The sequence below is a fragment of the Blennius ocellaris genome, assembly GCF_963422515.1.
Source record: "Blennius ocellaris genome assembly, chromosome: 11".
NCBI classification, from domain to species: Eukaryota; Metazoa; Chordata; class Actinopteri; order Blenniiformes; family Blenniidae; genus Blennius; species Blennius ocellaris.
This window is the reverse complement of record NC_137660.1, coordinates 10,704,190-10,842,741: the sequence shown is the minus strand read 5'-3', so window position 1 is coordinate 10,842,741 and position 138,552 is coordinate 10,704,190. Positions and strand designations below refer to the sequence as shown.

Here is a 138,552-nt window from a genome sequence, read left to right as displayed (position 1 = left end):
GCCACTCATGTCCTAATGACTAGTGATTGATATTTTGGTCAGCAGAAGAAGTTCTCAGCTTTACAGCGGATTCTTCTCATTGATAAGATGAATAGAGGTATTCTTCATATCACCTGAAGGATGGATGGACTCATCCTCCAAGTGGGATTACAGGTAGATCAGGGCAATCTCATAATGATGTTAGCAAGCCACTTAGTCATTCCACAGATTCCATTGAGGCCTGCAGCGATACGGTATGGAGATGTAAAATAAGAACACAAGAAAAAAAAAAACATTTTAAGGATGGTTTGTGATTCATAACCGATTAATTCTTTGTGACTATAACAGGGTTGTGATTTCAGATGGTTACTTCTTCAAAAATACAGTTGAATTACTTCAAGTAACTTCAAGGATGTAACTTAATAGTGTTGCTGTGACATTCACTGTGTGGTAAGCCCAGTGTAGATGACTTTAACTGATTTTCTGAATACATTCAGATGGAATTGTGTCATTATTTGGAAGCCATAGCACACACACATTTTTTTTCTATTTGGTCTGTTTGAGTTTATCAGTCAATATTACACCATTTCTAACTGAAAATGCACCACTGATCGTGTTCCAATAAAGGAAATGAAGCAAGAGTAAGGATTTTACTTATCCTAATATTTTATAGCAGAGCAATACAGCTAAAATGAGTGACGCACGTATTGTCATTAAAGTGCATTTCACATCAAATGTAACATTTTCTGTCTGCATGGATTACTATGTGCCAGTTATGGGTGTGTTTTCTTTCTCTTTCTCCCTTGTGCCAGGTTGTGGTATGTGGTAATTGATTGCTGTCCACTTGTGGGGTTCAAGGAGGCCGTCACTATTGGCCAGCCTTGCTACTTTCAGTCCCCGAAAACAAAAGAGCTCAGCAGACGTGCGCACGGCCGACACTGATGTTCTTGTTAGAAATAAAAGGTTTGAGAAGGAAGGTTGTAGATTCAGTAAGTCTGGGGAACCATTTCCATTTTGTACCATGTCGGTTGTTTTGTGTTAAAAATTGTTCTTTGTTGTTTTGTGCCCTATTTGTGTTTTGAGTTTTCTTAAATTAGGTTATGGAGTTTCTATTGTTCTTTCTTTTCTACAGTCAAGGCCCTATTTTGTTATATTGTATTTATTCATTTAGCACAACTTCTAAACCTCCTTTCCTCCTCTACATTGTTTGCAAAGTTGTTATTTTTAATATACGTATATGTGTGCGTGCGTGCGTGCGTGTGTGTGTGCGCGTGTATGTTGGGACGTACCACTCGGCCTCTGTGGAAATGTGGGCGAATGAGAAGTGCTGACAAAGCGTTTACCTGAACCTTTTCCATTTGTGAAGGAAGTATACAATATCCTCCCTATCACTATCATAAATATTCTGTGTTCTCGAGGACTAGAGTCTGTGTTTTTGAAGGAGCCGGCTGGATTTTCCATTTGTCATTATAAACATAGTATTGTGGCAGACATTGCTTCAGAAAGCACACGCTTGCTTGCTGTGGCAATCTGACATGATTGACAGCAGTGGTGTGAGCAAAGGCAACAATTTACATCCCTGAGTGTCACACACATAAGCCACAATGTTCTCAGAGTTACTCCAGTGTCTCTCTGTGGAATATGTGGTCTGCTTTTCAACTGTAAACCAAATTTGAATATTGCCTGGCTATTGCAGGCCTAATTTTGGATACTGTATGTAGAGTACTACTGCTCAAGGTTTTCACACATGTTCAAACATTTTTTAATATGGATTACGTGAGCAATAAGCAAAAGTCCATACAGGGAATGTTACAGATGAACATCAGTGATATGAGAAGGACACCATATGTTTCAGTACAGACACACTATAGAGTGTATGTCTTCAATGCAGCCACAGCAGTGGACACCTGTTTTTACTTACACAACATACCAGTATCCGCTTGCTCAAGCCAATAAACAGTTTGAGTGAATTATTGTACAGTAAAAAGTAAAGGTCGAGGCAGCCGGCACGCAATTTTCCCGTTAGTGTTTGAGAGCGTTAATAATTTTCCACTTGTGTGATTAGAGCTTTTCAGTCAGACTCCGTAAGATCTTTGAGGCAACTGTTGGCAGATGAATATCATCAGAGGGAAAAGAATTCCTCATTTTTTCCCTATATATATATATGAAATTGATAAATGTCAAAGGGAACATAGAATTAACATCTTTTAGGGTCTTTGGGAAAGTTATATTTAGTCTGCATCTGATGTGATTCTTATACTTATTGTACACTAAATCTGAATTCATAGTCATAACCACTGTCTTACACATGCATTTGAAATTGTTTTACATTTCACTTGTTACTTTGAATCATGCCTTCTTCTTACCAATAAAAAGTAAAAGACCAAATGGTAGAACCATTCCCCTAACCTGAAGATTTTTGCCACTGCAGCCCCTCTGGCACACACCTGACACGCTGACACCCACTGTAGAAGAAGAGCCTGTGTATCAGTCTCAAAACATCACAGTACCCAGTTTACAGTCTTTACACTTTATTGCGCAGCGAGTGTCGTCGTTCTTTCATTCTGCCTGCCTCAGCTTTGACAGTCAACGCAGGGCTTCACATTCCTGGTGGGTTTAGTCGCCTGTCTCGTGAGTCCCACTGTCACAACAGTCATCGCTCCGGAACAAAAGCCATAAACAACATGCTCTTTGCTATAGTTCTGTGTTGCAGCTCCTGCGATTTATTAACCAGCTGCCCTTAAATATGTTCCGACTTGGCAGGGACTTCTGTGCAGGATTAGCAGCAGCCGTGGCTAACAGGCAATTGAATATTTATATACTTCTGAGCTGCAGCAAACAAAACCCCTTCTGAGGGTCAGCAGTGTGAGCTGTGAAATTGCTCGATTTACACCCTTGTTTACATAACCAACGATTATTTAATTGCAAATGAATGCAAATTCTATCTCAATCATGACCCAGCTCAGGGGTTAAGTGGTGACAAAATGCATATGCAGAAAGGGCAGAGGGACAAGTCACATAATCCATTCTCACGACATAAAAGGCTTTGAAATTGGGGTGGTCACCCTCTTGGTTACAGACGGCCTCTGTGCCACCGCGGCCAACGGGTGCTGAAAGGCCACATGTTGTTTGCAAACAGTTGACAGTCGGTGCAGCCACAGAGCAGGGATCATTCTCTGGTCCCTAACCTGAAGGTGTGCGCATTAACTTTGTCTGGCTAATCCTTATACCATAGAGAATAGAGGCGGATTAGGACTTTAACCCCTTCAGAGAGAGAGAGAGAGCAGAAAGGGCCCTTGGCCAGCGTGTCGCTGCTGGAACTCCTCTCGGACTCATTGTCCCGTCACGAAGGCCAGCTGTCAGTGTCCTTAGGATGATGAGATGAATGAGGAGCCCTTGAGCAGCACGTCTGCTCCCTCAGTTTACCAAGGGGCCTCTTGCTCTGTAAATCATGACTTCAGGGCAGAAAAGGGTTTTACGATGGATGAGGACAACAAATGACATTCTCATCAATGACTACCGGTAAGTTTAATGCTCACGAGTTGTAATAACTATTTGGTCATTCATCGGCGTTTTACAAATCACAGCCTCACCCAGCCTGTCTCCAATTCACTGGATGCATATATTACAACTGTGATGCCACAAACAAGTTGCAAGTTTTTTTTTTTTTTATAGCAGCAGAAGGCTCAAAATCAACACTATAGCAAAACAATGCTAATGCAATAGCACCTTCTCTTCAGGGTGCAAGTTGTTTGAGGGGATTAGTCCAGCATACGACCCCTCTGGTTGACCCAATTGACTGATTTCTATCAAAGCAGATTTTTTTTTTCTCTTTCACAGTGACTGAAGTTATATCATTGCCATTTTAAGGTGTTATGTAAGGGCAGTCGATCAGGTTGCAATAATGAAAAATAGTAAAGAGAATGACTTTGCTGGTTCCTTCTTCCGTGGACAACTTCAACTTCTTCCCATGTGCCTCTAAAATCAGCCTTTCCGCTGATGGAATACACAAAGAATGCTCTTCTGAATCAAGCGTGACCACGATAAAATTGATATGGCATTAAATTTAGATGCTACGAGGTTGGACAAACACATCTAGAAGTTTATAATCTACAGTATATATCTAGTAAACAACTTTAGATTTCACGTTCAACATTATATCTTCTGCCAACTACTGCTAAGTATTGTCAATTCAAAACAAACATGTAAATACGGTGAAAAGACACAGAGGGTGTTATAAAGGTCAGATTCACATGACCCTGACATGTCACTGACTGTTATGTGGTGGCACACCTGCATTGTTTATGAGGGACGGAGAAGGGAATGTTAACAGTGTGTTCTCAGCTTGGACCGTAGGTGGTCTGGTCCTCACACCTGCCCCTGTATCCTGGGCCTGCCAGCCATGCAGCTGCAGCACAGCTCTGTCACTCACTTAACACCATTTCTTCACATCCTTTCTGTGTCATCGACGTTCACCCCTTTGAGCTCACATGACGTGGAACCTGCAGGGGCTTCACTCAGTGATCAGAGATGAAAACACACCGATATGAGTGTTGGACCACGGAGATGGATTCCAAACTGGGCTGCTCTCATTGCAGAACACTCAGTAAACTAACAAAGCTCATATGAAGGCAGCCTCATTAGTTTGCTATTAGTTGTCTCCCCTTCCTTACTTATTCGTATTTCCCTTTGCTTTGGCACATCCATCCAGCCACCTGAAACCCTGCATGAGCCTGCATGATCGCTCCTCAAACTGTCACACTGCTGAGTTCAGTGTGCGGTCAAGAAAATACCCCCAGCTGAGAAGCACCAGGATCATTCAGGCAAGTGTCCTGAGAAATCCTACACGAGGACTCACAGTCACCCTGCAATCATCTAAGACCGCCAAAACTCCCACTGATGGTGCAACCTTGAGACAACAGTGAGTTGTGTGGAATTGTGGTTGGTGGTAAGGAGAGTGTTTGTTTCATGCAGTTGAGTCCATTTTAACTTGGTGGGTTGAGTGACGGAAGGTTGGGAGGATGGGTGGTGAGAGAGAGAGAGAGACCAAGACCAGCTGTTTTCCTGCTGGTTAGCACAAAGGTCTGCACCCTGTGGATGATCCTCACCCATCGTGACCTGGAAGTCAGTTCTGCTGTCAGCAGCTCCTGGGAGTCGACGTGTTCATCTCTTTCATGTTGAAAATTCAGCAACATTGGCAGCACCTTCTCATCGCCGCGGCTTTTCGGCTTCAGTGAATCAGCAACATTTTTATTAAACTTTCTTAACTTAACAGTATCAGAGATGACTTCACATATTGAAGACAAAAAAAAAAAGAAAGTTCCTTCCAGATGTAGTCACTCCTCCACACATTTGTACTCCTAATGGAAAGAGGCTGAAGAAATAACAGAGATATCTTCAGGATGGTTAACCATGAGAGCTCCCCTCCCCCAGACTGCCTTGCTGCCCACTGTTTCCAGTGCAAGTGCTCTCCATTTGTCTCTGTGGATCAAATGTCCCAGCGTCTGCTCTGTTGATCACCAAGCCTCCTTATAAGGTCTGGGCAGAGAGAGTTAAGCCTTGAGAGAGCCTGACCAGCCCTTTCACTTTATTTACACAGACTCTTAGTGCACACAAGCATGGAAAATCCACCCTATCTGACTTTCTTCATGAGCTCCAGGAATATCTTTATCACCAAACACTCCTAATGTGGCACAACCAATCACAGCAATCTAATTTTATTCTTTGCGAGCTCTGAGATGGATAGCATTACACAAAAGTTACGTTTAACTATTAAACATGCTGTATTTGAAAGGATTTTTACTGACATCCCATTAGAAATGGCCATAAATGCATGTGTGTGGCTCAGTAATTCAGATTTATATTATACTATGGTAAATGTCTGACATGTTGCCAAAAGCCCTAGAACGTCCAGACCGGTTTGATTTTTATACCCCTTCAATTTATGGATGAAATTCAGAAGACCTCGCAGTGTGGATCGAAATTCATTATGTGACCAACGCAGACGACAGTGTCCCTTACAGCATGTGAAACAGGAATTTCCTGGGCTGGAGGGCTGTTAACCTGAATCCCGGGGTTAATCTGTGTGGAAAACGCTAATATGACTTTTTTTTTCTGCTTACATTTGACCATGTGACTTTTTGAGTAAACATGGAGTCAGAGAGAGCCTTGTGTGAACAGTACCTGTATTCAGTACCGCAGCCTCCCCGAGGATCTTTAAACCACTTGCCACAATGCAGCACAGCACACTCTTGAATTTAATTTATTTTAAGCTTCTCTCAGTTGATTTGTAAGTTTTGAACTTCCGACTATTTTTCCAACACAAGTGGTAATGATTTGTTTCTTTTTGTATTTGTATGCTTTCTTCAGTCATGCAGTTTGCCGGATCTTTTCCAGGTCGTCAGCAGACTCAAAGGCTCACACATGCTGACTTTATAGGTAAACCACCAGTGAAACCTCAGGTACAGGACTGTGGAGCTTCGCCACAGCAGCAGCTCATTTGGTACGACTTTATATTTTAATTGTCACAAGATCCAGTCTGGCACAAGCCAATTAAAAATGATATATGATTTTATGTTGAGACAAGTGCTGGCTCTCAGGAAACTTACATCAGTCAAGCTAACAGAACATTTATTGACCGTTTAGACCAAGTGATCTGATTGGATGACAGTGCTGCAACACCGAGACAACTTCAATTTGAAAGAAAATTATGTGTTGGATGGATGCTATCACGTTTGTAAAAGTGGCTGTAATTCAGAGTCCTTTTTTTCGCTCCAATTATGTTGTAATTGACAATTTTTCAATATGTTTGTTACGATGATTTGTTTGTTATGATTGCTCAGTAGTTCTTTGCTATTGTTGATTGACCTCCAAGGATTTTTCTGCATTTTTTTTTTCAGGTTAATTCAGTTTTGCCTCATTTACACACTAGGACTCACTTGTTCAACGGTACAAATCTAGCACACTTGATTAAAACAAAAACAAAAAAAAACTGTATTCATTACAGTATGCAAAACTGACAATAACATTTCAAAACAATTAAGTTAATGTTGATCATTTTTGTGACGCTTTTACAAAAATGAAGGATTGAAACTCAGTGTTAGGACATTGTTTGGTGATGTGAACTTAAAACAGGCTGTCATCTTTACCGAATCAGACCAGTGTCCTAAAATTAATTATCCCAGCTGTGACATTTGTGCTGTTGAGACCTGGCCTGACTGCTGAGTCAAAGGTCCTAGACATGCAGTTATACAGATAATGAGCGAGTGGAGCCAGACGGTGAAACATCAGTGTGTGTGTGTGTGTGTGTGCGTGTGTGTGTGTGTGTGTGTGTGTGTGTGTGTGCGTGTGTGTGTGTGTGTGTGTGTGTGTGTGTGTGTGTGTGTGTGTGTGTGTGTGTGTGTGTGTGTGTGTGTGTGTGTGTGTGTGTGTGCGTGTGTGTGTGTGTGTGCATCTCTATATGCATGTGCAAAATAGTAGAGGCAGTGTCTCAGTCCAACAGGCTGGCAGACTGCAGCAACTGTCAGTAGCTTTCAACAGTCAACACCATTTTTTTTTTTTTTTAAACGTGTCAAGCAGTCCAGACGCTTGAACTGTGAATGCTATAATACACTGAGGTGATACATCTCTAAAAAGGAAAGAAAAAAAAGGAAAATCATAAGCTGGGTTAACTGGCTGGAAAAAGTTGTGCATGTCCAATAAAAGTCCAACCCTCTACTTCCTTTAAGAAATAGTCCTTCCACTTTGGATCTTACTTTTACGAAGCGGATTTTACAGACCCCTTGCTTATGCACTTCAAAACCATTAATGTTGGGTAAATCCATCAGGAAAATGCTCGTGTGTTTCTGTATATGTCTGCTATCCAGTAAATTCAGCCAGCCAGCCTGTTAGCCAGCCAAGCTGTTAGCAAGGCCCTCAGGCAGTCTGGGTAATTACTGGCAAGTCATGAAGGCCAAACGTAATGTTTACTCTACCTCAGGGTTTGGAGCGTTATGAGAGCAGTCTCTAAAAAATCCCGGCAAGATTCACATTAGGCCAAAACGTTGTTTGCCATCCCGTCTTTTAAGACAATTATATTTAGTATCATGACAGGCTGTGTGCACACGATTTACAAAATGGAAATAAACTCCTAGAACAATGACCTGGTTTCACTGCTGGATGTATTGTTGAAAATAGGCTGTAAATCATGTTTCAGGAGCAGGACACAGGTAAACACTCAAGCCATAAACAGCGTTGTTTGACAATTGCACACATGTTCTATGTAAACCTCACAAATCAGTTTGCTGAGTATGATCTTTAAGAATAACTGTCAGCCGCCGAGGCTTCGGCCTGGCCCTGGGCTCTTGACCTTCGACCCAAAGGAGTTCACCGAGTGGTGAACCTTGTGGCTCTGAGGGCACCCCGGCCATGACTGGTCAGGAAACAGACACATAGCTCAAGGGCTAAGGCCAGACATGAGAACTCTAATGACAATCCCATAATTCCACTGCGCGAGTAAAAGATGTCCATATAAATGTAAAGTTTGTGATCAGAGTGACCACCCTCGACACCTTGCTGATTCAGCTCTGCAGACTATGATACAAAGTTTGTCTTCCCAGAAAAAAAGTTAAAAAAACACACACAAAAAAAACCCAAATATGAAAAACATGCAAACTCCACAGACAGAGGTTCTGAGTCTGGATGGTGAAATCATGGCATCCTCTCAATGAGCAAACAGTGCTACTGGCTACACCACCACGCAGCCCTGGAAGAGATTCACGTACCTTTGATTTGATGTCACCACAGTGGTTTCTGCAGGCAGCCACATGAGCGGCCGCTGCTCAAATGAGGCAAAACAAAAGAGAGAGAGAGAGACAAGAAGAGATAGTGTGTGAGGACGTCATATTCGCTGTGGCTGAGTAATGGAGGAAGATTTCATATGTAAGTTACAAATGGGGTTTGTTTAGTTCTGTTCACAGACAAAAGTGCATAGTTTGATTGCTATTCAATGTGTTTCCTATTTAATTTATGTGTTTATTGGTAAAGAATGTAGTTGTTATGATAAATATGAAACTTTGGAAAATACAATACTAGCCACAGCAAATACTTGATAAACCAAAGATGTGCTAATATCTGTTCAACTTGAAAGGATGGTAATTTACTTGGCGCTACAACACAATAGTTACTCACCTCAAGGAACTAACTGATGTTATTGTATTGGTGAAACTGAGTAACAGAGTTTGCACGTTCACCCTGTGTGTTTGCTCCCACAGTCCAAAAACATGCATGTGAAGTTAATTAGTGAACCTGAATAGCCCCTAGTTGTGAATGTGAGTGTGTGTGGTTGTCTATCTCTGTGTGTTTGTCCTGTGAGGGACTGGAGACCTGCCCAGGGTGTGTCCTGCCCTCAACCACACTTAGCTGGGATTGGCTTCAATGCCCCGTGACCCTGAACCAAATTCAACATTACAGAAGATAGATGCAAGGTATATGTTGGGTAGAACATTGGTCCAGTGAAGGACAACCTTATTTGTGAAAGTGGACATGGTTGGGAGATACATGTTTAGGACATGTGTGTTAAACGTACCCATGAAGCAGTAGAGGCAGAGATTTGACACTTTTGTGGCATCAGTTCCCTCTTATCCTCTACAGTACTAAACAGACCTCAAAGCCTCAAGCATTTTTCACTTTCAACACCCTTGTGATCTTAGAATTAATATAGGAAACAGCGTTTCCACCTGTTTTCACATGACTGCTATTACTTAATGAATGCTGATCAGCTGGAGTGTTGTCAGTTCTTTAAATGGTCCTTGAAAAGTTAACCAGTTCTTTCAATAGTATATCGTTAAGCAACTAACTAACAATTACAAAGCTGCAAAGAGTTAACATTTTATGGGATGATGAGAGCTGAAGCACAAAACTCCTTTACAGTGTCTTTATGAAAAAAAAAATGCTACTAATTAAACATAGCCAGCAAATAGCTTGTCTGTGAAGAAGCTGGGAACTCAAGAGTGTCAGAGTGATCCTGCTTCCTCTGCAAAGTTGCTGTTCTTGGCAGTAAACAACACATCCAACACGTCCAAGCCAAAGTCTGTGCTTCAGTAATCATTTTCCACTTTCATTCTGAGCTGGCGCTTTTGCTTTCAGCCTGTTTTCAGCAGTTTGTCCACATCGCAGTGCCAAGTGAGTGGTGAGGATGTATTTTTGTCTTCTTGTTTGTTAGTTGTTTTTTTTCTTTGTTTTGGCCAAAAAGTTAAAGACATGTTGTGATTCTTAGTGCATTAATCCTTATGTGTGGGAACTTTTTTACCTTTTGAGTTTTGCACCAGCTCTCTCTCTCTCTATCTGTTCTCTATCTGTACATGATGTAATTATGTGACTCACTGTTGTCTCTGCTATCCGCCAACTGATGAAATTGAAAAAATAGAGGTTAAGTTACCCCTACAACAGCGAGCGATAGGATCAGTTTCCTCGGTGCAAGGTATAGGGGAAGTGGAATGGTACAGTAGCAACCACTTCAGCGGATATAGTGTGAAAGCCGCTCTTGTTGGCTTTCCTCCTGTCCAGAATCGATGCGACAGATCTCTGTTGGAACAGCAGCACAGCTTCCCACCACAACAAAGCAGTCCGGGGCCTCCTGCTTAGAGCTTAGTGCTTCAGCAAAGACTGTGGGAGCTCATATCTGCCGGAAGCGGAGCTGTGAATTATATCGAGATCCTGTCAGGAGGAAAATGTTCAGCTCTTGCACGAGGCATCTCAGTGTCCTGTGAAAGAGCGATCAAGCTATGCAGTGTGATATTATGGGCTGTGGAAGCCGTGGCCTGGGGTGACGTGCCCTCGGTACAGTGGAGACGTGTTCAACTCATCCCCAAATCACACCATCAGCGAGAGGAAACGGAACAGGCAGCGTTGTTTTGAAAGGCTGCTCAGGGCTGTCTGTGTGGTGCTAGGATCTCAGCCGCTCGTCAGGACAGCGCATCTCTCTGGTATGAGGCCGCCTGTGTGAAACAGGCTGCATACGGGCTGCTGCCCTGCACTGTCTTGATTCTCTTAGATTTTTGTGAAGGAAGGTAATGTCTGAGTTTAATAAACTCGGTTTATAGATGTTAGTGCACTTTTCAACTTTGTTTCGAAACTGAAAAACATGTAATTTTCCGCTCAAGACTTGAAGCCATTTTATGTCATCAAGGCCCCGTTTACACGACAACGTTTCACGAGACAACATCTAATACGTTACAAAAGGAGTTACACTGGAGCTGCACAATGACAACGACGTAGTTAGTATGCCGAGCCACGGGAGGACGCAGTTGCTTAATGTTGTAATTAAACTACAGAGATGTGTGCAGAGAACAATATAATATAAATGTGAAGAAAATGGATAGAACCCAACATCTGTATGGACTCATGAGGCATTGGATGCTATCAGGGGTGAGTCTCAACTATAAAACTGTTGATATGGACGATAAAACTAGAATACGGACCACGATTCATACCATCATTGTCGTGTAAACGGAGCCAAAATGATTTTAAAGTTTGACTCCGACTCGACTGAGCACTAACTCAGTCTGCTAACATACTAACTAATATGCAGGGAGCCACCCTGCATATCTAAAGATCGATCACATTCAATAAAAAGCCTCTCTCAGGACGCATTATCAAGAAATGATGGATCCCACCAGAAGGAGCTGTGTCACTCTTCTAAGCCAAAACAGTGATGGTGCCCCTTAGTTTCATTGGATTTGTTCAAGACTTTCTATCTCTCAGACCCCCACATTCGCAGTGGCTGATACCCATCACTACTGCTGCTAACAGCTTTAGGGTCAAGAGCAGGGGTGTCCCTCGGTCCTGGAGGGACTGTAATGATGTTGTCATCATCAAGGTTGTAAAAAAGCCCAATAACTCGCCCTTCATTGCAATCAGCTGTGCTGCAACTACTAGAGAGCTAAACCCTGCAGGATGCTGGTCCTCCATGACCGAGCTTGGACACCCCTGATCTAGAGACTAACTGCACTATATAGCACTGCCTTTTATTTCATTTCCCTTTCTGTCTGCTCCGTGTATCTCTAATTTTACTGGTAGTATTAAAATAACTGCAAGTCTCCACTTGCATCATCATTTTCTTTTTCTTTTTTTTTTTTTTAATCTTTGCCTGTCTTATCTAGTGTATGTAGGTATTTTGATCATGCACAACTGTTTTGATCTTCTGCTCATATTGGCACACATGCTTCTCATTCATGCAATTAAAAGAAAAAGTCACCATTAACTTATAGGTCCAAGACAACATTTTGAAGAGAGTAGAAACTGTTTGAAACCATTAGTCATTGAGGATAAACTTAGACTTACCAGCTGGAGTCATTACACACAATAGCTGATGCTCATATTCTTAAATCTTAGGAGTTATAAAGATCATGATTTCAAATCTATTTGGATGCAATCCAGCAGAATTATACATTACTTCAGTGCAGAGCAATGCAACATCTGAGTGATTAGAAGTAAAACAATGAGAATTCGAAGCAGGTCTTGCCAACTCCCCTGAGATGACAGCAGCTGACTGTTTGTGCAGGGTGCTACACGTTTCTGGGGGCAGGAAGTGTTCAGTCAGGTCTGATTCCGGTAAAGGGATCTGTGAGATGACACATGTACTGCTAAATATCTGCAGAGCTGCTGGCCACACTCAGAATATGTCACAGCATGCCAACTGCTTCCTGTCGGCTGCCCAGTCCGAGAGAGTCAGAGAATATCTTCTGGATCAAAGCAAATGACTCATTAGCATCAAAATGCAATGGGAATAATAGACTAAGCTTAAAGAAACCTGTGTGTGTGTGTGTGTGTGTGTGTGTGTGTGTGTGTGTGTGTGTGTGTGTGTGTGTGTGTGTGTGTGTGTGTGTGTGTGTGTGTGTGTGTGTGTGTGTGTGTGTGTGTGTGTGTGTGTGTGTGTGTGTGTGTGCGCAGTGCTTGTTACCTTCACACTGAAAGCAGAGGTATAACTCCTGACCTTGGGTTCTCTCCATACAAGCAGAAAATGGAAAATTGTTTTTCGGAAAATCTGTGTGGCTATATTTGGAAGAGGATCAAACTGAAGGAGAGCTGCCAAATGAAAAGCTAATAAATGAACGTGTCCTGGAGGAAGTCTTGTCCTATCTTCCATCCAGACTGCACTCTGATCAGGAATGTTAGTTCACTTCCTTTACCTTCTGTATCGGACTGTAATTACAGGACTTGATATTTCCTGCTACGGGTGAACAGTGCTAACAGAGTGATAGGGCCCCGCTCTGTAAAAGAAGGGGAAAAAATCCTGCTTATAGAACTATTTTTGGTTTGACTAATGGCTCAGATAAATGTAGATTTTCCTGATAAATGGTGGGTTAGGAAACATGTTTAATAAAGCTTCACCAACTGTTTGTTTTTTCGTCCAGAATGCCAGAGCAGTTTACAGCAAAGGCAGAACTGGTTCATATTTTCAGGGTCGTGCGGCATAATTGAAAAATGTTGGAGATCAAGTGACAACGCACAATCCAGGAGTGTGTAAGCATAAACGCTAACACTTTTTTTTTTTTTTTTGGCCGGAATGCGGAGACTTGAGAAAACATTTTCTGCGCACCTAGCAAAGGTGGGGGAATGAAAACATGGAATGAATGCAGGGCCTCAGAGCGCCATGTCCGGCATGTGCTGACGAGAGCCAGGGACCAGACCTAATCCACACTGCCGGCTCGAACCAACACAAGCTCCTGCATACATGCAGGAAAGTGCCTGCTCATGCACAAACAACCCAGAAAACTGCTAAAGTTGCTCAAAACAAGCCACATGCCATGTGCTCTGTACTCATCAGCAAAACTAGCTGATGAAAGGTCGGGTTTAGGCTCTTAAAATATGTGTTGCCTTGCACATATTGTTTTGAACATTGTGAGAATGATCAGGGAGGATTTCTGACTGACACATGAATCCATCTGAACTTCAATCTATGTCACTCTGAAAGGGATTAACATTTATACTCATCAAAATACTTGTAGACTGAGAGTTGTATTGTTTGTGTTTGTAAGCATTAAATTGACCAAAATAAATTCTGACAATTAAATAGAAGACTGGACAGAACCCATTAAATATATATATTTTTAATCGATGTAAAGCAGAGGAGGTGAGTGAAAGTAACACTAAAAGATCACACACAGTCGTGCAGTTTCATGCTAAGTGGCAACTTTTTGTTGATGTTGGATTGACTTGGGAAGTTCACATGGAACCATTACTTTTCATTTTCTTGTGAGATGCATAAACCAAAAGAATTAGAGACGGAACGTGGAAGTCAGATGGATTCATCTATAATATAGGCCTGCGATCATTCCTGTTACATTCTCTGTTGACTTTGCATCCTGGTTCGGAACTGTATTTGTTGTTTATATTATCTCCATATACTTTAATCTTTACTTTGCATCAGTTATTATATTCATATAAAATGAACTTGACGCATTATGTGAAGTGTCAACCGCAAGGCCTGCGGACCCAACCTGGCCTACCACTGAAATATATGTGGCCTGTGGGAACTTGAAATTAATATAATTGTCTTATAATTAAGACATATGCTGCCTCTGAGATTGAAGTTTCCAAAAGCTATACATCCAACGTTGCATGTCAGTTTTGTCACCTGTGTGACAGCATTGTGTCACAAGATGTGTGTGTTTCCATATCTGCGTTAAATAAACCTATTACAGAAATTAATTACAGAAATCTACTAGTGTACTGATGCACAACTTACATAAATGAATGTATATTGCATTTATATTGGAACAAATAATTAAAAAGAATAACTGCATAGACAGTCATATAGCTGTATCATAGGAAGTAGTTACACTTCCTGGCACTGGAGGGAAGCCATGATACTGATGTGACCTCTGATGTAAAGATGTCCCTGCACTATATGGACTCTTCACATTAGTTGTTGCTCCTGAAGTAATGTTCTCCATGCAGGACCGTTACTTTGGAAGAGGTGTTGTAGATATTTCACTTAAGGGCAACTCCCAACACTCTTTCCAATACTCCCTGAATCCAACCAGGGGAACGTTTGGATTAAACTTTAATATTACGGACTCACGAGACAGTAAACGGGGAGTTTGAATGCTTTTCCAGCATTGTGAACATCTGCTGATAGTTTGGTGGTTTGCAAAGCATTCCAGCAAGGTGATGCTTGGACGATGACACAGACAATGAACTGGAAGATCCTTCATTTCTACAAAATGAAGTCATTCATGACTCCGTTTTCTTTTTTCCCTCTTTATGTTTTACACAGTCTGAGGAAGAGAGAAGTATTTCTGTCGCAGGTTATTGTCCAATGCCCAGACTTGGAATTCGATCTGGGGAGACAAATGGGTTTTTTACTTTTAATGAATCTGTTTGCTCTTTACAAGCCACTCAATTTGTTTCTTTGATAATGGCAGTCTGGCTTTCTAGGATTAGTTATAGTGCTGCGGTCCGTCCGCTGGCTGAGAGCAGGCAGGACCAGAGGCTGTAAAGCATCTTCTTTATTCATTGCAGAAAGCTGTCCGGTGGTTTGAACTGGAGCTCTGGACCAACGACAAGCTCACCCTCACTCATGTAACCTTCTTCCACTTCCACATGTGCATTTTTTTGCACAGATGAAAAACCATTTGGTTTGCAACATATGGAACCTGATGAAGAGTGAGTGCAACGTGGTTCCTTTTTTTTTCCTCCTACAGGAGGGGAATTGTGCATCTAAAATAAAATTTTAATAAAAAGGTTCCCTCTGTTTCTATTTAGCATAATACACTTGACTATGTTGCTCTTGTTTACAAAATGAAACAGTGGTAGTCCAGCAAATAGAAGTAAGCAGACTTGGCCTATTTCAATCGTGGATCAGTTCATTAAAAACCCTCCCTCACATGGACGAACAGGGAATTCCTCCGCTCTGAGTACTGTTGTGACCTAAATAGAAGACCACACCTACGAAAAATGGAAACATGAGCTTTACAGAGTGCATGTAGGAAAGTATATTCCTCAAAGTGAAACCATATGACTCAATCTCTGGCTGTTTTTTAGCTGCAGCATTGCCGGTCGGGGGGGGGAAAGGTGTTGGCGAACGCAGAACTATATTCTCAGCACGCAGTCAAGTGAAAGTTTATTATGATCTTCGCACGTTGAGGTGGGCTGAGCGTGCTCCTTTTGCCTCGTCGCAGTTCAAATACAGTTCTGTGTGTGTGTGGAGAGATCAGGTTCAGACAACATCTCAGCCAGCCACAGGTTGCTGTGTTTACATAGTTTACAAAGGCACTGAAAGATCCCTGTCAAAAGCTGGTGAGGGGCAAAGCCACCATGTAAGTTTGGCTATTACACAAGCACTGAGAGTAAGCACTACATGAACCTTTGGCAAATCAAAATATCTGCCCATAGTCTGCAGGCTTGTCTGTATTTAGCTGTTTAGAAACAGGATATTCTGGTTGTTTAGTAAAAAAAATCCAATTCAGTCTGGTTAGCAGTGATCACATAGAAACTAAATTAAATTAAATAAAATTATTAACTCAGGGTGAAACTTATCCAGTCCCGGTGCCTTGCCACCAAGGAGTTTACCAACTATGTATATCCCCTTTTTAAAAGCAATGCCCCTTGTTCAAGAAGCAGCAATGCAGAAAGAATTTTGTATGCAGTATTTTAAGAACATCCTCTCCATTATTGTGCACATGCATCACTGCATTTTGGAAACTGGGTTCATAGTTTCCTGTGTCAATTCCCCCCCCTCATTTTTACAAATCTCTGGCCATTACTCATCGGTGGCATTCAATTTGTCAACGTTGTACTTGCAGTCATCTGTTAATGTCCGCAGATGCTCCTGAGCAGGGACTGCCTGTTCTCCCTGCCCACAGGAGACGCGATCCCCCATCACAGCTCGCTGAGCTCACATCTATCGAGATGCACCATCTGCACTGCTATTTCTCTCTTCTTTCATCCAGGTTTTTCCTCCAGACCCCTGTTCAGCTTTGTTTGAAAGACGATTTCCACGACAGAGGGAAAAAAAAGTACATTTTTATCAGTGGTATTCTCGCCACACATGTTTTTAGGGTTAAGTTTTGTACAAGGGCGGTGGTCTCCGACCTGCAAATGTGGACTGTCGTGGAGCTTTATGGCCCGTGTCTTGTGACTTCTTGTGGCTTTAAACAGGTATTTCATTTAACCTTTTGTCCCTCAGCAGTATAGATTTAAAAATGACTCTTCTTTTTTTGTCAAAGTGAAAAAGTACACCAAAACATAAAAATGGTTCAAAAGTATGTCAACAAAAATCTCACTCTGTTAATGGATGATACCTTTCATTCGCTGCAGGTGATTAATGCTGAGCTTTCTACCACAACTTTAGATTGCCAACCATGGAGAAATCCAGATAATGAAAGGTGAAGTGAATGTGAACAGATGCATCTTAGTTCACTTCCAGCATACTGGGTAACATTTTTGTGTTTGTCCTGTACAGGACCAGAGGGCACTGGAGCCCATCTCAGCTAGCTATAGGGATTGGTAGCATCATGGTCACAAGTCCATCACAGGATATCAAGAGAAATTGGCAAACAAAAAAAATGTAACCTTGAAAGCACTAAAACAGCTGAAATACAGATTTAAAAATGGTAAAATGGTTCAAACAGCTTGAAATGGCTAAAATGGTTACTACAGCTAAAAACAGTAAGAAACTACGTACTTTATATAAGTTTATAGGCTGTGTTATTTCCATCAGGAAAGTTGTTATACACCTATAGGCATACGTAGGTAGACCTCTGGGCTTGGTTGTAATGTTTTTGTGCTCTCATCTCATTCTTGTTCGCAAAAGACTTCAAATGTGTTTTTGGAGGAAACTATTCAAATTTGGTGTACACATACAGTCTTGCTAAAAAAAAAAATGCAAAGTCATCAGAATTTTGTTCATAGAAGGTCAAAGGTCCTGTTAACACGATTAAAATTTTTCGTTTTGGTTTCATCGAAGTTTATGCGGCAACATTTGGTAAGTGCCAGAAGAATATGGACTGGGAGTCATGCCACTCTGGAGGAAAACATTGTTGTTATTGTCCATCTACTTGCCTATGTGAAGAATGATTTACTACGGGCATGCTGCGCACGAGCAGCAGCCTTTCAGAAGAGTTGCATTTTCCATTGTTCACACAGAAACAAGTTGCAGTGTTCTCAAAAAGTTCCGCCTTGGGAGCTGTTTTCAAAAAGTTGCATTTTCAGTGGCTCGGAACATCGTAGTCATGTAAACGGACACTGAAAACGGTGCAAAAAGCTTTCAATTTCCACTTGAAAAGGTTGTCAGGTAACGGGGACCAAAGTCACAGAAACAGCATCTGAGGCAATTCCTGAGAAATTTGATATTCACACAAACTTCCACTGAAAGGTAAATGGATTGATATTTGTTGGTCACTTGACACTGTCCCCCACACTTTTTTTGCTATTGTCTTGTATGCACAATTCCATTAAGATGTTGAGTGACTGACTCCATATGTTCATGTGTACTCAAGAAAGCAATACTTACATAGGACTGGTCAAATATCAAGGTCAGTGTGACCTCATAGGACACAAAATGTGCCTCAAATAAAGAATTTGTACGGTTATTATAATACAATTTCACGCCAATCTTAAGAGGAGTTATCCAAGACGGCCTTGGTCTTGGGTCTTGTCACTAAGCTTTCTCTCATTCGTTCATACTCCTCTGTGACAATGGAAACCAACAGCAACCAGTCTGTTTTCCTCTGGAAATGATTCTCTGAAGACATTATAGAAATAGTGATACCTTCCTTTGGGCCAGAATACACACCCAATACCTTCTGCTACATTCTTTAACAGGTCTCAGTTCATTTATTATACAAGTGTTGAAAAGATTGATGGGAACTACAACATTTCTGGTTGTAATATTAATAATCATAGTTTGTCATAAGTACACAAACCTGGTGTAATGCTTCCTGCTGTAAGATTCAACAGTTCATTTTCACCAGAGGGCTGCAAGGTGTTCCTGTATGTTCACCTAGCAGACTAACTGAAAACTCTGCACTGGCACCAAAATGACAGACATTTGTTTAAAAAAAAGAAAAAGAGTCCGATTATTATTTTAAAGTAGTGAGCCCACACCAAATCTGTCTACCTTCCACTGTCTGTAGAAGCAGCTGAGCTGTCAGGGGGAGGATGGATGGGCTCAGGGCCTCCACATGTCAAAAGCAGAAACTACTGTAGCGTGGAGAGAGACGGAGGGACACAGAAGGAGAAAGAGACAGAGCTGACCCTCACCCCTCCTTTCTTCCCGTCCCCACCACCACCCCACCACCACCACCACCAGCTCCAGCCAGAGCTCATAACACCAGCGGCGGGTGTGGGTTGTTTGGACACAGCTGGTGGACAGGCTGGACGGTTCTTACAAGGATGGGATTCAATCAAGCATCTCCACTTCATTCTCTGACTCCCCCCCCCCCCCCCCCCACCCCTCCCTCCACTCTACAGCACAGAGATAGCCGGATAATGTATTAGTCCTCTTGATTATGGTGACTTCCTGCACATGATAATCCTAACCCTAACCCTACGTGAAGAGGAGAACGCTCCATCTTCTTCATGCTGCTCCCTTTGAAGTGGCACCGACTGCTGTAAGGGTTTTGGACCACTTGGAGTTGTTTCAGCTGTGGTTTGTGTTCAGGCTAAAGGGTGTAAATCCTCAGAGTGGGAACCTGACATAAATCTGCACACACTGTCAAACCTTGTTATGTTTCCAATTTGGCTTTATGACATCGTACACTTGATATGTTTTGTACTTCATTATGAACAACCACAGGTAGTTTGAAAGTAATATAAGATAAATAAAAAGGAAGGTAACATTAGATCACTCATAAAGTAGTGAAATGAATTAGATTATGACTTGTTTCCAAAAGTTCACATGGAACTAAAAGGCTTTTGGTGATTTAGGCAATTACTTTGACTATGTATGATCTTTTATCCCTTATATTTCTGTCTGGTGCCAGTGGTTTCACTTACAGTTGTTTTCAATGTAGCATTCATTCACAAATGAATGCTGCTCACAATCAGCTCTATTGTATTTTTCAGCGACTGTCTGCTTTATTGTCTTTTGTGCAGACTTTACGTACACACACTCCTTTATGCTGCCAGCCCATAATAACTTACCCTGCAGCTCCTGCTCAGGAAACGAAGCCTCTCGGATGGAAACGGTGAAGTCTGCAGTGACTCAGGTCTCTTTACTGTGTCATTTATGACACGGCTCGTCTCACTCACAGTGACATCTGTCTGGCATTGTGCTGCGGTATGGCCATAATAACAGACCCAAGTAAATCGCATCTCTGAGTGATGCCTTACTGCAACATAAACCAAACAGCCCTTAGGCGAGCTCACGAAATGAAGCTTAATAGTCACCTTTTGTCAAAGGTTTGGCAACTGTAACTGTATCACTGCTGAGCTTTCAGTCAGTTCTTTATTCAACCTGACAGTTTATTGTCAATATCACAGCTTAACCTGAGCTGGATGATTTCTAAGTGTTTACCTCAATTTATAGCTTGCACTCATTTCCCGCACTCTGGGACTTTCCGCCAAAGTGAGAGTGATGGCGTTGCCAGGGCCACGTGTTCAGAACAACATACAACATACCCACATGTGATATATTATGGTCTTGCAAATAAAAATATTTTATAAACCTGTATCATCAGCATTTTTGTTTTTATCTTATTTGAAATAGATGCATGGTGGTGTAATGCAATGTTTTCAACTCTGGTTTCATGTGTGTGTGTGTGTGAGATTGTCTCACTGTGTTTGTCCTGTGATTGACAGCTGATTTGTACAGGATGTCCTCTACCTTTCCCCACAGTCAGCTGGAATTAACTCCAGTGAACCGCAAACCTGAATTGGATAAAGCACTATGGAGGAGCTGTATAAAGCTGGCCAAACACATGCGGGTACTCAAAATTGTAATTTCAATGGTTATAATGACTATATTTTTAAAGAAATTACCTTTAACTACTTTTTGATCACATCAGCCTAACCTGACCAACCGTCACACATTATGCTTTTGTGTAAAGTGTCAGTATCATATAGATACTGTATAATCAGACCCACACAGTGCTGACAGCTCGGTTAATGTGTGCCAATAACAATAAGACAAAGAGGACATTATCAAGTCAGGCCTATGAGAATGAGACTGTTAAAAGTGATACAAGAGCTACTTTTCCAAGTAGAACGTTAATTTGAGACGGTAGAATAACTTGTGGCGAAGTGAAATATTTTAAAATAACTTGCACAACATTGACAATAAAAGCTACAGACCCATGCCTGTTGGAACGTGGTGCATGGTGAGGTTTGGTGTATGTAAGAGTGCAATGGAAATGTGGGCAAAATGTCATCCGCCTAGAGGCTTAAACCATTGATTTTACATGAATATTTTAACATTTGGAGGCTCTATGGAGCCATGTTGCCCCGCCTATGTATGAAATCAATTAAATGTGTGGATTTTTAAGAGGCAGGATTTTTTCATTGTCCTACATCAAACACAGACCCTGAACAAAGCCTTCAATGAGAAGAGAACATGGCTTTGGGATGATAAGTACTACTTGCAGGCCAAAGTGACATAAAAGAAGAAGTTGTATCTGTGATGGTGAATCCTGAAAACCTCAAATACTGATTGAGATTTTCAGTCAAAATATCAGTTTGTGTTGAGGGCCTGATTTACCAAAAAGTCTGGATAAAGTGTGTTAAATTGCACGCTTATGCAAAGGGATTACGTTTTCATTTTCGTCTTGCATTTTGAGGTTGATTTGCTAAGAATGACACCAATAGTGACAATCATCAACACAATCATTCAAATTTGGGTTTCTTGTCATTTAGACCTTGTTTACACAAAACCAACCTCATTTTGCTTCCCTGTTCATTTTCTCAACAATAAATGCAGAGTTGGACATGGTGGTGGAGGAAGTTGAGGTACTACAAGCGCCACTGCTGAAGGTGAAGCGAATTCACACCTCCTTTCCATATATATGTTAAAAACAGTTGAGTTAGTCGATCACATATTGCAATGTACATTAAGTAGCGAGCATGAACTCTTCTCAGTATTTTGTGTTTTTTTGTTGGTTTTTTTTAATCGATTTTCAAACGGTACATTTGTCGTGGTACACTGTCTAGAACTAGTTCCCATTTCATCAAGTATAAAAGTTGAGTGCTTTTTTATTTACTACGCACTTAAACAAGTAAGAGGCTTTTTCACAGTTGGCTATTTTTGCAGCATTATTCTCTTTTGGCCTGTCCTGCCCCCTTGGAATAAACTATTTCCTAATATAACCCAGATATGCGTGCTCGGACAATGAATTATTCTCCTCTTTCACCCTATATTTATGTCTTCATACTGGCCCGATCAGCCCCATTGTCCAACTCAATTGCTGTTTCAGAGGCGGCTAAAAGAGGATCATTTGTCTTTATCAAAAACTGCCAGCAGAAAACATCCTAACCCTCCTCCATCCTGGCTGGAAAGCCCTTATTTTTCTCAGTTGCGAATGTTACAGGTCCCGGTGATGGACTGTGTTTTCCAGATTCAATTGTCCTGTACAAACCAGGAAAACAGTGTGAGACAGACAAGAATTCCCTTGTCTGTTTTATTTTCATACACATATATGTATTTCCTTTAAACTAAAATGTATCTTTGCTATTGCATCTTGTCCATCAAACCTCAATAGCTTTCCACAAATAAATGGTACACAGTTGTGTGTATCTTTCTTCATATACAAAGCTTTACAAAATTGCAAACAAAATCTTTAACATGTGCTAAAACTGAGATAATGAAAAACCCCATAAAAGTACCGGCAATCCTGGTAAAGCTAACATGAACTATCTGAACACAAAATAAATCCACAATAACAATAACAAACGGCAAATACTGGACTTTAGAGATGTCTAGGGCTGTCACGGGAGCCTTACACATTGAGAAAAAGTAAAAGGAAGAATATAAATAAGGTACAACAGTCATCACATTCTGCTCATAGCTTCAAGTAGCCTGCTAGGCTCGTTTGGACATCATTTGTGTTTTATGAAGAGAACAAACCTGGAGAAAAAACATTAAAATTGGATAATTATCCAATCAGTATTGGATCAGTATCTGATCGGTATTGGATCGGTATCGGATCAGTATCAGCTCGGTATCGGATCGGCGATACTGCCCCTGTATATACTTTCGTATTGGATCGATACCAAATCTTGCAGTATTGCACACCACTTCTGCTACAACATGCTGTCCCCGGGAACCCACTACTGGGGGAATTCAGTAGTGCATCCAACACAAGCTATACAGAAAGATTCAAATATAACATGCTCCCATTCAGATTTTTACATAGTTTTGAGCACATTATAACTAAAATAAATGAAACAAAATGTGATCACACATTTTGTGTGTGGAGAGGACATAATTTTAAACCCCATCTAATTATGATGGTGATAGATGGACCAAGATCCTGCTCTGCAACTGTCACCTCATTGACCTGAAAGCGTGTAGCTACTACCAGTGCTGCATTTGTGTGAGTGAATCCATGATCCACGGCCATGTGTCTCAAATGCCTGATGGCTGAACTAAGAAAAAGGAGGGCGATGACACTCTCTGTTGCTCCAGGCTGCCAGTCGGCTGAGTGCTCGGATCGCACCACTCCTCGCTGATTGTCCAGGAGACAGTGAAGGAGTGCTGAGTTAAAGTGATGGATAAGCACTTGAGCAGTAGAAAGGGAGCAGTTGACAGAGATGTATACACAGACGTTATGCTACACCACCTGAGTGAACTGCCTTTTGTTGCCCTGACAGCTCCTCAAACTTTCCTCTACCCGATTTTAAGTGAGTACTCACTCTGTTATTTGATTGTATGTTGAGTGTTATGAGGACTTCGTGTAATGGCTCCTCACACAATGAGTTAAATCGGATATTAAAATAAGGGAAATGAGCTATTATAGCATAATAGGAACTACATTAGGAATGATGAAGTATGTAATTTATGTTTATTTGTTGGGGACAGTGGTGGCCGAGAGCAATAATTGTCATCTGGTGGGTCACGACACAAAAGTGTGTCAACAACCCATTAAAAAAAAAGAAAAAGAAAGGTTTTCTGATCACATTGCTATTAACAGTAGGTAGCAATGATGCCTCATAATGTGAGATGATGGCCGACATTCCACTCTGTTTAATTCGGCACGTAAAGTTTTTTTTACATATGCTAATAGAGCATGACAAAACAGAGGTAAAACAAAAAATATGAGACTATATACCCATTATATTGAGGAAGATGGAAGTGTTTTGTGCAGCGAGATGTCTGCATGTGAATAAAAAAAACCATTTAAACTGAAATGACAATTTAGAGTGACATATTTGAGTAGATTTGAGTAGGAACTCATTTTACTTTGTCTGTGTGCATGAAAACAAGGCTGATTCTCCTATAAAGGCCAAACTTATGTTACTGAAAGTCTGTTTTTCAATTTTAAAAGATATGTTTCATTCGCTACCAGTGTTGCCACAGTTAGCTTGAAAAAAATAATACAATTACTAAGTTACCAAAAAGTAACTTAGTTTCCACTTTTTTTTTTAGCTACTTTCAGCAGCTACCGACAACACACCCAACCGGTTTTTGCCAAAAACTCCGTTCTGATCAGTGCCTGGCCTCCTGCTGATACATATTTTAACCTTTGGCCTTCATTCTTTGTTGTATTTATATCTGACTCATGGGTTTATTGTCTAATTTTTACTAGTAGTTGTATTTATTTCCCCGGTGATGTAGTTGTAGTCTGTTGTTGCACTATGTCTTTATTTATTTATTTTCACTACCTGCTCTACGCTACCTTTTAATTGCCCCCCCCCCCCCCCCCCCCCCCACCCAGGGACAAATAAATTATTTGATTGATTGATTGGTTGATTGGGTGATTGATTGATTGATTGATTGAGTGATTGATTGATTACATCACACAGCATCGTGCATAAATTGCAATTTCAGAAGTGTAGTAATTAGTTAACCTATATCCATTTTATAAAACAACATTTTTCTTAGAGTGGTTGAAACATTGAGGAACCGATTCCAACAACCAATCTGTGAAAGACAATATACATTTAGCACCATCACTGGCCCATCACAGAGGCACGCGAAGGGATTTTGTGTCAATTAATCTCATTGACTGTAGGATGAAAATGCACCAAACTTCACAGAGAAATGCCCCAGAGCCTGGAATAAAATGGTATTGTTTCTGTGTCACAATCCAGTCCAAAGCTATTTTCACTTTTTAGATGAATTGGTCACATGTCTCACCTTCAAGTGACACTGAATGTTTTCTTTATTAGTTAATGTGTTTGGCTTTTAGTGATCTTTTTTTGTTATAATTGACTTACTTTAGTATTGTTATTATGCTGATCTAATTTTGAGAAGTGTGCCATGCGAACACAAACTAATTTAAACTATCATGAGAATTGTGACACTTAATTTGGAGCTTTCTGTCAAGGTTCGGCTGCTTCGTGAAAGCCTTCCCACCATTTCACCTGCACGACGGCTGTGATCAACTTAGCTGATTTAGCCACTAAAATAAGGAAATTAAAAGGTGTCAGAATTGAGTGAACACAGCCTTCATTTCACTTGGAAATATTCCACGTGGGAAATAAGAAGCAGATCTTGACTGATGCGTCTCATCAGGCAGTCATGATCCATCACCGTTTCCTGAGTCACAACCACCCACGTGTCACTTCTCAAAAAAAAACATTTATCAAATTTTCACACACATGGCAGCTTCTGAAAATGAGTCATAAATATTCTGATGGTGTTTGTCTTCGAACGTCACGCAAGACTGGCTGTCATTGGGCCGGCTGTGACCCCCTGACGTGTCGGAGTCCACTTCACCGTGTAGTTACCTGCAGTTCAACAAAACTTTCCCTTTGCCCCTCGAAATTAAACCCGCCAGCAGTGATGGAAGCACCCAAACAAAGATAACCATCACTTCTCTGGATGTCGGAGTCGAAGAAAAAAATCCCCGCATGGCACAGGTGCAAGGTTGTTTTGCAAAAATCCAAGAGGTCAAGCATTTGTGTTTTTAAGAAACTGATCTCAAAAGAGCAGCCCCATTTTAGGCCAATTAAAGGAATTAAGCTCCTCAAAGCTCCTCTGTGACGTATTTTATATCTGGCTTCAGGAGTAAAATCTCCCTGGTGACAGTTTTAATAAGCACAGCTTAGACCAGAAATCACACAGAAACAATGGTAATGGTGTGGTTTGACCGAGGTAATATCTTGATCATTAGGAGCAGTATACATGCTCCATCTTTCCTTCATTGTCCCTCGTCTCATTAAATTCTAAACAAGTGAGAGATTGTTTGAACGTGACGCCCCAGACAAATGAGATGACATACTGCAGATATGGCGCGTCTCATTAGAAGTGTTGATTGACAGGCAAACGGTCTTTTGTGCAAGGTAAAGCTGTTTTTGCCACCTTGTGTGAGCTTGTATATATGAATACATTTGAGACCAGAACCAAGCCAAACAATAAAAGATGGCACAGTGGGATGTGTCACTCTATTCCTGTCTTGAAATCAGGCATCTGGCACTCAGGTCCTGGTTTGCAACAGAACATCTAGGTCACAATGAAATATGAAAATGACATTTAAGCATTTGTGGCAGAACCGAATCCCTTGGAAGGACTTTCCTGTGACTCTCATATAATTCTGAACAAACATGAGTGTCCACACTAAAACCCAAAGCCTCAGTGCGTTCTTCAAATACTTGAAGATCTCATAAATATAATAGTAATCCTTAAAATAACAATCACTCTCTTTGACTCATTAAACATTCATCTAATCATGAATATGCTTCTTTAGTAAAGACACAAGATCTTATTTGGCCTGCTGTGAAGAGTTCACCTTATTGCTTAATGCTTATTACTGGGAATACCGTGCACAATTATGCTGATAAGCTCACCTTCTTATAATTTTCTATCAGCACGCCTGAATGTCTCTACTCTGCAGCTTGATGTAAAAACACTTCAAGTATTCAATGAATCACATGTGTCATTTTGTCAGTGAAAACAAAACAAAAGCTTTTGTAAACTTTTCCACATTTATCCCTCTGCTGCCAATCAGGCTTGGAGGCCTTTCTATGTGGAGTTTGCATGCTCTTCCCACAGTCCAAACCACGTGTCTGCTCTGTAATGGATGGGATGTATGACGCCTTCGTCCAAAATCAGCCAGAGTCAGCTCCATCACCTCGAGACAAGACAATAGATGAAACAGGACAGAAGTAGGATGGATTATTTAATCTCATCGTGATCCAACTCCTCTTCTGAGCTTTGGAAACACTCCGAGTAGAAATACTCACAAAAACACAATAATTGCTGACCTCTTGAGATCTTGGTGAGACATTGAAACTCATACAAGTAAATCTCATCTCATCTCATAGTAACAATGACTTCATTTTCATATTTAATTTTCACTTTGTGCTTTCAATCTTCTTCTTTTTGTGTGCATCACTGGAACTTGCTGTTGTAGAAGCTGCATGTCGTTTCTTTGGTTTACAGATTGTTGTGCTACATAAAAGCTTGTTGTCCAGAAAGCAGCTAACTATGGTTCATTTTGAACCTGTGGGTTGTTTGTGGGAAAAGAGTTGAAAATAAAAGAGCCACAGAATTATTTCTGGCAAAATAACAGGAGGAATAAATGAAATCAGGCGCGCTTGGCTTCAAATATGGTGTGATGTAGCTGCTGCCAGGAGAGAGCGAGAAGGAGAGAGAGAGCGAGAGAAAAAGAGAGAAAGAGAGAGAGCTGAGATGGATTAACACTTTGTTCTCACTGTCCTTTCCAACCTTGGGAGGACTGGGTGGGCCCTGCTTTCTGGGTGCCGCAGTGTCGTCTCATGTGGGATGAATGAATAGATTCATGGAGCATGTTAGCCCCCAGTGCAGGAGGATGAAAGGCGACACCTCCTGCCCACAGTCTTTCCTTTTACACTCAGCTCGACATACTTTCCTTTCCCCATCACTTTATCGTCAGACCAGGGACAAACGGCAGTTCTGTCTCCTTTATGTCCTCCATAACGAACCGTTTGTCTTTGTAATGCCTGTTTTTTAACTTTGATCTGTCTCTCAGTCGCTCTTGTTGGCATAGTTTCGAAACTCTGCTTCTTTTGCCTTCTCTTTGCTTGTCCGAGGGCTGTTTTGACGTTCCCCCTGTTTATATCGTCCAAAGGCACAACCAGCTGTGGCTGACCCTGACCACACAGCGTTGTCCCCCAGGCATGGACCCTTGTTATTATCATCCACAGTAACTTTTGGAAAAGGATTGTCAGGACCACAACTACACCAGTTTCACATTAGGATGGCAGAGCCGCAGAGAAAAGTGCACACACAAATCCCTCATCCTGGCTCAGCACTTGGTCGCTTAAGTAAAACAAAGCCCACAAACAGCGAGCCCGAGCAGGGATGGGTCTGCTGATAAAGATCTGCTAATGGCACGTTTCCATGGGACAGAAGGTTGAAAGGAGGGAGGAAGAGGGATGAAGGAACAGAAAAAAGAAGAGTTGAAGTGATCGTTTATGGGGATATAAAGCAGGGGCCAAGGTTTCCCAAAGCTATAGGCAGCAACAAACGAGCATCTCCAATAGAAACATGTTCCAGTGAGGCAGGTTGCACAGTGAGGAATTCAGAGAATGGGGCAGATTCCTTTGAGAGGCTTTTACCTTCAGACTACCTTTGCACGACCCCCCACACCCCACCCACACTCCCCCCCAAAAAAACATTCCCCCATCAGCCCGTTTTGCAGAGGTGCAGACAGAGTTGCACTGGCACAGCCCCAGGTTGAAGATCCTTACAATACTGTTGTACAAGAACATGGAAACTCCTGCAGTGAAAATACACCTATTTCTTGAAAAAAAAAAAAAACCTTTTGGACCATGGTGCTACAAGCAAGATGAAAATAAAGAAACCTTGGCCTGCAAGTGCAGATAGCACATGCACAGCAGTTAATCTGGTTAGAAGGCTTTTCTCAGTCTTTAACAAGTCTGTGCACAATAATGTATTCAATGTAAAGTGTCACCCAGAAGTGCGGCTGACCTCATTTTGTTAATGTGTTTTTTTTGCGGTGGAACAAAGCTGTTGATGGTATTTTAGTGAGGGAATATGACTCGACGGTAAATTCCACAGGCACACATTAAATTACAGCCTAGTGCTGTCGAAAGCTGCAGAGGATTGCAGTTGAAGATGTGCAGCCCCTGTTATGAGGGAAACAGACACTATCCACTGGCCTCGCAAAGGGTTCCCATTGCCAAGTAAAGACAGGATAATGCTGGAAAACGATTATACATGGCAGGCTGGGAATTCATACGTATAGCTTCCATCTGACGTCTATCAAACATAAAAACTTGGGGGTTTATTTAGAGAATGCAGGAATGGGAATTCCTTATTAGCTTTTCCTTGTGCACTAGCAATCAGGCTATACACTCATCCAACATACATGCAGTATGTATAGATGTGGAAACTGACAAGCTTACGCCCAAGTTCTTTCAAGAGAAGTGTAAGTTTTGGGTGAAATTGCTTTGGGAAGCTTTGTGTGAGAGGCGAAAAGGCACCAACAGTCACACAGAAGTTAAACTCTACAGCCAGAGTAGTAGTTCTGATTGGACAAGGTCTACAAAGTCCCTCCAGGAGTGTGATGGAGCGAATCCAGTGGAGCTGAAATCTTTAGTGAAGACACAAGAGATGAGGAAGGAAGAGAAACATTATGGAGAGACTAATGTTGAGGAAGAGAGAAAACAGAGGTCCTCTTATGTCCCTTATCTGGCTAACATAAGGAATCCTAATAGTAGCACAGGTTGTGTGCTCTGCGCTGTCTCACTTGCAACAGAAGGCCGACCCAGAGCACTGCAGCATGCCGAATGCTGCCTCAGTTCACCACTGGGGAATTAATAGCAGAAGCAAAGCAATGTCTGGGATAAGAATGAAAGGCTTTAAGGAGGATACCAAAATGGAGGCGGGGGTACTAGCAACGGAAACCAGCTAACATCAGAGTCTGATCCTTTGACGATTTACGTGTGAAGCATAACATTTAGAGGGGCGTGAAAAATTCAGCAGCGAAGCTCACCCACACGAACAAAGACGCACTGCTCATCAGCCAGACCGTGTTAGGAAAGGAGAGATAATGTTTGAACTCAAACCTCTTTGCCGGCATGGCTCATTTGAAGCCTCTCTGTGTTTGTCTTTCCTCCAGCTCCGTGGGTTTCCTGTCCGAAATCTTAAAACCCTTCCAGAAGCTACGTTCCATGGACTAGGAGAGCACGGGATAGCATGTGCAAGTGCTTCAGGCTTCCTTCTATACATGCACGTTGCCTGCCAAAAGGATCCCACCTAAAGCCCCACAATTTGGCCAAAGAAAACAAGATATGTTGTCGAGATAACGCCACATCTGCTCAGGTTTAGAAAGTTTAGATGGTATAACAGGTGAGGATGCCATAGTTTGCGTTAAAACCCAGCACTGGAATATTATTGCTTCTCTCATCATATTTTACTCATAAAAATTTATTTGATGTTATTGTACTTAATAATCTATTCAGGGAGCAGGATTACGTGAACTTTCTGTGGGATATACCTGAATCAAAGATTCAAAAAGCAACGCCATAAAAAAAAATTGTTAATAAGAAAAGTTGACATACAAGTAATTCCAGATGGTTCACATTAGACTTCGGTTTTGATAAGTGCTGAAAGCAGTGGCTTGTGTAAGCAAGACTATAACAATTTCATATTTGATTCTACTCTAACCTCAATGGCCAGAGCATAACTGAGAGGGGAAATACTTTCTTCACATCAGGTTGTTTCAATTTTAGATTTACAATATCAGGCCACCACGAGACCCTGTAAGCTTAGCCTCAAAGCACAATGACAGACTAAAGTTGTTTTATTAGGTGCAAAAATTGGAAAACTCTGGAAATGCTCAGCTGCTTTAAATGTTCTTATTATTTTGGGTATTTCATAACCTAGGCTCTGTTTGCCTGAGGTTTCAAGTGAAAACACAGATTTGTGTTTACGCTGACATTTTTGTATACGATCTCCATCAGCTCACGAATGTGAGAACTTTTTACGATGGCTGTTGTGCACTAGAACAGTAACAGCGTTTTGAAAAAGCTACGATTTCCCCAATTTACACAGAGACTGAGCATTTTCAAAAAATTGCATTTTTCAGTGACTCTGAGCACTGTTGTCATGTAAAAAGACACTGAAAACACAATGAAAGTTTTCTGTTCTCACTTGAAAACATCAAGTAAACGAGGCCCTTGTCAGTCGGTTTACAGAGTTCAGAAAACAGTGAAGCCATTCTTGTGCTAGCTTTTTCTGGCTGTTAAAAAAAAAAAAAAAAGAAAAGAAAAGAAACTAAAAACACACAAGCAACACTTTAGCAAAGCTGTATGTAGTAACTGAACTCTTGTACGTGCTGCGAAACTAACATGAAGACACAGTTTGTGTAATGGTCACTCTGCTTGCAGCCATCTTAAAAATAATACAAGTCGTCATCATACCAGTACATCCATCCTTCCGTCCATCCATCCAAACCAGGGTCATGGGATGCTGGAACCAATCCCAGTTAACTGTCGCCAGTCCATCAAACACATAGAGACACACATCTACACACACTCAACCCCTCGGAGAAATGTAGGATCACCAATAAACCTCACATGCATGTTTAACAGTATGATACACATGTAAGTAGGCGGGTCTTTCATCATTTCTGCTCTGCCACTCTGAGAAAGGCTCAAAATTCTTTAAAAAAAAAAAAAAAGCTCAGCTTTAACTGGAATGCAGCGTAGCTACCAGAAGTCACATGTCTGATCATTTCTTGGCGAGATTTGCCAGTTCCTGTGGAATCGACTCCTTTAGCGATGCTAAAACAACTTGCCGCTGGCTCAAACTTAATGGACACTATGCAGACTACGCGGTCTGCAAGAAATCCAATATGCACATTTTCAAGAATTGTCAAACTATTACTTTCAAGAATCCTTCTGAGGTGGTGGGTTTCAGTTTTTTTCCAATGTAGTTTAAAAAAAGAAAGAAAAGAAAAAAGAAAGCGTTCACTGGTCTTATGCGATTCACATAAAAGTAAACGTGAAGTAGTTAAAGGATTCCCTTTTACTCCCACACACTCAGCCTGTGGATCATGAGCAAACAATGATAAGCCTCGATGGAGATAGAGGGATGGAGGCCAGCAGATATCATGACATCACTATTGGCAGTTTACTTCTTTTTCTACTCTGTCACAGTTCCATAATTAACATGCTCCTTGCCAACCAGCTTTTTCTTCTTTCAGTAGCTGTTTATAGTTATTTTGGGCTAACTTGAGCAAGAGCCAATTAGAGACTATGGAGACTAGTGTAGCATGTCAATTAGAATGGTCTCGTGTTCACAAAATGCGATCAATGAGCCAAAAAGAATAGCGGTTAGCCTATTGTTACTCTAACAGTTCATATGGCAGTTGAAAGCTATTACTGTGGGGTTTTTGTGGGATAGTGGAGGCCAATCAGGAACTGAGTGACTGCTGGGACACTAGCTCATTTATTAAGCCATAATCCCATTTGTTAGTCTGTGATAAATTGCCCAAGTCATTGGAGGAGCAGCATTTAAGGGCCCTGGAGTGGTCGCTAGTGTTTTCAGTGTGGATAACGGTCTGTTCTGTTGAGTGATCCCAACTTTGCCTTCAACCACCAGCTTGTGTCCCTGTCACTTGTTTGTTTGTCTTCCTGCCTTTGTTTGGAAAGGAGACTTCCTTTGTAAACTCAAAGAAACCAGATCTCTTGAAAAGAAGAAAATCCCCTCCCAAGTTGCTTGAATGTATCTCATTGCAGATTTGTTTTCTCTCTTTGTGGCTGTATTGAAGCATGAACAACAATTAGCAGATATCTCAAATGGAAATAGGGTTTCTTTCTGTATCTCCTTATCTCATATACTTCAATTAGCAAATATCTCAGTGGGTTACGCGCATAATGTGATAAAAGAGTGAGAAAAATCATGTCAGTAAAAATGTATTTACACAGCTTCATTTTCCCTCATGCGGAGCCAAAGTAAACATGCATTCACACCAAAAAGTAGAGTAAACATGAAAAGTAGAGTAAGCCACGTGATTAAGACTTCACTAATACTCTTGCAAATACCCCCATCCAACCTGGCAACCAGAGATATAACTGAATCAGTGTTTGGGAACTAAATAGCGACTTGTATCTGTTGGACAGTCTAATTACTGTAATTTCTTCCCAAACACCAAACAATACCATGGCTGAAGCTTGTGTTGTTGAATCTAAACCACTGTTTACAAGTCAACCAGATACATTTACACTTCCTGAGTATGAAATATACATGCAGCTGGGAGTCAATGCAGCCAGACACAAAATTCCCACAAGGCTGCAAAAGTGGGGCTTTGTGGCCTGGCTTTGAAAAGAAATGCAGATATATAGCAGCAGGTCTATCCTGGCAGTATGCACTTAATATATGAATAATTCATAAACACAGCATCCATTGAGGGAGGATGAACAGAAAAGTAAAAATGGGGAAAAAATGAGTTAAACATGAATGTAGGTTCATACTTTGAAAAAAGGTTTATCCATGCTTCCAGACAGGGGGGCACTGAAGATTCATGGGGTGGCCAAGCCTTCTTAATTTTAAGGGATATAACATTTCTTCATTCTTAAGAAAATAAGTGACTCTGCATTTATGTCTCAAAACTACTAGATTTAAGCATTTCCATTAAACGTGTATCATTTAAATTTCTTTTTTTAAATAATAAAACTTTTAGTTTGTGTGTTGTGAGACTATGGGTACACGGAGAACATGCAAACTCTCCATAGAAAGGCCCCCAGGCCATGGAACCCATGACCTTCTCACTGCAAGGCGAGAGCATTGACCACTGTGGCACCATGCAACCAAGTTGTTGTTTTTTTTTAACAAAATCCGATTCTGAACTTGGCCAGCATAAAAAATTATAAATTATACAATGAAAAACAATAAGATATAATAATATATCATCAAAAATCAAATACTCTCACAAGGATCATTGCTCAGTTATCTCACAAAAATATGGAAGTATGTCTGTGCCATCAGAGTTTGGATGATGACTAAAAAAAAGAAAAATGACTACATACTCACAGTTCATGAGTTAACTAAACAGGATAGTGAGAAATCAGAAATGCACACTAATGTGATTTCAGCAAGCATGAGTATTAGAGTGACTCGTGTAAAGCAGTAAAAGTGTTAAATTGCACTATATAAGTACACCTCTGTACAGCCTGACAGGGTGTATAAAGACAATTACACTCTCTATCTCTAATTAAAGGAGAAAATTAAACTCCTGGGTGGGGGTTACAGATTTAAGTGTATAATCTTATTAATGGAATGAAGCATTTTTCCCACACATTCACTACTACTCTGTCACACAAACTCAAAACAGTGACCATCGGAGGAATGAAAAGGTTCACTGATTGTAGCCCTTCATGCTCTGCTATTTGATACTCAGCAAGCAAGTCCTATGTTATTAAATCAACATACATACAACTTGTACTGAAACGTGCTGGAAACTACTCTGGGCATCTTTTACGATCCGAGGTGATGTAGGAGATGCTGCTCAGAGGTTGTTGTTTTCTTTTTACAACACCACCATAAATATCCCATTAGATAAGCTGGAGATAAACTCTGAAGAGAGACAAGATAAGTGATGGAGAGGGCGGCTCTGACAACGCAGCTCCTGCAGGTCAAACATTCTCGTCGAAGGCATGAGGGCACTTCAGAATAATCAGCGGCCTGAAATAACAGCATTGTGTTACAATATCCTGACGTATATATCGAGTTTGTTTATATCTGTCCTCCTTCTGTTGTCACTCATGTTCTGTGTAACGCTGAGGACAGTGTGGAGAAGAAATGGGTCAAATATCTCTAAATATATCTACGGCTTTTAAAATTAGCTCTGATGCTAAAATGGGACACGTCACAAATGGAGAAGAGACAGTAAAGTATTTTGATCTGTGTGGTATAGTTTTGTAGCTGATTACCTTCTAATACCTCGTATTGATTTCCTGTCACGACAGTGGCAGGTTTAATCAGTTTGACATGAATCGTATCAATCTGCTCCACATGAGACTGACACAGTGTTGTGTTGCATCATGTGTAGACAATACCTGACCTCTTTGAGCTGACCAAACCTGTTCTCACTTAGGATCCGTTCACACAGTCCGATCTACTCGAAGATGACTGGGTCGGCGTGGAGTCGGTTTCTGTGTGAGAGGAACCTAAAGATCAAAGGCCGCGCGGTTATACAATTGATACATTTTGTCACACACGTCTTTCAAGTTTCAAACATCTGAAGCGACGTCTCTGAAAGAGGGCAGGATTTCAAAAACACACTTAACGTATTGATTGCAAATGTGACAAATGATCCAGAGGCAGGCGGTGTGTTTGGGGGGGCAGTGTCACACTAATGTCAAGGAGGAGCCTTATCTCTGGGGACAGGAGGTCAGAGCTTTCCTTCAAGGTCCTCCAGGACAAAACACATGTCTTCGGTTGATTTGTACCACTGATCTCCAGACGCACACGGCAACAGAATTACCAGAAACACCACAGTGAATCTGGGGAAGTGAACTAAGCACAGAAAACAACTATTTGTGATACACAGCAGCTTTCACTGCTGTATCATGTTCACACAGTGATTTCTGGGTGGTGGCTGCCGCGGCTCAATTCTGTGATCGCCTCAGAATATTCTGTCTGACTTTTTTCTTCTTCTTCTTTTTTTTTTTGTTTAAGCCTTTTCACTGTATGCATATAGACTTACCTTTCATGCCCCGTTGCAAATAGGAGTAAAGTTACACAGTCTGTGTGGAAGGACATAAAAGACATTGTGAGACATTTGTATTGGTCGCAAGAGGGACAAATAGGTTTGTCAAAAAAGGATCACGTTTCAACAGCTGGTGTTACAGTTATAGTTGTTGCACTGATGTTAAAGGGAAAAAAAGAGTGATTATTATTATTATTGTTCTTGTTGTTGTTGAATACAGTTATTTCTTTGAAAAGTATGACTGCTAATTTAGTTACTGAAGGAAAGAGTAATTTAATGGCCTGTTGCCTTGAATTGCTTCCTTTATTTAGGATATTTAGATAATGTGTACATTGTCATGAAACAGATTACATCATATGGCGTTCTATTAGTCTTGCTTTGACATCATCTGTGGGGATCCGTTTAATTAATGACTTTCAAATGACATTCAGCAGAATTTTCTTCATGTTTCTTTCTATACTTTGTGCAATTCAGTGTCATTGAACACTTGAACTGTTCAATACAGACTACATGTTAGAGGGGTTGCTGGTTTATCCTCAGGGCAAAAGCAGTCACATCAATGGGCAAATTAGAGACACCAGCTAACACCAGACACAGATTTTGGATTATGGAAGGAATCTGAATCTGAGTATCTGGAGAAACAAACACACACACAAGGAGAACATGCAAACTCTTCACAGAAAGACTGGGACTTGATCCCATGACGACTTCGCGATTAGGAGAGTGTGCAAACCACTACTGGCTGTGTGACCTCATCAGTTCAGCATTTCCAAGTGGACTATACACTCCTGCCATGAAGGGTACAATCTCCAGCAGTGGTACAGAACACAACACATGTTCATAAAATAACCAGCTAAGATTAACACCAAACAGGCATACAGTTTATTTCAGTTTTTATCATTTTGCTATTAATGCTGTGGAGCACTTTGTGATCTTTGTCTATAAAAGGTGCTGTAGGGAATAAATACATTACTTACTTACTTACTTACTTACTGTAACATACAACTATGTTAAAGGTATGCTCACATTTATGTAAATTAGCTACATAAATAACATGCAAACAGCCCTGGTCAGAGAGACAGCAGCTCTACAATGGTTTTATGGACTACAAAGTAACGAGTCTGGCACAATACATGCTGAACTTCAGTTACCGTAGTAGCTGCAATTTCATAGACGTAATCAATTACAACCCAGATAGCAAAAAGTTATTGAATCAACTACTTCCAAACGCAGTGGCATTTCAGTAGCTTCCGACTTTACGCTTCTTATGTTTTATTTTATTTTTTCGTGGTTTTTTTTTGGTTTTTTTATAATCCACAACGGTAATCCTTAGTCACTACCAGCTTGATGTCAACTCTCCACGCCAGCAGCCCGAGTTAAACTCTCAGGAGAGTCTGTCCATAGTGTCTCCTCAGGATTGGTTGGGCGACTTGTTTAAGCCAATAGGCGGGAGGAACCGCTAATGTCATTTCACTGTGACCGCTGAGAGAGGAGCGCCAAAGCGCACCGTGCGCCTCTGAGATGTGGTGACAGTGCATGAAGGCGGACTCTCTCGTTCTCCCTCTCTCTCTCTCTCTCTCTCTCTCTCTCTCCTGTCCAATGAAGCCAACATTACCAGGAGTTTAACGCTTATCGCCTTGCACAGCGCTTAGTTGAGCTTTGCAGACACAGCGGTGCGCCCTCTCTGGACTTTTGCAACCAAATGCCAATGAGACGCAGCGTGCATCGCTTTTCCAACTGCAGGAATATTGGACCTGGATACTCGGTTTACATCGCCTGAACTGCTTTGGGGTGAGTTTTATTTTCCCACTCAGAAGTAGTGTATGAGCATTTACAATAATAATAATAAAAAAAGTTGTCCTTGATCTGTGTTTTTTTCAGGTTTTGCGCAAAGAAATAGCCGTAAAGTGTGTGTGTAAATAAATAAATGAATAAATGGCAGCGCTATTAACTTTATTAAGTCGTTATTGTCCGTTCATAAAGCGCATACTGGTTTTAATGTCTTTCACAACCAAACGATAATTTGCGCTTTTACGCAGTGACTTCAGTTTCACACCCCCTTACGCGTGGAGTCCGAGTGGCTCCGTCACTCCGACGCTTAAAAAAAAACTAAAACTTGGTCACAGATCGGGCGTGTGGAAGTGTGGAGTCCCCGGGGGCCTCCAGATGTATGGACTCAGCTGTCGCCTGTCACTTTGCTGACAACTGGTCTGCGCTGCGTGACCGCTGCCTGTCCCGCCCGCCACCGCAGGCTGCGTGGAGCTGTCACGAGTGCTGTTGGGACGACCGAGAAAGACACTCACAGATTTGCAACTGTGTGAAGTTTCTCCCACTTTCTCCAGTTCTGTCCATCATGGTTAGAGGTGAGAACGACTTGAGAAGCGGTGCAGCTGCAACAAGGATAGGCATGCTGAAATGTTTCCAATCTCCAATCTCTTAAAAGGAGGGATGCCTTCTTGAGACCAATTTTCCATTCATATAAGCTGGTGTTTATTCCTGTGTAAAATGACCTTGTTCAGTCAGTTCACAAAGCCTGGAATTAAAGTTCACACTTTCAAAAGTCTGGCTTGATGGCAGAATTCACAACTCTTTCTGGACTCTCACTGAAGCTAAACATCCCACAAAGTATTTTCTTAATGCAATGACACACCTGAAACTTTCAAACAGTCCCATTCTCGGCTGTGCTATGAAGTAGCACAACTATACAAGGCACATGGGAGTAGTTGCTGTTATAGCTGAGACTATCTATAATAATAATTTGTTCTCACTGGACCACAGCAAAGATCACCATGAGCCTTTAAATCCTGTGCGTGCCTTCTCCAGGGCTGACAGAATGAAAAACTCAGTTGGCTCAGTGCACAAGAGCAAACTGGTCTGAAATATGTCAGCAGGACCACAGCTGATGAAAACAGAGCTCTGCTGATCCCAGGACAGTTCAACACCAGCAAGGTAAAAAACAAAAAAAACGAGGACATGGTGTGGTCTGTATTTAAACACATTTATCCATAGTGGAAGTATGTGAGGAGATGCAGTGCAAGTGAGCGTGCGTTTAAATAGACTGTGTTATACTTTGGAGGACATTGACAGTACAAAGGAGGGAGATTAAGAGCAGGTTCTGCACAGTGTCAACAATGCCACTTCAAAGTTAGAGCTCCCCAGGTCAACATCTCAATATATTTGGACCAGACGCTCCTCTAAACCATGGTCACTCCCTTCCACGATTACCAAACTTTAAAGAATTCTTCTTTGTTTCTCTCTTGGGACAAAGACCAGAGAAGGAAAACAATCCTCCAAAGAAGTAGTCTTGAGTGTGAGTTGTGGACAAAGATACAAGGAGGAGGCAGCACAGAACCAAGGTGGTGGTGTCACCTAGTGGCCAGATCACAAGCTGACAGCTAAATTGCACTGGAGCAGCAGCAGGGCTAATTTAAATGGGTTTAGAGTTAAAGAGGTTTAAGCAAGTCAGCGTTGGCCATCTTTAAAGAAATGTAATCGTAGATGCAGCATATTCAATTTTAGAAGTCACATGCATCGAAATGTCTTTCAATGCACCAAACATAATGTGTCGCTACTGAAGTGTTGTTCTCATACCTCACAGATGCAGGCATTAGTGTTTAGATGACCGAGCTATGAAGGCATGTGTTGTGGGTGAGATACTTTCAATGAGCTACCGCAGGTGAGAATTCTCTGGGAATATTAGGGTATTTATAGACGGGGGGGGGGGGGGGGGGGGGCTTCATGTGCCACACAGTGTTTGTTCACAAGTCATTCCCAAAGCCTTGAGGTGAATTAAGATACCAAAAATAGAATCCAAAGACTTTCAAAGTGTACTGTTCAAGTGTGTGTGTGTGTGTGTGTGTGTGTGTGTGTGTGTGTGTGTGTGTGTGTGTGTGTGTGTGTGTGTGTGTGTGTGTGTGTGTGTGTGTGTGTGTGTGTGTGTGTGTGTGCGCGCAAGAGGGACGTAAAAATATAGAGCGTGATGTTTATTAGCACTGTGGATTATGTCAATGGTTCACGTTTCCAAAGTGCATAGTTAAAAGAAGGGTATAGAGACTGGGCAGCGCGCTGGTCTGCATTGTGTTGGAACACATAGACAGACTGTAACAGCAGTGAAAATGCATCACAGAAATGAAAGCCGCCTGAGACATAAACAGTGTGGCATGTCTGGGTGTGTGTCTGAGACGGACAGAGACAAAGTGTTCACATATGTATCACTGATGGTAGGTGTCGGGGAGCCCAAGTGTGTGCCACAGACACCCAGCTGAGTGTGAATTGAACAGAATATATATAATGTAAGTCCAAGCGTGTGTATATGTTCCCGTGTGTTGATTTAAAAGCCGCGTACCAGCGAAATGTAACACAGAGGCCTGTTTGTGCAAAGCTAGAATGAATCACCCTCGCGTCCGTGTAAATCGCCTGCAAGCCAAACACTCTGGCAGCCTTTTATCCCCAGACGTGGTCCAGCTCACCGCAGCCGGGCTAAAAGCAGAGCAGGACAGGACAGGGTGTTGTGAGGAGCTGTCAGACGAGGCCAGTCTTTCATGGCCCTGCGCGGGGAGATGTGGCACTGACTCGAGTTGCCATAGACAAACTCCAGAGAGCAGAGTCCATCGACTGTAAACTGTTTGTGGTAGGTTGGCAGGAGATTGGATGAAATATGGCTTGTTTAAACGCTGGTGGTCCCTGGATCCGCGGTCACTTGGTCTGGCGGAGTGGACGACGGCTCGGTTGGTCAAATTTAGGGCACTGTTACAGTAGTGGTTGAAAGGATTAGGATGGCTGCTCGCTTGTGGATGCAGAGATTATAAAGCTGTGCTTGCTCCCGTGCTGAAGTTTCCCCCACTGCAATGTTCAAACGGCATCATGTATGAGCCGCTGCGATTCTGCCTGAAGCGGTGGCACACATTGAATCCACATGCTAATCATTATTCTAAAGTGATTAAAGGTAGTTACTGATTTAGCACTTCCAGACACAGCGCTGTTTATTAGGAGTTGCAGGATGATGTTAGAGGAAAACGGGTTTGGCTCGCACACTGAGGTTTAATGCCCCGGCAGATCTCTGGTAACCACACGGGATGAATGTGGGACCAACCATCAGACCACCGCGATGATGAAAGTCATGTCACACATGTTTCATTAGCAGCATCATGTATGGGCATGATGCTCAGTGAATGCATCATAATCATGGTGCCGAGCTACCAAGCTGGTTATTATCAACATGTGAGTGTTTCAGAGAGGGGAGTAACAGATGTAAAGATAGCAAGTGTCGGCGACCTTACTAATGGGGATTTGGAAAGTTCTTTTGACCCATCCTGACACAGACATGGATACCTGCAGGAGGCCATGTTTTCCCCTCCGACCTCCTCTCCGATAGCGATCTATCCCCTTCGCAGGGCTTAGAAGCAAAAGAAAACATATTACCCTGAGATAAGTCATTAAAAGGCCCAGCTCGTTTCCCCAGAACACAACAGGGGATTCAGTTAAAGCTTTCCGGACCCCCGGCTGGAAATATGCAAAGCACACTCTCTCCCTGCTGCCCTTCCTGTGGCTCTTGTTCCCCCTGTTGGCATTGTCACATGGGTGGAGTCAGTCCATGTGGATGCTATGGAAAAGGTCAGTGGGGTTTAAAAATGGACCCTGCAGGGCAAGCCATTTTTTTGGGACCGACAACAAAGGCATTTCCTGATATTTTACTAAAAGGTTACAGTTGCAGACTGGAAGGACAGTGTCTGGATGACTGCCAGAATATCCTTCCCCAAACGTCCCCGTCATATTTTACTGTGCTATTAATCTGGTTTTGGGAACAAATGTATGAACAGGGTTTGGCCAAATTCCCGAAACACACACTACCAAGTTTGGTTCTAAGAATAACTCATCAAAAGTATTTCCTGAGCTATACTGTTAGAAGATTAAGAGAAATACTAAGTGATAAATCTACACATTATCTCCTTCCGGTTCCCTTTAAGAAGGATTTTATGACATGTTTCTTCTTTGTATTTTGTAGTGGACAGGTTTTACATGTGAACTTGTTCAAACATAACTCTTTATCCGGATCTGCCTTGTGAGAGTAATGTGTTCTCCATAGACCACCAGACATGTGCTCTTTGGCAACTGATTCACATTTATAATAACACACGAGAGACCTCTTCCTACCATGTGAGATGCACATTAGTTTCATTCCAGTGATATTGCACGGTTCTCTTCATTTTCCAACTTTCTCTTCAACGTTACATCCTTCTCATCTCATCAGTATGTTACATGGTTTTGATAGTGTTGCTGCTTTGCATTAGTGAACTTCTTGTACTCCTCTGTGGGCTTGGCCCTCTCACAGTGAAGCATTTCAGCACTCAGTAGATGAGCAAATGTGCATTTATCACACACTCATTCTATCTTAAATAATACTTTCTCATTGGCCTTGTACCCTGTCAGGTAGCGCAAAAGTCTGTGCAATTGTCTACAATAGAAGAACAAACAAAAACAAAGGGATTTTTTTGAATAGCTCCAAATTAGGTTAATAGCATGAGCTTCATGCTATATTTAGAGTTATGAAACGTTACGTTTTGTGATATTTATATATTTCATCTACCATAACTGCAACGTTTTCTCCCCTCTGCACCTACTGTGAGTTTTATCATGACTTTGACAGCTTCTATAAATCATTGGATTTATGTTGTTACCCTGTAATCTCCTCCAATCTGTTCACACTGATGAAATATATTATTATCAGATGGGAATAGTGCGACAGTACAGCCAAGCTCGACATTTGCTACATACAGATGGGTTACATTCGACTAAGGCCAGCTGAGGACGATGCGGGCTCACTGAGCTCGCAGGGAGAATGTCCGTTTGGCCACAACAACCCGACAGCAGCTCCTGGTGAGACGCCAGTTCAAAGAACTGGGCTTTTTGTTTGCTATGCTCGCACTGTCTTCCTGTTAGGGGCTGGGCTCCCAAAGAAAACAAGACCCGTGGCTGAACAGATGTGTGCATCTGTCCATGGGTCCCACCACAGGCAAAAACACACTCTTTAACCATTGAGGGGACTTTTGTTACATTTTTATTTTAATATATATACATTTAGAGATCTTGAAAAGAAATTAAAGTGAGGGCGCTCCAAGTGTGTCCTGCCTCTGTCACATGTTCCATCTCTGTAAATGGTTTGGTGTCATTAGTGACCTAAGTATTAGCAGCTCCAAAAATAACATTCTCATGCTGACAGAAACAGACATATTACATGCGAGGCGTCTAAGAATAGGCTTTACCCTGGAGGACTGGTGTCCGTAATTTGGAGGGTGATAAGGCAGCCAGTTGTGGTGCTTTTTCCATTCCACATATGCTTTGTGCCAACAGACACATTTATACACACACAGGCTGTGACGTCTAAGACGGAGGCTTACTGACTGCCTCACTGTAGACATGTATTAATATATATTCTGATATGCATGAAATGCCAATCCATCTTCTAAACTATTTGATCCAATTCAGGGTTGCACAGTGATCTCGGCTCTCTTTTCAAAAATTACTACGGTCGGTACTTTCAACTGCATTCCACTGAATTCTCTATAGTGGGGAGTCAATTCATTCTTCCTGTATGAAACATTGATGCTCAAAGTTTCTCAGCTGAACAATAAAGCATGTAAACATGCAATTTGTTATTTAAACAAATTCAGATATAAAACAATGTAATTCTGGTAAAATATTCACTTTATTGACTCCAATCAATACATATATATATATATATATATATATAGAGAGAGAGAGAGAGAGGGAGAGAGAGAGAGAGAGAGAGAGAGAGAATATGTCACAAGCTTTGAATGTTCATTCAAATAGTCGATGTGCTCATTACCAATTTATGCTTTCAAAGGTGGCAGAGTAGATTATGTGGTTTCATCTTTTTCTTATGTAAGCATGAATGTTTGGAACGATTTAGAATTACCAATATACCCAAAATGCATACCTTTTTAAGTCTGTGACACAAAACAAGCCCATTCAAAACATGCAAAACACACAGAAATGCACTTTTAATTCCAAATCAAACCAGGGAATGCCTTAGTGAGATGGGTTGAATACTAATCACCACCCCTCCATGTGGCTTGCACACAATAACTACTAAATTATCTTTTGGAGCCTAATCTGATCCTAACTTACTTCATGTGGTGTTAAATTTGAGGTTTAAACTGTCAGAGGAGAAATAATTATTGGAAATAACCATTTAGAGGATTCAGGCGTTAAGCAGCATTAGAGATGTCTTGCTTTCAATAGGTGATTAGGATGAGACCTGGGCAGTAATCCCTCCCCTGATGTTACCTCCTGCCCCTTCAGACAACACAACACCAGCTTGATGAGGGACTAAAAGACGTCTGGGCCAAAAACAAAGGTTAAGCGTGACAGTTAATTTAGTTTATTGTTGTATCCTCATCATAGCAGACCACACCCAATGGCACATCAATGTCTCACAATGCACTAGTCAATGACATTAGAGTTTAATACTACAATACAATACAATAAAATAACGTGTATGTAGACAACATAAAACAGGTGGCTTAATATAAGTTACCTCCTTTATAAACTGGATTTTTAATTCTCCCATCAGATTCATTCACAAAGACAAATGTTCTATCCAATCATGCATATGCTGTATGTCTTTGTGTAGTGTATAAAGGTTGAGTGTTAAAAAGGTTGCAGGGTTCATATGAGGATCTCATGACTCCAGCATCTGGGACACCACACCCTTTTTGTACAAATTCTTACAAAAGACTCTTACTTTAAAAAGGATTATGTGCAAAAGACAAAACAAAAGAAAAATGATTATAAAGAAGATTTCTCTCTGTAAAAATCACAGTGGGTTGTCGCAGTGTGACTGAACTTGCTTGAATATATCAAATATGTTCATCATAAATGCATGGCCTTCATAAGATTTGACTGAAATGCAACTGGACATTTCTTTTCTGCGTGTTTCGTTTTGAGGAACGTAAACGAGGTTAAAGGGTCAACAACATCAGCGCCACAGGGAGTCCTACAGGCCCGATCATTGGGCCTCTCCTCTGCTCTTACTGCTGTTTTACTACCACCTTAATGACTTAAATTGTATCCAATTAAGCAGCGCTGGAAAGAAGCATCCCCACTTGCAGTTGTCAGAGTTCCCTCTGTGCTGTTGCACTGGAGCATGTGTTTAATTACAACGCTCTAAAAAGACTGTAACAGAGTGTTTCTTCAGGAATGTTAATCATTAGTGGGATCCTGACTGAGCAGCTCTTAACTATTTCAGAGTATTGTTGGATTCCACAGTTTGCCTTTTGAAGCCAAGCAGCACAGGAAAATGTTTCCACGTGTGGGAATTGTCAACCTTATTCTTTTTTTTTTTTTTTAACTGCATCGTCTTTTTCTTCAGCAGCCAGCTCGTAGCACTCATGACCAGGAATTGCTTGTTTTGGTATGGCGGTTTCATTCATGTGTCCACTCGAGCCCGAGGCTGGAAACACACAGGAAATAGTTTGGGTTGCCATATGAAGGAAATACTGTTGAACTCGGAGGACAGCTGAGGCTGAAAAGCCCAGATGTGTGAGGTGTGAGGTTTAAGCAGTACGTGAGCTGGTCTCTGTGAAAGCATGAGGTCATATGCTAAAAATTTTGCAACGTCTCATAGGTCATAAACATTGAACCTGGAGGTCGGCGGGGTGCTGTTTCAACAGGAGTGATCAAACCTTTAAAAAAAGAAAAGAAAAAAAAAGTGGGGGCTTTCATAGTCACAGTAAAATCATTAAAGCCTCACTGCAGAAATAAAATGATGGTAAAACCCCAGACTTGTTGGTTGAAGTTATTGCTCAGGGACTGTTTTGTGATTGAATGTCTCTATCTGAGACCACACATGACAGGCCTTGCCCCTTCACTGATCCACTGCTTTTGTTGGTCCAAGTGTGTAGTGTAAGAGCAGCCCATTCATCCTGAGCCCCGCTCTGTGTGTAGACAGCCACAGGCATTTGTTGAGTTATAGCGTCCTCAAATAAAAGGGGCTTCCTCCCTTTAACAGCCCCAGGAGCTCCTTCGCTCCACTTCCCATTGTTCCCAATGAGGTCCGACTTTTACAACTAGGTGAGAGGGTGTCAGATCGAGGCTGAAATATGACCTGTGCAGATCATACGTGTCTGCGATGTTTGGCAAAGCAGTCATACAGTAGTGTACGTGTTGTAAGGCGTAAGGAAAACAAGCAGTTTCCTGACACCAGGCTTTGTCTGGAGACATGTCATGTGTTTTGAATGTTACCCAATGGAAACTGGACCTTTGAGTCGTATTCCATCATATGTGACGCAAAATAAAGTTATCGCTAAATTAAATGAGCCGAAATAAATGTGCAGATATGGAGTGTGTTGATAGACGTCGTCCATTAAACCAGGCCCGTTCAAACTTACATCATCTGCTTCAGTGTTATGTTATCAGTTTGAAACAATACCATACTATAATCTAATGATGAAACCCGCACAAACTCGTTATTGATTTATAATGTTGGAATTGTGACTGCCTGTCTTTGTATTCAGAATATTAAAAAAATGTGATTATCATTTGATACATGTGATTCACACTCACCCGTATTGCATTACCACTTTAGTTGGTAATAGTCAAATCTGTCTCAATTATTTATGTTGTTCGTTTTGATTTTTCCTATTTGAGTTCTTGAGCAACACGTGAACTTTAGGGTCAAGCGAGTTAATATTTCCCGTGAATTTTTACAAACGTGTCATTTCAGAAACAGACGAAATCTAAGTGTCACCTCTCAGCTGCCTCCAATGTGTCAGAGGGAAAGGGTTAAAAAAAAAAAAAGAGGTTACATGAGGGTTATAGGGCTAACAAGCCCACAGTCTGACCTGAGTTTGTCAGCGCCAATCTACCTAAGTCAATATCAATGCACTGGCTGCTCCACCAGTTGACCTTTTCCTCCCGCTTTCAGGGCGTAAAAAGGATTGTTGTTACAGTAGGGTGATAGGCTTTTATTGGCCTTTATAACCAAAGCTTTTGTTGTGCCTGTGTCCTGCTAATACCCGTCGGCAAGTCATTTAAACCTTGAGAATGCCTACTTTTTATAAGGTAGCTCACACACCAGTGAGAGCGGCTCTCAACAATGGCCATCAACGACGGTGGGTTAGAGACTGACCTTCCCTTTGCCCCCATCGGCAGCCTCGTTTATGACAGGTGCTAAGACCAAACCTTGACTCATTTAAACAGATAGATGACTCTGGGCTTGTGTCACCGGGAGGATCTCATGCTCGCCGTGAGATGGAGCGTCCAGCTTTGACGAGAAGCCTGGTTTTTATGGGTCCCCTTTCGAAGGACGTGTTTGGACCAGAGAAGAATGTGGCTTTATCGCCGAGCGCCGAGTGATGGTGATCACCCCCGTCCTGTCATTGTCAGGGCTTGCTGGTCACAAACGGTCTCGCCGCTAGCACGGGGCGTATTTGTGCTCCTGCTTCTACTTTTACAGCGTTAAGAAGATGCAGACCAGGTGTGAGATGCTCTTCGGGTCGTTGCGACTATGACAGGGGAATGGGCTGTAAAGGCCCCCAGGCCATAGATTTATGGGTCATCTAGTGCTCTTGGAGGTCGAAGGTCAGGGATGCATGACTTGTCCAACTTTATATTATTCAACTATCTGAGGTGAACCTTGAACCGTGAAGCCGACTACATCTAACTTTAGCCTGGTACGATCTGAGAGATGTTCTGAGGGCTGTAATTCTGACACAGCTTATTCACACCATAGTCTGCGGCAAAGCTCTCATATTCACACGACAGTTCAGTGTGTAGAAGCTTTTTGAATCTTTCTGCAACATTGAAACAGTAAATAACATATTAAAGTTACTCTATAACTAAATAAATGAGAAAGAGTTGGGCTCACTTGCGTGTGTTGTTGCTCAGCACCTTTTGTCCACATTAGCTCAGCTTTGCATTTCATGAATCTCGCCTTCTGGGAGGGGCTCTATTGTGTTGCCCCCTTTCCCTCAAAGACTTGCTAATGGAGCGGGGTGCTGTGTCTTTAAGGACAACCACAAAGGCCTGAAGTCTGCTGTGAAAGGGTGCCTCTCCTCCCTGGACTTGGCTGCTACAATGGCTTTGTCCACACATGTATGCAATGTATGTATCGCTCAAGTGTAAACGCACTGCGGCAGCCTTTTTTTTTTAAATTACTCCAACTCAGACACAATTTCACTTACTTTTTCAAGAGATTATGTCCATAAGTATTCAAATGATGGTCACCATTCACCTCCCACGCTGTGATATTTCAGCTCATTTACAGTGTCAATGTATGTAGGTGTGAAGTGGATGCAAAAACTGCCACTCATACTCTGTCAATCATGTGCTGGAAATTAACTCCTGGCCTTCGCCAATCTGTGAGTTGTATAAAGTTGACCGTGTCCTAAATTCAAAAACTTGGACTGAATCGCTCATGTAGATTAATAACATCGGGTTTTTTTTAAAAGCACTACTGCTTGTTCATTGCTCAAACAAATTCAAAGAATTTGTTTTTCACGTCAGATCTACAAAAACAAACAACTGCTAAAAATGTTTATGAAGCAAGTAATTCTAGCTGTTTAAAAGATTGATTGGTTCCTAATAAAAAATGTTTTACAGCGCTAAAGCATGCTGACACACTACTGCAAAAATATTTTAAAAAGTAGAAACTGTCCGTTCTCTTTGGAAATTATTATCTCTCTTGATCAGTGACCCTTGTCAGATGAAAAATTACACTTTGACACTGTAAACAACTGTAAACAACCACGAACAGATGAAAATGGTGCAGCTCCGCAGAATTTGACCTGAGCAGCTCACTTTTGTTTTCTGAGGCAACAGGAAGAGAAACAGGCTCTGACACTCCTGCAGAGGTGAAGGAGAGGCAGAGGTCAACGGCATCCTCCCCCCCGGGGAGTTTCACTGCATGGGCGGATATGTACATTTGGGTTTTATAGAACATGTATAATTTAAGTTCCTGTCTCAGTGTGATATGAAGACACATTCAGTTAAAAGGCGGGACACTTACTGATTGCTTGTCTTCCTGTTAATCAGTTATTGAAACACTTTTTCATGATCTGATATGATTAGCATGCAATTAGCCTGTTGAAAAATGGTGGTCTCTACTTTAAAAGCTCAATTTTACACCTGATTCAATATATCAGAGATTCATTTAAAAATATTGCTTCATTTATAAAGAACATCATCCAACTGATTTAGAGATTCAGGGCCATTATATTCCTTTTTTTTTTTTTAAATGCTTTTATAAACCTGTTTTTTGAAAAATGGTTTAAAGCAGAAAGATGTAATGATGTAAGAGAAGAATATGTAAATTATAATTCATATATTTCTGAATATGTGCCACTTTTGACTTGATAAGTTTGAAAAGTTTTATGCAATCTGGTAACTCGAAATATTGATAACCCATTGGACTTACAGAGCACACAGTAAAGGTTTTGTTTGTTTGTTATTTAAACCAGTTTTTTGTTATATTCAGAGTAATTTAAGCTTTTTAGTTCCAAAGATCTAAATGTACTTTCTCAAAATATCACACTATGCTTACACAGGGACAAAGGCTTTTACGATCATCATTGTAAGATCTGTGAAACTTGAATGTGCGAGTTTATTTCTTGAAATAACCGGCCCTGCAATAACTTTGCAACTCTATTGTTCAATTTCTTTGAAATGTGTGTGTACCTTTACCTCAAAAACCCGCCTGCACAATCTCATATGATCCAGTGAGTCGACACTGTAACAGTATTCTCAACACTACAGTTACCTACAGGCGTGTTGCATGACTTCGCAACGTTGAGATAAATAATGTTGGACATTTCTACTCTTGTTCAAATGTGAAAATGACAGCAACAGCTATGTGGTTAATAAAGCTGTCTAAGGCGTTTTCCCCATGTCAAAGAGATGGTGGCATTAATGGAGTAGGAATGTATATGATGCTGATCTAAGATGTTGTAGTATTTTTATTTTTTTTTGAAAGCATCTTTTGTTGATTTGCGCTGACAAGCCCTGTAATCATAAAGCTGCAGTTAGCAAGCAGCTCCCTATAACTTAGTGACATTTTAGTGCAGAAGAAAACAAAGGAGAAATCACCACCAAAGCCAGACTCTTTAACGTTGACCACTTTCCCCGCAGCTTCAAGCCACTGATAGAAAAGGCGGAAGAAGAATGTCATGTGAAAGCTCTTGTGGATATGAGGTGGTTAGTGTGGTAAAACCAGCTCTGCCATCACTGATGTGCTACTTAAGAGTGCAGTTCCTGTGAGCTCTACTGGTGGTTCTCATTTGGGGGCTCATGTTTGAAGTGTGATGGGAGGGTCGGGGAAGGAGAGAGGCCTGCCTCGCTCTGTCTCACCCTGCTGTGACTGGCTGCTCTGAGGTTAAGGGGCCGGGCTGAGGTGAAGAGGGTTGGAAGGAGGAGGAGGAGGAAGAGGAGGAAGAAGAGGAGGAGTGGGAGGCAAGGGTGGGATGACCATCTGGTTGGGCTGCTTCATGTGCACGCACATGCACACACCTCTCTCAAACACTCTCTCCTGTGTGCTCAGACATCTCCCCGAGTTTGTACAGTCTTACCCTGGATATGGGCCGTTCCTGTGCGGACAGCTCTGACAGAGAAGTGTGATTGCTCTTGTCCTGTCTTGGAATTAAGGCTCAAACGATCTTTGTACAGATATGAAGCCAAGAGGCTGGAGAAGAATCTAAGTGTGGATATAGCTGTGATTAGATCTTTTGTTTTTCTGCTCGCCTCAGGACAGTTGGCCCACACTGAGGTAAGACCAGCAAAGAGAGCACTGAAGATGTGGACTTGTGTCTGAGGAGAAACTTCAGGGGGGAAAAAAAAAAAAAAAGCGAGAAAGAGTGAAAATGCCAGTGTTGATCACAACTTGTTGTGAAGTGTTTTGGGGTCATTACGCAAGGACATGTAAAACTGATGACATTGTAATTATAGGATCATTGATCTTAACAAGAGAAGAGCTTTATTGTGCATCCATGCCGTGCATGATTCAACAACATAGAGCACAGTTTTCAAAGCAGCTCTGACTGATATTAAAATCTCCTTTCACACCATGAATAGCTGATAATTAAGTGTCTCGATAATTAAGATAGCATGCAAATGTTTGATGTCTGTTATGTGACATCAGTACCTGTGGGCTGAGCCTCAGTCCAGCCTGTTCAGCACATGCAGGTGATCTCACTCGTGGGGAGTTCTGTTCACTCCCATCCATTTGGTCTGGAAAAACACTCCCCCAGCCATGAAAAGCGGAATCCAAACTCAACTAGACCCACAGCACCTCAGCACTGCATAAAACAGCCTCCTGTCTGCCTCGTTTGCCAGAAGCAGTTTCACACTGCCTGGACTCTAAAAACAACAGTGTTATTCATGGTTCATGCATGTTTGATATCACACGTTATATATTTCTTTAGCTTTACACATGATGATGTACTGCTCGGGTAAATCTGATATCGCCTGCAGTTACATATTTCACAAGAGACACATCTTGTTAAACACCAAAGAATTGACAGGCTGTCATTTGAAAATGCTTTCAGGGAGAGGTATGACACACTGCATATTTTGCGATTTTGTGCGTTATAAAACATTTTTTTGAAAAATAAACTGGTTTGTCAGAGCGCTTGCAAGTAAGCAGGGACTTTGAGCAAAATTTCTTGTTTTTCTTCCATTTGAGCCAGTCTTGCATTGCTGAGCAAGCAAAAGCCAAGTCAAACATGTCGGGTCGGTCCAGACTGACAGAGAGCACGTTGTGTGTGTGTCCATCATTCACTTCCTAGAGGCATATAGACAGTAATTCAGACGAGAAGCTGCTTATTTTTCCTGTGCACTCACTCTGAGGTTGTTAATCCAAAGCCCCACTGTCTGGAGTTTGGGGGAGACTCTGGTTAAAATGTTGCTTAATGCTCTTTAAAAATGTCCCTCTTGGCTATATTTATTGTCCAGTCACTGTGTAAGGTCTTGTCAGAGGTTGGTGTTCCACAAAGTGATAAATAAGTTTATGCTTGAGTTCACACATGATGTGGTGTTGCACAGTATTTTCTTCAGGGTGAATTCAAACAAGTAACTTCTTCTGGACTTTGACTTACGCACATTCATTCAGCTTTTGTTGCAAGTTTTTGAGAAAATAAATGTCATTGTGTTCTTTCAGTAGAGCACAAACCTCATCTTTCTTGTTGAATAACTTGTGGGATGTTTTGGAATCTAGAAAGACCTTTTTGAAACAACAATGTGTTTGAGTTCCCCTCGTTCACCTGCCACGACTAAAATTTCCTCCTTTCTGGTCGAACGAGACATTAACATTTTCATATTTTTCATGTCAGCCACCCCATTTTGGCCTCAGCCTGACTGCACCCCCACTGCCCTGCAGCTTTCTCGGCAGATCAGTCGGATATGCAGGACCAACAGCTCCCACAGCCATGTTAACAAGGACCTTTACAAAAGAGTGAGAAGCTGTTAAACATTCAGGACTGCAGGGGTCTGGCTCGTGTGGGAGGAGGACAGAGCAAAGGGGTGGGTGGTGGGGGTTATGGGGGGATTTCACTAACTAATCATACAATCCATACATCCCTGTTGAGAGAAATGTGTTGAAACCCAGGAGATGTGATGAGTCTGGAAGTTGGTGTGTCAGTAAGAGCAGGGTGAATTCAGTTGGATCAGTGAGTCTGTCTTTCCAACCGTTGAGGAAATTCAGAGGAAATGAATTGCACAACATCTAAAAGGAAAAATTAGCATGCAAGCACATGTGGTTGTGTGAGCGCAGGAGCTTTTGTGGACCCCGAGCCACGCACATCCTGTGTACTCCATCTGACGGCCTGGTGAAAGTTCAAGCCCGACATTCCAGTAAGTCAGGTTTGGCTGTGTGCGACATACTCGCAGATACTCAGCCATAAAAGCAAACATCTTTCTACCAAAGGTATCTGACTCTGTCCCGGATGTTGTATTAAACAAAGATGAAGCTGTGAACTCAAGAGTCTCGAAGCTCCTGACTGGACCTGCCATATCCCCCGTGAAACCCAAGCTGCTCTCAAACAAGGCCACATTTTTGCAGGTTATTTTCGTCTCATTTGCAAGTCAATAGATGCAACGAGAACAAGAGGGTGTCTTATTCCTCACCCTGCTCTCTATATATGGAGGCAGGTTGTGTATGAGATGATAATGTAGTACACTTTCAGAAAAACAAAAAAAAACAAACCCAAAAAGATTTAAGACTAAACAAACATCTGTTTTGAGTAGAGTCATTCACAAAGACGTCATTGTTGGCGACATCAGAGGCTTTTTAATGAGACAAGCTATGAGTCAATCCACCTGCCCTGACAATTTGTGGTATAAATTTTCAACAAAAAAATCCATTAATCCACTGTAAATACGGTCTGTCATGTAATTCTTTTAAGCGCATCTTTGGGCAAACCAGTCATTAGTAATAGGGAGTCCAAAGTGACCGGCTTCATCTTGAGCAACATGGCTTAATATGAGAAACCAGGAGCTGCCTGTGTGTTTTGGAGAACAGTTAATCATTCACAGTTGGGTCCCTATCTCAGAGTGTGTTGATCATACTTTATGTGTCTGTGGGGACCAGCTTAGCCCATAGTAGCTTGTTTCTTTAAGTCTCCATGCTTGCACGCCTCCATGTGTGCATTCCCTCTTTAAGTTTAGGACCTGCACACTCCCAGAAGCATATATCATTCTCTCAGAGAGAGCGCAGATATTCAGGCCCCATTGCCCATCATGTATGTGTTCAAAGGCTGTCTTCGAATGTGTCTGGTTTTCCCAGCTGTCTCTATGTGGCCCTTTGTGCCCCTACCGGCCATAGGGGGCTAAGGCTTGAGACTCAGGGGGTAAGGGCCAGGTCTGCTGGATGCTGGCTGGTCTCCCATTTGATCTCAGCTAGAGCCCTTGGCTTGTGAGAAATGACCACAACTGGACACACATTCATCATGTGCTATATGTTTGTGTGGTCCTGAAACGCATACATCAGCTCAAGGAATGAAGTTATGGTCTTTTAGGAGTGATTTAGGAGGAAAAGATGAAGCTAAACTGAACAGATCAAGTATTAAGATAAAGAAGGATAAGTTGAGACAAGGGCAAATGTGACTGAAGTGCAATCCAATAATCCAAACATAATATTAGCTATAACTATTTTCAGTCTTGATAATTTACCTGCAATCTTTCTTCAATAGAATAAAAGGATTTTACAACAACAACTTTAGGAACAATTGTAAACTCAGTGTTTAATTGTACAATGTTTGCAGACTATTAAAGTATCAGGATTTCCCAGCATACCCAAATAGTGGAATTAACTCATCTTGACAATACATATCACATGTATTTTGCATGTCACAGATTCATACCCTGCACAGATCTCCTTTGTTACAGGATGTCGGTCTCGTCTCACTACAATGGTACATGTCTGGTAAAGTGTGGCTGTGTAGAAGTGCATTAGAGGCAACACTCACCCCACACAGTCGAGGCCTTTGATCTCCACACTTTGTTTTTTTGCCTCTTGTCGCACTGTCAGTATCTGTCACTCATCCATGTTAACCTCTATCTATCTATCCAGCTCCTCCACCTGTCCGACAATAGCTTTGTCCAGCTGAGAGATGAAAGAATGATCAAACACTCACTGCGGCAGGTTGGAAAACACAGTCCAAAGAAAAAGGGGAGATGAAGGGAGACCGCGGGCTTGTGGACATTCTCCATATGGTGGCCCTGTGTTTATACAGACCTCAGGCTCAACTGCTGAAGCTCGCATCCCGTGTGGAGGTCCCTTCTGGGACATTACATGAGCCTCAGCCTCAGATGATGTCATACAAGAGAAGGTTCAACTACCAGCGTTTAACGCCGTTATTTCTTTTGAGGTGTTGGCTGCATATGCATAGAAGTTCTGTGCAACAACCCAGGAGTGTGTCTATAGAAGCAACTTCAAATTTATGAACAGCACATTGCTTGTTATTGCCGCCATAATGAGTTCGGGCGTCATGTCATGAAGCTTTGGGAATTTCCTAATGGTCTCTGCATCCTCAAAAGCCACATGAGGAGGGTATGTTTAACTGCCACCACAATAGCAGTGAAAGGGTATAGTTCTCTTTATTGGTGTTTTTATGTAGTAGACTCATCACCAAAAATGCGCCAAGAAAAGCTTGCTGAGATACCATAATGGCCTTTTGAGAGGGTTGTGAGCCTCATGAAAGGCGCCAAGATGGTGTGATTCAGCTGGTGGTTAACATTCAGCCCAATGGCACTGAAATGACAGAGTGCAACTTGGTGGAGCAACGGTAGCATCATTGAGGAACTGATGTCATGACCAGACAACTAATATTTTGTTTTCTTGTCTTTTGTCTCTCCCACTCCTTCCCATCCATTTTCGAACACTGACCACAACCATCCATCTTCTTTCTTGGCCTGTCTAGTCAAAGGAGAGTCTGATGAGCCTGGCGAGTGCAGCGGGGCCCGTGGCCAGCTTCCAGGGTGGAGCACGCCAGCGAGACTTTGCGATGGAGCAGAAAGTCAGCAAGTTAACCTCTGGCTTCCAGCGCAGCTCCACATCCGATGATGACTCAGGCTGTGCGCTGGAGGAGTATGCCTGGGTACCACCTGGCCTTAGACCTGAACAGGTAAAACTATTAAGTATGTTTGGGCGTTCAAAAAAATATCATGGTTGCTTTTTAAGCTGATCTGCTCAGTGTTCGATATAGCCCTCTTGTGTCGCAACGACTTACAGCATGACTTTGTTTTGGGTTTTTTTGTTGGGTTTTTTTGTGGTTTCTATTTCATTAAATCCAATGTAGTTTATTCCCCAAAGCATCACAATGAATAATTTCCTACTGACGGGGAATATAAACAGTCCTCACCTGATTTTAACTCCTTTATAGCCAACCTGTCCCAGATAAAGACCGTTCACCATATTACTAACACATAAGCAAAAGCCTCTAAAAAGTGGCACCTCAGGGGCAGAAAACGTATTTCATAAGGCATCCGTGGTTTGTCTGAGGCTGACTTGTCGGGCTCTACCAACCAGCCACTTACTGGCAGGATGTGTGTACTTTTATTTACAAACTGTGGTATGGTAAAGTCTGTTTGTGATTATCAGGGATCTGTTAGGAGTAGAACTTGGTGGGTCGAGTCTACTGCTGCTGGCAAGATCAGAAATCAAGGGGCCATCTTTTAACAAGCCTTCCCCTCCATAAACACAGCCGGGGCTGTTAGTTGTGTCCGCAGGGCAGCCAGTCTGATGTGGCACTTTTCCCAAAATCTGCAGCATTTTCCCTCGGTTTTTTTTTTTCTCCTCATTGCCTTGTTCTTTTCTTGATGTGCCTCTCTTCTCTCTCATTCTCTTGCCACCACACATGGAAATAATGAGCGGGTGATGGGCATGAGGGAGATGAGTTTGCAGCAGCAGAGAGGTCCAAAGCCTTAACATGCATGGCCTTTTGTTTCAGGAAATGCATAGGTCAGCTGCCATGCCTTTACTGCAACCATTTCCCTAAATGAGCTGTGCATTAAGGGTCATCATTACAGTGTACAAACACATAGGTCCCTGGGTGATAACTGACTATTACTCAGCCCTTAGGGGGCTGGATGAGGGGTAATAGCAGCATGAAGATGTGCATAATTTATGGTGGTGGTTTGGGTGGGGGGGGTGTTGAGTTGATTGTCAGGGTAAATTGCCGTTACCCCCCTCTAGACAGCTAAAGCTGCAGGAAGTCCTCTAACACACAAGACAAGCACATCCCACCTTTTTATCTAGCTGACTGTAATAGCCCCTCCCTCATAAAGTTAAGTTTTCTGTGGTCAGCCTCAAGGGTCAGGGTCTCTCCATGACAGGCTGCTTTGTCCTCTTCCTTACAGAGACAAACATATCACTGGAAAAATACAACCGTTAAACTGATTTGACCTGTTGACCTGTTTTGGCTTGTTTGGTACAGATTTATGAAGAAAATAATTGTTGCACGCCGCAGTCAAAATGCTAAGAAAACTGTCATTCCACAAAGTCAGTCTTCCATACATTTTACTCAGAGTTGTCCTGGATCATGCGTCGTCACAAATCAATGTGTTTGTGCTGTAGTTTCTTGGAAAGGATTATGTGTAAATAAAACTATTACCCCAAGATAATAACCATAATATATTACTGTAATTAAATGGATGACTTCTGGGAATTAAAGAATCATTGGGAAACCAAAACGAACCAATGATAAACAAAGGATTTTAAGTCTGTAAGTTGAAATGTTTTTCATATGTTTTGTGACGGGAATGCAGTGAGCCTTTGGACTGAATGTTTTTTGTGAAGATGTTTTTCTCAACAAATGTTACTGAATCTGGCTTACTCCATTACATGATGTCCCCAGGTCCAACTGTATTTCTCCTGTTTACCTGAGGATAAGGTCCCCTACGTCAACAGCCCAGGAGAGAAGTTCAGGATCAAGCAGCTCCTATACCAACTGCCACCACATGATAATGAGGTGAGAATATTTTTGAGTATTTTGTCTGTAAAGTATCATTTAACATATCCCAGCAGGTCCTCTCATATATACCACAGCTGCTAGAAAGATCCACTGTCCATTTTTGTTTTACTGGCTGTATCTCTTGCTGCCCTGCTAATCTTGCAGTCTTAAAGTCTGGCCTCTCCATGCCATCCCACTAATGTGAGCCCTTGGCATTCACGTTGACATCACACTAGGGGATTTTTGTTCCTCAATCTTGTAGACATGTAGTGTGGGCACAATGTAACTTTTGACTTGATGATTTTATGATGTTTGCCGGGAGCCCCCACCAGCAGGATTCCTGTCATAGCAGTGGTTTTTATGAGGACGGCTCAGCGGGAGTCAGGGATGCTGGTTGAAAGAGGCTTTATGTGATGCCACCACCGCAGTGGCACCACAGTTCGACTTGGCTGTCTCTCTTCTTTTGTTGCCCATCCTCTAGATTTCACTCTAAACACAGGCCTTGTTTGTGTAAACGTCTGCTTTCCCTCTTGTTAAGGCTGTGAGAAACATCAAAAAGGACTGTTGTAAAGATGAGGTTCTCAATCAGGGGGCTGTGGGTGGAGATATGTTTAAGGGGGTGTAAGAAGGGCAAGCTGGGGTCAAAAGTTGCTTTTGTTCATTGCACTCTGGTATGCACACTGCCATAGCTCATACTTACTTAACTTTATAACCTTTTTGGTGGCTGATGGCCCTGCATTGGGGATCATTCAGAGGACGTGATAAGAAAAGGTCACTTTCACCTTTTGAACAAAATACATACCCCACATAGCTTCTTTTTTTAACTGTGACACAGAATAAACGCATTTTGTATCCCTTTTGTCTGCTAACCCACAAACTGTCACCTTTCCCCCCAGATTCGGTATTGCCAGTCCCTCAGCGAAGAAGAGAAGAAAGAGTTACATATGTTCAGTGTCCAAAGGAAGAAGGAAGCACTGGGAAGGGGAACAATCAAACTCCTGCCCCGCAATCTTCTGAACAGTGTTTGTGAACACGTACGTTCTTTGTCATCAACTAGTGTGCTGGAACAGGGAACATTTGAATTTTTACTTCTGTTAAACATATTTACAAGTTCAACTGGCTTAACACAATCCTTGAGCAGCCATCATACATTTTGACAAAATATAGTCCTACATAAGGAACTTCTTCTCTTTTCACGACTGTTTGCTTCCGTCTTTCTTTTAAACAGCTAAAACCATGGTTACGGTTTGACAAATCACACACTCAGAATAACTTCATCAGGAAGACAGTAAAAAAAGACAAATTACCACAAGGAAACTGCAGTTTTGTCAGATCCATGTTGTGGAAGTCCACCACACTTTCATATTTAAAATCATTAGCCCAATTGTACTTAGGAATAATATCACAAGATATACCCATAATCAACATGTATGTGCAATTTCTGAGTGACATCAGGGGAAAATATTGATGTCAATTATGTCTTTTTATGGCAGTGTGGAGAAAACCTCAATGGTGGGGAAATGGCAGTGTTTGCCTCCAGGGCGAGTCCTGGGCTGTGCTGGCACCCAACGTGTTTTGCCTGCTCCACATGTAGCGAACTTCTGGTGGATTTGATTTACTTCTACCATGATGGAAAGATTCACTGTGGAAGGCACCATGCTGAGCTCCTCAAACCGCGCTGCTCTGCCTGCGATGAGGTAAAACCACACGACTGGAATACCACACAAAAACAATGTAGAGAAGGAAGAAAATCTCAAGTTCACTGCCTTATGGAATAGCAATAACACGTGTCTCCTTTGCTTTGAACAAACACAGCCAAGATATGAAGATCTATAATAGCTCTGTCTGTCTCACTGTTTTGTCTCATCCCATGAACATTTGTGTCCACAGATAATCTTCGCCGACGAGTGCACTGAGGCAGAGGGGCGCCACTGGCACATGAAGCACTTTGCTTGTTTTGAATGTGAGACCATTCTGGGCGGCCAACGCTATATCATGAAGGATGGCAGACCATACTGCTGTGGCTGTTTTGAATCTCTTTATGCGGAATACTGTGAGGCCTGTGGGGAACATATTGGTAAGATGATGCAGTTATGGAACTCAATCACCCACTATTAGTGTGCAGTCTTAAATAGCAAGGTATTGCCAATTGATTACTACATTAACATTCTCCTTTTTACAGGGGTTGATCATGCTCAGATGACCTACGACGGACTCCACTGGCACGCTACGGAAACCTGTTTTAGTTGTGCTCATTGCAAGAGCTCTCTACTCGGTTGCCCCTTCCTGCCACATCAGGGGCATATCTACTGCTCTAAAGCCTGCAGTCTTGGGGAAGATGTGCATGCATCAGACTCCTCCGACTCGGCATTCCAGTCTGCACGATCACGTGAATCCCGCCGCAGCGTGCGTATGGGCAAGAGCAGTCGCTCAGCTGACCAATGCCGTCAGTCGCTCCTCTTCTCCCCTTCTGTCAACTACAAGTTCCCTGGTTTTAGTGGGAACCCTGATGACACTCTGACCAACAAACTTACCCACATGAACTTAGCAGACGAGCACTTCTGGAGGGGAAGAGCTGAGGAGACCGAGGCACCTGAGGAGCCTGAGGAGGAGTGGGCTGAGCATGAAGACTACATGACTCAACTGCTTTTAAAGTTTGGGGAACACGGGGTCTTCCAGCAAACCAATGACTCTCGACCTACAGATTTATGGATTGCTGAAAAGGACACCAAGTTAAAGCAGGAGACCTCAAAAAATGGTAGTGGTGGTGGAAGTGGCAGGGGAAGCCTGGCCAGTAAGAAATACCAAGCTGACATGTACTGGGCACAATCGCAAGATGGACTGGGGGACTCTGCCTACGGTAGCCATCCAGGGCCAGCAAGTAGCAGAAAAATCCAGGAGTTGGAGCTGGATCATGGAGCTGAAGGTGGTTTTCAGGGAGAGGAGCCACGGTGGTACACTGACTCGTTGGAGTGCATTACTGATGAATTGAAAAAGACCGATCAGAGCGTTCGAGACTCCATGGACTCGCTTGCTCTCTCCAATATTACTGGTAAGTAGACACAATGTAACATCCGATCTAAGGATACACTGACATTCAGAGCCTTTGATTGGGACATTTGATCATTTTTCTCTCTATTCTCCAGGGGCCTCAGTCGATGGCGATGGCAAGGATAGATCTTTAACTTATTCCTTACAAGGCTATCATGACCTTGAGACAGAAGAATGTGAGAAAACCAGCAATATGGGAACTCTTAATTCATCTATGTTACACAGAAGTGCAAATTCCCTCAAGAGTCTTGCATCTGAGCAAGAAGAGGAGGTTGAGGAGAATATTCCTGAGGAAGAGGAAGCACTGGAGGACAGACCCAAACCTCATGTCCCTGCTCTCAGGAGGACTCGCTCACAGTCTAGGCCGCAGCAAGTCAAGTTCTCTGATGACGTGGTGGACAATGGGCATTATGCAGATCTCCCAGTGCGTCAGCCTCCTATGAGTGAACGGACTCGTCGGAGAGTGTACCATTTTGAGGAGCAAGGCCAGGAGCTTCACTCAAGTCACCATCATCACCATCACAGGAGACGCCGAAGCCGCAAGTCTCGTTCTGACAACGCTTTGAATCTTCTGCCCAAAGAGAGGGCACAGATGTGTTACAGATTAGACCACAGAGGAAATGCCCTTAGTGCCAAGGGCCACAATGCGTTCCATGGTCACCCGCATCCTGCTGCCTCGTCAGACTACAGGCTACAGGGTCCACCAATGGGCAGGTTTGCGGGCCTGTACGGTGATGATGATGATGACTGGTGTTCCACATGTTCTTCTTCATCCTCTGATTCTGAAGAGGAGGGTTTCTTCCTGGGCCAGCCCATCCCTCAGCCCAGGCCCCATAGACACTATTACACTGACGACTTGCCTACTGCTGTAGCAGGCATGTCCTCACCTCCATATGGCCAATGGACCAAGTCCAAAAAGAAAAAAGGCCACAAGGGGAAAAATTGCATTATTTCTTAGACGTTACACTCCTGAGCTTTGGGTATTGCTCTGACTCTTACCTCGTTCTCCTACACTCAGTGTTTGAATTACAGTAATGGTCTACTTGCTATTAAATGTTTCCAAGCACTCAACTTATCAAGGTAGTTGTGTAAGACACAAGTCCGTATTCTCACTATTCATAAGTGTATGCTTCTGTAACATTACAAACTGCCGGTGAAGTATTTCAGGTTAATGCATATTTATGGAGCACAATTTAAAACGTGTTTATTTAACAGTGCATAATGTGTATATAATGTAAAGTTGAAGCAATAAAAGAGACTAAGTGGCTATTTTTGTAACCTTGACATGCTTTGTACCTGAATGGCATTGACATGAAAATATTGACAATTGGTACGGAGCCACTTTTTCTACAGGGGTGTCAAACATTTAATGACAAGTTTACTGGACCCTAGTGCTTTAGGTGTGTTTTCATCTAGGTTTGTGCAGCAGCAAACATGTAAGCATTGTGTGTTGTAAATTGAATGGTTGAACGGTGTATTGATGGGTTATTGTAATGTAAACAAATCATTGTCATCTGTAAAAATGTACAAACTGGAATATAAGGCTAAGATAGATGATGATTGTAATAAAATTATCTATATATATTTTGTGTTGGTTTTTTCCCGCCTATAGACAATCATTTACATTGGTATGTTATCAAGGACACTGGATGTATTATTTAAAGAAGGGGTGTCAAACATATGGCCAGTGGACCAAAACTGACCTGTAAGAGGCTGTCAGGGTGAGTTTGTAAAAACACACATAATGCAACAGCTATCACAGAAGTTTTCGATACATTTCACTGTACTTTGCACCTGAAGATATTATTAAAGTTAGCCTTATGTTGAGATTGTAGTCACTTTTGGTAGTGTTTGGTTTGGTAGAAATATTTGACATTTTCATCAAGTACACTGCACCACAACAAAGACTAACTGTAAAGTGTCAATCTGAAGTTCATCATGGCTCTATTTTACTGGCCCAAACCACTCCAGATGAAAATGGATTGTTTGTGGCCCCTGAACTAAAATGTGTTTGACACCCCCAATTCATAGCGTGGTGTATATTTATAATGAAATCAAAGGTAATTATTCTGGGTGAGTTAATGTGGAAATATCACAATAATGCACAGATAGATTAAAGCTTACAATTTTATTTAAAAATGTTTTGTTGGGGTTTTTTTTAATTAATTTTTTAGTAGCCAGAACTCAAACAGACATTTTTCTTCACGCTGTGTTTCAATCAATGAAAAGGCCCTGAACCACAGCTGGAGAGAAGAAACAGTATTGCACTGGTATCGGTGGAACACTCCTTTACCAATGATGAAAAAAGGTTTTGCAGAACACGGCAACAAATAAAGATAATAAAAACACCTGGAATTAGATAGCCGGTAACATTCTCAAACATTGCTACTGGAACATGGCCACACGTAGCATGTGCTTAACTTGATGTTTCCATTTTAATACAATCTGTCATGTCATCAGGCTTTAAAGTAGGGCGGGAGATAAGGAATAGGCTGTGATCAGTTTAATGACATCCAGCACTTGGAGGTGACTTCTCAGCCAATGGCATAATCACTTAGTCACCGCTTATCACATAATCTGAATACAAGACGACTACACTTTCAGACTTTTCTCTGTGCAATGCGCACATGCACGCACTCCAACACACGCACAACCATACACAAGAGTACTTGTCAAACTAGACCCTATCGTATATATTCTCTTCTTAATTCTGTATTCCAGGTGCAATGTCATTTTGTTGTGCGCTGAACATCTGAATTTCCCCACTGGGAAAAATAAAGTATCTATCAATGTATCTATCTATGGTCAAGTAAAACAAAACATGTATGCCATGCAGTGACAATAATCACATGTACTGCAATGGTGAAATCTCCCAGACTTTGAGCATCAGTTCCTTTAAAAATCACAGTAAGTAGAAAAACACAATTCTTATGAACTTCACAGATTAAAACACTAATATATATAAAGAAAGCATTTGGGCCCTTCAATACGGATTGTAAAATAGTTGTTTACACATGGTGTCTCTTACATCTCGTAAACACTGCAGCGAGGAATTCAGATACTGAAACAGACCTACGACATTAAAGTGATTGTGAGAAAACACAGCAACTTGCTTTTGCTTTTGCTTTCTGGGAGGTGCATCAGTAGAACTCAAGCTGGTTAAATCTATAAAGCTTCAGTAACGTTCAACAAACAGTTAATACATCAGTGAATTCAAAGGTTGTGACAGGGACAGACAAAGTTCGAAATATGTTGAAAAATGTCACAGTGGACCGAAGATGTAGGTTATTCTATGTGTGGCTCACGCTGAAGCGCCAGTCTGCTCTAAATCTTGTCCAGCTCGGTCACGAAGCTCCTGAGGGCGTCCAGGCAGCGCTGCTGGAGCTCGTTCAGGTTCTCGTCTAGCGGCGCTTGCAGCAGATTATCCAAGCTGGGCTCCTTGGCCACCAGCATCTTCACCACCATGCGAAATGTCTCGCAGTCCTGCCTGTAATGCTGCACAGAAAACAATCCTTTCAGAGATGCCAGTGTTCATTATGAATACTGAGAGGGGGCAGAGAGGAAGAAAGCAGGTCAAACAAAGCAAGGCTTTTGATCTACATTGAGAATATTTCTTTGAGAAAAAGAAAAATGTTTAGCTTTTCATCCAACTTTCTTTTTTTTTTTAATTATTCTACTCAAATTAATTGTGGCCTGACAGTTGCTGAAAGAAAGCGAAAGAGAGAGACTACACACAACATACAGTATATACACATGTATGCACATGCAAAGAAACTTAAACCCCAGTTTTAGAAGAAGTAGCAGTTCACCTCTGTCAATCTGTCCCCCATAAAGAATAACATATATTAGTTTTGAGAATATAAAGAAAGTAAAGACAATTGTCTTAAATGAAGTAAAAGGTATTCTTAAGTACTTGTACTGTGTTACTTCCCACCTCCGCCGCCAGCTGGTCAAAGTCTAATGACCCCCACCAGAATTCATGAATCCACTTCTGGTAAATTGGTTTATCCCATCAAACAGGTGTGTTTGAATGTGTGTATGTGTGCCTGTGCGATTGTGTGTCTGCCCATAATGAAGGGGACACGAGGTGTCAGAGTATGTTTAGTGGCGCTCGGGCATTCTTTCACACTGCTTTGTAACAAGCTTTCACATCCCTCTCAGATTTTACTGCCGACCCAAAACGGCTGTTAACTTCTTTATTAGAGTCCCAGGTGCAAGCTCACAACATCTTTATCACCTGGAGAGGAACGGCTGAATGCGAGGGCCCTGCACTAAAACCACAGAGAGAGTCAGGGAAACACTGGCCGCTTCAGGAGCCTGTCCTAATCAGCCCTCCAGTCAAGGTGAAGTCATTGGGTCACTTCTTCTGTGGCTTAAACCAGCCACTCTGTAAGCTCGAGAAGAAGAAAATATACAAACACTTACACAACTGGTTTTCTATAGTTATCCATCGTCACTTGTGCGGTTTGTAACAATGCAATCAGGTCCAAAACACTAACTTATGTCAATTTAAATCAAATGTCGGGAGATGTGGCCTGATTCTTCAACGTAATGACTTAATCACACAGTTGCTGCCTCCTTAGAGGTGCTATGTATCTGTGTCATGTGCAGATCGCACGGCCATTTTAGGAATGTAGGTTTCGTGAAACTAAAATTAGTTGACGCTAACTCATCTGCTATTGACGGTCTTCTAAGCGCTAATAAAACTTAAGCCACTGGCTTTGGTAACTCTGAAAAGAAAAATGCTGCCTGTCAACTTAAATCAGAGTCCGTGCTCAAACAGAAATGTGAGGTTAACCGGTTAAACAGCCATATTCCAGCCTTCTGTCAGTTATGGGGAAATTTCAAACCACAAGTTGCCGTTTCTCTGCCTAGATACATATTATGCAATGCGAGTCCAAGCTCAGTCTCGACTGTGCATCCATAAATCTGTATGCTGAACACAGGAGCAGTTTAAACTTCAATGTCACGCGAGTTAATCTTTCGCGAAGGCAGTGAGAAAGACAAAGTGTTGGAAAATAAAGGATCGCTGAGTGAGAAAAGGAGACAAACCCCAGTGCAAGTCCACAATGTGTTTTAACAGCAGTGCAAATGTAAGAGAAGCTTTACTGGGTGGGGCTTTAAAACAGAGTGAGGAAAAAAAAAAAAGAAGGTCACAGAAAGAAAAATAATAAGGGTGAAAACAGCTCCTCATATGGGAACCATTCACTGCTTTTCTCAGCAAGAAGCTCATAATGGGAAAAAAGTGGGTACCTGTTGGGAGGAGAAGCAAATCACAGGTGCACATTTGAGGCAGTTCGACAGGGACCAAAGTAGGTTACGAAGTTGATGCGAGATGGTAAAATTAGACACAAAGCTTGAAGGGTGAAAATTAAGGGTCGTCATTTTATGTCCGACTTGATCATTACAGCGATGCCTCTGGCATCATTCATCTCTCTTCTTCACGTTAAATCCTATCAAAGCGTGCTGCAGCATGTTCACATTGCCGATTCCCGCTCATCTTTTCATTCCTGCATCCCTAAACAACCCTCTTTGTGCACACTGGGAACAATGAGTGTTCCTGCAACACGGAAAAGCTACGACTTGAAGGGTCCAACAATACATGTTATTATCGCTGTATAACAATGTGCATTGTATGCACATAGCAGAGGAAGGTCATTTAGGAGGACTCTGACAGAAATACACCAGACTGTGGGAGATGATGGACTTTTAATGTCTGTAGATCGTGTCAAGCGAATTTGGAGCCCCCACATAATGATAGTCCTCAGCTCAACCGCGAGAGAGAGACTCACGACACGTGTGGCCAGCTCAGCTCAGGGTCAGCATCATTCAACGTCATAGGTCTCCTTCTTTTCTCCGCGCAGAGCACAGGACGAGCCCTTTACCAAGTCTGGAACATTTTCTGGTCAATAATCCTAATTCAACACAATCCAAGCTTCAGCACATTTCTACACCATTTGTAAAGTAAAACATTTTTCTGCTCCTACGAACATTTTTCAACAAAGAATGGCCGATTCAAAAGAAGAAGAAAAAGTATTTCAGGTTTTAATAAGAAGGAAACATGGGATTGAGTTGACACAAACATGTGGTGTGTGTGTGTGTGTGTGTGTGTGTGTGTGTGTGTGTGTGTGTGTGTGTGTGTGTGTGTGTGTGTGTGTGTGTGTGTGTGTGTGTGTGTGTGTGTGTGTGTGTGTGTGTGTGTGACGAACCAGTGCCCACTTTAACCACTTTAGGGTTGATTGTGTGCCATTTTTCAAAACAAAACATTTCCCAAGCTGCAGGCTTTCTTGACAGTGATTACATTTTCTCTTCAGTAAACTCCAGATGCACAACAATTTTCACAATGGAAAGCCACGGTTGTAAACCATGTGGGGTCCGAGAACCTCTGGAGGGAGACCGAGGCTTTGCCTGCTCCGAGGTCAAAGAAAATGATGGCAGGCCTGGGTCGTTTCCCCTTGCTTTCCGTATCTCAGCAAGAGTTGGTGTAGCTGCACTGCATTGTTTCACCAAACTGAAAACCTAAAACTTGCATTGTGTTTTGGACGCTGGCAATGCAACTTTTCGAAAACACTGCGTAAATGGAGGGAAATGCAACTTTTTGGCCGTAGTAAATAGTTATTCTAAATAGGCACGAGTAGATGTACAACATCAACAATGACGGCCTCCAAAGTGTCATGACACCCAGTCCATAGTCTCCTGGGACTTGGTGGCTTCATAGTTGAGAGTCACCAAGACTGTATATCCAACTTGGTCGTCTGTCCATACGAATGTAATCCCATTGGTAATGTTTACAGCATAATGTTCTGTGTGCATGCATGTGGTTTAATAACAAAAACAACCAACAGCGGCCACGAGTGGCCTGCGATTCTAACTGCATTGTTTTCATCATTGCTGCCATTTCCATGTGAAAAGGCAACATCGCCATGGAAACACAAAATAAACGAAAACACAAACTGTCTTTTTTTTCCTTTGAAATGTCATGTAAATGAGACCGTAGAGTAAAACTTTGGGGAATCTCAACACAAACGGTTGAGAGGCGATGGAATTAGTGATCTTGTAATAATCTTCGGACTGAAAAGACTCTCTCCTTTCCCATAACGGGGTCACAAAACATCATCTGTCTTGTTCAAAATAACCACAATTGCTATAGTCACGTCAACAATTGTGGAGAAACTTAAAACAACCACCTACTTAGTTATAAGAACATGTCCCAGATTAATTGAACAAACAGGAAGGGCTGCTTTTGACCTGAGCATGCTTCATATGTTGAGAGAAAAGGTTGCAGGGAGGTTCTGGAAGTTTCCTCCCAGCAGTGGGAGCCGAGAGCTGATCTTTAAGCCCGATACTAAAGGGCCACACATGAAGGACCGGAGCCCCGAGAGAAACAACACCACTCGGGGCCTTAAAAACGAACCTCAAAAAGTGGCCTTTTGCCCAAATGGGATGTTTGCGGAGGTCCAAATTGTGAACATGCCGACAGGAGTGTGTGTTGGAATATGGGGGGTTATACACATGGATGTGAGGTTCTGTTCAAATGAGCACCGATGCAGGCAGGGGTCCTGCATAATAAGGGAAGCAGGGTAATCACTTGAGGGCTGGGACGCATTAGGGGATATTAAAAGAGCCAGTTTAATCACTCAAACTACAAAACCGGACCTCTGGATGGAGAGGCTAATAGTTGAAATGGATATGTTTCATTTGCACTGATTGGAATGATGAATGGGCTCCTCTCCAAATCACTCCCAGGTACTTAACTACAATACAACAAACACATTTTTTTTTTTTTTTTAAAGGATGTAATCTATGCTTCGGTGTTGTTGTTGTTATGTTTGCATGATATGTTCAGTAAACAATCACCCAACAATCATCTCTTGCACCAGAAAAGGGAGAAGGACATGTTGTGATGAAGGTTCACAAACGACTGCATGAAATTGTCAAATTTCAAAAGATGTTATGACAAGTGGTGTCATAAGCACTGATGTTGACCGTCAGTGAAGTTGTTGGTGGGTTTGGATCTCATTCATAGCCTTGAAACACCCACAGATTGTATGCATTACACTCAGCTCTTGGCTGAAACCCAACAAGCTGTGTTGGTGTAACAAATCCATTTCTGATTGAATTGAGCCCTGCGGTAAAAAGGATGTCCATGCAGTATTGGGACCATGCTGAAACAGCACATTAAGAGATGACTAATGTTTAAAAAAAAAAACCAAGATGAAGTGATTCAATTTCTGGACTGTGTACGTGTGACAACTTTGTCGGACACAAATTGAATTGGACCGGTTCTATTAAACAACATTTGAGGAGCCCGTGGTCCGGCTGTGCCACCAGATATGTTCAGTTTGGCAACCGGCAGCGACGGATCAATGCGTGTTCGAAGATGTTAAAAGTCGAGACGCAGCCAGAGGTTTCGGCCTCTCACCACGTCTGGAGACGCAGCTGGAAACGGCAGAGTAAGCGTATGTGCTCGAATGCCAAGAGATGTACCACAGTGTGGGTGGGCCGCCACCGCCGCCTGCATCCTGCAGGGCAATTCCTGCCCCGCTTTAACGGGAACAGATAAGTGGCACTGTAGCGCAGCATGATGAATAGAAGGGGAAAAGTGCAACTCCAAATAGAAGGCCACAAAAGGCACCACGACCTGAGGACGTTCTCTGCTGACTCATCCTCCTTCTCAACGGTGAAAAATGTGTCTCGAATTAGGTGTTTCTCAAATATAATGCGGAGCAAGCCAAGGCGCATTTTAACATCCTTTGACATCATCTCTTTTGACTTTCAGCCACATTGTAAAGTCAATTAAATAAGGCTGTTCAGATACATAAGCGACCTTGAAATCAGGGTAAAGTCCACGCATGTGATGTGGAGCCAGAAGGAACTTTACTTTTTTTATAGCTTAACAAAACACATTTTGGCAGAAACCAAACGGTTCAGTATGTTTATTATTGAATATTGTGACACATTCCATACCTCTCCCCTGGACTTGTTTATTGACATACTGGACTGACAGGCACACATTTTACTTTTGAAATGAAATGTAATGTGAACCTATTTAGGGGAGGATCGAAAATGTGTGTGTGAAAATGGGGAAATCATACAACAGCTCGCTTTAACTAAAACAGGAAAAAGACCATCGGTATGATCTGTGAAGGGGAAGGTCCCTGTGTCCGGTCCACCTATCCCCACCTGTGCTGCATTATTATGATACTGGGGTATAACATGTAGCTCATGGGGACTAAAGCCACTTAATTCTAATTTTATTATGCACTTGCTCGTTTTTTCATGTTATTGCATCCCACATATTTTTAAAAGTGCAATAGTTTCACTCAATACCACTTAATCTACTGGACATGCTCATGGTAGTTTAATGCAATTTCAGAACAATACCGCATAATATTTATACATCACATTTGAACCTTTTCATTTTTCATGCTTCTTTTTAACTTTAATCGAATAAAAGTCTTTCTATTCTCTATTTATGCATTTCTTTGTGTATTATCTGATTATGATGAGGCAGATTTCACATAAAGGGGACATGAAGCTTTGAGTTAAAAATATCAAGGCTGTGCAGGAAGTACATTTCCTAATTTAAAATAAAACGCTAGTGAGGCAAGAGAAGGACTTGGCTTTCACCTGCTGTCACATTTCTTGTTTGTTTTTTTAAATAGGTGTGTGCCAGTATTCTGAGACACGACACAATAACGCAAGCTCCTTTAAAAAAAAAAAAAAAAAAAGTTACTCGAGCAAAAACTTGCTACAAAGTACAACCTTACGTTTCACAGCAGTCAGATCTTAGTTAGTGTCTGGATGACATTTTTCACAGTATATTAAGTACTCTTTGATAATCATGCATGTAGGTTGAGATTGAACCAATGTATGTAATGAATTGTCATGGTTAGGAGTTTTGGTATATTTCAGAACTTTAACAGAAGGTTTGGTCGTTTCATGGACCAAATCTTACTACCTTCTCGATTTCCAGAGCCTTCGCCCGAATGGCCTCCGACCGGCGGGCCTTGAAGTCCTCCTCTGGTGTCAGCTTTGGCTCCATGCTGGCAGTCGCCTCCTCCTCCGACTCCACTACAGATGCTGAAGGTTGTTCCTGGCGGGTCAAAGGTTAAGGGGTTAGTGCACCAGGGCCACCGGGTTTAGAAACAGGCTCTGATTTCAAAGTGTTGCAAATAGAGACAACTCTGCTCTCTTACAGGTGCTGAGTACTTGTTTTCGTATGTGTCTCATTATGCATGCCGCATGTCAACAGTAAACACAAATGAGGTGCCATACAGAGAGTCTGTCATTCTAATTACAGAGTGGCGGCAGCGAGAGATCAAAGTGAAGACCCGGCAACGCAAACACAGCAACGAGTTACGTTCACAACGAGAGAAAACATCCATTTGAACCAAATAACACTATTTGTTGATTATTTTCACTGCGACATGACGATGGTTCACCATGCTCCATTGTCACATTATCTCATGTAAATACTGGACATTATAAATCTATATGTTAAAGTTGCATTTCTGCTGCATATTATTGGAAATGCTACTTTTCGACAGTATATTTTTCACAGTAAGTCCAAACACAAGGAAAAGTGAGCGACTCGAAAGTCCACAATGCAACTACTCAAACAGGACAATTTAGTATGTATGTACAATGAATACTTAATTCAACAACAGTTTTCTACTTCAATAATATTTAAGTGCTGTTCCTTATTTTTCATTTATTTCATTTGTCCTCTTCTGGGTTTCTGTTCCATACATTTACAGGTAAAATACCTTTTGTTTATTATGCACTTAGTCTCTCCAGTCACCCAGTCTACTAACAGAGAACGTCTCACCAAGCTCTTTTGTATGCAAACTGAGAGCACTTGAATCTGATTCAAAAATACAAGATAATCTTATTCTCTTTGTGTTTTAAATGTGTGATTTTTATAACCACTGCTGGTGATCTTGGCCAGATCTCATTTGGAATAGAAGTGTTTGATCTGGATGGGACTTTACATAAAGGGTCTAAATAAAAAAAAATTTAAAAAAAAGAAACTGCCATTATGCTGCTCGAATTTCAACTTTAATTCAATCTAATGTTTTTGATGTGCAATATGCCAATGTGCTTATATTTAAACATATATAAGGGTGTAATTAACAAGATGTGTTTAGGTTTATTTTGAGCAAAAATTCTGCTTATACCTTAGATGATCCTGAAGTTTGGGGAGATTCCTCCACAGAGCTGCTTGAGCTTTGACTCACCACCACACTAGGCTGATCTGCAGAGGAAAAGAAAAAAAACGCCACAGTGTAATAAGTAAACAAGCAGATAATCATCCAAAGGTAATTATGGCCAATTAAAAAATGTGCCGACTTGGATTTTACATCTGCAAAAAGAAAGTGATCCAATTAATACAAAACAGAGACAAACACTGAAATGTTTTTTTTTCTAGGAATTAAAATGAACCCTGGAGGAACTTTGCGGTAAGTCAGTCTTGGATATGTGCCACATTAAGCATCCCTTGTAAAAAAAAGAAAAAATCGTTAAGCAGTAGTCCGTCTTACAGTTTACACTACGTTTCCTCTCCATTGTCCTGTCCTGCTGCGGTAAAACAATATGTCTTTTAAAAAAAACTTATACCCTTGAGGAGTAACTGCTTTCTACTGTGAGACATCAAACAATTACTCAATTTTTATGGTGACCAATCAGGAAGTCATAGCTCAGAAGCAGCAGAAAAGTACAGATGAATGCTTTTTTTTTTTTTTTTTTTTTTTTAAATACTCCCTTGTTGGGAGCCTCCCACACAATAGCTGACTTTGAGTTCAGCTGTGCCTTAAATTGAAATATTGTTCTTTGTTGGCTCCACTGTGTCTAGAAATAACCACCAGGGCCGAGCTGTCTAAGGATATCCCTCATCGTGATTAGAGCGATCCAGAGCAGAGCCGATCCCGAATCCCTGAGCGAGACGACAAAGTCCCAGGATGACACTTTCACAGACATCCCCACAGAACCAGAAAAAAAAGGGTTGATCAGTGTGGTTTGGGGTATTAAAATGCCCCAGTTAGTGTCATGTCCTGGAGCGGGCGCAAGAGAAGATGTGGTGAGAGCATGAAGCGAGTTGAGTCGGGGGACAAACAGCCTGCCGTCATCCCGAAGGGCTTCATGCAATTTTAGCTCAAATAGGAGTAATAGCATGTTACTGTATATGAGTAATGGATGAACTTGTCAACTGTGGCTTCATAGCAAACCACCGCTGAGGATGGATCTTTGGGCTGAAGAGAATTGTAGCTAGCGCAGTGAGCAGTGTGCGAGTACTTTGGTAAAAGCCCACACTATAACCGTGTCCCAATTCACTCGCAATTCCACAGCCTCCGTTTCCAAAACTACAAAAGGTTCAACAAATATATCTTCGGTAGACTCGCATGTTCCAAGATTCACAGAACTAACGTAACGAGACAATTTGGGAGGCTCGTGCAACATTTTAACTGGTGTATGTCCTTAGCATTGAGGCGAACAAATGTAATGCAAGAGAGAAGAAAATACTGTCAAATGCCAGGATTTGGACAATACACACACTGGAGGAGAGGCAGCAGGCAGAAGATAGAACGACAAGGACAAATCAACTACAAGGAGAATTCGGGTTTCTGGAGCCCACTATGAGGTTTTCTTTCTTGACAGACTGCATATTACTTACAACAACAAGGTGAGGGTGTTTGTACGCTAGATGCCATTAACGTTATGGACTATGGACTGGAAAAGAAAAATGCAGCAATTTTCCAAGACCAAACAGAAAACAAATTCCAGATAAGAGAGCAGATAAGATGTAAGAATCAGTTGCAGAGTTCTATTAACCCCAGTACAACAATACAAGCACCTTTAAAAATAAGAAATAAAATGAACAACATGCGCGATTCAAAACAACTGGTGAGCTTTCACAATACAATATAACACTCTTTGGGAGCAATGCAGCCACAGATGATAAATAAGATAAGGATCCCACTAAAAGTGAATCAGACCGATCTATGGCCTTACAAATTACTCACCCTTGATCAGATATTGGAAAATATCATGAAGACAATGTAAGTCAACCTCTGAACGTCTTGGCACATTTAAAATGTAAAGGTGAAGACGACATCGTGTTGTCTCTCAATGCCCACAAAAGCATTTGCTGTGGTGCATGTAGTGTCCTGAAAAAATTATTTCAATTTGTCCATCATTTTATGAAATAGATTCACAACGATCAAGCCCACCAACCGCAGTCAAAGCAATTGGGACTCCTATTAGGTCAATTTACCCTTGAAGACAGACGCGGGCGGGTTCAGGCCAGACGAGATGGAGCGACCCGGAGGAAACCAATGAATACAGTCTGTCTACCCGTTCTGGTATGAGCACTGTCAGAGCTAAATTGATGAAATCAGTGATGAGAGTTCACGGTAATAAAAGAACCGGCTCTTTGGAGGTGCTCATTCAAAAACTGTCCCTGGCACCAGCCCTGAACTAGGTCCTGGTTCATTTTAGTGTAAAAGGCCGAAGCGAGATGGTCTGAGGACCCGAGGTGGAGGCGGGGTGCAGCCTTGAATGCCAGTTTGATGTTACTGTAGACCAGGTCGAGCGTGCTTCCACCCCTGCTTGCAAAATCCACACATTGTCAGTAGTTATACATCTGAAGAGCGGTGACATGAAACTATCTCATCATTGTTGCACCAGTTGTTGTTAGTGTACAGTAGAACCTCTGAGGAGGGGACCCGGTAGGAGGGGACAACCTGTCCTGAGCGGACACATCACTGGTCACGGACACATATTTAACTGTTAACACAGCGTGATGAGGGGACAACCTGCTAAATGCGGACAACGGACAGATTTTCCCGCTCTAACCCGAAAGGAGAGCAACAGGCAGAAAATTGATGTAATGCAAACTATAAAAGATTAATTAAAAATAGATGTTTACATTTCCAACAAAAAATGCCTAGGTGAATGCTGATAGCTGAATAGAGCTGATCTCGGCGTCTCCATGGCAACAGACGCCGATCTCCTTGTGCATTTTAAGTTATAATAAGTGGTGGTGACAATCTGGTGTCTTCACTGAAATAAATTGTGTAAATGAATATATATGTTGTGAAATCTAAAAAAATAAAATAACTAAAACCAAACCCACCATGAGCCAACAAGATATTTTAAAGACACATAGTAATCTGTGTACAATACATGGCCCATCCTCGACATCCCTTCACTGTGAACCATGCTCTGCTGTTCTAATTAGAATCCCAGATGGGAGTGGAGGTGGAAGCTACAACTGTTTTCTCGCCATTTTATTGCATTTTCAAAGGGCGGTGCAACACGGAGCTATGCTTTCAACACAGACATGTTTATTCATTTCACAAATGAAAAGACATCAGGCATTATTGTTCACAGTTTTCCCCCTTAAATTAATAATAGTCTTGACGCCAGATCACTTCATAACAAGCATTTGTAATGACAGTCACAAAATGTAAAACGGACAAACCCAAAGTTATTTAGAAGACGTCATTAAGGAGTGTATTAACTACTTTCCCACTGAAGAAACTGTTGGGTTTTGAATGAAATGCCAAACCGCTCCAATAAACCAAGAGTATCCTTTTTCCCAGCCTCCACAAAGTGTGTGCATGTGCGCGCGTGTGTGTGTAATTAACATCCTAACATGTTTGAGCACACCCTGACCCCTCACATTACACACCTCTTTTGAAAACAGATGCTTCACCTGGAATGGCTTAATTCCTTTCGACATACTAGGGTCACATGCGTCTCAGTAAAAAAGGGGGTTAATGATTTCCATCGTTGCCATTTCACACAAATTTTGCATTAGATGAGGGGGAATTCACAACTTTTACATGCAGAACCTAAAGCCTATGTGCGTTTTGATTGATTGATTGATTTTTATACTGTGGCCAATCGCGGAGTGTCAGGTAGTCCAGAGTGCTGCTCTGTTATTGGATGTCATAATATCCACTGGGTCACCAGGTCAAATGGTCAAGTCCATTACTGCAACGTCTGGACAACACATTTAAAATCAAACGTGAGGCGAAACCCCCTCACCCGCAAGAACATTGTGAATTTACTTAAAATGACAACAAAAAAAAATGACAAAATAGCTGATCGTTGTCCAGGAGTCGAACCTTCCATCCCTGCGCAAACCTCGCTGCGTACTTTCTTCTATTCTGAGCATTAGATAACAACAAGCTTGTACATTTGTTAAACTTTCTGAAGAGGACCGAACACTTACGCTTTTTCTGCGTCTGCTGATGGCTGTGCCCTTTCTCCCTCTCAGGAGAGACGCTTCTGTTGGAGCTTGATACAGAGCGGGAGGTCGCAGGTGCTGAGTTTTCTCTCTTCACAGGAGAGCGGTCGCGTTTGATCACTAAGGACTGAGAGCTCCTGTAATCATCACGATCCTCTCTGTTAAAACATGAAGTCATAATAATGACACGTTGGAATTAACCTTCGGAATTTTAGCATTAGCATTTAGCACAAAGGTAATAATGTGCCGTTTTCTTCAAATTGCCAGAGAAGTTTAAACTTAATTTACTTTAATAGCAAAGCTGATAGACCAGGATTACGCCAGTGATCATTATGAAGTAACCAGCGATGATCACAGTGTTCATTTCAATGGAAGCTCACGTCCTACTTCTTTTTATATCAAAAACTCTACAAGTGATTTCTTATTTACAAAATATTATTATTATTTACGAATAAATTCTTATTTACGAATCATATGGATTTGAGAGGATTTACTTGGCATTTCGGTCCTGCCCTGGTCTCGGACGTGGGCCAGACCCTCGACCTCTGGCGCGGAAATGCTGAGATCTACTGCTTTTCCTGAAAAAAAGAAAAACAAAACAAAACAAATGAATAAGTAAGTAGACCCAATGACTCAGTCAAGCAAATGCACAAACAAAATAAAACAGCATCTACAAGAGCGTGTCGAGTAGACGCTTTTTCCAACGGTGAAGCTGCAAGAAGTAAAAGTCCTGGATGTTTTCCGACTGGTAATGGAAACAGAACAAATAAAGACAAAAACCACAAAGACTCAGTGAGACTCTGTGGCACACTGATCAATTTGTGGAGCAGATACAATCTTCCACTTTGGCACCAACAACTGTCGGCTGACAGATGGACCAATTTTGTTCCCTCTTTTCTGTGATCTGTCTTCAGTTGTTAGTACAGCAGGGAATCCGCCTAAAAATGGAACCGAAGCGAGAAAGCGCCAAACGTTACCCAACCGTGTAACGCGATTTCACAGCATTTTATTTGTTTTGACAGACCTCGCACAGCTACTAAATAATAACAGTTTGAATACATGTTCACTCATTACATTTGAACAGCATCCCTGCAGTCGGGACGGAGGGCCGGCTCACAAAGCACCTGGCTGTTATGACCTCCAGCTGAACTCGAGCCACATCTGAAACAAAAAGCAGGTCTAACAAGGCCTCAAACTTTTATGACCCACAGTTTTGTTTGAAGAAGCCAGTACTTGGCATGCTGTTTGCCAAACACTGACTTTCCATTCATGCACCACGACCCAAGAGTAAGAGTTCATATAGGTAGAAAAGAACATTTAATTCCCCGAAGCTAAATGACTTGGCAGAAGGAAAACCACATTTTCTGGCTGGTGTCCACTTTAAATTTGGACAAATGTGACTCTGACCCTCAATAGTGTCTTGCAGTCTGGTAATAATCTTAATACTAGCAGTCCATACAGACTGAGAAAAGCACAAAATTGCTGAAATATTAGATAAAATACTAATATTTGGTGCATTTCTCTTATTTGATAACTAAAACAGCTGACATCAGTATTTGCCTATAAAAAGACCACTGAATAAGGTTACAACAGGTGTTTCATGGTCAGATTACAGTAAATCTTTCAAATACAGCTCTTGGAAGAATGGTTATTATAGTAGCATCATACTACAACACCTTGTACCTGGTTTGGCCACAAAGATGGAGAGAATTAATCAGCTATCGCAAATCAGGACAAACTGTAGATCAAACCTTCCCTGTACTAAATGTTGCACCTCTATTGTGATTACGAATCATTACGACATTTTTTTTTTTTATATAAAGATGGCGTGATCCATCCTTGGATCAATATTGTTACACACATGAAGCTCTGGGTTGATAATGGCTTTCAAACAGTTCCATTTAGTCCCATGAATGTGAAAGCGTCAGCAGATGTCTGAGTGAGTCACATCAAATGTGCCCAAAACGAACTTTTGTTGAGGGCAGAATGCCCTCTTTGTTCAATGGTGGGGGAGTGCAAGACAAAGAGGGAGTCTGGTTACAAAAAAAAAAAAAAGGGACTATATTGACTCAGCTTGTACCTTTGCAAAATACTGACTTCAACTTTACTTAGGAGCACCTGACTATTGTTTACAGCAGTGGATTTTAAAAGTGTGAGGTGATTCTGTCCTAAAGACAGACAGCTTTAGCAGAAGTGTATCAGAAGAAGTATTTTACCCGAAGAGCCCGACAGCCATTAACATCAAATTATATTAAAATGTCAAAATCATTAATACCGCATTCAACCACAAATGACCTTTTAACGCGAGACAAAGTCAGAGTGAGATGTGGGGGACACAAAGTGCTTCAGGATGTTTAAAATTCCCCGTGTGAAAAGCAGGCGTGAGAAGGAGTGATGACTCCTGCTCGGTTCAAGTTAAATGAAGCCAATTGCTCAACATCAGAATCTCTAGATGGTACTGAATTTGAACAGCTGATGAATGGGCCTGTAATTGAACCGTGTTGGATGCCTTTACCTATTCGGGTTGACTGTAAGTGTTTTTTGTTTGGAAAGATGCATAATTTGTCGGGTTTTTTTGTACTTTTCATTCCACAAAGTATAATAAAGTACACATTTAATTCAGCGGAGTGAGCATCTTAACACTGCATACTTGAGTCCGGATGTGCAGTGGAGGGTACTTAGATTTGGATTATTTTAATTTAACACTGAAAACAAAAAAGGGTGGACATGAGACCGGCTTCTCTGAGTATCTGAGACATGTGTGTGGGTGTCTGTGGAGGGAGTGGTCCAGCTGTTTTTCCTCTCAGGGTGGGGTAAAAGGCAGAGGTGGGGGATAGATTTTTTTTGGCTGAGTGAGTAGACACTGGTGCCCTTTGTCCCCTTCTTTAGCCTGGTATGACTCCTGGGGGGTGGGGGGGGGGGGGGGGGGGGTAAGGGCCTCTAAACTGGTGGTATGTCAAAATGGTAAACGAAAGAGTGTTGATTTAGTTGTTATCGCTGCTGGTCGTTAATGCTTGGGTGTTCAGATTGAACAATTAACTAAATGATCAGACCAATATACTTTACTTACGCTACGTGACTTTAATAGTGGTTACAAAATGATACATTTTCTTGTAAATATCACATTTATAACTGGCAGAGCACAGAATTTAACAATAATGAAGTTCTGAGAGTTACCAACTTTTATTTTTTTTTTTTTAAGCTAAGATGCCTACACAACTTCAGTTCAGTTTTCAGGTAGAACTCTACCGACCTCTAGTGGTCAAAATGAGGTGTTACACAAATAATTCACCCAAGCTGTTGGAACTTGGTTAAAACTCTCAACCAAGTTGAAGATTTGGGTTGCGTCTTCATACTGTAGGCTCCAGTATTCATGACTCGAACTTTAGGGTACATCCACATGATGAAAAACACCAATCTTTTTTAATCTTTTTAAGTCTCTACCCTGCCTTCTCCAAGAAAATTCTGTTCGCACTTCACAATAAACACGGCCCAACATGAGGCCTCAGGGCATGTAGTACACATGCTTTACAGACCATCATATGTGGGAAAAAGATTACATAAACCCCCCCCCCCCCCCCCCCCCCCCCCCAATGGTGGTCTTTGCCAACTTTGCCGTCCACATCCCGGGGGGTTGAACAGCACTATAGCTGGGGTTTTAAAATTTCCCCACTCTGGGACCAGTGTTAAAAAAAAAAAAAAAACCTCCTAAAGCACCACCTCATGTGCATGACAGGCCCAAAACAGCACGTTTAGCTTAACTGGTTTCATGGTGAGGATGGTAAGTAAGCAAGTAAATAATATGAGCAAATTAGTCTGAAACCAACAGAAACTGTTGAGAAACATTCATAAGCAAGTTTTTTAAAAATTACCTTGCACTTAACTGGTGCCTCAGATCATCTCTGCTATATGGCTGTTGTGGATATGGCCCCTCCTGAGAATAAAATGACAATGTCATCAATTCAACCTGGAAAATATATTGTCATTATTAGGCATGGCATTATTGGGAACTTGAGCTGATGTAACTTTAATGCAGCTGTTAACTACCTGACAGGCACAGTTTTCCATCATGTTTACAATTCACAAACGTACAAAGTCAAAAGAGACGATGCATGTTTCATTCAGATTTTTCTTACATTCATTCTCAAACTACAGAAATGAAAAATATGTATTTATTTTTTTAGATCTCTGCTTACATTTCTGTGGGGTGGGGAGTTTCTGCGAAAGCTTGGGTGCCCATCATAGTAATGGCGGTCACTGTGTGGATAAGGACCCTCATCGTGACAGTCTCTCATGTCCTGGTAATGTCGAGGACCTTCATACCATTGGTCTTCTTCGTATCCACCATCATACTCGTGTCCGGGTCGTGGCATGTAGCTCCTCTTATCAACTATGCTGACCACACGATGAAGCGTCACCTCAAAAGAAAAACAGATACAGATATGACCTCTTAATGCATAAGCTTTCAAAAAGAAAGACCTGAATGAGGCAAAGATCGTGAAAACATGTCCCTCACCTCTCTTGGATTCGGTGGCACGAAGAGCTCCTCGTACGACTCTCTAAGGGATTTTCTACCATGTCGGTAAGCCACTTCAAAATTTAGAGGAAAAGAAAAACAAAACAGAACATGATTCTATCTTCTTAGAGTTAACTTTGCAGCTTGAGTGCAACTTTGCAGCTTGATTGCAACATTTAAAACACTTTCTATATATTTTCAAACAGATTTGACATTAACTGGACTGGCGATGGACAAAAAACTTAGATTGGAGGGTCTACATACAGACCTACAGTCAACAATGAAACAGAGCGGCAGCACCACATCACTGTGTCAGACATTTTTGCCATATGGCTGAAATCTGACACACTGGAAGCACAACATTTTAACATTTCCAAACACTGAAGCATCAAGGACGAGTACTGCTGATGTTAGTCTGAGGACATCCTTTAAACCAAGACTGTCAAGTTGACTTCATGACGTACAGGAAGCGAAACAGGCCTGTACAGGCATGCTTCAAAATAGGCTCTACAAGTATCTGGCAATTTTATTCACATTGTCTGTCTAGATGTATCTGTATCATCTCATCTTCAAATGATCCCAACATTAAAATGACAGAATTGTGAAGACACAAAACAAAAACAACACATTATAACCACACTGTGGCCAAGAAGACATCTTTGTCCTACATTAAGTGAAATCACAAGTAAATTATGTGACGAGAGACAGTTCAATTGACACATAGAAGGCAGGATAAGTTCTGAAATGTTGTAAAATTCTGCAATAAATGTGTGCTTCTGCCTCTTTTCCAAGATAACTTCAGCTTTCAATAGCGGACAATTCTACAGTTCTCTGTGTGTTCTTGGCAGTACCAAAAAGTTCACATTACAAATAAAGACAATATGTTGTGATTCCTGCCTGTGATTGGACGGTTTTACTGAGGAAGTCCAAAGCTTCTGTTTTCTGCTTTCTGGTAGTTTTTTTTATTTTTCCCCAAGACTGTAACTGGTGTTGAAATTGTGGTTAAGATGAGTGAGCATGCCAGTTCTGTCAGTGGAGACAGGAAAGGTGTAAGAGGGTTGGGTGTAGGGTTAGGGTTACATAAGATATATCAATATATTTGACACAATAATAAAGTTAAAATGCCACTTCATGTGCACAAATAAGACCATTCTTTGTGAGAATAAAAAGCCATAGCAAATATATATGGACATATACTAGATATATGAAACATACTGTATATAACATATCAATTAGAAATAATACGCAACACTGCATTGTGCAGGATTTATTTTCTCTAAAATATTATGAAATCTCATCCGTGGACAAGTTGTCCGGTGTTGTAGTTTTGTGGACGAATTATCAGCGAATCATTTGTAGGTGTCCACCGTGGCAATGTCCCCTCCATACATGGGAATGTTTGTTCACCGATAAACTAAACCAAAAGCAGCAATGATCTCTACAAGAAGGGTTAAAGTCACCTATATTTTTTCAAAGAAGCTCTGGTCCTATCAAATGTAACAGACCAAGCAGAGTATGTCCAAAGAGTCTGTCATGCTGTAGTGTTTGGGGTGGAGCCTCTGGCAGCAGTTTTACACAGGGTGACGGCTTGTAAACTGCATGCAATAATGCAGCATGACCAATGACGTTGTCCTGAAGCACAAGAGCACCATCAGCCAGAGATTTAGCACTCCTGAAAAAAACACAGAGCCTGTGGCCATCAGACTTAATAGGACGTCAATTTCAGTGTCACTCATGCATTTCATCATATACTGGAGGGATATATTTGTGTTCTCTATTATTCAGTCCTCTTTCACATGGAGCAGCTGTACAACAAAGAACTATCCCCTGTCCTGGGATTAATAAAGTATTCTGATTAGCATTGCAATGGAGAGGCGAGCCATCCTGTCTCCAGCCTCTTAACATCTTGTTTCCACAGCTAGAGATTCAGAGATCCCCTGCCCAGTGTGTTTCACATGTATCCCTGCAACTCTTTCTCAAGCAAGCATGTCAACAGGAGGACCTCCTAGATCTGAAGACAAGCTGAAGGAGGGAGAATTAAATCAAGTCAACATTGTCGTCTCAAAACGATGTCTTTATTTGTTTTGACAAACACTGAATTAAAATCGTGCGGATGTGTGCACTTACTGACTTTTGGTCTGGAATGTCGGCGCGCAGCAGAAAGATGGAGACCTTCTGGGGGGAGGAGTAAATCTCTGATGGTATAAAAGAGAGTGCTGTGGATTGCAAAGGTAGTCAAGTCCCACACCACTTTCACATAGATCTTAAAATATGGAGCTAATATTGCAGGCACGGGGTTGTAATAATATACTAATACCACAGGTGTTAGGAAACACGAGGAGAGTGAAGGCATGTGACGATTTGTAAACACTCACCGAGTGGAAACTTACTGCCGCGTCACGTCAAAATACGCGTGGCGTATTCCTCGTTTCGCAAAAGTGCATGTATCCGGGAATTCATATGACAAGCGAGAGCACCGGATTCTTCGTAGGGCACAGAAAAAGATAAACAAAGCGAAACGAATAAGGAAAAACAGCGAGGTTTACTTCCTCCCCTGCATACTCTTCTTCCCCTGATGCAGCCGGTCATTACAATAAGGTGTAAGGCTGCCCCCTACAGTCGAGGAGGAATGTGAACACACAATTATTTAAAAAAAATTCCAAACCACAATTTCATTGAGTAATTCTATAGCTGTTTTGTGTGTGTACTTATAATGCAGGAGGGATCTGTCTTCTCTCATTACACCCTGTAGGAGGCGCAGCTTCAACCCAGTATTATTTGTATTCATTGCATGTGGGATGTGTCTTTACTGAGAAGCTTCCTCTTTACACCCCTCCTGCAGTCGGTCTTCACACACTGTGGCTTTGACCGCTGTCACGAGCGGAGCTGCTGCGATTACATGAACGTGATTGGGTGACGCCGCGTCACGTGACCATCCTTCGACAGGACTTTCCACGACAGCTGAGGAGCCGCTGAGTAAATGCGCTTTTTCACCTGTAACGCGGCTCCTTTTCACCCCCGCTTTGTAAAAGAATTTGACTATAGACAATTTAGCAAAATAAAAAATGGGAGACAAGAAGAGCCCGACGAGGTAAAATCTTTGCTGGCGGATTTAGAGTGGAGACTTTAAACGGGTCACTGGTGAACAGAGAGCTCGGTCAATGGATGAAGCTGTTCCACCGGAGTGCTCATGGCGGCGGGTTGCTGCTTGCTTTTAATGCGGGGCGGCCGTCTGTAAACGGAGGGGGGCTCCCTTTGACTCCCCTCGGCGTGACTCTGGAGCTCTGAATATTTAACCGAGTGTCCCGTTTTTTTTTTTTTTTTGGCCCCCCACCCCCCTCACTAGCGTGTTCTTGAACGCACTCAGATAGTTTGTGGAGTGAGTATCGTCTTTTGTAAACCCGCCGCTGTGCCTGTGTTTTTGTTTTGTTTTTGTCTGAAGGCCGAAGCGCCAGTCCAAGCCCTTCTCCGACGATGGGTACTGGGACTGCAGCGTCTGCACCTTCAGGAACAGCGCCGAGGCGTTCAAGTGCATGATGTGCGACGTCCGGAAGGGGACGTCCACTCGGTAAGGAGAACCCGTCCTCATGTTCGGCTTCGATTGGCGATGTCGCTCCGGTGAGCTGCGTGTGCAAACCCGCGTGTTTCCCGTGACATCGATCTCTGTTGACAGAGCTGCTGTTCAACTTTGCACATTAATTCATGCAATTTCATCTGGAAGTAGTGCCATAATAACTTTTGAATTACGGCCTGACAATGCTGCAAATGAAGAACGCTTGTTTTTTTTTTTTGTGTGTTCCGAAATTGTTTACATGGCAACATTTTAATAACAATGGCCATTGATGCAGAATGTAGCAATGTCGTTGTCATTTACGGCCACCAATGGGTGCTGTTAGATATTTGTAATGACACTATGGACACAGGTGCCGGGAACAATAAACATAATAAATATTAACAATGGCGAGTACGCACACATTTGGGTTGCTAATGTGGATGACTTTCAACTTCGAATATGGCCTGGGAGTCAGGCCACTCCGGAGGCTGCCATTGTTGTTATTGTCCAGCGACTCGTACACCTTAACTATTTACCGTAGCTGTGGTGCACATGCGCAGTAGTAGTGTTTCAGAAAAGTAGTTTCCCCACCATAGACACAGAGCCCTAATGTTTAAAGAAAGTTCCACCTTTTGAGCCCTTTTCAAAAGAATTGTGTTTTCAGTGGCACCGAGCACCCAAAACGCAACTAAAGTTTTCCGTTTTCACTTGAAAACATCGTCGGGTAAACAGGACCTTAGTTCAGGGGCCACGTACAGCCCAATTTGATCTTGAGTGGACCTGAGCAGTAAAACAGTGCCTTATTATCCTATACATTTTAACTTTAAAATTGTCTTTTGTTGCAATGCAGAGTGTACACAATGATAGCCAAACAGTGATGAATGACTACAATCCAGTGAAATGGCCAATAGACGTTACATATTGCTGTTGCATTGTGAATGCTTTTACGAACTCATTCTGGCAGCATGGCTTTGAGACTCCTGCTTTCAGACATTAATGACATGCAGAGCCGTCGCCAGCATTTCTAAACATTTTCAAACTTTCATATACAATGTTGAAGATTACTGCATGTCAGTTTAATGCTGCCGCACAGTGGTGTAGTGGTTTGCGCTCTCGCCTCACAGGGAGATGGACATTAGCTCACATACAAGCCGGGCCTTTATGGGTGGAGTTGGCATGTTCTCCCTGTGTGTGGGGTTTCCTCTGGGTACTCTCGTTTCCTCCAGCAGTCTAAAAACATGCACGTGAAGTTAATTGGGGAATCTTAATTGCCCCTCGGTGTGAATGTGTGCTTCTCCTGCAATGGACTGGTGATGTCCTGCTCATGACCATCGTTCGCTGGGATCGGCTCCAGCGCCCTGCGAGCCTGCACAGGATTAATCAGTTTAGAAGATGGAGTGAGATTGTAGTAAAAGCTGTTGAGCTCTACATGCAGTAGCACGTCTCTTCTTCCAGTTTCAATCTTTATCATATAATTACAGTGAGAATGAAGCAAATCTTTTTTATCTTTTCTATTTTCATTAGAGATTGTCTCTAAGAACGCTGCATATCCCCTCTGATGTCGGAACACTAAAGTGAAACCACTCTCACCAACATATCAAATCAGGGAAGCTTCACAAAGTCTCAAAACAGTTTTATGATGTTTTTTATTAAACACACTGAGCAGGCAAAGACTCCTGGCGGTCCTGGATCCCAGGTTGGGACCAGTGGTGTAAAAAGAATCCACATGATGTTCAAATTATTGTAAACCGTGTTTTAAATCATACTCCTATGAGGGTTTTCTTGTAAGGAAAAAAAAAAATCTTTCCATGCAGAAGCGAGAGGGGAACAAGTCGACAATGACAGTTCTGAAAGGTCTTTTGAGTTGAGGAGTCCATTTTTAGGTAACTTCACCTCATTATTAGTCTGATTTTACATTTTGAAAGTTGTTCTGCACCACCAACATTATGATCACCTAATAATTAGGATAATATTTGTAATGTTTATCATTATAAAGCTCTTTTCAAAATCACAGTTAAATTGGTTTGTTTAAGAAAAACAAGCATTCATAGAAAAAATAATGTACGTCAATGAAAGTATATCTGAATAAAGACAATGTGAAGATAAAAAGAGTAAAAACCAGTAAAACATGTATATGGTAATATATAAAATCTCATTGGCCGATTACAAACGTAGTTGTTCTGAACAAGCTGTATTATGAGAATAGTGTTGATTTAAACGAGTCCAGATTTACAATATAGATTATTGTAATATCAGCACGAGCGATGGTCTCAAAACTTCAGCCTGGATTGGCTTTAGGTGAACTTGTGCTTTTTATTCGAACATGTCTCCCTCTGCACAGCATACTAAAGAAGCGGCAGCTTCATCGGCCACTGAAATGAGTAACAAATCGTGTTAAATTGCATGATGGGCTGCAGCCAAGTGGAAGGCTCTTGTTATCTGTCATCATCATGTCTCTAATGGTCGAGAGAACGCTCAGGAAATGTATTACAATTTTCATGCATGAAGTTGTTCATAGATCTTATTTAGTTTGCTTCTTCTTAGTCACTTTCCAGTACAGACTCGTCTCTTTGAATAAATCAAGTAATACTCCATTCCACTGTGTGGCCTCCAGTAGTGAGGACAACAGGAAACAGTCAGAAGTGCGTGTGTGTGTGTATGTGTGTGTGGGTGCGTAGTCATGCCTGAGGGCAGCAGCACAGGGCTGGGTCCGTACTGAAGCAGGGACAAGCTGCATATTCAAAGATTCAACCAAAGGTTCCATTAAAGCTTTATTAGGGGATGAGCTCATGACCTTTTTTTTTTTTTAACACAAAAAGGGTTTTTAGATTTTCAGCCTGATCATCTTCAACACGAGCAGTCCCCACAGATCAAACCACTTGAAAGTGTCGGGGATCTAAACCGAGCCACAGCGTCAGTAACCCGGTGTGATTCTCTTTCAGAAAGCCACGGCCCGTCTCTCAGCTGGTTGCGCAACAAGTAAATCAACAGTTTCCACCACCCACACATCCCAAAAAGGAGAAGAAAGAAAAATCTGAAAAGGACAAAAGTGATAAAGAACCCACACTGAAAAGGAAAAGCTATAAAAAGATGAGGTAATGAATTTATGTTTCCATAAGAGGTCGTCGAAATTCACCGAGTTTCGCCAAACATGTTTAGTTTTCCTTTTGTTTGTGTGTGACTCCACCAGGCCCAGGTTAAAAAACGTAGACCGGAGCAGCGCGCAGCACCTGGAGGTCACAGTTGGTGACTTGACTGTAATAATCACGGACTTTAAGGAGAAAGCCAAACCCGCGTCCACCTCCGCCAGCGTGGCTTCGGCAGACCAGCACAGCCAGAGCGGCTCCAGCTCGGACAACACTGAGCGAGGGGCCTCCAGATGCCCGTCGCCGCGCGGCGAGGCCTCGCCAGTCAACGGAGAGCCTCACTAACATCCAGCACAACCTCCTCTTCTGCACTCTCAACAGCCTCAACCAGAGATTAAACTTAAGAATGCACGCTTGCTTTTTTTTTTTTAAGATAATACTTTAAATCTCAATAATGATAGCATTCACTTCCATTTGAGGGTGTTTGTTCACTGCCTTCTCATGATGACAAGGACACCAGGAGTCGGCATATGATGCTCGATTCGGAGAACAAGGACGGTAGCATTAAATCCCGGATGTCAGCGGAACTGCTGTGTTGTGCACTCCTACGTCTTATACCAGCGCCACTGACCGAATATCAGGAAAGAAATGTGAAGAACTCATCTCGAGAGTCGTACTTTATCTTTGAATGTTATTATTTGCACTTAATGGCATCCCGTGTTCATGATAAGTTTTTCTTACAGCATTATTTGCCACCGATATCGTCGGTGAATCAAAACACTGTCAGTTACTGGCGTCATCCATCTCCCTCCATCTCTCTCTCTCTCCCTCCATCTCTCTCTCTCTCTTTCTCTCTGCCATTGGATGCAAGAGTATTCTTTACTGTCTTACATTCGATTACAAATAATGAACAGTTACTTTAAGTATGCTTATCCTTCATGTTTTAGAACTGAGCATGATTTATTCTATAGAATGGTTTATATTGTAAGATAATGTTGAATAAAATAAGGCTTAGCTATTTGAATGTTATTATCATGGTTTTTTCCTTTGGATATTTCTACTGAATTTTAAAAGTAATAAAAAAAAAAAGTCCTATTTAAACAGGCTTAAATGATTTTCCTGCTCCTTGACCATTTGAACCTCAACCAGATCTGATGTTTCTTTGGATAACTCATTCATATAAAGACAAATGTGTTGAGATCAGACATGTCTAACTTATTTGAATTCAGATTCACATACTTGATCTCAAGAAGAGCCACACATTAAAATGATTTTATACATTCTAATAACAGCTACACCAAATTATTCCTTTTATTTTAGTCCATAAAGGTACATTATGAAAACACAACACATTTTTCACAACACACCATTTTTAACAATGTCTGAGTGTTTGCTACAGGAAAATGTCAATTTTCAGATTTTCTATTTTCTCTTTTAATTATGTTGCAATATTGCTACAAATGACATGGCTGTGATTTGTTTTGTTAAATAAGCAGAAAGATTGTGTTCACCTGTACTCGGCTGGAATCGTTGGACGAGGTACAGAAAACAAGATGGATTGTCTAAGTACAGATCCAGAAGAGATTTGATCCCTGTCTGAGAGTCAAAAGTACTTTCCATTAAAGTAATGTCAGCATTTAATCAGAAGGGTTACAAACAAAGCTCACCTTCATTTCAGAAAAGTTCCTCTGATGAAGCTTCAGAGTTCTGTAAATAAAATCCCACTCAGCAGAAACAATGGACCATTAAATGTCTATAAAGTCAGTTTCTCAAAGACCGTTTATATTTAGCATGTTTGACTGGGTAGCAATGTCTGTTAAAGTTTGGAACAAAAGCTATTCGCTCATTATAGGTTTTAATGTTACTTCACCAGCAGACTAGACAACAGCCATAAAATGAATTGGCAGATTTTAGAACAGTACAACCTCTGTATGCTCTCATTGCTTATGTAATTGCAGTGGTGAAGGCACAACCAACATACTAATCCTACTTCTACAGATCTGAATTCATAGTTTTTCAGGATGTCATCAAACACCAGATAGTTCTTATTTAATTATCTTGTGTGCAGCTATTAATCCTTATGTTGTGTCGAAAAGCTGATGTGTGAAAAGAAAACCAAATTTTTGCTTGAAACTTTTGTGCTTTTTTTCCCATTTTTAATTTATATTGTTTGAAAGTTATTGCAAACTTTGCTGGTTTCTATGTTTATGACAGTGTTTATTTTTTATACCACCCTTTCTTTGACATCTGTTGGATGTTGAGACATAAAAGGATTTTATATTCATCAAACCAGGATTAAAGCAGAAAATAAGATCTGGGGACCTTTATTTTTTTTCTTAAGACATCGTGATGATAAAAAAATGATTGTAATGTATTAGAGAATATCAAAAATGATCAATAAAGATTATGTGCAAAAGTGTGGCAGTTACAATAATGGAAGATAATGTATACAGACTTTTTAAAGTTGACCTTCCATCCATCCATCCATCCATCCCTGGCAAGGGCTGAATTCACCCTGGACAGGTCACCAGTCTATCACTGGACAAAATCAAGAGACTCACATTCACAACTGTGAGCAATTTCATGTCCCGAATGAACCTTGCATGCATATTACGAAACTGGAGCACCCAGAGGAAATCCAAATGGGGAGAACATGCAAACTCCACACAGAAAAGCCTGGGCTTTATTTGCCAGCATAATTCTTCATGAGCACATAACAACCATAACACATGCAAGTTATATACCCAACATCAGATCAGACTCATGCAAGGAAATCATCCAGGGTTATACTTTATGATCAGCATGGTGAATCAAAAGTATTTCCAATCTAATATTTTCATATACTTATTATATGTAGTACATAGGGCATCATTGAGTGGCTAATGCAGAGGACTGAGCATAAACAGCACGTGTGTGAGAAGTGGGCGGGGCTAAGAAGTGTAAACACTGCTGCTCTCACCTTGAGTCTTGGTTCATCACAGATTACTTTACCACTTTAGGTGTGGTAGGTACTAGGTAGTTACTTACCCCGGGGCAACAACAACAATGCGCTGCGCATAATAGTCGTGTCGCAAAATGCGATGCTACCTTCACGCATTTCTGCTGTGCACGGTGCTCACTTTCGTCTCTCTGCTGTACGTGTTCAGTCAGCTCGCCTCCACCCTGGAGGATGGAGACGAGCGCGGCGTGAAGGAGCGCGGCTTACCCGACAAAAGCCGCCATGACGCCGCGAGCCTCGTCAGGAAAAGGCCGGGACTGGTAGGCCTCTGGAGCAGCGACGAGGAGCTGGACAGGTAGCTTAGCTGTTAGCTCGTAGCTAAACCTTGTGTTTTAATAACTCCCACCCAACGTTTAATGTGTTAATGTAGCTGTTTTGTATCCGACTTTCTAATTTAAACGTTTATAGTATCTCGTGTCGATGTGTTATTTGTTGTTTTAATCCTGTTAGCTCGCAAGATTAAAGTGACTCATATTGTTAGCGTGATGGTGGATTTGAAAAAGCACCACCTGTTAAACCTCTCCGGGGGGGAACTTAAGGACACATGTGATCGCAAAACTTGCCTGATGTTGAACAGATCATTTTAACGCCGAGGAGCCGAAAGCTCATGTTTTTATTCTGTCAGGTGTAAATCACTGTCAGTCTCTTACTGGAATCCATATTGGAGACTGCCTGCTGATGTTTGTGGAGTGAACTGCTTGTTGGATTCATCTCTTAGGTATGATTGATTTTGTGCACCTCCATCAATAATGTCAGCAATCCATGTCCATGATAACGATCAACTTTGACTTGCAGCTTGAGCCCACACCCTGAGTTTACAGTTCAAAATGAATGTGTGACTAATGTTGCTCTGGCAGGTTTCCTTCTAACTTTTAAATGTCCTCAGTAAAGTTTAATATATTCCCATCATATGGTGATGCTTACTTCATTTTGATGGATAAATTGTTTAATTTAGTTGTGGCTTGATTGGCACTTTTAATTCACTTAACTTTGCAGGATTGTATTACCAAACTATTATTTATCATTGATAACCCTACAGGTTTTCCCTTTATGTTTTTAAAGAGAATACTAGCAACTGTTCTCTTCATTTTTACTTTACTTCATTTATATGCACAGCCATTGACAGTGAGCTGAAGCTACTTATCCACATAATCTCAATAGTTAAGTGTCTCTTCTGCAGCAGAGGAAAACGACAACAAACATATGGCTGGTGATTATTAGGAACAAGCTTCAGTGTAAAGAAGCAACAGGGGATCCTGAACGTGGTGCTGTGGCGCCACAAAGGCTTCAGCAGGATCTGCATTTACACCTACTGCAGATCTTTGCTTAGTTCTCCAAGATGTTTTAAAACAACGTTCTTGGAGGTTTGTTAAAGACCTTTGGAAACGTATTGTGAAGATCCAATAGTGATTTAAAGGCAATTGATAGTTACACCTTATACTTCTGTGAGTATATACATACATACATACGCACATAATAAGACAGTAGTGCACCTTTCAGTTTTGTTAAGTGATTAAAAAATAAACATTGACTATTAACCCAAAATCTTTAATACACACCCACACCAATCCAAAACTTGTGCACCGCACTACCCATCTTTTTGTTTAATCTTCCACTTCTTTGTTTTCATCCTGATTCACAATCCGCAACAAAGACAAAATCAGCTCATATACTAACAATTTAATTTACTAGATTAATTATGTTCATTTTGTTTTGGAGTATAGCATTACTTGTTAACTGACAAATAAGAAAGTAAAGCTGGTTTTTGCTCGCATTGCTGACAGAAGCAGTTGAAACATGTCTGCAAGGTAAAAAATAAAATCGAACCCCTTTTTAATTTGTCGCTTAAAAACTAACCCTATTCCAATATGTACTTCTCAAAATAGCTTTTAATATATTTTCCTGTTAACCAAGCGATCACTTATCACTGTGATCTTTACAGCTTGGCTCTCTGAAATAATTTTTTTCCCTCATATTGAAAGTGTGCCAGCGTCATTAAGGCCAAATCTGAGCTGGAAGAAAGATTCATTTGTCAAAGTTGGATTTATGTGTCCTGACCCTCCACACTGTGACATAAAAAAAAAAAAAGGCATGATTGAAACTTACCGGTGTGGCCTTTTAAAAAATATGACAGCTACATTGATGATTTCCAAATGTGAAAGCAGTAGTTCACCGGGAGCCCTCGGAGGTCCCGCAAAGTACGAGTGATAATTCTCCACTCCGTCCCTCTAATGACGGTTTGAACCCCACAGGGCTGAGTAGCAGTCGGCTGAGTCTGCCGATATTTTCATTACTTTGCTGTCCACTGCACTCGTCGGCGTGTGCAGCAAGTGATTTAGTGCTGATAATTTTAACTCTGTCTTGACCCTTTAGTGAGCGGTCCAGCTCTGCAGCCCGGGAACATGCTGATGAGAGGAGTCACCTGGCCGTGGTGGCCTGTGGCCCCAGGCTAGAAGAGACTCTCACCATGCTGAAGTCTGCCATCCTGTTCAGCAAAAAGCCTCTGCACTTCTACGTCTTTGCCGAGGATGAGCTCCACGACAGCTTCAGAAATGCTGCAAGTGTCTTCCACTTCACTACAACTCTTGCGTTCTTGTGTGTTTTTTTTGTTGGGTATATTTCAAGCGGGAGCGCTACCACCGTTTTCTCGTTTCATTATTTACCCACATGTATAGAAACCTAGTAACAAGGACATCTTAACACCTATTGCATAAATGGAATGGTCAAATCAAAAGTATTTTTAGAAAGCAAACCATTCTGTACATTTGTAGTAAAACCATTATCGCCTTTTTAACGTTTTATATTTTGACACGGTTCTTGTCAGACGTTGGCGACTGGCGGCAAGAAAAACACTTGACCACATTTGAATCCAATATCAATTACAAGTATTTCTCAAATATTTAATTGAATTTCAAGTGGCAATAATCAAAGCATGCTTTTTATATTGCAGCTTTGCTGTTATCTTTTTTGTGATTTCGCTGCTCGGATTCTCATTCATTGTTAAATATCCTGGTAAAATCTGCATCTGGTAGAGCGGACTAAACCTGTGATGCCCTCATTATGAACAAAACTGTCCAACCCTGATCGATCTCTTAGGAAACAGATGTTGAAATCGAACATGTGAATAATGGAATGCTTGTCTGTCTTCCCTGAAGCTGAAATCATGGCCCAGAAGAGTTCAGACCAGGTTTAACTTCACAATCTACCCCATCACCTTTCCCAAGGAGAACGCTAAAGAATGGAAGAAACTCTTCAAACCGTGTGCCTCTCAGAGACTTTTCCTTCCGGTATGTCTGCGGCCTTCATTCATACGATTTGTAAAGGCTTTTCCGAGGTGTGCTCATCGACTGATCCGTTTGCTTTCCAGCTCATTCTAAAGGAGGTGGATTCTTTGATCTACGTCGACACGGATATCCTTTTCCTGCGGCCCGTGGAAGACATCTGGGCCTTGCTCTCTCAGTTTAACTCCAGCCACCTGGCAGCCATGGCTCCAGAGCACGAGGAGCCGCGCATCGGGTGGTACAACCGATTCGCCCGCCACCCGTACTACGGCAAGACCGGCATCAACTCAGGGGTCATGCTCATGAACATGACGCGCCTCAGGGAGAAGTTTTTCAAGGTACTTATTTTTGCACTATAATTTGTCGTTTTTAATTCTTCCTGGTGATCTTGTTGCAGCAGAATCGCAGTAGTTTAATGTGCTCTGTGCAGATACACTTCAAAAAGTTAGAATTTAATGGAAAATATCATTTTTGATCATGTATAAAGAAGATTTCTCAAACATAAGCTGAGATATTTCAACACTTTTTAGGTCAGAAATCATAAATATGAAACACTATCTCAGAATATTACTCAAAAGGTTCTTTTTTTTTTTTTTATTCAAGCCATTGGTCACATCATGTTAATGCTTAGATATTTTAGTCAATGTCTTATTGGGGTAAAAGTTACTTACAAAACCATTTACTTCACGATTGTGTTTTTTTTAAAGATGAATCTGGATGTATAGATCTGAACTGTGGATTTACTATGATGCTTTTTAATTGTTAATTAACTTTGCCAACATCTAATTCAGAAGTGTGTTATTCCTGGCAGTTTGATGTCCCTTCGTTTCACATTATATATAACTTTACACATTATTATAACTGAATAATCCAGAGATTCTCCACTGGAGATAATGTGCTGCACCACCAGCATTGCCCACTAGAGGTCACTCTTGCAATTTCTTTGAACACGTTCCCATTGAGCTCACTTGTTTCTGTGACAATTCATTTTCTTTGAGTTGTTGTGAAGTGTCGCCCGCAGGCGTGAAGGCTGTCTGATTGCAGTGTTTTGTCCTTTCAGAATGACATGACTGCAGTCACACTGCAATGGGGGGAAATTCTGATGCCTCTTCTTCAGAAGTACAAGCTGAATATAACCTGGGGCGACCAGGATCTTCTCAACATCATATTTCACTTCAACCCAGGTATGTACAACCAAATGAACATTTGCGGGCCTGCAATTGGTGTAGTTATCTAAACACGTCCTTTTAATGTGCTGCAGAAAGCCTCTTCGTGTTCCCCTGCCAGTGGAACTACCGTCCAGATCACTGCATTTACGGCAGCAACTGTCTCCAGGCTGAGCAGGAAGGTGTCTTCATTCTCCATGGAAACAGAGGAGTTTATCATGATGATAAGCAGCCGGCATTTCGAGCCGTCTATGAAGCCATCCAAACGGTACACACACACACAAAAAAAAAAGTGTCGCAGAAATCTATTCTTTTGGAGTAACTGATACTTTTACTTGTTTCTCACTGCTACATCTGACTAATGAATTCCACTCACAGCTCACTTGAAATCTTGATGCAAGAGGAAGAAATCTTGGGAAAGGCTTTATAAAATGATCAGTCCCCAGTAAAGTAAACAGACTTGTTCCCTTGGTGTCTGTGGTTCTTCAGCATGTCAGACCAGTCCGTTGGAGAAACATTTGCATGTCATTACATTATCAATAGCCACTCCAGGCCATTGCAATTCTCTTACGGATGCTTCCGTCCTCCGGTGTCCAATCAATAGCCTCTTAAACACTTCCGTCATCCTGTCTTTGCCCCCCCCACAAACCAGGCAAATTGGTCCCACCCGGCTTTAGTCAGTAAAGAAGAAGCTTCACTGTGAGGTTGCAGAATTGATGTGCATCCTAATCTAAAAAAATTTTTGGTCTGCTTTATCAGAATGTTGGATTTCACAGTCATTGTTGTTAAATCTGTGTCATTTCCAGCCCCATGAATAATGTTTTACTCATTTTAATGAAGTGATTAATGCTCAACGTTTTACTCGAAGAAACATACATCACCATTTAAAGGAAATTAATCTCTTATTGACAATAATTACAAAAGCTGGTGAAGGACCATAACCAGAAACGTGTGTGGCATTCAAATCACGGCTTTATTTTTCAAATTTGTCGTCAAAACCCATGGAGAGAAAAACCATGCGTGCACCGGAAGAACATGCAAACTCTGTCAGAAACCCAAAGGACCCGGACTCAAATCCATGGCATTCTCATTATGGGTGAGAGCGCAAACTACTACCTCACTGTGTCCGGTCATTGACATTTATGAGAGATTTATTCGTTTAAGATGTAGATTCTTCCACGCTATCCACTACGAGCCCAAACCTGTTGATTTTTTAAATCGAAAACTATGAAAAAAATCGTTATTTAAGGAGCACAACAGTCGTATCTTTCTTTTCTTGCGTGTTCAGAAATTAATTCATAAATACATAAATATCCCATCGATGTCTCTGATGAATGTAAGGTTACTGAAGTCGGCACACTGCCTGCAGTAGCTGGTAGCAGCTTCATCAAACAAATAGTATTATATGAATATAATACTGTGGCTCCCAACCGGGGGGTCTGCCAAAGATTCATGGGATTGCATTTTTTATTTCTTAAAAGTAGTCGAGGTCACAATTCATTCATCAATGTCACAGAACGACTAAGTTTAACCTGCTCGAGGAAGAAACGGCAGCACATTAGGCCACGGAGAAAAATTAATACATCCAAAATAAAAGAGCAGCAAGACAGTTACATAAAATATGGCTTCATTGAAGCAATGGACAAAATTAAAGCCAAGTGAGTCGTTTGCAGTGAAAAACTGAAGAATGAAAATTTGAAACTGGATCAGTTTGACCCAAGCAGTTTATCCTCATTGTTGCAGAATATAATGTCCCATATAATGAGTTATAAGGTTCTTTTTACTTTTTTTTGTGTAATTGCAGAAGGCCTGGTGAGGATTTGCCTGTGTCTGTAATAGAGTCACTGGTACACTCTGATTGAATAGCAAACACCATCAAAGTAATTACTCACTTAAAACAAACTGTCTTTAGTCCAGCTCTTTATTTTCTGTCAGTTTGACACTGTGAGCTTGTGCACAAAACTGGCAATACCTGTTTTGAAACGACGCACCTTTAATGCCGTTCTGGGCGTTCATGTGTTTAATAACAGTCTTAATTCCTGCTGTTTTTAGAATGATGGCATCTTTATCATGCTGCGCTGCCGGTCGTCGCTAATTTTGTTGAACGAGATCAGTCACTATAGACGGAGACTTGTAAAAAAACAAACAAACAAAAAACAGCTCAAGACGTCTGGGTCTCATTTCGAGTCGGTTTTGCAGAGATGTGTTCATTGAGAGCATGTTAAAGTTGGGCAGACACCACGGAACATTCATGGCCAGGACACTGTTGGGTTCTTCAAAAATATAGTAGAGCATCTGTCAAATTTCCTCTCAGTGCGTTCCAGCTTTCAGAGCTGAAAGGACCCGTCCACTTCCATCAGCCTGAGAGCTCTCTCGCCGTTCGGCCAGAGGCTCGCCTTCGATCTTGTCTTGTTGATTTCAGCACTCCGGTCAACACGCAGGCGGCAGTCCACGGAGCACGGCGAGCTTCATTAGCCGGTCTCCATCCATTACTGCCACGGGGCCGAGCCTGGCCACTATCAGCGCGGGCAGTGTTCTCAGCCATTAAGTAAACGAGCAGGCTTCATTATGGGGCACTCGGCCCTCGCGCCTCCATCAGTCTCTCTGACAGCACCAGCACACACAAAGCATTCAGACTCACCTGAGAGAAGTCTTAGTGTTGCTCATCAGTGGGTGCACCACACGTCCTCTCATAAATAGATAAATGTACGACGCAGGGCTTTATTGCTCGGTTAGCTTATTAGTACTCGGGAGTGTTTCATCGTGTTAAGAAGTCTGTTTGTGTCGGGAGCATCGCATCAACTACCTCTTGCTTCAGCTCACCAGGTCCCCTCTTCGCTTTGTTCCCACTCAGTCCTCCGAGGAAGGCATCCTGAAGCCTGGAGCGGGCAATTCCTGAAGAAAACTCTCTATTTCCTTTCAGCAAAGCTCCCAAGGCAGGCTCCCTCTCAGCCAGCAGAGGAGCTGGCAATAAAGGGCACCACCATTACCCAGCCAAGCCCACAGAAGAGTAGTAAAATTTTTAGTGCTGATGCTAGTTTGAGACATCATGATGGCTGTGTGGACAACGCACCAGCCACATCCACATAAAAATCGATAGGAGGCTGTTAATGGTGCTTTATTGCCTTCTGCAGTATATGAAGGATAATAAAGAAAGTGTGCTATGAGTAAAGTAATGCTTTGCAAACTGGAGTCAAATAAGATGCAGTAAAGTAGAGATTTCTATTATTTACTAGAGCAGTAAAAACAACATTGGCGTTGCCTGAATATAAAACCGAAAGGCCCACATGTATATTCGCATTCTGTACGTGACAAAGGCATCAGCTGCTGGTCGTAAATGACTGAAGAGCAGAAAGTTGTTTACTTTTTGACACACACAAAAAAAAAAAAAAATGCGGCAGTGAAAGTTATCAGGAATACTGAAGCTGTGTCTGTCATGCCTTACCAAGCCTGTGTGTATGTGGAGCTGCGGTGGGAGATATTCATCATCCAATCACACTCTGAATACAGATGTTCTGATATCAATCACAAGGTATCAGGTCTGTGAACTTGTGTAAAATCAGTTTGTTTTTGGGGGGGGGGGGGGGGGGGGGGGGTTGCACTGTTTGTTTAGGATATGGAAGTATTGAGTAGAAATCTAGGCTTGTTATAATCAGACAACTACCATTTTCTGATTAAGCTGATCACATTGTGCCGTTCGTTTGATCTGATGACTCCAGAAATCCGATAATTACATTTTGTATGATAAGATTTTGTTTCCTCCCAGTAACTACTCTGGCACTCATGTGATTCAAATTAAGTTCAGTGTGTCCAAAAACAAAACCTTTCTGCTTTAGTTTTTAACAAAATGTACTTTCAGTCTTTTAAGAGGAGCTGAAATAAAAGTCAGGCCGTCCATCGGAGACGCAACAGGATGGCGTTGGGATTGTTACATTTCTCTTATTTATTATTGTGATATCGGGAGAGATCTAATCCCCACACGTTTCTCTTGGTCCTAGTATCATTTTGGTGGGAACATGGAGACGTCCCTGCTGCAGCCGTTAGAAGCGTCGCTGCAGGCGACGACTCACACGTACTGCGGCCGAGCCAGCCACCTCTTCACCAAGAGGCTAAAACGGAGCGTCGCGTCCGTCCCGCAGGACTCCGCCCGGGGGAAGTGACGCGGTCCCCGCGCCGGTACGGCGCCACGCCGTTAGCAGAGATTCACGTTGCTCCCATGGAGACGATCAGCTGGAGGACACAGAGACTCAGGTCAACACTGCAACTTCATTTGTTTACAGACGGCGGAGAACAGAAATCAGTGGACCAAGTGGTGGCGGGGTTTCTTTTTTGTTTGTTTGTTTGTTTTAAGTTAATGTCGGTACATATCTGTCCAGTGAAGTCACAATGGGGTTGCTAATGATTTCTCACTGTGCTGCAAAATGCACTGAATCAGTTTACTCTGCAGAGATTATGGACTTTCAGAGCCACTTCCTGTTTTCCAGACAATCAGATGTACATTTTTATTTTTGTCTGAGACAGAATCTTCCGTCACTCCAATGTTGTCAACGAATTTACTTGTAAAATCAAATGCAGGCTTATAAAGAGTATTTTATTAAGAATTTTAATATAAATCTGCATATGGAATGTGTATTACAGTTTTTTATGGAAATGTACCTCCATCCTATACAGGTACTTTATTAGCTACTTAAGAACTATTTGTTATTTTTGAACAAAACGTGTTTGCGGATAATGGGGTGGTATTCCAGAAAGCGGGTTGTGTGAAAACTCGGAGTATGTTAACCCGAGTTATCCGTTGCAGAAAGCGGGCTACATTAACTTACTCTGAGTAAGTCACCACGGTAACAGACTCTTCTACCCGTTCAGCACCGAGGCAGAAATGGTTCTAGGTGTTTTCCTTTGTGAAAGTCTTCCGCCCAGTTTCGATGTCCCGACATTCCCAGAGGAATACCTTTTTGGAACACAACCGCTTTTACCGCCGTTACCTGAATAACATTCTCCGTCCACACATCAGCAACCTCACACAATGCATATGTGTCAAATGTTTTTTTAATAACTAGTATTTTAATGTGTTCATGTACACTTGATCACATTTTAAATGACTCTTCTGTAGTAAAAATGCGTAAACATTGTATTAATCTACTCCGTGGGATATTAACAGAGATCACGAGTTAAAATATTTTCTTTGGGGTTTAAATTACAACATGGACTAACTGAATGGATTTTTTTTTCTTCAATTTAATAGCCTGCAGCAATTTAAATACTAAAATTAAAATCAAAGTGAGGTGCAGTCATAGCAAAATTTTCCTTTCCATTCTTTTATTCATGTGATATTTCATTATAGCTGCTTCCAAGTTGCCTTTCTTCCATTGGATTGCACCTAAATGAAATTCAGATTTTACACCTATTTATTATTTATAAATACTACCCGTATATTACGGTCTTAAGTAGGCTGCAGTTAAATGTTAAAAACTCGTGCGTTGACTCAGGCAGCAACCATCCATGTAGTCTCTTTCTCCTCCGCTGCCAACTCTGTTTTCGGTCTGTTGCCATAGTGACTCGTGATATCGGGGCTCCGGTGATGATGGCTTTTTGTTGTGTTTGTGGATGCGCATAACTCGAGGATCACGTACTCTGATTTGATTGAACTAATTCAGATCAGTTGTTCTGGAACCGGAAACTCAAGAGTTTCCCATCTCGCAGTGAGTCGACTCAGAGTTCAGTTTGTTGGACCTCCTTTCTGGAATACCGCCCCAATATCTGATCAGTATTTATTATCGTTGGACAGAAGCACTTTGGAAGCCTTCTGCATGAATTTCATCATATACTCATGAGTTGTTTACTCTACGCTGATGTAACTCACCAGCCTTTGTGTCTTGTCCTCAATGTGGTACGTTGTCATACAAACAGAAAGTGTCTCGATAATCCTACAAATGTTGCACAACCGCTGGAGGAATTGATATAAGGAAGCAAAAAAGTCTTCTGTGAATTTCGGTGTTTTGCTGTAAAGAGGAGAAAAACATTTAAATGATGCTGAATAAATATTTTATTTTAAAAAGAAAATCCAATTTGTGCATTAAAAATGTGTGCAATGAAAGTGATTGGAGTGGGAGCATTTCAAAAGTGACACAGCTCTGCAGGGCCTGTGGTTTAGTGATCTTTATTGTTGCTCGTCTCCGATCTGAGCAGAACATAATGAAGCAGGGATATGAACCACATTGCACCCTCAGCGTTATGCTGAATGCCAGCCTCTCCAATAATTTCACTATAAAAGACGTTAACGGCTGTTGGGATGCATAAAGATTAAAAACACAAACTTTGTTGTGCCATTTAGATCAAGGTTGTCATACGTAAGGCCCGTGGGACATTACCAGCTCGCAAGAGGCTCAAATCCAATCAAACCAACAAGCAAATTAGAAAAATTCTCAAGAAAGCATTATTTACTTTTTTCTTTAACACGGCTTTCTTAAAAAATAGCGGACACAACAATGAGACCCGAGCAAAGATATCAGTGATGCTGCCATGAAAACTAGCAGTGGCCTCAAAGCCATGCTGTCAGGGTGAGTTTATAAAAACATTGAATTTGGCTTTATGATTTTGGTACCAATTGTTGAGATTTGTAAAAATATACTTTGATCTGTCACTATCGCATTATTTCAAGATGAAATTGGGCAGCGTGTGGCCCCTGAACTAGAATGTGTTTCTTTCCCCCGATTTAGATTTTTTTATGACGACATTTCTGCTCTCGTTTGCAGTTCCGGTCCCACCTGCTACATGAAACCTCCACTTAGTGTTTTTATTTTACGTAAATATTATCTGCTAAGACAAAGCAGACACCTGATACCTGGACTGAAAGCTCTCTGGCACCTCCTCGTGGAGGGTTTCCCACTCTTGCAATAAGGGTGGGAAATAGCAAGCTAATTTGGGTGTAATTATATCAATTTGCCAATGAGGGAACACTAAAGGTTTCATCTGCTACAGTCTGTATGACTCCATCTTGCATTATATTTTTTTATTAAGCCATCATAACCACGATGCATGGGTGTACTTGTTGCCCACTCACGCCACACTAAAAGTGCACAAAGGCATCGACGAGCTGAAAGCAAGAACTCAATGTGTAAATGTGGAGACTGGTGAAAGTATTGTTAGCTGGGCAGAAAGAGGCTGGTGTGTCTGGGTCAGTTGCCCCCGGCTCCTCATTTCACGGGCAGATTGACAGACGTGCGCAGAGTGGGCAATAGGTCTTTGTGAGGAATTAAAAACGGTCTGCATGCTAAGGAGCAGCTGGGTCTGTGCGTTCGCTTTTCAAGAAACGAGTGTGCAGTGAGTGGGTGACATACTAAGAATTATCATAAGTTGTCAGTGACCTCTGATGCTCAGGCTTGTGATAGGGAACCAGCAGAAAGGCACCAAAGAAGTGAATCCAAAAGTTGAGCATGAAATTAGAAATGAATTTATTGAAATGTACTATGCAGCCAGAGACAGCGCTGTAGTGTTTCACGCCTCACAGAGAGAATCTCCTGGTTCAGTGGGCAGCTCGGTGTGCGCCACCCTCCTGCGACTCTTAATTTGCCTGGAGTTGGTATTGATGGGTGGATAAACAGTATATCAGACAGTATGCATAAATGAGCTATAACTAGAGTCAAACCGTCGTGCTGAAGTGGGGAAACGTGGGCCAAAATGATGCATTATGTAATAAAGCCAATATTGTTATAGCTTGTTCATATTATTAAAAAATATGCGTCAATAATATAACATTAAGTCAATAATATAAAACATTATTGAAGTGGCAATAAGTAATTCTATGAAAAATGTAGTCAATAATGTAGCAATATGGCTTCATTTCTTGAAATTTCCTTTGCCCTTTATGTGCAGTCTGTTCATAACAAGTCAGTATAATGGCAGTGTTTTCATAATTTCCTTCATTGTGATTCCATTACAATATTGTCAAGATATTATATTTTTAGATCTTTGACACTTACAATGATCAAACTTACTACATTAATGACTACTATATCATCGGTTGCTTCCAGGATTTATTAAGAAAACAATCTACAAGAGTGTTGCTGAACATTAAAAACACAGCCAGACTTATAATTATGTCTACCAAGGGCATAATAAAATCATTGGTGTATATTTATCTGTTGGCCAAATTATGTCAAAACTACTTCATAGATTTTGTCGAAATTTTAACCACAGATATATTAGGCCATGAAGGATTCCATTCAATTTTGGAGGGGATCCGGATTCTGGATCAGGACTTCATATTAAGGGCTTTTAAGGATTAGGTCAAAACTACATGACAGATTTACACCAAATGAATGAGTCCAGGTCAACCTTTGGCAGGCGTCAGAAATCTCTGATTGCTCTTGTAAGATCATTAAAAATCTGATCAATATAAACAGACATGCAAGTGGAAAACAGTGGATTGAAATAAGTCAAAAACTCGTGTTTAAATGGATGGAAAGATTTCATTTGTTTGTCATAGATTTTGCTTTAAAAGTGAACATTTACATAAAGTTGTTATTGCACTAAAATTAAACTTTTCAATTGGCTGTGTTCCTTTTCTTCTTTTTTTCACATATATATGCATTTTTTTGCCACACCTGAGGTTTAAATTGACTGCATATGGCCACCAAATCAAATGAGTCTCACACTTCTGCACTCTGCCTACACCAGTTTCTCTTTCTACCAGTGTGTCGCTTTACGCCGAATTGTTGTGTCCCCTGAATGACACCTCCAGAGAGAGATTATTAAATCTTTTGGGAGTTAAACAAGCACATACAGAGTCTGGTTGTGCTGAAAAACTCACAGGACGTCATTTTCTTTCCTCCTCTTCCATAAAGTCATTATGCTGCAACATGGGCCGAGAAATGTTTGGCGTTATTGAATACCTTCCAGCACAGCCCTGAGTAAGATGGATGTTTACAACTTGGAAATGCAAAGCATATTCGGTTTTTAGGAGAAAGGCTAATGCTGCTACAGCCTGGTTTCACTCCCCTTGAGTATAATGGTGATTGAGATCTCCTTCTCTTTCAGCCTAACAGGAACTGCCAATGGATTATTCATGTTATTGCTAGCACCACTTCTCCTCCATGATGCTCGATAGCGATTTAAAGCCTGGGCATAAATTAAAATAGTTGGAGACAAAAATGGCCCAACACAGAGCAAAAAGGCATTACAAAGTAAGGATCAGGCAGTACTCGGCAGCACAGGCATCATTTTTACAGAAGGAAAGCAGAGTGCTGACATCAACAGTTTTTTTTTTCCTTTTCCTTTTCTTTTTTCATGCAAAGGAAATTTTGAGTTTGAAGATGACAGGATCTGTTCTTTCTGAGTGCAGAGTCCATTACGTCTGTTGTTGATGGGAAAATGATGTGTACTCACACACTCAACAAACACCGCGTACATCACTTCCACTCATAAAAAACACTTTAGTACAATGCCCACCGAAAATGATTTTGCAGACGGTGAAAAGACGAACACACGGGTTTGCTTACCAGTGCCTTCTTGTGAGATCTATGCGAGCTCTGTCAGATCGAACGTAAAACTCAGTCTATGAGTTGCTCTTTGCAGTTGCTTCATCACAGAGCTGTCAGACATCCACCAGGATGGCCTGGCACGGTGTACAATTGACAAAGAGAACTTTAATATTTCAATGAACGAAACAAGTGGTTCTAATTTGGCCAGTGTGTTGACCTGTTTTAGTAAGATTGGCGTGACACAACAATAAGATATTAAGATTAAAACAACCATTGTATTCAACCGTCTATCTAGCCATCCATTCTTCCAACCTTCCTGTCTCACAAGAAACCCCATCACATCATGATGCTGCCACCACCATGCCTCACCAAAAGTGGATGCTCTCATCCATTTGAAAAAAATTGCTTATGCAGGCCACTTCAAATTGAATTTTGCTCAATCCAGGACATGACTGTTCCTTCATTGGTTCCTTCACCCTGTCAAGATGCTTCACTCACTGCTGTGTTGGGTTTCACATTGGTGTCAAGGACTCCAAGCACTAGGGATTTATGTTGGGTTCTTAGTCTCAGCTCAGACGAGAAGCAAAGGCCGAGATTATTGCACAGTTACTTATTTTTACTAGGTTGAAGTCAAACAAAAGTCCTCCTAACGTTTGCCACACTCCGAGCCTTGGAACTTTGTATGATGATGTTTGTCTGTTTGGAAGAACATATTGAATGTCTCATTAAAATAACAGATGAATGTTCTTCCAAACACATTTTCAGTCGATATGAGTTCAAGATGAGCAGAGATGATAGAATTACCTATCACTTTACAAATGCAACATAAAAAGCTTAACGTATGTGAATACATTCTAGTTGTTTCGGATTCAGAAAACCTTCCGAATGTTTTTAAATATAAGGCACCCGATCAAAGATGACCAAATAATCTGATCAATTATGAACCAAACTGTGTCTCAGTTCAAGTTATCATGTAAAAGAATTATTCAAGCATTGATAAATATGTGAGCAATAGACAGACATTTTCCCATGAAGCGTTTATTCTCAAGAATGTCAGATCCGTTCAGTTGGTAAGACAACAAACCTCTGACTGAGAACAAGGCTCCAGTTATTCAAGACACGAGCCCATCAACTGTCATGTCTTGTGAGTTTGATAAACCGAAATAAAAGACAACCCGACGCGGAGACGGGCAGAAAGTAAGAAGTTCATCACAGCTGAACGGAACAGGTAGAAAATCAGTTTCTTCCCCACACATCCATCTTCCCAGCTTGCCTCCTCTCCTGCTGCAGGAGAACATCATTTCACAAGTGAACATTTTGATCAATAATACATTTGCCTGCACTGCTGAGACAGATATAAGTGTGCTGGTATGTCAGGGTTTAAAACAATTCATGTAATTTACTGCCAAGCATTAGCTATGCATGGCTCCTTCTGTATCACGTTGAGAGGTGAATTTGCTACTGTAAGCAGAACTCAATGAGAAATATGCATATGCAAATAGAATGAAATTGCTCTTTCATTGCTCACGTACAGATATCATGTTGTCACAAGATGAGGTCCAGTTTAACCAGTGCAGGGCACGCTAGACTGAATATGGACCGAATGCTGACTCAGTAATCACCTGCTCTCTGTTTGATATAACATTGAGGTATAATGATGAATGGCCTTTAAACTAAGCTTTGTACAAATCTACTGTCAGCTTGGCTCCTCTGAGTGACTTTGTGAGGTTCGTGCTTTGAGCAAAATGCTTCTCGGTTAAAGGAACATCACTATCTATCCATTGCAGCTCACAATCACACAATGCCGGTGAGCCTGTGGCCTTTGCATTTGTAGCGACGCCAACCCAATGACTTGAATGTCGACGGTGTCATTGCTGGGAGAAAAACAACGGCCGTGCAAAAAAATGTGTCGTACATTTTCCCCCCCATCACCCAGCAGCAGCTGCTGTTCCTTTCGACCGCCATTACAAAGGCGACACGGAGGATATCTCGGAGGTGAAAGTCCATGTTGTTGCTCGATCTGCAGCAGAGACTCAACTTGTAAGGTTTAGGACGAGCCAGGTGGAGAAGCAGCTGCAGGGCCCGGTCAGGCCTCTGAACGCATTCTGTTCTGTGTGTACAAATAAAACGGATAGCACAGTAGGGATCAGGCCAACATGGCCTGATCCCTACTGTGCCATGTTTTGCAAGCTTCAGTAAAGAGATGTCTGCAGTTTTTCTTAGAGGCTAGTGTTGCTTTTGGAGTCACAATTCTCAACCAACATAGCTAGAGTCTTCCCAGCTTTAAACTTTCTAAAACTTTATTTTGCCCCGTAGTCACCACAAAGAGGGGCACAACTACAAGGTTATAAATAATTTATATGAGGTTAATTTGTGAGATTAAACAATTAATGATTTTTTTTTTTTCAAATGTAAATGTCAATCCATCCGATAGTGTATTTCAGTGTGCCACTGGCTCGCCAATGGTTACTCATAGATTTGCTTCTCCAGTTCAAATTCCGCCTCAGTAAATTCCTCACATTTGTTCCTCCATGACTAGAAAGTCTGCAGGATTAATGGCACATTGCCTCATGCTACACTGTGTGGATCAATGTTTCAACAAATAATCAATAGCCCCGGCTACACGAGGGTGGCTGCTCCTCTCCACTCACCCGGCAGCCATAAACAACGAGTCAAAGAGCTTCCAAGAAGACCCCAAGGGCCCCCACCTCCGCTGCTTCCACACATGCATGATAGCAAGGCCAGTTTTATAGATGCATAACATTCAAACGCACAAAATCAAGGATGTTATGACTCAGTCTCACTCATATATTGGCTTTTTATAGCCCAGTTGGAGCAAGCGTCAATGAGATTGAGCATTCAAAATGCACACGTAATACAGTCTGTATTACTGCTCATAAAAGAGGGCATCCATCACTCCAGCTGACCTTTTTTCCCTTGATAAAATGTCTCATCAATGAGCTACATCCCGTTGCCGGAGGACTAAAGGACTATTGGTGGAAATCAATGCCATGCAAAGTGTCGCCGCTGAACAATACGCTCCACGACTCCACACTTTCTTGATTGCGTTGCGGACAGCACTGACAAGCAGCATTAATGAACTGAGCCTCTGATTCACGGGAGCTGATTGACTGCACAGACTATTATGTACAGCCACTTTCTTGCACAGGCGTCAGCAGACGCGCATTGTTTGTGACGCATCTGAATGCCGCAAAATGGGTTCGTATCTGTTTGCATACAAATGAATTAGTAGCCAAGTGTGTGTTGTTGGGTTTTGGGAGAGATGCCAAAATGAGGGTTTGTTTACTGGAGTTGTAATCGACCTCCTGTTCCCTGAAAACATTTCTGTCACCACGACGACTCCAGTGTCAGGGAGTCATTTTCTTTTTTGACCCAAATGGTTTTAATTATAAAATAATTACAGAGGTCTGAGTGAACAGTGCTCGTGTTTTAGTGGCAGTTGTTTTCTTTTCTTCTTTACAGTCCCCCGAGTCCTCGATCTCATATACTGTAGGTCATTTAATTGTCTTGCACATACATCCGTCCTCCAATGGCATTTCCTAATGAATCTATCTTTCCTTGGCCCACACACAGAGGTTGCTTCATTGACTATTGGAGCGGGTCGACCTGCGTGTGAAACCTTTAATTGTTTTTTCCCCAGAGTCTGACAGCAGACGATACATGATGGATTTGCCCGAACGCTTATCTTTGACATGAAGAAAAGGACAGTCTCTGTATACCTTGACGAACATTCACGGTCAAATGAGAACTTCTGTGAAATCCGGCTTAGTCCCTGCAAACACATTTTCATTTTCTTTTTTTTAATGGGCACATTTCCAAGCTTGGTTTAGACAAAAAAAAAAGGGCCTCATTTGGAGCTGAAAGTACATTCAAAGGAAATCCCCGGAGCTACTGTTCCACAAACTCCACAATTTAACACAAATCTCTCTCCACCTCATGAACTGTTGGCTGTGATGGAAGTGTTAAATGAGCTGAGGTTTTCCACAAAAAGACGTTGACGTGCCCCTCATGTGAAACCTATTACAAAAATCTAATCTCAACCTAATTTAGCATTCTATTTCTTGCACTCCAAGGCATTTGTAACACTGAAATGGATTAATCAAATACATTATAGAAACAATGCAATTTAAGGTTACCAAGCTGCAAAAATGCATAATGAGCTGTATGGCTTCAACCAAGGAAAAGCAGCACAAATTGCTCCAAGAAAGACATTTTTCAGACCCTCCTTATTATTTTCAAGGGCACTTTGACCACAAAAACAGAGGGACGGTTCCTCATCAAAGCTCCTGTGAGTCATTATCATTATTTATGCACGCTTGGAAGATTGAAGGGCCTAATTTCTCAGTGATATGAGTGAGAGTGGGGTGAAGGTAAATGTGAGGGACTCAAAGGTTTGATGGAATATTTCTCGGAAAAACGTCCTCCGCACTGAGGAAGACTTGACTTTGTGAAGTGAATTACATCCAACTGAAAGGTGATTCCTCGCATGTCACCGCAAGACATTTGGCTGGGTTTAAGGTTTTGTTTTTTTTACACTGGAATCACATTGACAAGTGTTGCCAAAATTGAAGCAAATGGTTCCTAATTCATAAATAAAATGTCATCGGATTATCTTTCTGATGCAGTGCTGAATGGAAATGGAAATAAGACACTTCTCTTTCCTATTCTTCCTATGAAGAAAGTCCCAACCATGTTTACAGCTATTTGACTGGATCAATGTTTTTATGTGCAGAGAATTCATACGGGCCTAAACTTCACGGTACGATGAGAGAGAAGCAGATGCTATATATGGTTCAGGAAAAGTTCATACACACTTTTATATGTAGATTGCAAACAGCATTATTTCAATATGCAAATTGCTGGGAAAAAATTCTAAACTGGTGACAGAAATGTAAATATTTTTACAATGATTTACACAGCTATGGTAGTGGGGCCCTTCCACGTCAGCGTCATAATTGAAGGCTGTTTAAAAATCATCAATAAACATCAGTTGAACTTATAAACTGCCTGGTGGCTACCTTGGTGAATAACGTATATAGATAAGTGGCATGATTACATTCATTGAAATGGTCTCGCAAAAGTGACATCGGTAAGTTATATTCTACAATATATTAAATTGAGACAACAAAATAACATTCACAATTGAACTGAAGCATGTTTTTTAATGATCAAAGTCTCATTTTACTTAAGGTGCTCTGTGAAGTGTGAAACTGTTCTGCTCACTTTTAAATTCTACACATGTGTTTTGGGTCATAAAGTCAGTAATGTCATGAACATCAGATGTAACGAAGCCACACACAGAAAAGTCAGGGGATTTTAAACAGAATCAGCCCCCCCCCCCAAAAAAAAGATCAGGAAGCAAAAGTCATTTAATTTATTTTAAAAGTAGCTCATCAACGCAGGAGAATGACCAGATTTCAATTAAAGGAGTAAGTCTTTATTGTCATGGGAGCCAGAGTGAGTCCCCGCCACGTGCCTTGAGGGTCTGACTTCACTCTATTTCATTATCTGCCTCCGTGCCTGCATGGATTTCCTTTCACCTGTACCAAACAGCCAGTCGATGTTCGGTTCACTCAGTACTCCACCTAAAGAGGTGTACAAAGAAGATCAACCCTGATGTGCAGTCACTTCTCAAAAGTTACAATATGCGTGTATGCAATAAATCTTATGCCAGTATGAAGTTTATTTGAATTCTTTAAATCTGAAAGGTCCGGTTGGAAATTGAATCTCTTGATTTCCCATATGAGTGAATGTATCACAATCACTGATTTGTATATTGCTTCACTGATACAAGAAACCAATGCACCAATAAATATTTCAACACATTTGATCTGTGAAGACTGAATTTACTTGGCGGAAAGGTTGCAACACTATAAATGGCAATTTAATAAGGAGATTAACTTCTAATCTTGTTTGGGGATCACTGGGTGTTACTGAATGACTCCGGAAAATAATCCATGTGGGTTCTTAAATAATTAGCTTGCTGATACATGAATGCTGATGTAATAATTCTATGGGCCATTAGCTTGTCTGGTCAATATATTTTACGTTGTCTTTATATCCACCTATATACTTGGGGGAATACATGCTTTTCACTATATGAATGTAAGAACAAATTTTGTGATCATGTATGATGTAACTGGGTCACATTTAAAAATAAATAAAAAATTCAAATAAAATTGGTTTCGTACATGTTGATCTCGTGGCAGTTCATACTTTTGTCCGTAGTTCATTGTAGTTTGCCGAGAAACCATTAAATGTCATGTGGCTCCACCTAAAAATGAATGCAGACAGGTCTGAGCTTGGAAAGAAATAACACGTGGTTTCATTAAAAAAAAAAAAAGGATGTAGAAAAAAAGTGAAAAGTAATGCGCCACAATAATGCACTAGTAGCTTTGTTGTAGATTTTAAAAAATGCCTCTCTCCATCCTGTTCCAGCTGTCAGCATTATGAAACTGTATACTGGAGTATTACTGGAGGTCAAACTTATACAATCTAGTGTCACCATATGTTTAGATAATTTGTCCCTCAGATCTTTTGGCCCAAATATAATAAAGTGCCAAAGCAGAAAATCACACTCATCCAAGCATTTGTGTCTTTAAGACAAACTTTGACAAGTTGATCAGGTTGATATGGTTTCAGTGAGAAATAGTTTCGTGCATCATCTGCATAACAATGGAAGTTAATCAGAAGAAAAAACATTATCTCAGTGTGGCAATTAGTTGGGCAAAAAGCAGCAAATTAAAAAGAGGCAAGAAAATTAATTAGATTCTATACAGATTATATACAGTGGCAGGCCTGCTGCCATTGACAGTGTGAGTAGAAGCTACTGAGGAGGTTAAGGCAGTATTGTACACATAAAACAGCAGGAATATTAAAGCGGCAATTAAAACAGCAGGATGTGCAGAGTGGTAATGTTGCACAGTGTAACGTAAAGGTAAAAGTAAGTGTCTAAGCCTTAGAAAATTGCAGTCCAAGTAAAAATTACACATGAATGGAGTGTTTCCTGATAATGTTCCCAACAGGAAGCATTATAACGTAAAAGTGTAGGTCTTGAGACCTGTGGAAAGCCATGTTTACAAGCTGAAGGGTCATCACTAACATGAACAAAGTGTAATGTGCTTACAACTCTAATTTAGACACGTTATATCAAATCTGCTCTGATTTGTTAAGACACCAAATCACTTTCACTATGGTTTGTGATTCCAACATTAAAAGGGCTTACTCTAGGACAATGATTGGAAAATAAAGCCACCATTGTTTAGAAATAGCTGCACGGAAAGAAGCACCTGTTGACGGACGCGTTCTAACCATAGTGACACTGATGACTTTGTGGCAGCAAAACCAATTTTACTGGTGAGGCCTTTCTTATGATCCTCCTCATCTAATTATGCTTCTGTGCAGACTGCAGAAGGTCTCAAATTGCATCCTGACCTTGGTCTATATTCCCATCTTTTTATGTGAAAATCTCAGAATGCCATATTTAAAAAAAAATAATAATAAATACTCACTAGGTCAGAGGCTCAGAATGATTTTCACTTCAATACATATTGTACATATTTTTATAGGCTGATGTGCTTTATTGCTCCTGGAAGGTTTGGTGTTTTTCATCAAATATTACACAGACAATAACCCGCTCCGATTCAAAGACTCGTCATTACTTGCGCAAAAAGAAAAGAAAAATTAGTCTGGTAAATTGATTTCAGCCTGTTTCTGTGACACTGTCATGTGAAGCTGATTAAAGCACACAGATATTTAATTCAGTGTTTATGAAGCACAAGTAGCTGCTGTTTTCATTGAAACGAGAAGCAAACAAAGTAATCTTTATAGCTTGTAAATATTGTTTGGGAATCTGCCGCACAGATTGCCACTGAGCCGCATGATCATATATATAACAAACTTGTTATGGATGTGATAAAGCCCGCTGATGAAAAACAACTTCGAAAATCTGACGGTGTCTTTATAAATGAAGCGCACGTTCATTGAAATTCAGATTACAGATGTAAACATCACCTTCCGCGGGCCAGCCTGGGAGGTGATTGGCTTGTCAGCCATTATAAAATGATGGCTCCCTCACTGATTATGTACAATATAGCAGCATTTTCTGCTCTGCCTTCTGCTGCGGTCGGCGCCGCTCTGCCTTCTGATGAACTGTATTTTAGAGCGCCGGTGCAGAAAGTCATAAAAGCAGCCTTTCCCTTCATTCCTCCACGCTGCCACTTTGAACAGCCTTTCGCACCACTGCCTTTTCCATTTTAATTTTGCTAGAAAATGTATGAATGCACCGAGATAGGAGCATTGTGACTCAGCAGGACCATCTATTCAACATTCTTGTGCTTTTGATCAAATTAAAATCGGCATGCGACGCCCTTAGCGACGGACCCAGGTCCAAATCGCCACACATTCATCTCGCGGCTGCTCGGGGTTTCCTCCAAATTCCTAATTCAATTAACATTTCATGGCGATGCCTTCTTCTAATCATAATTATATAGTCTGGCATTTATACGGCATGTCCACAAAGAGCTCTGTCCCGTTTAATCTCCTGCCGCACATTGTGGCGATACTTCTGACTCCAAGTGATAGCTGTAATGGAGCCCCGCACAAGTTAAGAGCAATGATTCAGCTGATATAATATGATCGTTCTCTCCATCAGCTTGGCTGAAGGTGTGAAATGGCAAGAACACAAGGCTGAAATGAAGCCAGCAATAGCCAGAGTTAAGCGATAATCAACAGTGGAGGGCTTTATTATTATGTTAAACCTTGTGTGACATATTTCTTTCTCGCATTGCATTTAGATTTTTCTTAACGGATGAATTATTCATGAGACTGCAGATGACTGGCTTGAGAACACAATCTTATCTAAAGAGAAGAGACAGAATAAGCACCTCTGCTGAGGTCGGTCCACTCCATTTGTGGATTTTGTATTGGGCAGGAAAAAATAAAGCTGCACAAAACTGTGAGGCCTCTATTCTGACCGTATCACCTTCTGGGTTTTTGCCAGAGCTGCCGTACAATGACTAAACAGTACAATCGCTTTCACTTAAAAAAAACAAAAAAAAAAACAACAACATTGTTTTTTGTCTTTGTTGTGACAGGCTTGGTTTACTGAAACCACTCCTCTCCGCTCAATTGTCAGGTTGTGCCATTATTATTCAGGTGTTGGTGTCCCAGGAGAAATCCTCCCATGGAAAAGCTGCTTCTCCTGCTCCCCCCCCCCCAAACTCCTCCATTAAACAATGCATTCAGAATACAAACAGTCTCACTCTGCTTTGTTTCTGGCCTCTTTCAGTCTCTGACAACAGCACGCATAGACGGCAAAGAGAAATGTCACTATTGTTGTGGAGCGATGTATCCTGGTTAACGCCACAAATCTTTATCAGTGCATTACAGTGGTGGCACCAGCAGATGGTCATTGGCCATGTTGAAACACACGACAGAAGATTCTGATGTGCCCAGGGCAATAAAATGGACTTAAATAAGTTATGCTAGGCTATAACTATGAAGACATGCAATTAGAAATGTTAATCATGGCTGGTCTTCTTCTATGATTACTATACAATAAAATGTAGACCATCACCCCATAGATTCTGAAAGCGAGACCAATTTTAAGTTGAGAAATAGTTCACACACATTAATTCCCTCCCGTTACAGTTACCTTTGAGATAAAGCAAGTCAGATTGATCCAGATAATGCTTCATTGCTCTTGGGAACACTGACAGTATTATGCACCAGCCCAACACCCAGACCTACAGTTCGTGTGGTCTAATTATTAGACACTTGTGCCAACGCTATGCAAAAGATCAGCAGGATTTTATCCTAAAACTTACTTTGAAACTTCTATTATATTCATATTTTATTTAAAATCTCAATTCAGACCAAATTTTTATTAAATGAAGGTGTGTGTAAAGAAAATGTGGCCTTCTCTACTTTTCTCTCCATTTTATGATGATTCCTTAAATAAAAAAAAAATTGAAATAAAAAAGTGGTGATCTTCTTCCTCCATCAGAAAACAGTTCAACCTTCAATATTGACTGAAGGTTGGCCTAAATCATAGAACAAATTAAAATATTCAATGTAATTACCTTTAATAATTAGTTAATATTTTAATTAAAATATCTTCAATGAAAGTTGGGAGACCAACGAAGTTGGCCGAGACGTTTTTGTTTATGTCTGTGTGTGTATTTATTTATTTATTGTTTGTATGCATGTACTTTACCAACTTCTCGCAAAAACTATTAACCCGAATTGCATGAAATCGTCAAGGCTGATTTGGCATAATTCAAGGACCAAATCAATTCGATTTTGGGACATTAATGGCTAACCATTTTGTAATAAATCACAAAAAAAAACTGCGAAAAAATGTTCTCTGCAAAGCGGATTGGAGACGCACCCCATGGAGGTGGTTAAATATTGTGATATAGTGCAATTTGTATTGATAGATCATTGACTCAATAATGACATTTTGCTGAACAACATTTACTCGTTACAATTTAATATAAAGTTTTGGGATTAAAAAAAAAGGTATCGCCCATCTTAAGTGTTGGTTATTCTGAGTCAAACAGTATGTGTGAAATATAAACTTACTTGTTAAATTGGCCATTTTTTATTCCAATGTTAATTACACTAATTGAACCCTGCTGGGGAAGTTTAATTCCCTTAGAGTTATATTGTTTTTGTACAAAGTTTTTTACAGTTTCCAAACATTGAAGGCCATTCATTTGAACTGCACCTTTTGAAATACTAATGATACTTGTGAAGCATTTGCAGTCGTCTCATCCGTTTTCTACACTCGCTTTATTTGCGAGTTCAGGTAGCAGGAAGTTGGTTCCAGTTGGCCGGGGACACAATGGGCAGGTCACAGAGACACTCCTGCACAGATATTCATAGAGATTGATTTAAGCATTCAGGTCTCTGGTTTGGGAGAAGAAGCCTAAGTACCTGGAGGAGTCCACATAAAGGCCTCGGAATGGGAATAAAGGTCTTCTAGTTTTGTGGATTAAGTCTGCAATCCAAGTGAGGATGAACACATAAGAAGCAGAAAACATGTAAAACCTCCACATAAGTTGCAGTATTGTGGACATAAGCGGTTACCTTTTGTAATTTTTATGTCCATCCATCTTTTACAACTTATTCAGCGTTGCAGCCGATCCCAGCAAACTGTGATGAGTGAAGAGTATCACCAGTCCATCAGGGCAAACACACAAGGACAGACAGCCACACACTCACATTCACGCTTTGGGGAAATTTAGGGTCACCAATCAAGCAGACATGCCCGTTTATGGATTATGGGTAACCGGAGTACCTGGAAGAAACCTACCCACACACACACACACAGTGAACATGTAAACTCAACACAGAAAGGCCCCGGCCAGTATTTGTACCCACAATGTTCTCATTGTGATGCAAGAACTACAACAACTGCATCATAGTGTAGCTTTTATAAAACTTCCATAAATAATAGGTCCAAAAACTATAATGGCAAGGATTTTCTTAAATAGCCTACTTTTTTTTTTTTTTGCTCCCTGCCATATTTACTCCATTTTTAATCAAGAAAAAAATTAAATGACTGCCTTGCGGTCAAACTCAAATTCAGACAGTAAACTCTTAACCACCTTCCAAAATGCCTTTTTCCTTTCAGTAAGCACTGCAAACTTTGAAAGAACAGATAGGAAATAGTTATCTCTGTACAAATGCCTCTAAGCCAAAAAAGCTTTCATACCTCTTTGTACTCTGTGTTGCTCTCTGCCAGTCGCACTCCGATGGGGATGGAAGCATGGAGAATGAACTTTAAAAAGAAAAAGGCTCGGCAGGCGACAGAACTGTCATGTGAACGACGGAGCCACTGAACGGCTCCGTGGAGTATCAGGGGGAAAGTGTGCATGAAAGAGTGAAGCTGGGAGCGAATGGGTCTCCGGCAGAAAGACGCAGCAGACAGACTTTGAGTATGATAAAGAGGGACTTCGTCATACGGTTGTCTTCTCTACAACATTTAACACAAATAACAGACTGTCAGTGCCCTTGGCAATGAAGCTAACTGAGCTACTGAAAGTCAAAGGATGAAACGACCTCCGAGAGAGTCAGACTTTTATTACCAGAAGAAAAAAAAAAAAGATTGTTAAATGGTTTACATCACATCTAATATTGTCTAATGAATGGGAAAATTAACAGACCCAATAACAAACATTTACACAATCGGACATGTGGACTGCCTGAACATGCACTAAAACTCCAATGAAAACATACTGGTGGCTTGGGACATTTGCACATTCAGATGGATAGGTTATTCCTTTGCACTTTTCTGATCCCACACAGATTATTGTAATAATTTTCACTGTTTATTTGGCTAATGTGGCCTACTGTACCGTTTCTTTATTGTACATACACGGCATGAAGTCTCCATAATAAATTATATCGAGAAAGAACATAGTTACACGTGCTATGTTTTTTTATTTCAATATGGATTCTTTCTCAACATTTACCAAGAATGTTTTTACAAACTCCCCATGACAGCGAGAAATAAACTACATTCATTTAGAGCGTGACTTGTATCTTACTCAAAAACATTTGATCAGAAGCTGCTTCCCATGATTTCTTCATTCACCAGATGTCAATATAGCAGAAAACATTTTGATCCATGTTGGAAAATAATTAGAGGCATTCTCTGTAGATTTGTCCATATAGTGAACATTAATTACTCTCAGATCAGCTTTATTTCCCCAGAGTTTACCACAAATGAAATCAAATTAATACAGGGGACCCAAAAGGTTAAAGCTTTACATTGATTAGAAAAAAAGCTAATGTGAATGACAAGTACTTTATAACAGTACATGATCTCAGATCTCAGTTTGACTTATAGTGCAGAGTCCACATATGGAAGAGTTTATCACGGTCACACAGAGGGGAAACCTGAATATTCAGCGATTACAAGCAGCATTTGGGTGTTTCGGTGGGGTGACAGTAAGTTCTGCTTAATAAATGTTCCTCTCACCGGCTCACACAGCGGTTCATCTCAGCAGTCAGTCATCTGTTGGCCACTTTTTCTTTTTTTTTGCGACTCCCCAGAGCAGCTTTTCAAGTCTCCCCGAATGGCTGCAGAATTTAAGTAAAGGACCTGCAGACAGAAGCAGAGGCTTTTTCATCTTACCAGGCAGTAAAATTAACTCCCTGTAAGTGTTTTCATTTTTTTTTTTTTAAATGTTCATACTTTTTTCCCCCCTAAAAAACCTGACTTATTGTAATGTCCTGTGGTCATTAAAGTCTGGTTGCTAAGGATGGATTCTTTTTTTCTTAACTTACTGGTGGTGCCCTTATCTTTGGACTTTTTTTTTTATATATATATATATTCTGTTTGAAAAAGTTACACACTGAGAAATAGTTTGATATCTTGACATGAGTAAACATGTATGTATGAGGTCGATTTCCTGTTGGAAAATGAAAATATAGAACCAACATCAACGATATATACTGTATACGAAGTATACTTTCAAAGAGAAAATGATACTCAATTATATCAGAAGTACAATACAAGTAAACTTAAAAGATTACATTAAGTACACTGAAAAGTGTACTTTCAAAGAAAAAAGTATACTCAATCATATCAGATGTGCACAAGTACACTTAAAAGATTACTTTAAGTATGCGTTGGGCATACTACAAGTGGGCCAATTTAGTCCCAAGGAGTATACTTGTAAGTAAACTTCTAGTGCAAGTATAAGTACACTTGGGAGAATAGACTAAGTATACTTAAGTACACTTGATATTACATACTTGAAGTATACTTCTTTTTGGTAAGGGCGAACTAGTCAGCTTGTATCGGTTGAGTATTAAATAAGCCCAGAGCATTAAGTATTCTTTACCAGAAATTAAAACCCTCTGGCAAAAATGACTTCTTTATAAAGTAGTCTAGTTACACTTATAACTACTACAAATAAATGCTTGTCACACAAAAGCTGAGCTGCCAGTGTTCTGTGGGTACATTTAGTGACCAATTCTTTTATTCAGTGCAGCTAAAGTTGGGAAACATAAACTGGATGTCAGCTTTCGTTAGATTTATTTACTGAAGGCGGCGAGAACAAAACAGACAAACCGCCAACATGCAAAGCTGGTGACGCTCTGCAGCTCTCATATTGTTGGAACAGAGCTCCGGGAAAATCTCAATGAAACTTCAGCAACTGCAAATAACTAATCTAATTTCTAATTGAAGGTGGTAATGTATTGTGTCATTTTACTCACCGGTGATTAATGTTATAGCCAGTGCTATGAACATATGTTCATAAACTACATTACATATCATACATGGCAAGTCAACAGAATATCATTTGACATTCGCATTCTTCTATGAGATGTTGAGATGAAGATAACAAGCGGTGAGTCTCTGATTATTAACCCTGTCACATTTCTCCTCATTTACCAGTTTGAAAGAAGAAAACTAATGCAACCTTTTTTATATAGCACCAAATACAACACAGTCATTCCTGGGTGCTTTTAACAGAGGAAAACCCAACGGATGCACATGAGCAAGCAGCTTTTCAGAAATCTGGCTGAAAAGCTGCAGGTCAGGTTCAACTTTCTCCACCATAGTTATTTTGAGGTTTCAAATTCTAAAATGCTTTGAAGATGAATTGATGTGTTTGAAAATATAACAGATGTACCTTTTGTTTTCTCTAAACTCAGACTGTCATTTATAGTAAACCAGCCCCAAAACATTCATTTTCTAAAAGGGACTTAATGAAGCATGTGCTTGCAGTATGTATATTGTGGTTTCAAAGAACTATAATGTTTCCTCGTGCATTGGGGGAGGCGGGGGTTAATGAAGAGCCCCACCTAAAATTTATCCCCAGCCGAAACTGTTCGAAGTTGAATTCTGACTTTGTTTGAAAAAAGATGCCATTTTCAGACCATTTGACACGAGAATGAATACAAACGAATGCAGGAGCAGTACTTTGCTCCAGCTGCAGGGTTGTCTTTATTTCTAGGCCAGTGTTACGACCCGGCTCCGCTAATGGAAAGCTATAGGTACCAACATTAAACATGTGAACTTGGGTGAAGTGAGGGTTTTATTGGCAGTTCTCAGGTTTACAAGAATCAAACAGAACCCCAAAGACACCAAGGAGGGCCAAACAGGTAATGTCCATTAACCAACAAGGTTTGAATTCATATAAAGACAGCTTCTTGAACAAAAAGTTTCAACTAACACAAATTCACAAAACAAAAGAGCGGCAAAAATGGAAACAAACAAAACACCTAATTAACTAAAAAAAAACAGCTGGTGACTTCACCAAACTGCAGAGCAAAGGTTCAACTAAAGGAAAACTACGGCACAGATATCAAAAGCTTAGAGCGGAGCAGAGTTCACAAGATCACACAGCAATCAAAACACACACACATCACGGTTCTCTGGGCAGACTGAACAGAAACTTTCCGCATCAGACGCCTTGAGCAGTCTGCTGGAGCTGGTTAAATAGTCTCACCTGGTGGGTGGAGCTGAGCCAATCAGCAGTCATCGTCCAATCAGAGTGGAGGAGGAAGTCTGCGAGGGTGCCTGATATCAAACAGCACAAGGGAACAAACATACACGCAGAGGAGGAGTCGAGGCCATACAGCCTGCGGGCAGGTTTTATTGACAGGAATCTGAAAAACAACTTTGCAAAACAATTTAAAATATTTTTAAGAGTAAATCACCTTTTTAAATCAGCCTCACAAGTCAGAAAAGCTCATTTTTTTGTATACGTATTTGCCTGAAGGGATGGGAGGGATCTTTCCTATCCACAGTAATAAAAGTTGTTTCATAAAGAGACCAAACCAACCAGGGCTGCCACCTCCCCACATTGACAAACAGCAGGTTGGATTCCAGACAACTGGTTAAGAAAGATATTTAGTGATAAGTCCAGTGGTCCAAAACTGGGCTGCAAAGTGCTACAATCTGGTCCAACAAACCACCAAGCAAATGGCAAAAATTTCAAACAAAACCAAACAAAAGCCATGCTGTCAGGGTCTTTTTGTGAAAACACCCATAATGCAACAGCTAAAGGAGAAGTTTACGGGACATTTCACAGTATTTTGCACCGCAAGGTTTCATTAAAATTGGATTTACGTTGAGCTTGAACTCAGTTTTGCTAGTAATTATTTGCTTCTGCGAAAATATAGACATTTGCATCACGTATACTCTCGTATACTCTGCACCACAACAAACAAAACCTCTGAAGTTTAAAAGTTGAAGGTTGTTATTGTTCAGGCTTTGCTGTTGGTGGAGCGGGAGCTCATACAAACCAAGAAGCAAAAATTGAAATGACCACAATGGCAAAGTCCTCGAGATCAGAGGAGACAATGATGAGACACTGGAAAAGCCCAGACATGTAAAATACACAGATGAACCAGCAACCGGGACACACAGAAGAAGCACAGCCACCAGGTGAAGACAATCACACACTCTGGTGCAGGTGAGACAGCAATCAGACATGAAGGGGTGAATTAGAGACTCGTGTCAGAGTCACAAATCAACACAAGAAACGAGACGTGAACCATGACAATTATGTCACTATTTTACTAGTCTGACTCCTCAACTGGCTGTGTTAACCTAGTTGGAACACAATTGGTGATAATCATTTAAGTTGAGGACGGGAGACACAGATATTTAGATTGTGCTTCCACAATAAAACATTGACATTTTTTTCCAGGTTTTTTTTTTACTGGCTATAAAAATGTATTTACAACTTCTCTTCTATCTTGTGCAATTTTTAGAGAAGCAATTTTCATGTGGGGATTAACAAAGTTTCTCTGATCTTCAATATTTATCAGGCTGTGCTGCTGGATGTAAAAAAAAACAACAAACAAAAAAAAACAATTAACACATAATGTTCATGGTTTTACTGCAGCTCAGAGATTAAATTAGATGAGGCAGGAAATTTTAATGGAAAAATTGCGAAATTTGCAGCATATTTAATGACTCGGCCCACTTTATATTCCATGCTTCTCTTCTGCAGTCCCACATGACTCATGCTGTCGTGATGTAGATAAACTTCTTCCCGGTGTCTGAAAACAGTGGCGGACCGAAGAGCTGCTGATAGGTTAGAAACACTCAACTGTTTCAAGATCACGGGTTCTTACTCCCCACCGCAGCACCCCCATTAAGTGTGCTGCTGAAACCAGCTCCGACAATCAAGGGGAAGGAACCAGCTCGTTCATTTTCATTAGCCGCTCGTATTTCTTTACAGCTGGAGAGGTGAGGAGCATCTACCAGGTTCACAGCATCAGGATTAAAGCTTTAAATGATTATAGTGCGTCCTTCTGCTCTGCTCATTTTATTTGACGCGTGTGACTTTTCAAACGTGCACAGACATCCAACCAATGAGAAATAGTTGTTGTGCGAGCCAAAGCGCCCGTATTACCATATTTACTCAAGCAGGCCTACCTGGATAGCAGATGTGAGTCGTTCATAGTCTGAACGTTATTACACTGCCTATCGGTCTCATTACCTGCTGATGCGGCAGGAATTTGACAGAGAATGCGTTTGGAAAGATTTGCTCCTTAGTCAATGGCATACTCACGTCCACTTCACCCACACACGTCTCCTGCACTTTTCCCCTCCCGGGTCTTCAGAATATGAACAGACAGGTTGAATGAAGTGATGATATCTGCAAATAGTGTCTGTGTTTGAGGGGGACACAGCTGACAATAAATGATAGCGTACCTCCCTGCCATCCAAAGGCTCATTATTCTGGACAATTTCAATCCTTTCATGATATGCTTCCTCATTCCCCTGCTTATTCCTCTAGTAAGAGGTATTGTTAACCTTGCTTGCAGCCAGTTTAAAAAGAAAAAGAAAAAAAAAAGACAGATTTATTCATGAACACCTTTTCATTGCCAGTCAACAAAGCCAGTGCTCGTGGGATAATGGTGCTGTAATAAAGCTTGTCTACAATGCACCTTCTCTGTATTATGGGATTGAATAACAGCCTGAAGTGCAAGTTTCTATGGTGAGATTGTCATTAATACACCATGCAAGTCATATGTATGTGTTACAACCCTAAAATAATCTCAAACAGCCTGAATCAGGGAATAATTTGAAGAAAACTTGATTTTTCTCAAACTGAATATCATTGTGCATGTATGGATTTTGAATCATATTAACTACAAGTGGCATTTATGTGCAATGTATTGCTCACAGGTTCTTTATCTTAAAAGAAAACTATAAAATACAATATTTTTGACTCAATAAATCTAAAGCCTGGGGCTGAATCCCACCTGCAAGTGGCTCCATTCCGGTCTGCTAAACCACCAAGCAAATTGCAAAAAGTAACAACAAAACATTGATTTCAGAAAGAAATAATTTTCAAGAGTAGCAGACACAACACAAGACTGAGTTTTTAGCTGAGATATCTGTGATTCCACCATGAAAGATAGCAAACTAGCATTAACCTCAAAGCCATGCTGCCAGGAGGAGTTTGCAAAAACATGCCTAATGCAACAGTTTCTTGGGCATTTCATTGCATTTTGTACAGGAATGCTTCATTGAAATGGGCTCTATGTTGAGATTATAGTCATTTCCAGTTATAATTGTTTGGTTTGGCAATAATATAGACCAATAGACCTCATACTCTGCACTACAAGTAATCAAAAAACCTGAGACACTGGAAAAGCAGTTGAGACCACCCCTCTGTGCTGAGTGATATTTGTGCATGTGGGTTAAACAAATGTAAGTTCTTTGTTAAATAAACTGTGAATGATCATTGTATTGTGTGCACTGCCAGTGCTACAATACATTTTCTGCTAAAGCCAACAGTGGACCCACAATGAAAAAAAACTAAACAAAAAGAACATTAAACCCTGGCCTCTTCATTATGCAGCTTTAAAACAGTACATTTTCAGGTAACACTTGGCATTGACATAAATACTTGTGTAGTTCCAATGCAGAGAAATCTCCTTGTAAACACTGGGGTTTTCATTCAAGAAATATCACACTGATGATATCGAGGCACTTGATGTTATTGCCTTCATCTCTGTTTAAATGAGCTCTGCCTCAGCCACACATTCCATGGTAAAACACACCCGCACATACAATCAGCTCGACATACCTGGGCAGTGAACACATGTGAGGGCTTTCCTCAGCAGCTTCAGCTCTCATTTCTTCACTTTACGGTAATGAAGTCAACTACCTGAACATTTATACGTGATTACGGTCACTAGTTTTTTGGGTTTTTTTTTACGTAGTGGAGCCGAAGACACTGAAACAAAGAAAACTGCTGTGACTCATTAGACGAGCTGTTAGAACTGTGAGTATCAGTCTGATTCACTCCTTCACTTAGTAGGAGGTTAAATGTTGAAGCAAACACATTATTTTTGGCCTGTCTTGACGCAATCGTTTAGTGAAAAGGTCTGGGATTTTTAACTACCTGCATTACCACAAGGAGGAGTCAGTTTTCAGTAATCATGCAGAACTTGCCATTATACCTTGTCTTGAAACAAAAATGGATTTATGAATTAATGAAAGCAAGACCAGACAGTAAACAAAACAATTGAGAGAATCTACTAATAAGTACTCAGAGAAATGCGGACGATAGTAAAGAAGAAAAGAAAATCCATCTCCATCCCTGCTGTGCACTCCTTATAATAACCCTCACGCTACACTTGTATTTTCAGTCAAATTGCATGACATCATAACCTGTTCCCTCTCATCTATTGTTTCTGCGATGTGCGTTTGACAAACTGCCTTCAGAGTCTGTAGTATCACTCAAATCTGCATATTGATGGCGTTGCTGATTATCCTGATGTACTGCTTCATACCGACAGAGACACTTTACATCACAAGCCTTGTCAGCAGGAAGCAGCTAAATAACTCCTCCCATGAGCTTTTTAGCTGATGTGAAATGCTTGATTACTAATCTCGATTCATTATACCTTTTCAAAAAGCCTGATTAAATTATAAATCTGTTCTACAAAATAACAAAATGATTATCGACTAAATTTAATAAGCACAATGCTGAAAACCAAGCATACAAAATAGATGTTGAGGAGAAGCTGAAATCAGGAACATGCTTCAAAAACCATTTTAATGAATTGCGGACATGTGCTGATAGCTTGTTTTAACACAATGCAGAGTTGTGTGCCCAAAGTATTAGATTTCCTGGGTTTAAACTCCGGTCTAAACATTTGCGACTTTGCAATGCTTCACCAGATTAATAGAATCTGTCTGTCAGAAGCACCCCACGCTAAAATTAAACCACATGCTGCGAATGCTAATACCGATTAATTTGCTTTAGTCTTAGTCTCCTTTATTGAAAATCAAGAAGGATTCAGAAATTCAAAGGTGACAGAATTCCTCTGGGATTTTTCTAACAGAACCCTGCAGTCACATGTCATTGAGATATGCAGGTGTAAGCAGCAAAAGAAATAACAGTGACTGCAGGGGTACATGCAGGAGACAAAGAGGGTTTGTCTTAAAAATGAGTAAATTCAGTTATTGGTCACCCAATGTCTTGTGCAACTGTTTCCATTTCAAAGGTATTTTCACCACAAACTCCAGCATTTTATGGATAAAGAGTGACACGTTTAATTGGAATAGGGGTGGCAATTATGCATTTTAGCTCAGAGGGAAACAGTGAACGTGCTTGGTGCTGTTGGCATACTCCCGAAGGAAAGTCTTCTGGGGAAAATCTCGACTGCCAGTAATATACGGCATAACAGGTGTGTAAAACCAGATGCTTGACTTTAAAGATCATCCCTGTGCTCACATTCACTTTGACCCATAGCGCAATTTCAGTCTCCCAAATCCATGTAGCTGGTGCCAATACTGAGCAAGCAGAATACGTTTCAAAATAAGAGCAACATTCTTCTGCTTTCCCCATCTGTTGTGGGTTGTTTGTGGAGCTGCCGATGCCCCATGTATAATTCTGACAGGTGCCTTTACCCATCCCACATGCATCTGCCAATGAGCCTGTCAGCAAACAAAGGAGGAGTTGGCATAAGAAAGAACAGCTGGTGAGCGCTAATATACGGGCCCACTGAACTGCCAAGGCCTCTGTGGTACACATATGTATTCTCAGAGACATGCTCAACCTCAGATATCCCCTCCTCTAGGACTTCCAGACAGCCTTGCAGTCTTAATTCTAAATCTGGCTTCAAATCACCACCACCTGTGTTGCAAATTTAGACAAAACATACACCTAGAGGCAAAACACACAGCCACAGCCCAGGATGCTATTGGATGTTGAAGAACAGCATGAGACGATAAGGCTCATGACTTGTTTGACAAATGAATGAACAGAATGATTGTGCGAAACACAAAGGTTATTTCATACATGTCTTCACAAAACTCACAAAGTGTTGCTTGGATTCGTAAAGACGTGCATAATATTGCATGCAACGATTGAACCAATTGACTGGTCAAAGGCTGAACCAACCAACCATCCAACCAACATAATCCCCAACCAGCTAACCAACCAACATAACAACCAACTGACCAACCAACACATTAATGAACCAACAGATAAACAAACTTTAAATATTTTTCAAATTGCTTGAAAACCTTTCTTGAAAGTGATAGTTGAGGGATAACTGTGATACTTTTCACCTGGCTTTCACTTCCATTAACTGCCAGCGAACACAGTTGAAACTGCAACAAAAGTTGTGAGCTGTGAAATAAAAACACATTAAATGTACTGGACCACTGCACAAAAGCTGAAGGGGACTTCAGGGTTGTGTGAAAATTCTCAGTGGGATTATTCAGCAAACTCATTCAGATCGCACATTTATGACATTGTTAAAATATATAAAAGCCGTTTTGAATATGATTGACATCGCAGAAAGCCTATTTGCATCAACAATCACATATTTGTTAAAAATTCTCTCCATTTTCAGAACACTAAACCAGCGGTTCACTGTCCCCAACAGATTAAGCCTTCACCTGCATCCTCATTAGTCACCTTCTGCTCCAGTTCTCAGCCTCTATCCACAATAGGCAGATAAATTACCCAAAAAGCCACAGATAAACTGTCAAGCTCCATCTGCTTTCTCTCAAACTGGGAGTCCCGGCTGGGTACACAACCCTGTGATGTCACATTGAGTCTGGGGATCTGGAACGAAGATGAGGGAACAAGAAGTACCACAAGGGGGTAAAATCAGCTTAGCAAATTTCCTCAGGGGGCTCTGGAGTTCACAATTGCCACATATCCAGCACCCCACACCCACCCACATACACACACTCTTCAATACACATTGAAACAGGAACAATGGCTGTTGTGATCCATTAGAGCAATGATAAGAGAGCGTGTGGTTGCAAGAACACTATAGATCTCAATGCAAATCCTCCGTTTCCTGACAGAATGAAGACTATTCTTTAGGGGGAAGCGTGCTGCTGTGGCAGCGGTACGCGCCTTCACCAGGACGAAAGATGGAGGCTGGTAAACAGGAATTAAATGATGCCGGGTGTGCACTGAGGCTGCAGGCATGACATTTCTGCTCCGTGAGATTAATAATGAAGGAGATTACTGGAACCTCAATGGGGACGTACAAATGACACAAAACCCAGGAACATTATTAGAAGGCTGACAGCAGACGTCAAATAAGGGAGAGGCCTAGACAGCTGTTGTAAAATTAATATCTTGTGGCCTCCATTGTAAGACGAGAGAAAATCTTGCAACCCATGATGTAGTTGACTTCGTCGACATAACTGTGGCGTCCCCGAGTTGAAAATATGCGTGGAGAATCATTCCAATGACTACAGAGTGTGAAATAATTCATGCAAGACGTAAAGCGCTATTGTTTCAGAAAACCTCTGCAGAAGCCCATCGTATAATCAAAGGATTGCCAGAGGAAGCAAACAAGGCGGAGCAGCCACGATGGAGCTGCCAGGTGAACATGCGAGGGGGCAAGTGGAGGTCAGGAGTAACTTATATGGTAATAAAGATGCCTTACAAAGTTCATAACAAGGTCTCATACGATTCAGGAAAACGCTTGGATGTGAACAAATATTCCGTCACATCCTTTCAATAAAAATGTGCATTTGTGTGTAACAGTCAGCTGAAGGCGGAGCATCACATCCTGAACACAGCATGACACTCTGACAGTGCTGAGATGATCTCGTATCGAGGAGTCTTGATGTGTGCCGACAGTGAGACGGGATCAAACAGATATGGATTGACAGTTGAATTTAATTTGCACAATATTTTTCACCCCTCATTATGCGCCAAGTGTAGATTGTGATTTCTGACGGACGCGTCAGCCTGTTTGACGCCCCGCAAGAAGGAGACGAAGCTCCTCCTGACAGATCGCTAAAACAGGCAGTGTACACTGGACAAAAATATGAACGCAACACTGCTCCAAGTTTTTCATGAGCTCAACTCAAAGATCAGAGAATTTTTCTATGTACACAAAAGGCCCATTTCTCTCAAATATTGTCATTTGTCCTAATCTGTGTTAGTGAGCACTTCTCTGTCTTCTCTGCCCTCGACAGGTTTGGTATGCTCAAAGCAGCTCTGCACCAGGTGTGTATGCAGTCAGTATAAATTAATTATTATTTTTTTTTAAGTGAGAGGGGAAAATGTCCATTTTTGTTAAAACCCAGGTACATGTGAACATGGCCTAAGACACACTTTTCCAATAATCCAGTTGATCAGCATCTTGATGCGCCACACCTGTGAGGTGAACGGATAATCTCAGCAAGTCACTAACAAAGATTAGGACAAATTGGTGCACAATATTTGATTGAAACGGGCCTTTTGTGCATGAAAAATAAAACATTTACATTTTGAAATAAGCTCTTGAAAAATAGGAACAACAGCAAAAAAGTTGCATTTATATTTTTATTCAGTGTAATTGTTTAAATGAAGCACATAAAGCGAAAGGACTTCACACGATAACATGTTTGTTTTTCTTGGGTACTTGCAGTGTTTGATGCGCAGTGCCCACTTTATTGCTTTAAGCAGTCACCACAGAAAAATAATTGCCCCTTTTTGCAGATGTGGAAATTTCCCATGACAGGGTCTGGTGAAATGCGAGCCATTACAGTCCCATAGCATCCCTGGCATTTCAGCACGAGGCCAAATCTAAATAGCTGGTGACGGCGCAGTGATACACGGTTATGTCAAGCGCCGAGTAAGTGTAGCCGAAGGTCGTTCAGTTTTGCACGAATGGTTCATCACCCGGCGCGCACAGATTGTCACAATGAGCAATAGAAGTCATTGCTTTCTATTTGTGAAGTGCATTTCATTCAGCCACACCGTGAACTCCAGAGTCTTGGTGTCGATATCGCGGTGAAGAGTTTGAAGGATTTTTGCACCAAACAAGACGCTTCGAGGTTGCATAATGTGACATGACAGCTTTTCTTTTGAATATCATTACAAATCCTTGACTTTGTTATATATATATATATATATATATATATATATATATATATATATATATATATTTTATCTGTTCAGATTAAGGGACATAAAATTGCTTTGTGATGTTTTTCTCTACATGAAACTCTTTTTCTTATTCTTCATATTCAGGGTAAAACTATTTCTTTTTCACTTCAGGTTGGGAATTAGTGAAAGAAAGCTGAGCTCAGCCTTGTGAATTCCTTCCCAATTAATTCAATGTTGCCTCTCAACATATCCAACACAAAGGCTATGAATCTTAATGTCCTGAAAAATAAAGACAAATATACCGTATGTTGTGAGTGTACACAGCAGGTAGAACTTCATAGTAGCACCACACACACTTCTTTAGATTGTTTAATAAGTGCACCGAAGAACCAGATGTTGAAGACAATGTAACGAAGGGGACATGTCCAACCATATTCTCTTGAGAGCCACCCCCGTTACACAATCAACGATAATAGTATTTCATCTTCTTCTCATGGCCTTTGGTCTGAAAACTACTTATAAGCCCTAGTGTCATTAAATTATATGGATCTGTAGCTGCTTTTTGTTATATGTCTGAAAGATAAACAGTTTGATTAACAAGTAAAGCTAATCACTGCCGTAACCGAGCTGACGACACATTACAGTACAATGTAGCCACAAAATTAGATCTTTAGTAAGGTACACAAAAACTATTAGAATAAAGCACTTTTACTTTTGAAGGTATGCAAAATATATCCTTAAGATGTCGTCTAAAAAACCCAACACATACTTCTTGCTGAAGTGGAGAAAAACATGTAAAGGACTTACGTAGAACAGTTACAGTTCAGTCCATCGCTCCATGTTCTACTTGCACAAATCTCCAGCCCATCACAGGACTTAGAATTTACTTGATTTATGGAGCATTAAGTGATAATAGATAACTGACACAGATACCAGCTTCAAATACAGTAGCAGGACTTTTGCTAAATCAAAATTGTGGATCAGTTTATTGAACAATGTTTACCAAAAGAGGCACTGACTTTCAGTTTAGGCTTCTTGAGAGTTTTTATACGTACGCTTCTACTTCGGTATTATCATGTCAAAGGTTGGATAAATGGACAGCACAGCGGTGCCGTCATTAGCAAGTCCAACAGGTGCTTCTAATTTGCCCCGAGATGTGAATGAGAATGTGTCTGTGTCTGGCGACCTGTCCAGGGTGCAGGAGTTACAATTGGCTACAGCAGCAATAGCATTTTAATCGTAATAACAGGAGGATTCTTTTTGCACAAATACGAGCCCAGTTGCCGGTTATAAATATCCTCAACATGACCCAGCTGGGATAAACACACTCAATGCTTTCATCTACAGGTTTCATCATAACACACACTCCGTCTCAAAGGTTTCACACAACAGTGTTCTGTTGCTCTCATGATGACCCATTATTCATCCATTATATTACTTATGATGTTAAAGGCCCACTGGCTGCTAATTAAATTGTTAATGTAAGGTTATGGCAAGGCAGTATGAGAGTTTATATAATTTTTATGATATTTTTATTGATTGATTGATTGATAAGCTGTGATGAACATATTGTTATTCTTTTATCCCCCATTTAAAAAACATTCCTATATTTCTTTTAGTCATGCCTTTATGTGCACACGCTGATTGTGCACCATTAAGTCTTATCGACATATTGCCAAACATAGGAAATTAAACAGGGTATTCGTGTTTGAAAAAAATATTGAGCTCTTTGTGTCACTGGTAGAATTGATATTATGCAGTAGTCCAACAGTGTGACCACACATTAATAGCTATCAGGTTCCACCGTGTTTCTGGTCATCAAAAGGAATATTAGCCAACCTATTCAGCCTCCACCATTGAATAGATTTTCATTTGTAAATGAGACCTTTTTTTTTTTTAAATACGAGGTGAGCATGTGCATGTTATGGGGGCAGATAGAAGAGTACGGAAAAGAATAAAAGAGGATATTACAAAGGCTACCATTCATGTGTGCAACTACAATGTAGAATGCTGGATTTATCAAACGAATCAGCATCTCCTATTATGTCTGAGAAGCAGAAACAGGGATGAGCGGTGCTGTGTCAAAAAAGCAAGAGAAAAAAGCTTGTATGTTCATATTATTGACAACAGCTTTTAGTGTCCAGTATGGAAGTGGATGGCAAATGGGTTGTTAATATTGACAGAAAGCCAGAGAGTATATTTCTTGTTTTTAGAAAGCACATGAAAACAAAGCTCATCAATAAATGATGGAATGGGACATTAGCACTCAGATGTGAATGTGAAATACTTTGAGCAATGCTGGATGGGAAAACAATCTTCAACTGATGATGAACACAAAAAGAGAAATTGTGTCTGGTTTTGTTGATAATACTGTTTCTATCAATGATAAGGTTGAGTTATATCTTAGAGACATGCGTCTGTCGATCGCTCTGTGTAAGCAGGATACACTCTGGAATGATTGTCAGCGGGTCACAGGGCCAAAACAGAGAGACAGACTATGGCATACACTCACATTTACATCTCGGAGTAAATTAGAATTACTAACTACCCAGAGAAAATCCACCCACTCACAGGCAGCTCTATACACGCGGAGCCCCAAGCCCCGACGTTCTTATTGTGAGGTGAGAGAGCAAACCGCAACAACACTGCACCACTGTGTGGCCTTATTTTAAAGACATAAGGTGTTTTCAAACAAAGAAAGTGGAAATTGTTATAGAGAAATCTTCCAAATGTTAGGTTATAACTGCACATGAACAACAATACAAAATTATCTGCATATTAAATCAAAGGAATCAAAAATACTTATAAGAGAAAATATAACACTGAGGAAACTTAGAATAAAAAGCAAAGAGATCAAATAATATCCAACATGTGGTGAAAGTAGTCCATCTAGGGGGGGGGGGGGGGGGGGGGGGGATGATGAAACTAACCAATTAGACATACACACAAAAGAAGCGATTGACGATGTGCTCACTGGTATCTTTTCTGTAACATATGTAACAACGTCCTGCCGAGAAGGCCCACACAAACCATCACACATTCAAAACAGAGGATGTACCATTCCAATCATGCTCATTAAAATACACATGACATCAGGGATATCTACAGAACAATACACACGGTGTTAGTACATACACACTTTTTCAGTGTGCTTGACTGCAGTGAGGAATTTCAACTTTCTGCATCACATCATGAATTTCTAACCGGTTCCTCACTTTATTTCTGGAAATGCCTGAATCAAATGCTTCAACATATAATGACTTGACACAGTTCTGAAGCCGTTTCTAATGGCAGTCTAAACACACGATGACTGACAGCAACAGTTCTCATTCAGATAAAGCTCCAGTAAAAAGCAAATTGTCACGCTGATAAATTCAAGCTTTCACATACTATGTATTTTGGGTGTTTTGTAGTTTCTAATAAACCTGACAATCAGATACATATAGTATGACTGGATCTAACTCCAGGGTTGTGGAAAGCACACTGTTACGACTGAACCAAGATATTGATCATTAAAATTAATTGGATCGGACCTGCCTGGGATGAACCCGCCACTGTCTGGTAAACTGATTCAAGTCCCCCGCCAGGACACAAATTCATCCACATATGGTGAGTGGCGGGGGCTAATTAGGCTAATAAGTTAGTAGGGGTCAATGAGATTTAGGCCCAATTCGGTTTTGCGTTTTCATTTCAGGAAAGTTTCCCGTTTACACAGGCAACATTTTGAAAACCGCAGAAATTCTGTAAAAACATAATTTTCACGTAGGACCACTCGTGGGTGCTGTTTGTTTTTGTCCCAAGAGAATATGGACTGGGAGTCATGTCACTCTGGAAGGCCACCATCGTTGTTATTGTTCATCTACTTGTACATGTACAAAAGAGCTATTTACCACAGCTGTGGTGCGCAGTAGCAGCATTTCAGAAAAGGTCTCATTTTCGCTTCGTTTTTACGGAAACGGAGCATTTTCAAAACGATGTGGGACAGACGTGTCAAGAAACAAATTGTATGACATTGTGTGTACTTGCTGACATTGCATATACTTTCAGATATAAGCACACTTTATCACAACGTCTCTTGCTTAACAAGTCAAGTGTTTACTGCCTGCTAGTAAATACAGTGTTGCTGATGAGTGCGTCTGAAACCAGAGTTGTGTCAATTATATTGGTGTATTAAAACAAAATTGCCCTCTTTTAGGAGACGAACTGATGACAATGTAAGACTAAGTAATGAAATGATAATGGTGTTGACTTAGAATCAAGTTTGTTCATAATACAAGGACAATCGACTGTTGTCTTGGATCGTACTTTGGTCCGTAACTGTGACTAATAGTGTAATTTCCTCAGTGAGGACGCCTAATCAGAGCCTGACTTGCCTATTCAGACGCTCATGAGGGAAGATTTACCCATGATAGTTGTTTTCTGTTTCCTAAAAATGCTGGCCTAAACAAAATCTCATGCACTTAAGATAATGAAAATACTGCTCTCTGTAATTGCTATGTACAGCAATCTCCTGAAAACACAATGAATACTGCCCTCCAGAAGCCATTTTAATTGATTGCACTGCAGCACAGAAGTGGATGCCCATACGTTTACATACTTTATGAGAAGTCTTTGTTCTCTCCGCTCTTAGATCCATGGGTATCTTGGGAGCAGAGAGGAACACCTGAGGACTTTGAGCCCAAGGGCATCAGCAAGTATTATTCTCAATGCAGTAACTGCCCTGGTGTAGTAGGTTACAGTACACTTGCATATTATATCTTTAAAAAAAAAATAAATCTGTTTCTCTGTGTTCCCTAGACATTTTGTACAATAAACTCAGGGTTATATGGAACTCTGTGAGTCGGCGCTTGGGTCCATCTGCACACATCCTGACCGTGAGAACAATACCCTATAAACATTAAGAATGTTGAGTACACGGACCTTTGTATGTACAGTTGGGCTGCTATTCTGGGTGACTCAACTATAAAACGATCAAGTCCCAGGAGAATAGGGACTGGAAGTCATGCTTCTCTGGAGGCCGCCATGTTTGTTATTGTCCATCTACTCGCACATGTCTGTTTTCACAGCGATGGAGTCGTAGCTGAAATGTCCCGGCCATAGGAGACACTACAACTGTGTAGCAATTGTAATTCCTATGAAATATCACATTTTCCGCCACTTCTGATGTGTGCGCAGATTTTCACTCCAGTCCACCGTCCAAGAGAACGCCTGTACTCACAGGGTCAGGTTTGTCACAAACTACCTCCAGAATTTGGAGGTAAAGAAGATGGAACGATCTGCCTGCAGTTCTGACCTCAGGGACTTGATCGATCCTGCTGTTTGCGCCAGATTGACCGACACATCAGCAACAAATTATGATTGGATGGGATCATTTATCACAGCAGTGTGTATATTTTAGAAGGTAAATTAAGTAGATTTTCTAATGCTTAGTATCCTATGAATCCTCCACAATGGATCCTGCACAGTGACCAAAAACAAATCCACGGGAGACCGATCTTTGTGACCATTGTGCCATGCAGATAGGATATTCCAAAAGAGAAGGATCGGGATGACAGTGATTTATAGCCTATTTGCTTTGGGGTATAGCAGTAGGTTGTGTTGATCCCAATGAGTATTCCACTGCTACACTTTCCTTTTCTGCACTGTTAGTGAGACTATAAGCTTCATGTCTGTGATGCAGCTTTGCATTCACTACAAATGTGACCTTCTTTTAAATACACAACTTTCCTCTTTAAAAAAAAAAAATCTGTGGAGAGGGGGGGGAAATAAAGCCAGGACATTGGGGAAGGGATTACCGTAGTTATTGTGTCGCATGATCTGACCTGATGGTGGTGTTATTTAGCCAGCCAGTTTATGTCACATGTAACTTCATTGTTTGACACCCAAGGCCATTTGAAACAAACGCAGTCATCTTCCATGGCTGGAGTCACTCCTTCCCCGTCATCCTGTTCTATAATAAAACTCAGCATTGTCAAATGGTCTGCAAAGCTCTCTAAAATCAGGAGCCATGAATCATAAAGCCTGCACACACACTCCTGTAACCTACAGTAATAAAGTATAGTGGTGCAGGTCTCGCCTCAAGGTCAGCCACCATGAGAAAGAACCTACTGTGCGGTCAACTGCATCCATCCCCTGTTTGCATTCACTTAATCCTTCAGCTGCTCACCTGCCCGCTCTGGACGGCCACGCACCTTGTTCACGGCACTTCAAAGGCAGAGCAGATCATCATCTTTATGGGACCAAACCAGCCTGCTCATGTGCATCCACCACAGATACTTCAAAGGATCCCCAGTGATAAAATAGTAAACGCACGTCGTAATGGAGGAGAGAGGTGCATGCATTAATGACTCAAATAGAGAGGATGTTCCGAGTTTGTGAAGCTGATTTAAGTGGTTAATTGGAGAAAGGCTCCGCTCGGCTTTGATGTGCGCTATTTTCCAGCCCGTCTCCAAACAAAGCACCAGATGAGATGGAGCCATTACTACTTTCACATTAGGAAAAAAGGCCGTCATTTACTGATTTGTAAAGGTAGTAGGTAATGTTGGACAATAATGGCATTTCCTGAAGACAAAATGTACTCCTAATCAAAACAACAAATCAGTCCAGTGTCGGTATATTTCTTGCCGTTCTTGTGTTGAAACAGCAACATCAAACAAAGTGAAGAAAGGATCACTCTAATTCCCTTTAATATGAAATATGAATAATAATATGAACACCTCCACAGTTTACATGTTCTTAATAGTTCAGACATGGGTAACGGATGGCACACATTTTAATTTCTAAATATTATCAAGAAGATACGTTATTTTTATTTACCATATCTTTAGGTAAGAAATACCAAATGGTATTTTTTCCATAAAATCAAATAGTTCTCATATATTCTCGTATTAGAAGTACTAACAATTTGATTTGGTATTGGATATCACATTTGTAAGACTCAAAATGCTCTGATTGTAGATAAATTCTTTCAGAATTGTGTTAATAAAAATAACGTTTCTTTGGAACCAGTTTCATCATATCACAAAGCTTTCCCTTCCAGAGCTGCACGGATCGTCTGCCGCCATCTCATCCTATCTCCTGCCTCCACTCCAGTTCCACCAGCTCGCTCCACATCCTCCGTCACTACACCCATAAATCTTCTGAGGTCTTCAGCTTCTTTTGCTACCAGGCACCACCACCATCTCCAACATCCTCTGTCCAGCATATCCACTATTTCTCCTCAACCTGGCCTCTGCAGCTTTATTTTTAAACTGTTCAACTATCAGTGGTCACAAGATCAGCCCCCTGTTCAGTCACTCAAAAATAGTTTTATAGCTCAGTAGTGCCATGATATAGTAAACACAGATGGCCATGGTGTCACTCAGAAAAGTCTCGATTTGAATAGAGAATATCTAAAAACAACAAACAGATTGTCTTCAGAAGACATATTGAGAAGGTTTTGTCCCACAAGAATAAAAACCCAACAACAATACAAAGGTCTATAGTGAAATGAATTACATAATGTAAATAAAAAAAAAACCTAACTCTAACTTGATGTGTAGAATCCAGAAGTTCCAATTCATGAATATGAAAGTGGTTTTACCTCCCCAGGAACTAACATACAATACTATCAACGATGAGCTCAACACATTATATCCCGCCTTCCTTGTTATAAGTTGTCATAATTACATTAGGAATGCACTGTAAGGAATGCAGTCCTAATGTAATAATGCATCATACAACATATCTTTATAGAAAGGGTCACTATTAAATATCTTTTATGAGGCTGGGAATTCTTTAAATGATAAAGTATGGGTTTCCTCTCACTGCCACTTGGGGAGCTGTAGATGCTTGAACTCATTCAGTTCAACTGTATCTCGGCTGACTTGTGCTGATGATCTGAAAGAAGCACTCTCTACCTTCTAACCAGGTCATTACTCTCCGACTCGCTCTGCAGACGCACCGTGGATCATTTCGAGCTTCGCTTGCCTGTGGCAAAGCCTGGAAGCAGTAAAGAGTTGAGCTCCGACCAGCATGGCCTCCTGGCAAGAGGCTCATTACTCACAGTGCAGGTGTCCCTCTACCCACAATGCAGCAGGATCTCCTACAGCTGGATGCTGGGCTCTATCAACCTCTTTCGTGGTGGAGAAGTGAAGAAAGATGAGCCATCTTCCCACTCTACATGCTGTAATTTCATTAGGAAGCACACAAGGAGCCAATTAAATCAATGCGAAAGACAAGTCCAGTTACACAACTCCTGGTTGACAGGAGTACACGGTGTAAAACACATGAATATGGAATGGTAATTGATGAGCTCACCATGGCTAATGAAAGAACTCTCTCCGTAGCAATGACACCATCAGTGAAATCCCGTTAAAGAAAGGAGGGAATTGATGTTTACATTGTGTTGTAAATGGGAGAGACACCCTGAGCACAACCGGCCCGACATTACTTATTAATTCTCAAGCTCAGCGAGGCAATCGCAGACTGAGAATTATAATAGTAATTTCTATTGGATACGGACTCTGACCCACAGCTCATGAATAAGGCGAAGTGAAACTTTACAGGAATGTTAATGGGATTCATGGAGACGATGAATACAAAGGTTACTAAAGTGTTACATTTGTACACAGCACAGGGGGTGAATAGCTGACTGCGTGTCAATCTTTTCCACTTTGGAGGTCAGATTAAAAAGAAAGTCAGGGTGAGAGACATTTTGGAGGAGCAATTCATGCAAGATTAACAATTTGACTTCACAGTTAAACACTGGTATCGACAAATGCTTAAGATGTTTGGTATGTCAGGCTGAGAGTGCAATGGCAGCCAAAATATATATATATTTTTTTTTCTTAATTGACTTCCTTTGATGCTGCGTTAAAGCAGTCTGAACACTCGCTACCTTTATGGAGCAAAACATCTGTATGATTTCATTGCAGAGAGTTTCTCATTCCCCAGCGGGTACCAGCAAATCTGCAGTATGTGTCTATGAATAATATACTAGCATATCTCTGTCTCGAGCTAACTGTATTACAATATGTTTTAGAAAGTATTATACAGATTATAATTGCAAACCAAACAGTACATGTTTGAGACCTCTGTATGTATTACCGTTTGGTTTGCCCATTTTATGAATAATGAATTGTAATTAGAACTCTAATTATGCCCTGAAATATTCACAGGTTTTTGCTTAATAGGTCCCTGAATGCTTTCGACTGGGGTGAAAATGAAACAACAAATGACACATAAAGCCGGGGGTGTGGGAGGTAGAAAAAAAAAAGTCCAAATGGCTCTCTGAAGCAATAAAAGATCCCTGCCAATTATGACACACAAACACATTCAGCAGAGTTTGAATACTCAGAGCTGTGGAGCAGAGAGAGAGGCAACACCGGACTTTTTTTTTTTTTTTTTTAGCTAATCCTTAAAAAGATTAACTAACCATCCGTCCATCCAGTCATATTACAAACACAGTTGACTGTAAACACGGATTTCTGTGTGATGTGGGGCTGGAAATGAAACCAACTGAATCGGAGTCAAGTTTTTTTTTTTTTTTCTTCTTTTTTTCTGCTTTGCAAGCAACTGCAGACTTTGGGGAATATGTACCAGAAATGTGATATGAAGCAACTTGCTGCATTCTGAAATGATCAACGTGCACAAGAACTTTGCACGGTTTCTGCAGCGCTTCTGAAGTTCATAGATTGAAAAATAATATTATTGCAGAAACAGCAACATATTCGATGTTGCAGCCTGAACAGGTTTTTCAATATCATTCTTTTGCTTGCAGTTTGAATGCTGCCATTCCATTTAACTGCCTGCACCTTCAGGTTTTAAGAGTTTGTCTTCAGGCTCCATACAGATTGTGTGATTTTATCACTTTTATCAGGTTTATCTACTACTACATTGTGCTACATGGGTTTTATAAACTTTAGCAAGAAGGTAAAGGGCCCAATATCAACACTAGATACACTGACAGATATGGACAGAGCCTTCTGTGTTCAATAGCTCTATAATTTAATATGTTTCTACAGAGCATCCGGATGTGCAGCATACAGAGTAACACCACTGATAACCTGTGGGGGCAGTGTTGCACAGTATAGCTTATGATTGATCAGTAAATGGGACAAAAAAAGACAATATAACTTGAAAGAAAGCAGAAACAACAACCGTTTTGCAGAAAGATGGACGAATGTGGTCCCGGATACAAGCATATCTTGGAAAAGATGCTTTAGATGACTCGTGCAAAGAGTTTCTATGCATCATCACAAGCAAAATGGAAAAAAAAAAGACAAATGATCTCCCCAGGTTAAATTTTAAATAGTACTTTAGGACATTTGTACTTAGTTTTAAACCTGTTTTATTAATATTTGGATTAGAAACATCCCACATGACACCAACAATGTGCACTGCCCTCTACTGGATGGATGGATTAACAACCAAAGCGCTGTTCGAGAGACATACAGGAGTATGAATGCAGTGACGCCATGCCCTGACGTAAAGGAAACATTTGGACCCGACTGCACAACGTTGTTCTACAGTGAATCAGATGGAAACTACTGCGACGGCATCATTCAATAAGTCAGAATGATAACG

The 138,552-nt window shown here is 41.1% G+C and overlaps 4 protein-coding genes across 9 annotated transcripts; 3 read left to right on the top strand and 1 right to left on the bottom strand.

The window, feature by feature from the left end:
• Positions 1–37,473: 37,473 nt before the first annotated feature.
• On the top strand, positions 37,474–61,850 carry prickle1a (prickle homolog 1a). Of its 2 annotated transcripts, none has more exons than XM_080504853.1 (8): positions 37,474–37,568; positions 55,205–55,408; positions 57,140–57,253; positions 58,132–58,269; positions 58,729–58,932; positions 59,126–59,312; positions 59,418–60,287; positions 60,382–61,850. In XM_080504853.1, exons 2-8 carry the CDS (start codon positions 55,220–55,222, stop codon positions 61,242–61,244), a joined length of 2,565 nt encoding a protein of 854 aa, XP_080360979.1. In that variant the 5' UTR covers positions 37,474–37,568; positions 55,205–55,219; the 3' UTR covers positions 61,245–61,850. The 2 variants fall into 2 exon arrangements, with proteins under 2 accessions (XP_080360979.1, XP_080360980.1); XM_080504854.1 differs by lacking the exon at positions 37,474–37,568 and adding an exon at positions 50,460–50,556.
• Positions 61,851–62,419: 569 nt separating this feature from the next.
• Positions 62,420–82,599, bottom strand: LOC308136718 (uncharacterized protein). Of its 4 annotated transcripts, none has more exons than XM_080505180.1 (10): positions 82,431–82,599; positions 82,183–82,271; positions 80,056–80,129; positions 79,736–79,957; positions 79,412–79,473; positions 76,034–76,117; positions 75,525–75,697; positions 71,467–71,543; positions 70,248–70,382; positions 62,420–63,781 (listed from the first exon to the last, which is right to left on the bottom strand). In XM_080505180.1, coding segments are annotated over exons 2-10 (999 nt in total). In that variant the 5' UTR covers positions 82,184–82,271; positions 82,431–82,599; the 3' UTR covers positions 62,420–63,610. The 4 variants fall into 4 exon arrangements, with proteins under 4 accessions (XP_080361306.1, XP_080361308.1, XP_080361307.1 ...); XM_080505182.1 differs by having other exon boundaries at positions 82,187–82,271; XM_080505181.1 differs by having other exon boundaries at positions 82,183–82,250.
• A 355-nt stretch (positions 82,600–82,954) lies between these two features.
• LOC308137037 (YY1-associated factor 2-like) lies at positions 82,955–89,066 on the top strand. Its single transcript, XM_080505598.1, has 4 exons — positions 82,955–83,146; positions 83,498–83,623; positions 86,551–86,703; positions 86,799–89,066. Exons 1-4 carry the CDS (start codon positions 83,121–83,123, stop codon positions 87,037–87,039), a joined length of 546 nt encoding a protein of 181 aa, XP_080361724.1. The 5' UTR covers positions 82,955–83,120; the 3' UTR covers positions 87,040–89,066.
• A 646-nt stretch (positions 89,067–89,712) lies between these two features.
• Positions 89,713–100,167, top strand: gxylt1a (glucoside xylosyltransferase 1a). Of its 2 annotated transcripts, none has more exons than XM_080504406.1 (8): positions 89,713–89,987; positions 90,318–90,410; positions 92,066–92,249; positions 92,848–92,979; positions 93,060–93,311; positions 94,034–94,157; positions 94,235–94,407; positions 98,138–100,167. In XM_080504406.1, the coding sequence occupies exons 1-8, from the start codon at positions 89,770–89,772 to the stop codon at positions 98,297–98,299; spliced, it is 1,338 nt and encodes a 445-aa protein (XP_080360532.1). In that variant the 5' UTR covers positions 89,713–89,769; the 3' UTR covers positions 98,300–100,167. The 2 variants fall into 2 exon arrangements, with proteins under 2 accessions (XP_080360532.1, XP_080360533.1); XM_080504407.1 differs by lacking the exon at positions 98,138–100,167 and adding an exon at positions 94,518–94,584.
• Positions 100,168–138,552: the final 38,385 nt, after the last annotated feature.

Bases quoted from the DNA above. Each gene is read 5' to 3' on its own strand.
- prickle1a (XM_080504853.1), top strand. From the start codon at position 55,220: ATGAGCCTGGCGAGTGCAGCGGGGCCCGTGGCCAGCTTCCAGGGTGGA. The intron at 55,409-57,139 runs GTAAAACTATTA...TGATGTCCCCAG, and splicing joins CTGGCCTTAGACCTGAACAG to GTCCAACTGTATTTCTCCTG. The intron at 59,313-59,417 runs GTAAGATGATGC...TCCTTTTTACAG, and splicing joins GGCCTGTGGGGAACATATTG to GGGTTGATCATGCTCAGATG.
- LOC308136718 (XM_080505180.1), bottom strand. The intron at 71,544-75,524 runs GTAAGTGTTCGG...TTTCCTCTGCAG, and splicing joins TCAGCAGACGCAGAAAAAGC to ATCAGCCTAGTGTGGTGGTG. The intron at 70,383-71,466 runs GTATAAGCAGAA...TTGACCCGCCAG, and splicing joins AAACTTCAGGATCATCTAAG to GAACAACCTTCAGCATCTGT.
- LOC308137037 (XM_080505598.1), top strand. From the start codon at position 83,121: ATGGGAGACAAGAAGAGCCCGACGAG. The intron at 83,624-86,550 runs GTAAGGAGAACC...ATTCTCTTTCAG, and splicing joins CGGAAGGGGACGTCCACTCG to AAAGCCACGGCCCGTCTCTC. The intron at 86,704-86,798 runs GTAATGAATTTA...TGACTCCACCAG, and splicing joins AAAAGCTATAAAAAGATGAG to GCCCAGGTTAAAAAACGTAG.
- gxylt1a (XM_080504406.1), top strand. From the start codon at position 89,770: ATGCGATGCTACCTTCACGCATTTCTGCTGTGCACGGTGCTCACTTTC. The intron at 89,988-90,317 runs GTAGCTTAGCTG...TTATTCTGTCAG, and splicing joins AGCGACGAGGAGCTGGACAG to GTGTAAATCACTGTCAGTCT. The intron at 90,411-92,065 runs GTATGATTGATT...TTGACCCTTTAG, and splicing joins TTGTTGGATTCATCTCTTAG to TGAGCGGTCCAGCTCTGCAG.